A 143,098-nucleotide genomic window follows, 5' to 3' on the forward strand; every position below is an offset into this window, starting at 1 on the left:
AGGTGCTTAATCATAGCCTGATTATGTGAAGATGGATCTTCAGGGGAAGTTGTAAAAAACATAGCAAGATGATTTACTTTTGGTCTGCTTCTGCTGTCTGACATCATAAAGGATTGTTTGGTGGTCAGTTGAGATCTTCGAAGGCATAAGGTTAAATCTAAGATTGTTGTGGACGTCATGTCACAGCCACAACAATTCCAAACATTTACACCTTTTTATTTCGGTGGTTTTTATTTTTAGCTGTGTGAACAGGTGTTCAGCCTGAACTCCGAGCTGCACAGCTGAAACAGACAACGCTAGTTGTTCCCAAACCGACCTGATAAATCAACATGGATGGGCTGGTTGGGACAGGCTCCTGGCTCCTCGTGACCCTGTGTAGGATAAGTGGTACAGAAGACGGATGGATGGATGGATGGATGGATGGATGGATGGATGGATTATTACTGTGCATTGTGAACACATAAAAGTATCTAATTATATAAATCATTCTGTAATAAAAGATTAAGGAGAATGTATAATAATTGTGGAGTTGTATTTTCGGGGTTATGTTATAGATGTTATATAAATGTTATATGAATGTTATAGAGTTTGAGAAGGCGCAGCAGGACACCTCCCTCATCGCTCCTCCTCTGGTGTAAAACAATTGCACGTCTCCTGAAGCCCCTCAGTGTTAACTCGGAGCCGGTGCGCGCGGGGATCCGCGTCAGACCGAACGCACGCGCGCCCTTGTGTCGTCTCCTCACCGCGCGCGAGCCTCTCAGTTTACTTCATGCACCGGCAAAATCCGCGCAGCTCAAAGGAATATCTGGGATACGCGCGCGCAGGAAATCATTCATTTTATTAACCTGACCTCGGTCCTCTCTCTCTCTCTCTCTCTCTCTCTCGCGCGCGCGCGCGCGCTCTCTCTTTAGTTCTTTTTTTCTCACGGTGCAGTTATACACGCCGCTCTGACTCTGTGGTGAGCTTCATATTTATTATCATCTTATTATAAATGTCTGGTCCTGGACCGTGGAAATAAATAGAGAAGCTGCTGATTAGTAAATGAGGTGATGAAGAGGTGATGATTTAATTACTCCTGTGGACAGCAGAACTGACGCACTGCAGCCTCCTACAGGTAAACCACTGCCATTACATTCTAGCAAAATTACACATCTATCTATCTAATTGGTGCACTTATATAGCGCTTTTATCCAAAGCGCTTTACACTGTGTCTCATTCACCCACTCTCACACACCAGTGGTAGCAGAACTGAAATGCAAGGCAGCTTGCCATCGGGAGCAACTTGGGGTTCAGTGTCTTGCCCAAGGAAACTTCAGCATGTGGAGTCATGCAGGCCGGGAATCGAACCACCAACCCTACAATTAGTGTACAACCCGCACTACCACCTGATCCACAGTCTCTCTCTCAGTCTCTCTCTCTCTCTCTCTCTCTCTCTCTCTCTCTCTCTCTCTCTCTCTCTCTCTCTCTCTCTCTCTCTCTCTCTCTCTCTCTCTCTCTCTCTCTCTCTCTCTCTCTCTCTCTCTCTCTCTCTCTCTCTCTCTCTCTCTCTCTCTCTCTCTCTCTGTGCCTGCTTATCATTAATTCTGCTACTCTGAAGTTTTAAACCTTAAGCAGTCACAAGTTAATTAATTACAAATTTGTTCATTCATACAGTCTTTCTTTCTGCATCATGGTTGTAACAACAAACACAATCAGCTCCAGAAGTATTGAAACGGAATCCTGAGATTCACAAAGAGAACATGCTTTCCTTCACTGAGCGTCACAGCTGAAACTCAGATTGGATTCGTGTGATCGGACTCGTGTGACTGGACTTGTTTTGTACTTAGATATAACCAGAATCAGACTTCATGCCTTTTGACCTGTATCTGCATGACTTTATGCACTGTGCTGCTGCCACGTGATTGGCTGAATGTGCAGGTGTTCCTAATAAAGTGGACAGTGAGTGTATATTTACACGCACTCCTGAACATGTGTATGGAAGAATCCCTGCTCTCTCTCTCTCTCTCTGATATTTACCTGCTTCCTCCCACAGTGTTTGACATGAAGCCGTTGGAAAGAAGAAGCAGAAGAATGGGAGCCATGAGCCGATGTTCATTGGTGGTGTTGACGTTACTTGTCGTTTTTCCGGATGTTTCCGTGTCCTGCCCTCGTCCTTGCGCCTGTTACATCCCCTCTGAAGTGCACTGCACCTTTCGCTCCCTCACCCTCGTGCCCTCCAGAGTGCCTCGATCAGTTCGGCGCATGAATCTCGGGTAAGCTGCCTCTACTCTGTGAGGAATCCTTGCGAGAACTGTGATTTAATTGTGAGATTTTGGTAGGGAATAAGGAACGCCTTGGGGGTGTGCAGTTAGAGGAAAATAATCCATGATGAGGTGGTGTGATACGGAACGACATGACACGGAGTTACTCTTACTGCCTTGAAGATGATTATTTTCCTATAAAAGTACGTCTCGAAGAGTTTTATTCTTCTGATACGACAGCAATTTAACAACGATTACAATTTATTATTTAATAAAGGACGCCACGTCATACTTTTTTCCATTTATAGTTACATTTAATGTTGTGGCATGAGCACGAGACCTGTTCCTGCTTGCACTTACGTTACAGAAGCTATAAACAGCTACGTTGCTGAGAAAGCTAAATAAATCTGGAATGCTAGTGCCACCTTTGTGTCAAACAGCAAAATTGCAAATAATATACCTTGGATTAGTTTGCCACTTGTTGAGCGCCACCTATGGTACGATCACTGTAACTGCGCTTAAAGAATGTAGAGTGTTGGTGTTCTGGAGATACACTGATGTATCTGAGTAATGCAGGATAATGTGAACACGGTGTTGAATTTGTGTGTTTAAAAGGTTTAACAGCATTTCTCAACTTGACAAGGACTCCTTAGCTGAGCTGAGGAATCTGGAGCTTCTGATGATGCACGGAAACAACATCCATCAAATCCCCGATGGTGTTTTTCGAGATTTAATGTCCTTGCAGGTAAACTTTTTAAGAGACCTCTTCGAAAATGAAAACATTCTAAAAGATCAGTTCTTCTCTAGTTAAATATTACTAATTATTAAAGTGACCAATTATTTGCAATTATTTGATTATTTGAAAATACATAATGTATTTTCACATTATTAGTGTCTTTACACGTGATTTTTACACAATTCATATATTTTCATGTAATTTCGAATGATTCATTCATTTTTAATGTGATTTCATTCACATAATCACACACACACACACACATAAGAAAAACCTATGATTTTTCCGTAAAGGTACAGATGAATATGTTTTATTACATGCCTGACAGTTTTCATGTTCGGTTCAGTTTCATGAATGAAAGTTTGAAGGAGAAGAAAGGCATGGAAGGGAAAATGAAAAACTAACTATCATGAGAGAGCAAACGTTTTAAACCGCTGGAACATGGAAACAAATTGTCTCTGAATCTGAGAATATCTGATTGCTTGGATCCTTTTGACTTTTTATAATCGGCATCACTGTCCAAAAACTGGCATGTATATTTCTTCCAGGTCCTGAAAATAAGCTACAATAAAGTCAAACTGATCACAAGTCACAGTTTGTCTGGTCTCACGCGCCTTGTAAGGCTGCACCTGGACAACAACCACATCGAATTCATCCATCCGGATGCCTTTAGAGGGATGACATCACTTCGTCTGCTCCATCTCGACGGGAACTATCTGCAGAAGCTCCATCATTCCACCTTCAGCACCTTTTCCTTGTTAAATCACTTCCCGGTCTCCACAATCAAACATCTCTACCTAGCGGACAATTATCTGACGTCCCTGCCGAGAGAAATGCTGAGAAATATGCCGCGTCTAGAGAACCTTTTCCTGTACGGAAACCCCTGGACCTGCGACTGTAGGCTGGACTGGCTCCAAGATTGGATGGCACACCATTCAGGTAATGTGATAAAAGTACTTAGTACTGATTGAAAGCAGTAGTGATGATAACATATAACATATACAGACTAGCTGTGTCCGTGTCCGTTGTTAATTGTGTTAAAATGTGTGATGTCACTGTTTACATGTCATTTAACGTGCTTGTAAATTCAGAATTGGTGTTTCAGAGTTTTTTGAGGACTCATCCTGTACATCTTTTTATTCATTTCCAGGTGTGATGAAATGCAAGAAAGACAAAGCTCATGCCAAAGATAAGCTATGTCCAGTGTGTGCTTCACCACAGCATCTGAGCGGAAAACAAATCTCTGAACCCACGGATTTCCAATGCACAGGACCGGTCATTAGCAACTCTCCAGGGAAGGATGTTTCACATGAGGAACACCTCAGTGAGCTTCTTCCTCTGGAGGATTTCAAGCCACTTTTAGGAAACATCACACTGAACCTGACAGATGAACATGGAAACACGGTAGTCTTGACCTGCCAAGTCGTAAAGCCGAGGGAGTCTGCAAAAATCACATGGAACTACACTGAGTCTTTACAGATCAGTGCTAACATGACTCTCTCTTTGGACCTTGAATGCCTGATGGACAGGGAGAAGTATGCGAGCTTGTGGCGACTGCTTGTGTACTACAGCGAGGTTGCGCTGCACCTGCGCAGGGAGATTATGTTAAGTAAAGAGCCTGAACCGAGCTATAGATACAGACAGGACATTGAGAGAGGCACGTACTATTACACCGGAGTCCGAGCTAATATTCTGTCCCGTCCATCTTGGCTCATGCAATCGTACGTGAATATAAAGCTCAACAGGCCCTACTCCACGTCCAAGACTGTAAAGCTCATTTTTACTACTCAGATGTCTTCTACCACAGATAGTGAGCAGGCAAGATGGCAGAAGAGGTCCTGGGTTATGATCAAACACAACAATGCAACCCAGACGACGTTTAGTTCAGTCGTGGGCAGCATGATTGAGATGGATTGCAGTGTGATGAGTTCTGGAGGTCCAAGCATTCAGTGGATGTTACCTGATGGCTCTAAGGTTAGGTCAACTTTCAGTAGCCCAAACAACCGGCTATCAGTGTCTAGCACGGGTAAACTTCTTATCAAATCGGTGGATCACTCTGATTCTGGTGTATATTTCTGTATTGCTGAAGTACTGGGAGATGTAGACCTTCTTCCTTTTCGTTTATCAGTTGTCGAATCCTCCAGACCCCCCATAGGTGATGAGGTCAAGATTGCTTTCGATAAATTAGTAGGGGAATCTGTTTATCTGCCTTGCAATACCACTGCATCCCCAGATGCCGAAGTGAACTGGATCTTTCCAGACGGCAGTATGATGAACGCCAAAGCAAACTCATCTAGAGGTTTTGTCTTCTCCAACGGAACACTCTTCATACCTCGCTGCAGACCAGATGATAATGGGAATTACAAATGTGTGGCTCTGAATCAACATGGCGAGGACACTCTTTCTGTAAAGCTCACTGTTATGACACGGCAAGGAACACAGCCTTTCAAACGGCATTCCATGGGGCCCCTGTCTGCAGCAGGTATGTCTACAAAGGTCAGAGCAATTTTTGAGGGTACAGAGGAATCATCTGGTGATGATACAGGCCAGAAGACAATGCCATCAAATAGAGGTTTTATGAAACAAAGGAGGGGACCACAGTCAAGGTCACGAGCCTATCCAGTCAGGAATTTGCAGAGAAATTTTCCCGGCCAGAGGAAGCCAATTAGGAAAGGTTTGAACGTACAACAAAGAAAATATGCGCTTGGGAACAAGAGAAAAATAAGTAAATCCAATAACAAAATAGATCCTCAGAGATGGGCTGACCTTTTGGCCAAAATCCGTCAGAAAACAGTTCCAAATACCATAACACCTAGCTCTTACCCAAGCATTCCAGTAGAAAGGGTTCAGACTGTAGATTCAGAATCTCTCAATAACATAGAGGGATCTTCTCCAGATGATGCCAGCCCATTGAAGGAAGAGCCAAACGCCATTATCATGTCTCAAACTCATAATACACAACCAGTCACAGCTCCTCCACATACTGAGCACCAGGTGCACCAAATAACACCTCCTGAATCAAGCATTAAGTCAGATGAACTGACACTGAGACCTGCAGAAACCACAGCTGCACCTAATTATGTTACCACTGAGATAAATATCCTGGAGGGGAACCATGTAAACAGCTTAACTACCAGCACTTCACACAAAGAAGAAAGACAACGAAACCAATTGGAAAATAACCCAGCTGTTCCCAATTCAGAGTTAAAGAATGAGCTAGGCATCTCAGTGAAGTCTGCTGATGTTAACGAATCCTACACTAAGAGTGAAAAAGACAGTGCACAATGGATGATTAGCACTTCAACACAGACAACCAAATTCATTTCAGCTAATGTTGTAAAGCAAAGAGTTCTGTCCAGGACCCCTTGGAACTCCAGGAGGCGATTTGGAAACAGGGGACGAATAAACCGACCAAGACCAAGACCATCCTTGCCCCTAATCACTAACAGACCACAGTTATTTACAGTACCCAAGGCCACTATAACGCACAACCCATTAATCACTACAACCAGATCTGCCACACTAACAGCAGGCACATCAGCCTGTTCCATTGCTACACCTATTACCTCTTCCCAATATCCAAAATCCTTCACAGTCAATGATCGTAATGGTAAAGATGAAACGAATGTCTCGCTGTTAGCTGACAAAATCAATCCACTTGCCCACAAATTAGAGGCGAGTGAATTTTCCACAATCCAAATGACTAAACTAACTCCAAACATCCCACAATATAGTTTACGCCACGCAATACACATTACACCACCAGCAGTGACTGTGACCACATCTCAGAGGAGAGCAAATAAAGATACATCCGAAGAGAGTTGGCAAAACATACAGACATTCACTACAGAGATCAAGATGAATTACCACACTGCTTCTACGTCTCAGCCAGATGCAGATTATGAAACTCTCTTAACCACTCAAGGGGAGTTTACAACCAGACTTTCAGCACTAAAACCATCTCAGAAGTCTGTCACTGAGAATGACGCAACAGACACCAGCCCTCACATATCCGAATCACACCCAGAGCAAAGTCTCAGTAGCTTGCAAAGACTCAACTCTACACATAAATCTGTCAAAACTGTGACTGCTCCAGTCAAACCACTTCAAACCCCAGTTGTATTTCCATATGAAGACACAAAAGCAGAAGATTTACTAAAGACATCATTTTCTGATTCTTCAGTGAAACAAAGTCAAACTGGGTTTCTAACCACAATGCTTCACACTGTTCCGGATGAATACGGTTCTGTTTTTCCCATTACAACTCCAAGCCCAGAGGTGGGAGATGGAGAGTTGCAGTTGTCTAACATAAGCAAACCCCCTGGTATCACTTCAACAATGACATCTACAATGGCACCGGCAACCACGATTCAAATATCAACAAAACCTCTCACAACAACAACATCATCAACAACTATGACACCCTTAATAAAAACCACAGAGTCTGGTTTTAATGCTCCAGTTATAACCACTAATTTTGGAGAAACAATCTCTTTAAAACCCAGCGTTCTGACAGCAGATAACAGAATTCAATTTTACTCAAGAAAACCTCAAACTAACCACATTCCTGAACAGAATCATGGAAGAACCTTTAATTATAAGTACCCCAACCACAGACACCCATTCATCATCCGTCAAACATCATCAGATACCAATTCATCTGTGGATATCAGATCAGATTCAGTTGGTACAATCAGATCCAGCATGTCACCTAAATCGTTTACAACCACTACTCAGATGACAACTACAAGCCCAACACCAAGTGCAAAGCCTCTTAGCAGAATTAAGACAGGTGTAGTCTCTACAAACCAGCACCTTGGAAAGAATGTTCCTCTTCCTCAGCCACCAGATGTTCCTGTACCGAGAGCAAGGCCCAGAATCACCACTGCTAATCTTAGCACAGTCACTGTGAATGCTGAAACAGATGTGCAGTTTCCGTGCAATTCTGTGGGGGAACCTAAACCTTTGGTTACCTGGACCAAAATCTCTACAGGTACAAATAAACAGATAAATAAACATAATTTATTCATCTAAAACAATACATTTTAAACAAAGACATTGATTAATATTCAGATTACTGAGTTGGGTCTGTTTGTCTTCCAAATGTAAACCTAATCTTTTTAATAACAGTATTTTGCATGCTGAGCCCAAGCTGGACACAAGCCATGGAGAACTGCCACTGTGTAAAATACAGAAACCATCAATATTCTCTACTGGCCCATGACATGTCCAAAGAACATGTGTGCACCTTCTATTTCTTCATGGTGACACAGGGAGAATCCCAAAGATACTCGTTTAGGACGGTTATTTACTGTTACACACGCAGTGTTTTAAAGAACCTACGATTACTTCAACAGATTACTTCCATATTGATAGACGCAAATTTTTCGTTCTTTCTATTTCTGTTTTTCAGGGGCTATTATGTCAGCAAATACCAGAGTCCAGCGATTTGAGGTCCAGCCCAGCGGAACCTTGATAATCCACAACGTTCAGCTCCAGGATCGTGGCCAGTATGTCTGCACTGCTCGGACTCAACATGGTGTCGACAGGATGGTGGTTACCTTGATGGTTCTGGCACAAATTCCAAAAATCCTGCTTCCACAGCAGCATGACATAACCGTGTACTTGGGAGACCGCGTCAACCTTGAGTGTCAAGCACAAGGTCTTCCCCGTCCTCAGATAAGCTGGGTGCTTCCCAACCAGACTGTGGTGCAAGCAGTCAGCACTAGCGAGCAGAGGCTAATGCTTTTTAGCAATGGTACACTTCATATGAAGCAGACTAGCTATCCAGACAGTGGAATTTATAAGTGCATTGCCAATAATGTGGCAGGAGCTGCAACAATATCGATTCGGCTCCACGTTACTGCACTTCCACCCATGATCCTGCAACGGCGACAGGAAAACCACACCGTTTCTGAGGGTCAGACCATGTACATCCACTGCAGTGCTAAAGGAGCCCCATATCCAGTGATTCGGTGGATCACCTTCAGTGGCATGCAAATCCGCCCTTCCCAGTTCGTCAATGGAAATCTGTTCGTCTTTCCCAATGGGACGCTATACATTCGCAACCCAACAGAAAAAGACTCCGGTACCTACGAGTGTGTTGCTGTGAACATCGTGGGCGTAGCCAAGAGGATTGTGAGTGTGTTGGTGAAGAGGACTTCCTCTACAGCCAAAATTACCTTCACATCACCCCTAAGTACTGATGTCAGTTACGGTGGTTATCTAAGGTTAGACTGCAGTGCTTCAGGAAACCCTGAGCCGAAAATCATCTGGAGAACTCCGGCAAAAAAACTCATTGATGCACATTTCAGGTACGACGATATGACAAGTGATAAGCACGTAATCCTAAATTCACCTTAGCAAGTAACAAACTGACAGGGATTCATTCATTTTCTGTGTGTGTGCAACACAGAGCTGTATTTTCAGTGACAGCGCTCAGCGACGAAGCAACAGCATGACATATTCAATTCAATTCAATTCAATTTTATTTGTATAGCGCTTTTTACAATAGACATTTTCTCAAAGCAGCTTTACAGAAATATCAATATGACATATCAATTGAGACTTTGTCAAGTTCGTGCAAATAAGGTGTAATGCAATAAAGCGACAGGTTCGATTGGCTCGTACCGACCCTACGGCACATGTGGTCTGACGTTTCTTCAGTTCCCCACTCATACCTTTACTTCCCACCTGCAATTAATTCCCATTTAGTGTTTGATGCAAAAATGGAAGAAAACATTTTCAGTTTCGCATCAGAACTTATAATTTTGTAACATTTTGTTCTTTTCTTCTTTTGGACAGTTAATTAATAATTCGTTAATTAATTAATTAATTGGCATTGAAGTCTGTTGCTGCAGAAGAAAGTCTGCATTTTGTCGATCCTAAAAGTCATAAAATCAACATAGATTTTAATGAACTAACTATTATAATCAGCTTTGACCAAAACTAAAATACACAAGTGGAAGAGCTGCATTTTGTTTATTTCTAGTATACATTTCTAATGTACAGAGATTGTGGTTTAATATAGTGTCGGTACTTACCATAGATCAATGTAATGTCATCATTTACTACAGTCCAAAGTTTTAAGGAGGTACTTCTGGGACGAATATGAATGTGCACAGGAGTTATTGTAGTAGTAGTAGAAGAATTCGCTCACGGATTAAAAGGCCACCCTTACAACTTCCAGATGTGATGAGCAGATTTTGTACCTCAGTGCACCATCTGTTGCCGATTACAATGCAAACGCCTCCAACTTTGTTCTAGACAGCTGACTGAATAGTCTAGTCCAAGCTCATAATTCCTGGAGTTATGGGCAGATTTGGCCAGAGGGCATGAGTTCATCCAAGTTTCACTGATGCACACAGACCAAAGATTTAATGTGTATAATTGGACAAGGGAAATCCTCAACCTTGGTGTTTAAAAACTGTGCATATAAAAATTCTACCATTGTAATGACATCAGTTGTTTCCTTAGACAAAAACCTTACACATTTGTTACTTAGCTTCCGTTATGTTTCTCCGATCGTCCGATCACAGATAGAACGAGGTAAAGATAATGTCGCTCTTAGTCTGAAAGACGTATTACAAGCTACCCTCCCTTTTTTACTGCCCCTGCAACATGGTTGATATTCTTCAGGGTGACTTTCTCCAGACTTCTCTCCCATTTGTGTGCTGTCATGTTCAGAACATTATTTAGTGAGCTTGAGGTGACCGGTCTTAAAGATAAACTTGGGATTGATTTGTCTGTGGTAGAATATGGTTCTTCTTTGATTTCCAAATGGAAAATAGTACTTGAATACAAAGCAACATTAGTGCTGTGATGGCTGTTTTGGTTCTGTCAGCAGCTGAGCGTATCGTTCACATGTTTCAGATCAGCGAATAAAATCTTCCATGTGTCAGTTTGGCGGAAAAAGTGATTATCTGACAGTTTATTTATTTGACAATCATCCAATCCAAAGGCAGAGCTGTTGAAATAACCCAAACAAAAAGCTGTTAAACCGCAATCTAATTCAACCATGAATCTGTTAATGGAGCCAGCAGCCTCCAACAGACCAGACATGCTGCAGGGGTGGAAAAATTACAATTTAAAATACAGAGATTTCTTTATTAATTGACCGTTTATTCAATGTTTAGAATATAATTAGCCTTGCAAGTTAGCTAATGTTTAATAACCCTGTTGGAATGAATGCAAAGTTGGTGTTCACAACAAAACAAAACTAGCTAGCGAATTTACAAATTTGTTAATGCTTATTTCTCTTGTAAATGTACTTGAATAATAGTGCATTTATTCATTTTCAGTAATATTTGAATTCAAGTACAAATCTTGCAAAATGGTACTTAAGTACAGTAAGGAAGTACAATTACTCAAGCTACAATGCCATTATTCACTAATCATTGTTTAGCTGTAAATTAATCTGACGTTTCCTTCTTTCCTTCTTTCTAGCTTGGATCACAGAATGAAAGTCTTCAGCAATGGCACTCTGACCATTGAATCAGTAACAGACAAGGACCATGGAGACTATCTGTGTTTGGCCAGAAATAAAATCGGAAATGATTTTGTTCTCCTGAAAGTGACTGTCATGATGAAAGCAGCCAAAATAGAGCAGAAACATTTAAATACCCACAAGGTTCTTTATGGAGGAGATTTAAAGGTGGACTGTATTGCGTCGGGCCTCCCAAACCCTGAGATCAAGTGGAGTCTTCCAGATGGTACCATGATTAATAGCATCATGCAATCAGATGACTACAGAGTGCGCACAAGGAGGTATGTTGTATTTGATAATGGTACCCTGTATTTCAATGACGTGGGTATGAAGGAGGAGGGAGACTACACATGCTATGCTGAGAATCAGATTGGCAAAGATGAAATGAAAATATATATCAGAGTAGTGGCAGCTGCACCAAATATACACAACAACACTTTTGAGGTGATCAGATTGTCACATGGGGAAACAGCATCGCTTGCTTGCAGGGCAAAAGGACAGCCTTCACCAATAATAACATGGCTTTCCCCAAACAACCACATCATAACCCTGCCAGCATCAGATAAGTACCAGCTTACCACTGATGGGACTTTGCAAATCCATAAGGTACAACGGTTGGACAGTGGAAACTACACTTGCTTAGCCAAAAATACAGCAGGTACGGACAAGAAGGTGGTCAGTGTAGAAGTTGTGACTTCAGCGCCCATCATTAATGGAATAAAAAGTCCCGTAACCAGAGCAGAGGAGACCGCTGAGAAGGACCAACAGGTTCTCCTGCACTGCAAAGCTGAAGGAACACCACATCCCCAAGTTATGTGGATAATGCCAGAGAACGTTGTGCTTCCGACTCCTTACTACGGCAGCAGGATCATGGTCCATCGCAATGGTACGCTCGACATTCGCAACTTACGCAAGAGTGACTCTGTCGAGCTGCTCTGCATAGCTCGCAATGAGGCAGGCGAGGCCAGACTGCAGGTACAGCTTCATGTTACAGAGCATGTTGAGAAACCAAAGCTGAAAAGCTTGGCCACAGAGACTGTCCAAATCACCAGTGGAGTCTCTGTGATCCTTAACTGCTCCATGCAGGGAAACCCCCAACCTGAGATCACCTGGTTCCTTCCCAACGGAACAACCATAACGAGTGGAACTAGCATTTTCCGTTTCAACCATCTCCCTGATGGAGCTTTGATCATTAGAGAAGCTTCTGTTTCAGAGACAGGGATTTACCAATGCGTGGGGCGTAACAGTGCAGGTTCTGTGGAACGGACAGTGAGTCTAGAGTCCAGCCAGAAGCCTGTCATCACCAGCAAGTACAGCTCATTGGTAAGCATTATCAATGGTGAAAACCTTCAGTTGAACTGTCTGTCAAGTGGTAACCCAATACCCAAGCTTACCTGGACTCTACCAAGTGGAGAAATCCTCACTAGGCCGCTGAGAATGGGACGATACGTCATTTTTGACAATGGTACCTTAACAGTCGAACATGCCTCAGTCTACGATAGAGGAACTTACCTTTGTAATTCTGCCAATGAACACGGGTCCTCGTCCATGTCAGTTGCAGTGATTGTGATTGCTTATCCACCACGCATCACCACTGGACCCTCAGCGGTCACTTATGGGAGACCAGGACTTGCAATCAAGCTTGACTGCATGGCAATTGGTATCCCAAAGCCGGAGGTACTCTGGGAAATGCCTGATAAAATCCAGCTCAAATCAGGCCCTCATCCACGACTTTATGGCAATAGGTACATCCATCCACAAGGCTCTCTGGTCATCCAGAACCCGTCAAGCAGAGACAGTGGTTTCTATAAGTGCACTGCCAAAAATGTGGTTGGCAGTGATAGCAAAGCAACCTACGTATATGTATTCTGATACAAAATATTATATAAATACCTACACACCTTAAAGAACTGCAGTGCAGAGAATACTGATAATAACTAGTGAGTTATTTTGTAGATACAGGATATGCTGGTTTAATTTTTATTTCTGCTGGTAAATACTCTCTTGTAAATACAGCATTAAAGCTAATTAACTGAAATCAACATGATTGTCATCACAAACTAAATAATATGAGCAGATATGATGCAGAAACTGGTGAACTGCTTTAATAATAATAATAATAATAATAATAATAATAATTTTTTTTAAACCCTTTCTGGTTTCAATATATTATTGTACGAATTTAAATAATATGCCTAATTTTTTCTATTGTTTTTAAAATAAGTTTGTATCGGAGTCCATGGGTTTTTATTTACAGTAAAAAGTTTAACACCCCCCCCCCCCCCCCCCCCCCCCACACACACCTTTTTTATGATACAGACAAATGCTTTATTAGGGAGCTTACAAATATATTACCATCCCCCCATATCTGCAATATCTTTTATGCTAAAGGGCCAGGCTTTAAATTATATTTTTAATAAGTAATGTCTGTTATGTGGTGAATATTGTTTTATTTGTTTCCGTACACCATGTTTTATAACAAAATGTGTTCTGTTGAGTCTTATTTAATCACACAAGGGTGTATCTGTTTGCTAATCGAGTTTAAAATGGGGATTGCAAACCTTCTAGCTGTTTTTGTGAGAAGATATGCTTACTATATCTTTTTTATTTATTTGTCTTTTAAAGACTGATCAATTTCATTTAAAGCTATGGAATATATTTTTTGTGAGAAGCTCTTGGATGCACTTTACACCTACATTTTAAATAAACAATGCAAGTATTTTAATTAATTAATCAATTACCTGATAAATTACACTCTGGTTATTATCCATGTACAAAAATGGTTAGAAAAATTTTAAACCCCCTCCAAAAGTGAAAAGAGAAACAAAAGGCATTCAAAGTTCTAACCCTAACCCTAACCCGAGCCACATCTTCTTTGGGTGGCTGTGGATCAGCTGGTAGAGCGGGTTGTCCATGTAGGGTTTCCGGTTCGATTCCCGGCCCACATGACTCCAAATGCTGAAGTGTCCATGGGCAAGACACTGAACCCCAAGTTGCTCCCGATGGCAAGTTAGCGCCTTGCATGGCAGCTCTGCTACTGTGAGTGTGTGTGTGTGAATGGGTGAATGAGACACAGTATAAAGCGCTTTGGACAAAAGCGCTATGTAAATGCGCCATATCTTCTTTTCACCCCACAGATCTCTCTTCAAGCTAACACGGGGGAAGAAATAATCCCGAACTCATTCACTCCCTTCTGTTCTGTTGACCGAATTTCTTGTTATTAGGTAATTTAAACCATTTAAATCTTTGTGCCCTGTCGTCAGAATACAGAACGTGTAGGCGCTCTTCTCAGTTTTGATGATGATGTGATGGTGTAAGAGTCCGCAAATTCCTCTGGAAAATCAGCCTCATGACTTTGAAACACGTAAAGCCGCTAGCAAAACTCCAGACGTCTGGTTTTGACATGCTTACGTTTAGATTACTAACAGCACGTATGATATTAGCACATACAGAAGTCTTGCTAATGCTGTGTGTTTCGATGTAAATCATGTTAGCATTATTAGTGCATACTAATGTGCTAATCATGTGATAAGGTGTGAAAATCAAGAAGGGCACTGTTGTTAGCAGGGACATGGATTCCATTTAGGACAATGTTTAGTTTAATATGTATTTTTAGTGTTCTGCAGTCTGAAGTGAGAGTACATACATTAGTCAAGATTTTTAGGTAATGATATTGTATTCTGAATGCTAGCATATGTTATAAGATGTTAGCTTTGCCCAAGTTAACTGCTTGTAATGAATTTAGCTCTTTCAGTCAATCATAAAAACTTTACACGTGCTGACCGCATTATGGCTCAATCGTCCATTTTGACACCACGTGACTCCACTCCACATCTCTTCACATCACTTCATGGACGTGGGCGTGACAGAAGACCGCTCTGAATGTGTCTGCTTTTTCCTGGGAATCATGAATACTTCACCTTTGTCTTTAGGCTTCTGTTTTTAAAAACTCGTAATTTCAGATAATGTCTTTTTATAGTAACTCCTATCCTTAACAAATTCAAAACAAACAAAAACAAACATTGTCAAAATTCATATTTTCCTTATCGCTGTATTTCTGAGTTATGTGTGTGTCTCTGTCCTGTCATTGGTCTACTCGCCTGTTCTCTGTTTAGATCTTGATTAGTTCTTCATCTTCATCTTGTTGTGAGGTTTTCGTTATTGTGTGTTTTTGAGCCTTGTGTTCCTGTGTTCCTGTTTCTCAGTTCGTATTTTTATTCCGTGTTTGTTTACGATTAAGGATTATCGTGGGTTGATGTTCTCAGACTGTGTTTTGAACACCGTTACGGACTCTGACTATGATTATTTGCCCAAATAAACTACGTGTTGATTTTGCACGCTTGTGTCCCGCCTCTTCACGCAGGTTACACACGTGCAGTGGGAAAACAAACCTGCACAACTGATACCATTTCTGATCTCTTATTTTATATATCTGTCAAATTTTAATGCAAGCTATATGTATTTGAAGATATTACATTGAAATAATGAGATAATTACAAATAATGACATGCATGACATCTTAAAACAATAAGATGTAATAAAGAGGTACAATGGTGAAAGAAAGAGGTAATTATTTGAAATAAGGACATAATATCTTGAAATAATGAGATATTAAATAATAATAAAAAATGGTGAAATAATGAGATATTAACTTGAATTAACATATGAATCTTATGAAGTAATGAGTTTATGAGTTACATAACTAGGTAATAACTTGTTATTTCAAGTTAAAATAAGATAATATAATGAGTTATAAAGTTAAAATATTTAATATGATAAAATAATGAGATAATGACTCAAAATAATCGTAAGTCCAAATACCAAGATAACATGGTGAAATTACAAGATAATAACCAGTGACATCTTGAAATACTGAGTAATGTCAAAATAACTCAATCATATGTTGAAACAATGAGATAATAACTTTGTTATTATAAGATATTGTGAATATAACGAGATAATATCTTTAAATAATTAAATATATTAAATCTATAAGATAAGAACCCATTATTCAAGATATTAATATATCAAAATAATGAGATAGCTTGAAACAATGACAATAAAGTATCTTAACATGATGAATTATTAAGTCAGAATAACGACAATAATGACGACTTGTTTCAGTGTTAAGTTGATAGAACGAGGTATCCTGTAATAATGAGGTATTAAGTCGAAGTAATAAGGCAGTGTGACAGAATAATGAAATATCTGGCATAATATTTAAGAGTGATTGTGTAAAAGTAATGGGATAAAAACTCAGGGCACTAACTCAACATAACTACATAATATCTTGAAAAATGCTATTAGGTCAAAAATAATGACATTGCATTGTTTTTCTTCACAACTTGTGGTTCTTGGGCTTCCGTAACTCTCCTATTAAAGTGCTTAAAAGAACTTATAGTAGAAAACCTTTTTAAACACTAATATTTATTTCATATCCAGTTACTAGTAAATGTATAATTCCTACGCTTGAAAATGTTCCTGTCATTTTATTTGAATGTTCTTTAGGCACCATATGGATGGCGTTAGCTAGCACATGCTAGCGCTAATCAGTTGGAGTTTCCTGGTGTGCAGCTAAAACATCAAAGAGCCGTGTGGAAATGCTCTCCACACACTCTTTCAATCAAGTTTTTAAGGAAATATTGGCCGCTATTTGAGGTCACACTTCAGGCACAGATTTGCCGTGTCACGCTACATCAGAGCAGTTAACGAATTACCCCCAGATATGAAAGGGGATAATAATTTAACGAGCATCCTGACCTCGTGTCCAGATACAGTATACGTCCAAGCTCACAGTTTGCTCTGTGGTTTCCATGTTGTTCTGGGGTTCATGTTCTCGGTACACTCAAGAGTATAAACAGACCCGGATTAAGAATTCAGAGACCCCTGGCCACAATGGCGTGTAGACCCCCGACTGACCATCACTTTCCTGGACCAGCAGCAACAATATCAATACATTTCCCTGTGTAGTGTAACTCACACACACACACACACACACACACACACACAAACACACACACACACACACACACACCTGTTAATCTAAACAGCTTCAGTGATTGTCCACACAAAGCCGGGTCAGACACCTGGGGCGGCTGTGGCGTGGGTGGTAGAGCGGGTTGTCCACTAATCGTAGGGTTGGCAGTTCGATTCCCGGCACGCATGACTCCACATGTCGAAGTGTCGTTGGGCAAGACACTGAACCCCAAGTTGCTCCTGATGGCAAGTTAGTACCTTGCATGGCAGCTCTGCTACCACTGGTGCGTGAATGAGACACAGTGTAAAGCGCTTTGGATAAAGGCGCTATATAAGTGTGCCATTTACCATTTTTTACCATTTACCTGGTAAATCCAGTGTGCTGCTGCTGCTACAGCTATCCTCGGCTTCAGGTTGTACTGCGCTGCTAACACCTGCCACCTCCAGTCCCTGGTTAGCTTTCTCATCATCTTCCACAAATTCCTCACCCTGATTCTCCTCCTGGCTCCGTTTGAAGAACGTTTGGATAGATGACACATGTCTTAATAAAGACGCCTCCCTCTCCTCTTTTTCGTTTGTGTTTACTACAACCACTTCTCACACACATTCTGAACTACGAGGATTACTCCCACAGTCCGCTCAGTTCAGTGCTGGGTTATCTGAAGACAGCGCGACCTTTCCACACCTGCACCTGACCAATCATATCATTATGTTTAGATTTAAATTATGTCAGTGTGCTTTTTATTAGTTATACATGCTGATATTATCTGAAGGCAGCGGCTATTTACACTATATTAACACTATATTTACACTTTATTTACACTAAGTGAAAATAAGTAGCGATATATTATATGTACACTATATAAAAGTAGCAGTTCTTTGCAATAAGTGCAGTTAAGTAGAGATCCACTACGAGACGGTTAGTAACCCTGATGTACAGTAAAGCTGAATCCTGAATGAAACATGTTAATTAACTCTGATAAAAGACTTTACATCGACAAATACTGAACTCAAACGTAAGACCTGCATGTACGGGGCTGTCCTGAGTATCTTTGCCTAAAGTAAAGTTGTGTATTTAACGTTACATGCAGAGCGCCGAGACTTCTCAAGATTCAGCCTGTTGTACACGTGTGAAAACCTGGTTTCGCTCAGACATTAATCATTAAACCGTCAATCAAGGGTTTGAAAAACAGATTCTTCTCATTCGACACAGACATACACGCTGTATTTAATGGTTTCCACAGGTAGACCAGGCTGTTAAGGAAGAGAGGTCACTTTTTCTGGAGATGAAAAGCTTTTGCCCCTTTTTCCATTATTATCATAATGCTTTCCCCAATTAAAAACTGTGCAAGATAAAATGTCATATTTAGTAGCTATTTATCTATAAAGTGAATGTAGAAATACTGTAGGCTAGTATTATTAGCCTGCTAGCTAATCTGCTACGTAGTGTTTTGCTAATTAGTGCTTAAAGAAATATGATGCAGCTACCATAGTAACATTTATAATTAACATTATCACATGATTATAAGTTATAAACGTGCTCTCGCACTACTTTGCAGTAATTAAGGTGAGACGCTACTGTCACGATAGCGCCAGCAGAGAGCGCTGAGGCGACAACTTGCACGAGCGGCTTCAGGGCGCGCACGTGCACCTGCTTGAGATGCGCATGGACACTACCACTGTGTCTAGTGTTGCCTGCTGTCAGCAATTAAGAGAGTGATGACCAGTTATTCAAACCCCTCGTGTTGCTGCGCACGGAGCAAGGGGTGTTTATGACTTAGTTTAAGGAGGGTTCAGGCCTTAGTTCAATTAGTGTTTCTGTTCCATGTCCTCTGTTTAAGTATCAAATAAAGACTTCCCTCCTGCGCTACTTCCTGTCCAAGTCTCGTTCCGTAACAGCTACAGGTATGATGATTTTGAGAAACTGCATATACAACATGTCTTCTTCTAGAGTCTAATAAAAAATAATCTCTTTTCTCCACTCGTATCTGCCATATTCTCTTAAACTTCACAAGAACGCCTTAAGCTCTGCCCACTTCACAATTGTTTACAGGGTTTTACAGTAAGCACCTCAGGGGGAAAAAAGCTGTTCTGATCTAAACTTAAAGCAGCAGTTTTAAATGTCTTACTTTTTCTCTGAGTTCATTTACTTGTTATATAAACACTAAGAAATTACCCCCCAAAAAAATAATAATTACAAGGTCCAACTACAGAGCAGTTAAGATCTGACATTGTGTCTGATTACACAGGGAGGCTGGTATTGGTGGCCTGGGCATCATGGTCCAGGGCCTGTCAGAGTCCAAGATATCCTGCATAGACAACAAGGATGGTAGCTGCGATGTGGAGTACACTCCTTACGCTCTTGGACCTTATGATGTGAACATGACATATGGAGGACAGCACATTCCAGGTATATATGGACAAGTGTTTTGTCAGGTTCAGTACAAACAGAACGAAGAAGCACACACACACCCCTTTAACTAAAACACTTTAACTTAACTTTATCATATATTCCACCCGAAGCAAAAGTATGTATTTTTCCAACTGCTAAATAGTAATTAAACATTATTTCATTTCTCATTTTATTTATATTTTATGAATGTATTGTAATATCTATTTTTATATTCAATTATTTATTTATAACTAAGCACATTTTCTGCCTTTACTTTCTATTAGTTTTCTGTTTGTTTGTTTATCAGTTGTTAATTTTAGATGGGGTCCCCAGTACAGTGTTGCCATGTCTGCTGATAATATTGTGCTTTGGAGGCTGTTAAATCAAACATGGAAACTGGGTGATGCCATTTCTAGTGATATCTGGCAACCTTACGTTTAAATGAAGTGAATACGCTACGTATTTGAGGTACTGAAGAGAGTGAGATCAGCAGCACACTTCTGCTGAAGAGTTCCTACAATTGATTTGATAATGCATGGTGAGGATTTATTCATTTATTTATTTATTATTTATTTATTTATTTAATTATTTTATGATTTAAACACTTTAACTTAACTTTATCATATATTCCACCCGAAGCAAAAGTATGTATTTTTCTAACTGCTCTGGTCTAATTATAGTCACATTGTAGGCATTATCTGGCTCTGTAAACAGTGTATATGTGAAAGTTTTCATGCCTTGCCTAGTATTTGCCAGCCTGGTTGTGGCATTATTGTTCAGAATCCCTGCTCATGTACTTTACCCAGGCACCAAATCCAAGTTCACCATCAACACCAGCAAAGCAAGACCATGCCGCCTTTTAGTGAAGGTCAGAGGACCTTCGAAAGTGAAGCTCAAGCTCCAGAAGTGTCCCAAGAGGTATAGAGTGCACTACACACCAAAGGCTCCTGGAAATGACCTGATCAGCATCAAATACAGCCGCCCTAATCACATCACAGGAAGTCCTTTCAAGGCCAAAGTCACTGGTATGGACACATCAGTACCTCCAATTTCATTATTTAATGAACAAATGATATTTCATTGGCTAGTGAGATTTGGATCGACAGCTCCCTGACCAGGAAGTAGTCCTCAGTGGCAAGAATCTTGGAGAGCGTTCTGGATGCGGTTCTCTGTATAGTTGTTGTTTGTGCTTTGTAGTGGAAATGACTTGCTTAGTATATTACTTTGTTTACTTGGTACTTAAATTACTTGGTATATTAATTTGTAATTAATATTATGAGCTCTCAAGAGCAGCACAGTGCACCGTCGTTGTCATCCTACTCGGTGAATTAGTGTTTTCTGACTAACAGGATTGGTTCTGAGTTCAGTTTTCACACACTCGGGGCCATACTTTACTGCTCACTGGGTTTGTTAAACCTTGACAAAGTCGCTAAGGATTTGAGGACGTACAAAGTGGATTTCTCTGGATTAGAGTTTTGTGAGCCCAGTTATATGCAGGCCACTTTTGTCTGCTTCTACACTGAGTTATATGACCACCAGACTGAGTAGTATTTCCCTAGCCCTTGCCCAAATTCATAAGAATTAATCCCCAATTAATCCTCTCAAAGAACTTGAGAACCCTTTTACAAAAGTTGAAAATGATGCACACCAAGATGAGGCATAGAGAAGAGGCAGTCAAAGAGACATTAAAACCCCGGTCAAGATAGGAATTTACAAACCAGTGAAGGAGGAGGAGGAGGATGGCGAGGGCAGTGGCGAGGCCAAGCCCTAGCTTTCTCTGCTCCAGGGATGCTGTTTTATGGCTCACACCAGCTCTGACCCCAGCTTCCTAACAAGCTGGGATATGCGAAGGAAAGAATTTCACTGTGTTGTGATGTATCTGTGACAAAATAAAGACTGCTTCTTCTTCTGCTCCCCAATTTGTTTATTTACTTGAGTATTTCCGCTCCTGTATCCACCATCATTGCTACAGTCTATAAACCACCTAAGACTAAGACGCATGCAGCTTTTATGTCTGAGTTTGCGGACTTCCTGTCGATGTTGAGTATGAAGTTTGACAGAATTCTAATTGTGGGAGATTTTAAGATTCATGTGACTCTGTGGTGGCTAAGGAATTTCTGTCGCTAATTGATTGTTTTAACTTCACACAGTTTGAACTGACCCGACTCATAACAAGGGCCATACGCTGGATCTTGTGATGGCGAATGGCTCATTTGTATCGCAGTTTTCATCTGTTGACATTGGACTGTCTGATCATTCAGCTGTATTTTTTAACCTCGAACTGTATCATTCAAGTGAGCCTACCATCCGAACAGTAACCTTCCGGAAGTGGAAGTTTATCGATCACACAGCTTTCTCCAATTCTGGTTTCCATCCTAAGCGATCTTCATCCCTCATCACTGGAGGAGAAAGTTCTGCAGCTACAGTTCCACTCTTGCTGCTAATCTTGACACTTTTGCACCTCTAAGGTCACGTAAGGTCACATTCACCCGCTCTGCTCGATGGTATAATGACGATCTGCGCTCTAGAACGGCTGTATGTCGGAAAATGGAGCGAAAACGGTGCCTTACTGGACTGAATGTCTACTATCAAGCGTGGAAGGATCTTCTGGGGGATTATCGTGCACTACTGGAGACTGAAAGATCCTCTTACTTCTCTCAGGCTATTGTAAATAATCTAAATAATCCCAGACACTTGTTCCAAACCATAAACAGATTGCTAAAAGTTAATGCTGTTACCACTTTGTCTGTTTCTCAGCAGCTCTGTGATTCTTTTCTTCAGTCTTTTAATTCTAAGAGTGATAATGTTCGTAAAGAAATTTCTGTTAACCCTGACTGTGCCACTTCACTCCTTCATAAATCTGGGTTCACTGGTGCTTCTTTCACTCATTTCTCACTGCTTAATTCTGAGGCTCACACAAGGGAGGAATCCAGCATGAAATATACCACTTGCTTGCTGGGTTCAGTTCCTACGAATTTATTCAAATCGTGCTTCGCTGTGTGGTGCCCTGCTATCCTCAGCATTATAAATGAATCACTGGAGACTGGGGTCGTTCCAGCAGTACTAAAGACTGCTGCTGTTACACCTGTACCAAAGAAAGAAAATGTTTCTGTGGATAATTTTAACAATTTTCGTCCCATCTCAAATCTTCCGTTTTTGGCAAAAATACTTGAGCGTGTTGTTGCCTCTCAACTCTGTACTCATCTTACAACCAATAAGCTCTTTGCACCCCTTCAGTCAGGTTTTCGTAAATTTCACTGCACTGAAAGGGCGTTGGTCAAAGTCACCAATGACTTGTTGATGGCCTCTGATTCTGGAGCTACCTCACTTATTCTTCTTGACCTTAGAGCCGCCTTCGATACTGTGGATCATGGGCTTTTACTTACCCGCCTTAAAAGTGTTTATGGTATGGTCCAGTGTTTAGGGAAGCCCAGACTTTTGGCATTTTTAAAGCTCTTCTCAAGACACACTTTTTTAAACTTGCATTCGACTGCTGATGTCTTTACAGATTGTTTTATAATAATTTTTATTATTAATTTTGTTTTTGTTCTTATTAACTTTTATTTGTTTTATTTTTCTGTGGACTGTGATTTTATCTACACCGCTTTGAGAAACTGCTTTAAAGGCACTTTATAAAATAAAGTTGTTTATTATTATTATTATTATTATTAAGCTCCGCCCACTTCACAATTATTTACAGGGTTTTACAGTAAGCACCTCAGGGGAAAAAGCTGTTCTAGGGGGAAAAAAGATGTTCATGAACATAAAACATTCTCCATTTATGTTGAAGGACAGCGAGGGTGTATCTTCTACGTGGGAAAATCAAGACGAGACGAGAACACGGGCTATAACACTACTGAAATGAGATGGATGAAGTAGGCGGGGCTTCTAGAGAGATCAAAACACCTACACAACTGTTAATCATACCAGATTCATAAGTCGAGTTGAGACAATCGACGTGTATTAAGCAACGTTAGTTTTATTTTTTGGACCAAAATTGCCAAAAATAAAAGATTTTCAAACGTTGGTTATCGACATTCAAACAAGTATAACAGAAAAGATCAATGATTTTGAGAAAAACGTCACAAAAACTTCACATCCTCTGTACTTTGGGTGTTCTATGCTTGGTGTATAATAGGATTAAAACATTGTGGTCGTTATGATGTCCAGAGTAGGGTCACTGGCTCCATTCAGCTACGCAAATTCTCATTCAATTTAAAGAAAAACAGCTGGGGTGTGTCTTGCTAATCAGAGCTAACATTAGCCATGATGAACCTGTCATCTCTTTGCACTGAGCGCCTCTACATATATATCCCAGGCAGTCACAAATCATTTTTTGCAGACTTCTATAAATAGTTTAAATAGTTCCTCAAACTTACATCAAAGCTAATGGTGGCTAGCAAAGCTAACAAGTAACAGTCCTGCTATTATTGAATTTTTTTCTTTTAGCAGTTCTCAAAGTTTATCTGACACACGTTTCCTCTTTTCCCAATTGTAGTTGCGCTGGAACTACAGGAACTCAGCTATCAAGTAATACAAGCTTGTAGTGATCTGATTAGCGTTACGCTACACACATGCTAAAAGCATCACATACTTGCATCAAAGCGTATGCATCAAAGCGTAACTTTTGAGCCTTTGATTAGTTTCAGGCAAATATGTGATGATTTCAGTTAGCATGATTCTGATTAGCTGTAGTAAACGTCCATTACTTGTTAGCGAGGTTAGCCTCGCAAAATATGGAATCGCGGCTTATGGAAACACTTAGTTTAATCCACCTCTCGTGTTTCTGCCGTCAGTGAGACGGGGTAAGAGACGAGAGACGACGTTATGAGATTAGTGCGCTTATTTTATTCTTTTTTTTGTGTGTGAAAATGAACCAGTAAAACCAGACTGAAAACTAAAACTTAGCTGTATTTAAAATGAAATGAAAATATTTTCATAACCTTGATAGACTATTGAAATTGAAATACGGGGTTGACCACCCCGGTTGAGAAACACTGGTTCATGCTAATGTTAGCTAGCTCGTAACTAACGTAATGTTTAAGTTAGCTTAGCTCCATCGAAACAAAATGTAAAAAGGGAATCTAATGAAGTGGAAAAGACACAATGTACAGTCACAATGGGTTTTCTTTTGTAGTCTTTATCTCTTATTCCTGTGTGTGTGTGTGTGTGTGTGTGTGTGTGTGTGTGTGTGTGTGTGTGTGTCTGTGTGTGTGTTTTCAGCACCTGTAACTCTGGACCCCAACACTGCTCATCCTGACCTCATTGTATCTGATGATCTGACCAGTGTGAGACGCAGTGGTGAGAAACAGAAGCTTCCTGATAATCCAGAGAGATTTGATGATGGTTGCTGTATCCTGGGCTCTGAGGTCTTTAACTCAGGGACACACTGCTGGGACGTTGAAGTAGGAGACTGTGCAGTGTGGTCTGTGGGTGTGATGACAGAATCTGCTCAGAGGAAGGGAAATATATTCTCCAGAAGTGGAATCTGGTGTGTGTGGTATTTTGATGGTAAATATAGAACATGGTCTACACCACAGTCACACACTCTCCTCTCAGTAACACAGAAGCTCCAGAGGATCAGAGTGGATCACACACGGCAGTTTTACGCTTTACGGCGAACAAGAGCGTTCGGCTGCGTCCCAAACTGCATACTTGCCTACTATAGGCCTGTAGTGGGGAAAGATGGATTTGTATTTTATTTACAAAATTCAAAAACATTGAATGGCAGGAGGAGACTCATTAATATTCATGGGCGTATCTACTGTAGCTACGGAGCTCGTTCCACCATTAACTGGTGTGATAATTGAGAGAAACTGGGTGATGCGGAGAAGAGATACTGGAGCATCTTGATGTTTAGTTGAAACAGCTAAGCGTGAGAGTTAAACGCAAGTGAGAATTATTGTTATAGTCTGACTGTGTATTAGATATTTTTATATTTTGGCTAATTGTAGAGGTTTATTTTTTTTTCTCGTTTTTAAACAACATTCACTAAGATTGTGTGTTAAATCTGACTATTATCCCCACTGTTATATCTCTCAGTAGCCCCATTATGTATAACAGGACTAGTCACATTGGGAGAATAATAAATGACTTAACATGGGGGGAAAGCCCACACATTTTTGCAGGATAATCCACTGGAGAGATTTTTATCATCAATGTATTGTTATTTCATGTGCAGTGTGAATGACTTTATAAAGTGCTATCAAGTGATAAAGTGCTTGGTAAGTGAATAGTGATATCTGCCATTTGGCTCGGTGTTGAGGTTTCCATCGTAGATATAAATACAGGCAAGGCAATCCACCTACTGGCATGTTTTTGGGAGGTGGGGGGTTTATTTGACTATATACACACTGTAATTGTACACTTATTTTGATGTTAATTTAGTGTAATTATTCCAGCAGTTATGTTATATTACTTCAATGTTACAGTAATCCAATGTTATTTTACTGTGATGAGACTGTGATTTGCAGTATTAAAATATATTTTCCGCTGTAAAATTACTGTTTAAGTGCAGTAAATATTTTACAAAATAGTTCTGTATATTTACAATACTTTACTGTAACTTACTCTAACTTACTGTACATTTTACAGTACATGGCTATAATGTAAACTCGCAGCGATCTCCTGTGTTAATAAATAAATAAAATCTCATGATTCTCCATTCTAGAAAAGAGGGAGAGGGGTGATATTTGGGACACAACTCAGGAAATGAAGTCGCTGCAAATCACACACGCTTTCAACGTACACTTACTCACAAGGACCTGTTTATTAGAGAAACTGGACTGAGCACATTAAACAATTTGCGTTTATTAAAAGGTTAAATGGGTCATGTTAGGCTCCAACAGACCTAAGAAAGTTTCCTCCGTCCAAAACTGCGCCTGCGATCACGAAGTCTCTGAGCAGGAGCAGAAGGGGAAAATGCCGCAGCATGGCTGTAACCATGGTTTCCACAGCACGTTCGGCCACGACAGCTGGTTCTCAGGGAGCGTCAGTGTCCGCTGGTGTTCCTGCACGGCATCTCGAACCCGCTGCAGCACCTCGCCGTGACGTGCCTCTGTCTCCACCGTCAAGGGCACTGCCTCCGAGGGGTCAGAGGTCACATCGAAGACAAGTGGCGGGTCGTGGTGTGTGAGGATGTCACCGTGGCACAAGCACATTTGTGTGCTGTTGCAATTCACAGTGAAGAAGTGCACTTTGAAAACTGAGTCGCCTAAAGAAATTACAAAAAAAACCCTCAAAAACATTAAACCCTTAATGTATGTATGTATGTGTGTATGTGTGCATGAGTGTGTGTACTCACTGCCAGGAGGATGCCAGCGGACCGCGTTCAAATGAACACCACAGTAGTGGAACATGAACTCGTGTTGCGAACGCTTTGTTTTTCCCTCCAACAGCGGCAGCAGGTCATGACCATCCAGAATCCTTAAAAGCACACACACACACACACACACACAAACAGTAATTATTTGCAATTCCTTCATTTCTCACTAAAAGACAGAAGAGTCACAATTACGTACTGTTGATTACAACATGGATTCTCGAACTTTTCCAGGGCGAGGCCCCCAAATGGCATTAACATTTGACCGAGGCCCCCCTTTTGCAAGATGTCTTTAAAACGCATTAAAAATACAGACTTCTGAATATATCCCCTTTTTTATTAATAATTACATCTTACATCTTTACATTACATTAGGAAATGACTGTGTGTGTGTGTGTGTGTGTGTGTGTGTGTGGTTGTCTGAGAGTGAGAAAGAGAAAACATACTAGTGGGAGGGATGGGCACACCAAATTGTTGAGGCCCCCGGGCGCCCCGGCCCCCACTTTGAAAACCACTGGATTACAAGACTATATCTAGGAGCTACATATCTTATCAGTGGAAGGAAATATATGAAGTAAATAGTGTGAACAGAACATTCAGACCGATGGTTGTGTTAATGAGTAACGAGTACTAGCCTGTCATTAGGTAGCTGTCCTCCTGCGAGGTTCACTACGGTAGGAAAAATGTCCATTAAACTGGTTGGCTCATTAACGATTTTTCCAGCTGGAAGACGATTTGTCCAGCGGAATATTCCAGGAACACGAATGCCACCTTCCCAGCCAGCCATGTTTTTACCACCTGCACAAAACATTAAAAACGCAGCGTAAGTGGGATGGTGATATCAGGCCTTTCAGCCATGACACCCAGAGCACCAGTTAAAGCCGAAAAACTGGTAGGTTGCATTTTACTGTACTTATTTATGCACAGTGCATTCCTTAAAGTGCTGATATCTTGTTCTATATACAATGATGAAACCTCAGTGATGATATGGTGGTGATGAGCTGAGTCTGGTCCGATGGACAATGGTCATGGAGGACTCATCAGTAATATCGACAACAGGTGGAACTTTTGTCTGTTCGGACAAAAAGGGGTCATCATCGGTCAGCTATTTGTCAGTCGTGTGTGAACGCATCCTGACACAGAGCCTCGATCTCTGTCCTGTCTGTGCACCATATTGGACAGATCGACTTCTGCTTTGCTATAAATGTTTTGAAATAGCTGAAACATCCATCCATCCATCCATCTTCTATACCGCTTTATCCTTTTCAGGGTCACAGGGAACCTGGAGCCAGACAATCGGTAATCAGTTTTCTAACTGCAACAGTCCAGTATGTAGGCAGATACACAAGGCAAAAGGTGTACATCTGCCCAGTTCCAGATCTCAACATTGTTTGTGATACTGTTCTCCCTGGGTGGTTGATGTAAAACACCGCTGTACTCTTGTCAGTTGCAGTTTTAGTGCATAAGGATTCCTGGAAATGTTGCATCAGTAACCAAAACAGCCGAACGTGGGCCGAGCACCGAATGCACAGAGCTGAAGGACGTTTTTTTTCGCAAACACACCCACCAGGTAGCCCATTTAGCCCAGAGTCACCCCCCAGGAAATCTAGGAGAAATGACTAATCGTAAAAGAAAAGAAGAAGAATCCTAAAACAGCAGAGTTTTGTTCTGGAGAATGGTCTTTACCTCGATAAATTCCATTCCAGCCTCCTTTATGACCCTCCGAGTCAGATATCCAGATGTCTCCTCCGTGATCAGACGTGAAGTACATCAGAGTCCTTTCAGAAAGATTCAGCTTCTCGACAATCTTCACCATTCTGCCTGCAAGAGGAAAATTGAGAAAGGTGGTTCAACGTAGAAGCCTGACGTCACGTCGTCCTGTTCTCACACTATTAGCTTTTTCTTTGCAATTTAATGTTAGGTCTTATATGACTTTACTGTGCGGCTTGATCAGTGCAGGACAAGTCCAAGGATGCAGGAAGCTCAACAACATAATCTGTAACATTTTATAACAAAAAAATCATAGGAAAATAATAAACCACAAATTTAAAGTAAACCAGCTCCAGATTTCTCTCACCAACCATCCAGTCCACTTCCTCCACGATGTCTCCGTAAAGGCCATGTTTGCTTTTTCCTGCAAACTGTTTGGAGATGAGAAGTGGCGTGTGGACGTGAGGCAGAGACAGAAACAGCAAAAAGGGTCTGTTCTGGTTCCTGCAGGCGTTTTCTATTGGTTAGAACTTTCTCTAACAGCAGTTCTTACAGTAGTGCAGCCGCAAATCACAGGTTTATATTAATGTGCTCGTGTGGACTATTAGCAAAAACAAACTCTTTTTTTTTTTAAACACTATTTGGTAAGAATCTTGCAAGCAAATAAAACTAGAAAAAAAATTTACAAACATTTACCTCACCTCTCAACAAACCGCTCCGCCTCGTTCATTAGCTTTTCGGATAGCGTGTCCAGATTCAATGGTTGTTCCACTACATCCTGATTCCTCATGATGATGCAATTCCAGGTCCGTAAGAACGCAAATGGAATGTACCAAGTCAAAAAGCCAAGAACACAAACAACGACAATGAACATGAGCATCCTGGAGCCGATTTCCAGAAGTCCAGAGATTTTAGCCATGATTAGCGTCAACACTGCCAGCGCTAATAGCATGAAAATGTGCCCCAGCAGCTCCTGAAGGTCGCCGAGCACATCACTGCCGTTTCCAGGTTTGCAGTCATTAAACAGAGTGAAAGGAAGACCATAAAAGTAGTCGAAACCGTGGCTGTTGGGATGGTGGCAGTGATCGTTCCTGCTCTTACAGCTCACTCCCAAGTGCCACTTTCCTGGTCAGAATGAAAAAGTAATCATTAATCCCTAAGCAAAAAGAAAAACAAAACGTTAGCACTGACCTTTTACACACCAACCACACCAGAAAGATTGTCTTACCCACAATTCCTGTGGTGTAACCCTGCTTTTGTAGGACTCTGGCAAACGTGGTTTCATTGGGAGGAAGTCCTCCTGAAGCACCGAGGAATAGGATCACCTGCACTCTTCCAGTACTTCCGAGACCTTAGATGGAAATATTATCGAGAAAGTGGTACGGACTTCATCCAGGCATTTACGTCCATGAAAATGATCATGTTTATATTTCATATACATTTTGGATTAAAACTTGATATAGAAGTGAACATTGTAGTTTGGCTGGATTATGGTAATGATGATGAAGAGAAAGTGTGCATAGTGTTTCATTCTTTTCATTTTATGCTGTGCTGAGGAAGAAGCTCCAGATAAGAAGAACCAGATGTTCATTACACTGATACAAAGAAAACTATTTTGAATAACACCCTTGTTCCTGAGGCTCAGAGATTCTCCTCCCCCAAATAAATCAAATAGTTCTTTGTCCAGTGTGTCTGAGAAAGATATTATGAATATTCATAGATAGTCACAAAGTGACTATAAGAGAAGACTGCTGGAGGATGAGACTGTTTGAGCTCGTGCGTGCTCAAAGAGACTCTGCTTTTTGTTATATTTTCAGTAATGTTCAACGACACCCTTCATCTAGCAAATAGCTTGAAACCTGGAAGAACATCAGATCTCTCTGAAAGAGGGTGCACCTCTTGGGTATTTACTTGGTGTCTGGATTGGACATGCTCGGTCATGAGATGTAGCCCCATTGTCTTAGTGCCCAAGTTTCTTTTTGACTCTCTCATGGTTGGCCCGTCTTCAGTGCTATGGGCTGATGTGTTATTGGAGTTGTTGGACCTGTGATAGGGGAACTGGAACTGGAACAGGTCTCCTTGGGCCCTAGGTTGTATTAGCTCACAGCCTTTAGGACACCCTTTGGTGATACTTTTTGGATTGCAAGGACCACCAGTGACCTTCTAGAGGCTCATGAACAGGTTTCTGCTGGTTGATAGAGCACCTCAGACAGGTCAATCACGGAAGCTGGTCAACCTCAAGACGTGTATAGTGGCAAAAGACCAAGAACAGCTACTTTGGTTTTAATACTTGTGCTGGAGTGATTCAGCTGCAGGTGGAAAAGTACTGGGGATGGTGTGATGGTATAGAAGGTTCATTCCCAGATTCTCCTCCTCACAGATCTCAGAAATAGCTTCAGCATCCATCTGCAAAGAGCAGTGCCTGGCAGATTCCCAGCATCTCGAGTAAGAGGAAATTGTGCAGGGAGGCAGATCTGGTGAATCCAGACTTCAAGCAACCTTTGTGCTGGAGAACCAGTGCTTCAGGTGTGAGCCTGGAAGCTGTGCTGCTGCAGGAAGTGAATGAAGAAAGACTCCTGAGCTGCAAGGTGTTGTGGAAAGAGGATTTATGTTGAAGAGTGACATCTTAGTATTAAGGTGACAGGATGAAGGACACCAGTGCAAAGATCGCTATCTGGTACCTCATTTCATCTGTTCTTTCATAGAAGAGCATCAGAATTTCTGCAGTTGACTGTATACAAGCAAACCAAGACAAATATCACCATAAATATTGTCAATTAAGTACATGAGTAAAGTGAAGTGAGAACTCGCTAATAGATACAGACCTGAACGCAAAGCGTGACGTCCCGTCATGAACGCAGCTCTGCTCGGTGTACAGAGAGGAGCAGCAGCAACGTGCTGAGTCAGTTTCACTCCTTCCTTCGCTAACCTGTCGATGTTCGGGGTTCTGACCACAAATCAGACGTCAGACTTCAAGCTTGTCTGAAAATTAAAGTCGACAACATCAACGACAAAACGTGCGTGGGTTATTCACCTGATCGTATCGTTACCATAGCAACCAACGTCCCCGATCCCCAGATCATCAACCATCATGAGTATGAAGTTGGGTTTGGTGGCATCTTCAGCGTTTGTAACACACCGACTTACACCGACGGTTAGGATAAGCAATCCGAGCAAATGCCTGAAATGGTGGAAACATTAGAGTACAAAATATTGCTTTAAAATATCATCTTTGCTCCTACATTTTTTACTTATTTGATTAACAATAATATTTGTGAACACAAACACTGAACACCAGATGATGTTTATACTTAGTTAGCTAAGGTACAAGCAGTATACACAACTTGCTAGCTAGATAGCTAGCTAGCTCTGGATATTACCTCATACATTTAGGAGGGAAAACCTTTCTAATTAAATATTAGAGCAATTTTCCTACATAAAAAAATACTGCAGTAATTTATGACTTCAAGTTTTTAATAGTATTATGATACAGTAGATATAACAGATTTTCAGCACATGCCTAATCTCACCAAAACTACAAAATAACACACAAAAATAACCCCATTTCATACCTCAGTCTTATGTGAGCCATCAGAGGTTCTCCTAAAAGAGACGTGTTCAAAATAAGTCATGAAAATCAGAGTCCAGTTCTGGGATTTACTAGGAATTACAGTAGACTAGAATGAGTAAACTGTCTTTAAAGGATAAAGTCCTGTACGGTTCTTCTAAGGACACTGAGGTAACATATTACCCAGTATGCACCACTGAAAGGGAAAGACATGTGCAATTAAGTTTGCCAATGATGACATGTTTATTATTACAGACAGATCAAAGAACAGAGGTCAGTGATCCTTGACAGAGCAGCTGGGTTACATAACACAGAAATATGGCATATGTCTTCATATTAAAATGCACACTATACGGCTAAAAGTATGTGCACCCCTGACCATCACACCCATTTGTGGTTCTTCTCTAATCGGTCTGAAGCACACAATTGTATAGAATTTTCTCTGTGAGCTCTAGAGTTACAATTTCCCTTCACTGGAACTAAGAGGCCCAAATAAACCTGTTCCAATTGTTGTACAAAACAAGTCCATGAAGACATGGTGTGTGTGAAGATTGGAAGAAGGTAGAAGAACTCGAGTGTCCTGCACAGATCCCTGACCTCATCTCCACTGAACACCTTTGGGATGAATTGGAACCGGAGTCTCCTCACCCAACATCAGCACCTGACCTCGACCTCACTAATGCTCTTGTAGCTGAATGAACACAAACCCCCACAGCCACGCCCCAAAATCTAGTGGAAAGCCTTCCCAGAAGAGAGAGTGGAGCGCATTATAATGGGATTGGAATGGGATGTTCAACAAGCACATATGGGTGTGATGGTCAGGGGGTGCACATACATTTGACTTTCTGGTGAGTTGAATTGAACTGTCAGTGCTTACTGAAGATCAATGAATGAATGAATGAATGAATTAATTAATTAATTAATTAATGAATTTAAAATGAATGCAGATGTGTGGGTAATATTTCTCAATACTGTATATTCAACAGTGTTTAAATGTCAATATTACGCTTTTAACATTCAAATCTTTGTCTGTTTTCTGCTTCAGTGAGGTTTGGAGGTATAAAACAAAATTCATGATACTTTTGCAAAAATAATTCACAATCATATAGTTCTAACAGTATATAAATTGCATCATGAAGGCTGGATTCTCAGACAAACTGAACTTTGGACTAAATTTTATACTGTGAATAAATCACCCTTTCTTACCCCTTTTGCTCCGCGGTGCTGTTTCAGAGAACCAAACAGGAACCTGTCAAATAGTTCAGGATCAGAATTCCGTTCACTTGCGCGTTTCCGAACTCTCTCGGGTTGAATCCCAAACGGCTTCATGTTGTCTCTGGAGTGCACTACACGGAGCGGTGAACGCAGTACTTTCATCCACTATGTAGTGCACTTATCTAGGGCTCAGGTTGTCATTTAGGACATTTGTACTAAGATAAATAGTAGTTCTTTACTACGCTCTAAACCCGCGTGTCTCTAATACACGTCGCGGCGGAAGTCTTTATATTTCGCTTAATAAAAACAAAAGTAGCCTTTGTTTTGGCCGCTTGTTTTTAGTATTGTTATTCTAACGTACGAATGCTAACTTCCGCTAGCTCGAATATGAGATTAGCAGTGTAATTTTAGCGCCAAGCTTTATGTTTACCTTCCTCCAAATATGCAAATACTCATTTAATATGGTCTTTACGGTACAAGGCGTTTCTTCAGGAATAGTGAATTTATTGTACAAAAGTTCAACAAATGTTGCATACAGGTTGGTTTAGTTTTGGCACATCTTACACAAAGTTTGCATATTTTGTCTAACTGTTTGTACTTGTCAGAGCAAGTACACCTTTCACACACACCTTTCAACACACACATTCACACACAAGCTCTAAGTCCAACCTAATTTATATATATATATATATATATATATATATATATATATATATATATATATATATATATATATATATATATATATATATATGTGTGTGTGTGTAGTGATTAAATATTTGCAGGGGATGTGCAATTCATAAGGTTTGAAGTTGTGTTAGGTCTGAACTCAAACCACTAGAACAGCTAACTTAAATAAAATGAGATGGTGTAAAAGGGTTGGGGGGTTGATTCCCGCCATTGTCCTATGTGTGGGGCATTCGCATGTTCTCCCCGTGCTGCGGGGGTTTCCTCCGGGTGCTCAGGTTTCCTCCCCCAGTCCAAACACATGCATGGTAGGCTGATTGGCGTGTCCAAAGTGTCCGTAGTGTATGAATGTGTGTGTGAGTGTGTATGTGATTGTGCCCTGCGATGGACTGGCACCCTGTCCAGGGTGTACCCCGCCTCGTACCCCATGCTCCCTGGGATAGACTCCAAGTTCCCCGTGATCCTGAAGGATAAGCGGTTTAGAAGATGGATGAATGGGTGGCTGGAGATGGTGTAAAACTCTGCCTGAGCACCAGGAGGTGGCAGTACTGCACTGTGGAATAAAACAGATCTTGTGTAAGAAAGGCCAATGCTGAATAAAAAGTGTTGATGAATCAAAAGTCTTGCTGAATAAAAAGCCCCCCCCCCCCCCCCCAAATCAATAAATATAAATAAATATAGATTGTTATATTGATATATTTATCTAAACTATATATATATATATATATATATATATATATATATATATATATATATATATATATATATATATAATAAAGTAGATTGTCTCTTTGCACGAAATGACATCGTTTATTAACAGTTGGAAAGGTTCCATTAGCATTAAGTGCCCTACCATAGACATTTACAAATCATATTCTGGTAAAGATCTAGTAAGATCTGGTAAGATGATGAGCTACATTTTGTTTACAAATATTTTGCCTCTAAATCCAAAACACTGCATACTATTTACAATTATAGGTGTAGGTAAGTCAGGAAGTGGAATGAGCTGGAGGGACTTGTAGTCACCACTATGATGGCAGATCTGTCAAAAAGTTCACGGTGATATGGGCCCATGGTCATTTTGGGACTCAGCAGGAGCCTCGCCCTAGACACTTAAATAATCTCTTATATGTCTGGTAGAATGGTTTCCCACCAATATTTTATGGTGAGAGGTTAATGGGTGAGCAGTGAGAATGACAGTATGAGCCCAGGCTGTTTGACCATTAATAAGATTGGAAGGGACATAACTCTTGTTTCCAGGGTCTGGGTGACTTCAGGATCCCAGCTTGTAGTTGCAATGAAGATAGTGTTGGTGTTGGTAGGATTTGGGTCTGCTGGAACAATATGAGAAGAGGGCCCGTTGGTCCTGTCTCGGGGTGAGTTACTCTAGATATTGAAGGTTCTTGTGGTCAGTTGAACTACACAAGGTTGTTCAGCTCCCTGTTGTCGACATCAGAAAACAGAAAATCTTCCGGGGGGTGGGGGGTGAGGGAGTATAGGGATAGCTGGTGTGTCACAGTGTGTGTGTGTGTGTGTGTGTGTGTGTGTGTGTGTGTGTGTGTGAACAACATACACTGAGTACAGTTGCATCGAGGACAGTCTCTTTTTGTGTGTAGTGTGTGAGATCCGGAGGAGATCAGTGCTCCCTCTCACTCTCGCCTTCCATCCTCCTCTCATCCTCATCCATGCTGCCACTTGTTTCTTCTCTCTTCTGTCATGCAGTCTCTCATCCCACCGCTGTACAAGGCCATCTTAATTGGACTGTTCATCTTCGTCATCCTCCTCATCCTCTATGTCATCCTGTGGTACATCTGCAGGGACATCGACTGCGATCACGGCATCTGAGCAGGTAACAAAGGATACTAAATGTATGGTATTATGCGCAGGTAAAGAAAATCTCTGAAGCAAAGAGGCTTTCAAAATAATTTATTAATAATTGAAAAAGTTTTTCTATGTATGAAATAAATGACTATAAATAGCAGAAAACAGCAAAAAAATAATTACTTTCTAGTTGCTTATATATAAATGCAGCGACTTCCTGAGAAACAAATCATTTTCACAAAAAAGTCCTTCAACAGCTCTGCAAGCAAAGAGCTTTTTTCTAATCTAATGACAAAAATACTGTAATCTTGAATATTGCACTAATAACATTTTAAATGACAATAAAATAGTTTCACAGAAACAATTTACGACAAATATTTCCTAACAGAGCAAGAAACAGCTCAAATGATCTCACAGTTTAAAACTGTGGAAATAAATTTAGTCGAGGTTTCTCAATTGTCTAAACAAAACTAAGGCTTATCTTAAAGTTGCTTTGACATAGAAAAAGAATAATGATTAATCGTGTTAAACTAGAGAAAAAAACACCAAAACATGCACAGATGATGCTAACAACGTGATACGAGTAGTTTAGAAAAGCTAGACGCTTAAATTAGCGAAGAAGTATTATGTATCAGAAAATAACTGTTTGTCTATACCATTATTATATAATGTTGAAAGTATACCAATTTAAATAATCCTGGATCAATAATACTTTTATTTCTATATTATTATATGTCCAGGTGTCACATGTTAAAGGTAGAAATATTTCAGATTTCACAGAATATTACCATACTGCTCAAACTCAATCCGGGAATAGAGATGGAGGGACTGGGACCACTATCAGTACCTTTTTGGTTTTGATTTACAAAGAGCAATTGGTAATTAAGAATCATCTTGGTAATATCTGTATGATTTTGAAACTTTATTTGTATTATTTCCATGGTTGTTAGAGAAACGGAGTTGGGGAAAGTGGGCCAGGAGGAATCCTTTGTGGAGGAATCACTCATTGGAAAGACACACGTTCACCTGTCAGATCGATTCGTTTCCACTCCAGATGCAGCGTGCTGGGAAAAATATGATAAATTCGGGTAGGCAGTCGCCTGAAGCAGAGCAAGATAAACACACACACACACACACACACACACACACACACACACACACACAACGCTGTGGAGGATGGAGAGTGCCATGGTGATTGCAGAAATCAAATCAAACTTCCTGCTGCTATGACTTAAAGCATCAAGCAGCTTATCTAAAGCAGGTATAGCGAGCGAAAATGAGAAATGCTAACGATATCTAGGTCATGGGCTAAATTAATTACAGTTGTTATATTAATGAGCCAATGCAGTAATGTTAATACAGTTAAAAATAGGCTGCTGTGACACGCCGTCCTGCGGTAAACGCTTCTAAAAGATTGCAATTTGAATGTATTAAAGAACGACGTGTAGTACTTTTTATCCATTTAAAGTTACATTTAATCCTGTGGATCATCCGTAAAACAAGTTAGTTCTTGTTTTCACTTATGTTATAGCCGCTATAAACGGTTCCATCACCAGCCTCACTTTTTTTTTTCCTCTCCAGAAGTTAATAAGATTTTTATTTTAAACCCTGCAGCTGATCATGTTACCGATAACCGCAAAGCGTAAACTCCTTCCCTTAGTTACAGCTTGATTGTTACAAAGCGCTGACACTGGAGACTCCTTCCATAAATGTTAAATAAAAATCTTACAGAAAATTTCCCATCGATGACTATAGAGGTTTAAAAACAAAAACAAAACAAAACTGTTTATTAGCATTATATAATGTAGAGCGTCAGCTGTACGAGTCCCTGTCAATGAGCTGTTACTATAGAAACGATAACATATTAGAACAAGCGCATTAATATAAACCTGTGATTTGCAGCTGGAATAGGGGATCTTGTGGGGTAAGGGGATCTTTTGGAGTCAGGGGATCTTACTGGTTAGAAGATCTTATAGAGTTAGGGGATCTTACGGGTGAAAGGATCTTACTGGTTAGAGGATCTTATGCTGTTAGGGAACCTTTGGGGGGGGGGTTTGGTGGGCATTGGTTTTTGTTTTGATATTATATGCTATATTTAAATGCTTTGAATTGTTCAGTTGTTTCTTACGGATCAAAATTCTCAGATTAAGGTAGTCTCCGATTGCACAAAATAAAACACTTTTTATAATATTTTGAATAGGTTTTTCCACGCAGAAGAAATCTTAGCCGTATGCACTGCTATTTACGGTATTTCCAATAAACACGTGAACATCACCGAGTCGATTAACTTGGACCGCATTCTGATTGGTCGAGCTTGTCAGGCGGCTCTAATTCTGATTGGTCCGTGGTTGCTATGCGCGCGTTACTCTCAGCGCTTTCGATTCTGATTGGTCACGCACTGCACGCTCTGGTTGCAATTGCCCATTGAACACAATGGACCCACCCAAACATGGCACGCTCTGATTCTGATTGGTCAGCGGTCCCTGTAGTCACGTTGTACACAGCGAGGTCTGATTCTGATTGGTCACCAGTTCCGGGTGTAGCGGTAGAAGTTGAGTGTGTAGCAGCTGAATCATGGCGATTTTATCACGAATAATCTCGGCCTTGAAGCTCTACCTGGTCGGCGTGAAGCTTCTGCTTTATCAGCTCATTCACAGGCCTTTTATTTCTCCAGGTTAGCGTTTAGATCTCCGTTCATTTGATAATGAAGTAATCTAGCAAGTTTACACAAGGACATCGGGCTGTGTCCCAAACGCCTCTTACTGAATATATAGTGCACGAGATGATTTGTTGTGTAATCCTCACCAAGCTCCCTGAAACTCATCTAGTGCACTAGACAGAGTGGAGAAGTGTTTCATTTCACTTGCGTTTACAGTCAGTAGGAAGATAAATCCAAAAGAACACTAGATAGTCTGTAGAAACCTATTTGTTCCTCTCATATTGCCCATGTAGTGTACTATGTAGGATGAAGACGATTGTACCCGTTGTAGTGCATTTTAAAGGGGCATAAGGAGCAGAGAATCACTAAATGGCTCCGTACTGACCATACAGTATATGATCATCATCTTCTTCCTCTTATTATTATTATTATTATTATTATTATTATTATTATTATTATTATTATTATTGTTATTATGATTGTTGTTGTTGTTTCAGTTTTGCCAGAGCAGCATGGAAAGGTTGCCATAGTTACAGGAGGAACACGTGGCATCGGATACGAAATAGTGAAACGACTCCTTAATCTGGGAATGCAGGTTATTATAGGTAACACACACACACTAAAACACAACTCTGATGACTGTACCATGATCCAAGATTTAAGAGTTAGTGAACTAATATTGGGTTAAACTCTGTAGATAATCATGAATAAAAAACAAAACAAAATGAATCAATATTGGATTCCTGACCGTATGCAATGCTGTGTTTTTCAAAACCAGTTCCGTATATCTGAAGAGTTCATTTAGCTAGTGATTAGATAGCCAGTTGCTGGCTGATGATTGGTCAGCTGATTCGGTTACGTCGCAGATACTGTCGTAAATATAACCTGCGGCATTTCCTCCGTTATCTCCAAAAGGTTTCGGCCACTGAAGACTTACGGGCTCGCTGTATGTACCTGGACGTACCGCCGTCAGATGTCTCCATAATCACAATCTTTGGGAAACGGCGGTCCTTACTTTCTTTATCTCATGGAAAATATTTCGATTTGTCTTTATAAATTGTCAAAAGTCTCTCTTTTTCCTTCAGCTTTTACCATCACGGTTGTCGGACATGTGGAACGCTCTCTCTCTCTCTCTCTCTCTCTCTCTCTCTCTCTCTCTCTCTCTCTCTCTCTCTCTCTCTCTGCCCTCCACCTCGTTGTCTAATAACAGGAGGATAACTAATGGGACTCGTTAATTAGGCCGTGCATTTAATTCCCAGAAGCCAAAAATATTACGAGACAGCCTTCGGTGCCGTCGTCCACTGCTCCGGTTAGGACACTAAAAATAGGAAGAGCGTTCATGCCTGCTTCGTTTTCTTACCAAGTCTTAAAATGTCAGCCATTTTAAAGTTCTGTCCTGATCCTGAATGTATAGAACCCTGTCTAACAAGACTTCTTGATAGGTATTTAATGTGTTTTATTTGTGTTACCCACAATGCTTTGTGAGCACAACTGATTCGTAAGTCCAGTTAATTACCGTGTGGCATTTTGACTCCTATAAGAAGAATTGTTTTCCTTGTGCACTAATTAGTGGTTAGCATGTTTGCCTCGCACCTCCGGGGTCGAGGGTTTGAATCCTGCCTTGGCATGTTCTCCCCAGGGGGGTTTCCTCTGGGTACTCTGGTTTCCTCCCCCAGGCCAAAAGACATGCATTGTAGGCTGACTTACATCTCTAAATTGTCCGTTGTGTGTGTGTGTGTGTGTGTGTGTGTGTGTGTGTGTGTGTGTGTGATTGTGCCATAAGATGTGTTGGCACCCCATCCAGGGTGTCCCCCGCCTTGTACCCCGAGTTCCCAGGGATAGGCTCCAGGCTCCCTGCGACCCTGTGTAGGATACGGAAAATGGATGGAATGGATTCTTCCACATTTTTGACCTTAATGTGTAACCTTGAAGTGTTTTTGTTGAGTAAATAAACATGAATTAACTTGACATTTAGAATTTCTTGATTTTTTTTTGGTCTCCAGCCTCTCGTGATCAACAACAAGGCCTCGTTGCAGTGGAAAGGCTTCGTAAAGAGAGTAGTGAAGCTCAAGGTGGGTGTTTATAGAGTTTTTCTCTGGACGCAGTACTCGGTAATTGGTATTGTATCGTACATATGCAGATATTTTTATTTGTTTAAAGTTAAATCTAATGTTATGAGACATGAAGTTTTCACTGTCTGTGAAGTCAGTCCCAGAAAGACATCCAGCTCACCCTGAGGATTGTAAATAGCATGGAGTTGATGGTTTAACTCTTCTTGATCTTCTTGCAATTTTTTTGTTCAAGTCCTTGTTCTTTCTCTTCCTGTCTAAATTTGCTTCGCAACACTTCTCGAAAGTCTGCAACTTCCCATAAAGGTTAAACGAAACTGGGAAGCCAGCCATCGGTGGTGTTTGTGTAGACTGTAATGTCGTTGCTGTGAATAAATTTTTTACAATGATTTTTTCTGCCGTAGCGTAAAGCCTGAGCTAACTTCGCACGATGTTCATGCTTAATGACGCCGCTCCGTTATGTCACCGTTCTGCTCATTGTGGCTTTTTGTGTTTTATTTCAGTGGACTTTGAGCTTCTGGATCTGGCCTCCCAGAGCTCCGTGCGAGAGTTCGTGCGACGGTTTAAAGAACGAAAACTGCCCTTACACGTACTCATCAACAACGGTGAGGTTAACTGCCCCTCATTCCATCTTTCATTAGCAGCAACAAAATGAAAAGTGGTGTTTGTTAATAACGTGTATCGAGATATGGTGAGCTTAATGCTCTCCTGCTTGGTGATCAGAGGGTGATCTTAAAGACCACCATGAAAAGATTAACTGCCCAGATTACAGGTACACATTCCCTACCCTGGAGCCAGGCTTGGAGGTGGTCTCTGCAGGTGAGTGCCTGGGCCCCGGGACACCCACGTTACCGGAAATGGCGGTGCGAAGCTGCAAGATGAAGGAAGGGCAGCAGGTGTGTGATGGACAGATGGGTCCAGATGTCATTAGCAGGGAATGGAGTGGGGTGTCAGGAATTTCGCGCCCCTGCCGTGCTAACACTGGGGCGTTTCTCCTGCAGCGGCTGTAATGCTAGTTCCCGAGGAGAAAACAGACGACGGTTTCGAGCTTCACTTCTCCGTTAACTACCTAGGTCACTTTCTCTTGACTCGGCTCCTTCTGGACACGCTGGCACGTTCTGGGACGGAGGAATGTTCTAGAGTAATTAGCATTTGCTCTTCGGCGCACTACGTGTCCGATAGAAACCTGCGGGACTTTCGCAGCTTGTAAGTACCGCATTTGTGTGTAGCGTTAATGCGTGACTGTTACATTAATGTAGTAATGTTAATGTTGTATGTAAGTGATCTGTGTCTCTCCGCTCCATTTCAAAGGCAGGATTACAGTTCCCATGCCTCGTACACCCGAAGTAAACTGGCGCAGCTCCTGTTCACCTATCACCTCCATCAGGAGCTCCAGACCGCCGGGTACGCCGTGACGGTGAATGCTGTAGACCCAGGCATGGTGGACACCGAGCTGTACCGCCACATGAGCTTTCCAGTAAAACTGGCACAAAAACTTATCGCCTGTCTGTTGTTCAGGGTACGAGAACATGACGATTTGTTTGACTGAGCATGGCTGAGATGTGTGTTTGAAAAAATAAACAGTATGATAATGAGTACTTTGGGAACTGTTGGTGATCTGAGAGACAGAATTCCTGTCATTAACGTGGTAAAATCATTTAGTGTTCCGGGATGTAGTTTGAGAAACGACGTTCATGATCCATTAATGTCTGGTCTCTCTGCAGACTCCGGCGCAGGCGGCAGAAACAGCCGTGTACACAGCGGCATCTCAGGACTTTGAAGGCGTCAGCGGCTGCTACGTACACGAAGGAAGACCCGTGAAATCATCTCCGGCTTCTTACGATGCCAAGCTCCAGGCTGAACTGTGGGAAAACACCTGCAGGCTGTTACGACTCCCAGTTAAAGACGTCAGAGAATTATGAGGGAAACGAGTCGGGTTTTTAATCAAAGCAGGAAATGTTTTTACTTTGTGTCTTTGTTTTTATGTGTTCGGTGTGAACGAGGTATAAAATGTAGAGAGTATAATATCAGCATAAAAATGTCGTATGTGTTTCACAGTGCACAAAAAGAAGCCGTAGACTCGGCATATGAAACACGTCCTGACTGACGTGGAGTAAAGACGGATTTGTTTCTGTGCATTCCATTTTTCTTTCCGTCTTGATAACGTGATTAGTCCACTTTTTTGCACTGAAAGACTGTGAGAATGTACAGTACAGAACTATTGTGTTTTCATATAAAAATATATAACGTTGTGGTTTGTTATTTATAATAAAAACGTGTTTTCATTTATATTTTGAAATCATTTTATTTATAGAAACGCATCTTATTTGTTTGCTTTATACACCCCTGGGAGTGAACTTGGATATAAAACTTGTGAAATAGTCACGTGTTTTTTTACTGTCTAGCGGTGGGTGAGATATGAAGCTTGTGTGACAAAGGCCATGTTCGTTAAACGTTGGAGCACACTGGACATGGTGACATGGTGGGCTGGAAGTACAGAGGTGGCTAGCGACGTTACCTCACAGCTCCATGGTTTACAGTTCCATCTTGAGTTCTGGTTAATGTTTTTGCAGTTTTACAAGTTCTCTTAATGTCCATGTGGGTTTCCTCTATGTTCTCTAGTTTCCTCTCACTTCCAAAAAACATGGCAGTATGTGGATTGTCTAAGATAGGTGTGAACGTGTGTGCATGGTGCCCAGTGATAGACTGGCTGTACTCCCACCTCAAACCCAGTATTCCAGAAATATGCTCTGGATCCAGCAGAACCCCGACCAGGATAAAGTGCTTACTCACAATGAATGAATAATGAACTTTATCCGGGTTAAAGGTCGAGCATCAGCAGTGCTGATGATGGTGACGGAGGTCATCACCAGGAGACATCTGACATATATGAGTGGTGAATTAAATGATATTACTGACTCATTGATTGGCAAGATCTGTAACGGTGAATAATAAACGTGAAGTAAATGTGCACACAGCCAACACAGCAGAGAACCATCCATCGTACCACTTATCCCACACAGGGTCTCGGGGAGCTTGGAGCCTATCCCACGGCACAAGGCGAGGGAAACCCTGGACAGGGTGCCAATCCATTGCAGGGCACAATCTCACACAATCAGCCTACAATGCATGTCTTTAGACTGGAGGAAGAAACCGGAGTACCTGAAGGAAACCTCCAAAGCATGTAAGAACATGCAAACTCCATGCACAGAGAGTGGGGACGGGATCCAAACCCCCAACCTCAGAGATGCAGGGCAAACTACTAAAAACTAGACACTGAGACACTTAGTTAAAAACTTTTTCTTTTCGCGTCGCCTCTTCCAGCTCTCGTTGGATCCTCTCCTCGACTGCTAACGAGAGGAACATCTTCACCTCGCTTATTGACCATGGCGTGGTTTTAGACGCAGCCATTTCTTTTTACAAATCCAAGGTTGTGTGAACAAATGATTCTATTATCGCTGTTTCTAACTAACTTTAAAACTAGCGGGTTTGATGGCCCCAGTGACGCTGATAGTGATGATTCTCTCTGACCAATCAGTGATTTGCAGGGTTTTGATGTAAATTTTTGGTATCAGGGCCACTCGACCAAGGTAGTGCTAAAAAAATACCAGGTACCAGGTACTATCCACAGTGGAAAGACACCAAAAAGTGAGCAGAGCTGAGTTGAGCCATACCGTGCAGGGGGAAAGCGCCACAAGCCACCGTGCCAACCAAAGAACCATGTTTACTGCAAATGAGCTGCTAGGATAGAGTAAGACACGCCCCTGGGGGCGAGGCATATACATTCTAGAGAGCACTTAATTGGACGAACACAAGATATGAGTTGTGAAAACGTTTTTTAACCGTTTTCCTGGACATGAACAACTATAAAAATTTAAATCTCAAAAACTCTTCTTTTTTGTTTGTTTTTTTGTATTTTATTTCTAGATGTATTGATATTCATAGCACTAATGGTCGAAAAAGCAGGTACAAAAAGCTCTGAAACACCGAATTTTGAGTTTTAAAATTTATATAAATTTATATTTATATGAAACTATATTTGGGAATATTTGATATTGTTCAGACTTCAGAATCTTTTTAAAATATTAAAGCTTTATGTGAGGCGCTGCTCTGCTTCAGTCCAGTAGGTGGCAGTAAAGCACCATAACTGAGTCGCACGTAGAAGAAGATAAAAAATGATGGTGTTTAATGCATATAAGTCTCACCAGTCTTAAAAAACAAAACAACAACAACAACAAAAATATATAATAAAAAAGGGCTAATAAAAAAAAAAGTTCAACTTTATTTTATCTGTATGCGAGATATCTCAAATCATCTCTGCTTTAGAGTCTGAGGTAAGTTAATGTCGCTCTCTGAATCCCACATGATTTTTCTAATTTAATTACAGGAGCACTACACAGGGAGCTTCACCACAATAACGCGGATATTACTGTATATTTATTTGATTTTATTTAGCTCGTGAATGTATGTATAATTTTTAGATTTAGTATTTCATTGTGTTTTAGTCTTCACTGCTGGTTCAATCTAATTAAATCCATAGTTTAATCGTTTTCCAAATATAACGATGTAAACGCGTCCTCACATGGGTTCAGGTTAGAAAGCCTGAATTGTTGATGTTTTTATCAGAAATACAGCGCGTCTGGCTACATTACTGATGGGAAATCTGTCTCCTTTCAGTGAGTCGGATCATTTGATTCGGCTCACCAGTGAGAGTCGACACTTTCAGCCCCTAAACAGCTCACTGCCGTTACTTTTCTAAACCAAAGACAAGGTTTTGCAGTGTTTAGACCTGTCATTCTTGTTCACATGACTACAAACCTTTCCCGAAATCTTACCTTACTCTTTTAATAAACAGAATTATGTGTGTGATTGTGTGTGTGTGTGTGTCTATCTATCTATCTATATATATATATATATATATATATATATATATATATATATATATAAATACATGCACACACACACACACACACACACACACACACACACACACAGTCTTGCTGATTCAAACACACAGCTACACACGTCTTACTTTCCATTCACACAAACAACCAAGTCAGATGTTGGATTTGAGGTTTCTGAGGATGAATTTGGATTAAATTATGCTGTAAGTGTGACAGAGTTGCGTTAAGAAAGAAAGAAGAGAAAGAAAGAAATGTCTCTTGGATGCGAGTCTTGAAAGTCTTAAAGTTTACCTCAGGAGACACGGCTAATCAACAGAACTTTGCTCTCATCAATTTCTAGGCTCTATACAGTTTGCGTCAACGTTTTACTCGGTATAAACCTCATTATTCCTGTAATATCTTGTCATGTGTTGTCTGATTTTGTTTGTTGTGTCCATGCCAGTAGGAGTAAAGGTGAACTTCTCATCAGTGAAGTGAGAACACGCTTCAGAAGCGTTAGGAGAAACCGACAAGGCCGAATGACTTCACATTCCTTAACGAAATCCTAAATAAGAAACACAAAATTGGTCGTCATGTGTATCGACTCAAACAACTGATAATGACCACGATTATATCTAACGAAAGCCCAGTGTATTTTGGTGTTATCGTGATGTTAATGCTGTAGAACTTGGAGAAAGTGCATTGGAGAAAGAAAAGCTACGAGAGAATAAAGGTGTCCATAAAGGTGCTGTTGAATATATATTCTTTACGTTTGGTTTGGTTTCTCCTCCAGAAATGAAAGGTGCTCTGTTTTGAGTGCTCTCCTGCTCCTCATGGAGACATTCCTACATAAGACGATGCTCTGTTTGAGGAAAACGCTGAACTATGACGCCCATAGCAATCGCTTGTAGTCAGCAAATTTCTTTCCATCTCAATCCTTCTCGTGTACAAATGCAGGAAGATATTAAGTGTGAGGCAGGTTTTACTCCAGACAGTACGCACCAGAGCCTCCAAAGCATCCACACGAGAGAGAAGCCGTATCACTGCTCGCAATGTGGCAAGAGTTTTAATCGACAGGGCCACCTCCTGACACACCAGCGTGTTCACACGGGAGAGCGGCCGTACCAGTGCTCGCAGTGCGGGAAGAGCTTCACTCAGCTGAGCAATCTCCACTTACACCAGCGCATCCACACAGGAGAGAAGCCGTACCACTGCTCCGAGTGTGGGAAGGGTTTTACTCTGCGTGGTCATCTTCGAACGCACCGCGTCGTGCACACGCGAGAGAGGCCGTATCAGTGCTCGCAGTGCGGCAGCCGTTTCAGTCAGCCCAGTCACCTTCGACTGCACCAGCGCATCCACACCGGAGAGAAGCCGTACCTGTGCTCGGAGTGCGGGAAGACTTTCAGTCAGCAGAGTCATCTCCGAATACACCAGCGCATCCACACGGGGGAGAGACCGTATCGGTGTTCACATTGTGGGAGGAGTTTCACTCACCAGAGTCATCTGCAGCGACACCAGCTCATTCACAGCGGCGTGAAGCCGTATCACTGCCTGCACTGCGGGAAGAGTTTTACACACGGGAGCACGTTTCAAGCACATCAGCGCATCCACACCGGAGAGAAGCCGTATTACTGCTCAGCATGTGGACGCAACTTCACTTATTTAAGTAACTTACAGAGGCACAAGTGCAAGAGTCAGTTAATGTGATTCAGCGTGTACACGTCGTAGTTTGCGTTTATGATATAATATAACTTTTAGCCTTGATGTCCTGTTGAAGGAAAAACTGAATATGTTCGATTGTATTCATTTTTATCTTAAAGCTTGTGTTGTACAGGAATAGTTTCTGTGTAAACTGAATAAATTATATCCATCATGAGTATGCAATAGTCTTGGCATTAATTTATTAGTTATATAGACAAGCTGCCAGTTGTCGTCCTGTTCGACCGGATTTTTGATGAGGCCCCTGAGCAGTGTGGGGCTTGTGTACCAACTTATCCACAGACGGTTCGTATCCACTGCCCAACATCTTGTCATCTACAAGAACCACGACCCAGTCATAGCTCAGCACCTTGTCCTGCTCTGTATGTCACTTTCTTTAAAAAAATATAAAAGTCCCATGTGAATGTGCATTTGGAACCTGCATGAACAAAACCCAATTTATTTTGGTTTGTTCTTCATATATCTATGTCTTGAGCCCAGTCTTTGCTTTTAGTGCCACTATTCTTTCATCAGCTGATACGTTTTGGAAGGAATGGAAAGAGCCCCTCTTCCAGGGGTTCGGCAAACTGTACAGCTTGTACTCCTCCAGTAGTCTGTCTGGTTATGAGTGATTTCAGGAAATCCATGTAGGTGTAATTCTATTTGTTGTTCCTTGTGGACTTTGGCACCACATACAGTACATATTCTACACCAGTGGTCACCAACCCTCTTCCTTGAGAGCTACCTTTCTGCAGGTTTCATTTCAAGTTAAAATCTAACACACCTGTTTTAGTTGATCAAGAACTTCCTTAAGACAATGTTTAGATGGTCAGGTGAGCACCATTATGGTTGAAGTCTTCAGGAAGGTAGATCTCCAGGAACAGGGTTGGTGACCATTGATCTAGCATGTAAGATTTATGGAACACTGTGAGGGAAAAAAATGGATGATACGACTGTTGAGACTTTTGGTAGAATCTCAGGGTTCAGTCACAAGGTCACAGAGCAATGAAGATCTCTCACTCTTTTTGCTGAAGTGATCAGTCTTCAAAGAGATGTGAATCAAAGCGATTCAGATTTCAGTTCTGCCTTGTACATGGGCCCTTAAGGGGGACATTTTAAAGGACTCCGATACTAGCGCACCCACTGAGACACCATGATGCTGTGATGTACAGCATTACCCAACTTTATGCTGTCTGGCAGTCCTAGCAGGAAGGCTTGTAGATTAGGATTCACATGATTGAGTAGACACCATTTGTGGAAAAGTTTCCACCTGAGAGCTTACAAGACCTATGTGTTATGGGCTCTAACAAACTATAAGTGAGGTAATCTCCTGAACATGGAACTGCATCATTTGACCTACAGAACGAGGTGATGTGCTGTCAGAAATCATATGATAGTACCAAGTAACATCTGTAAAATCTTTATTTACCCAGTGGTGTTAAAGTGCACAGTAGAAACACTCACTTATTCACATGATCACTGTAATGAAAATGCGGAACTGTGGGGTTTTTAAAATGAGGTTTTCTGTGACCAGATGTTGCTCTTTTTCTGACCCTGTGACCTAGAAGAGTGGGATTGCATTTAGAATTTTAGGCATTAGAGGGCGCTGTTGGCCAAACTTTCTCAAATCCTCTCGCCGTGCGGAAATTGACTGCAATCCAGCTCCTCGTTTTTAAACAAACAAGATTTCCAATTTTCTGCAAAAGTGAATCTAATCCTTTAAAATATTTGTTGGGACAGTTTAAATGTTAACAGATCCAGGACATTTGCAAGCTTTGCCATGTGCCATTGTTTGTTAAACTCTCGAAAGCTATTGATGAGATTAAATTTACTTCAGTTGTACAGATTTGACTCCTACATTAACCTGTTTTTATGCTGTATGTCTATAAAAGGAGAGGAAGGAAAGCTCACACTACGAGTTCTTTCAAGTTCTCCCCCTGTCTGACCACATCCTGTTCTTTACTGCAGTGTGTTCAGCATGTTCCTGTCTAGCCACGGCTGCGGCCTAAATCACTCACTAACACACTTTTTTAACACCCAATTTTTTTTTATGAAAATCTACTGCCATCATGTGCTATATCATCCCACAGTGGCCAGTTGTCATGGTAACCGGGGACGTCTCGTTGTCCGTGGCTGTCAGTGCTAGCTAACCACGAATTTGCTTACAAACATGTGTGACCATGTTTTGTCATGCTATATAGTTTAGTATAACCCAAGTGTGACATGGCAGTATAGTTGTTTGCGATGTGACCCCAGTAAGGCACGGTGGTATACAGTTGATCCAAAGTGCTGTACAAAACATTAAAGTACATTACATTAGATAAGATTATAACACAGAGAATAAAAAGCTTTAAGAGAAGATTTTAAAATATCTAAAGACGGAGCAGACCTCACGTGAAAAGGGAAACTGTTCCAAAGTTTGGGACCAAACACGGAAAAGACTCGTCTTTGTCTAAGTACAACAACGGGGGACAGATAAAGAAGCTGATTACATGATCTCAGTGCTCTAGTGTTAGAGTAAAGTTGAAGCAGATCAATGATGTTCTTGGAGCAGAACCAGAAAGAGCTTTGTATACATGAATTACAATTTTAAAATCAATTCTAAACTTGACAGGAAGCCAGTGAAGAGATGCCAGAACAGGGGAAATATCATCCCTCTTTTTGGTCCCTGTTAAAAATCTGCATTTTGCACAAGCTGCAGATGAGATAAGGCGGATTGATGTAACACGAGCATGAATCACGGTTTCTAGGTCTTTTCTAGAGAAAAACTGTTTTAACTATGCCATAGATCTTAAAAGAGAGAAGCTTCTCCTAATAGCACTGATTTGTTTATCAAAGTGTGAGTCAAAAATAACTAAATAAATAAGATTTTTGACATTTTTGTTAACACACACAGAAACAGACACAGAGAGAGAGAGAGAGAGAGAGAGAGAGAGAGAGAGAGAGAGGACCTAACTGGGCCTCAAGAGCAGAGGAGACAGTAGGGGAGCCCAAAATAATGACTTCAGTTTTGCTTTTATTTAACTTTTTTTTTTTAACAATTTTGCTTTTAATTTAGAATCCGTTTGTAATCCTTTTATATATGTGCATTATTATTAGCATGATATCCAGCTGTATCTACTAAACATGTGGAAGTTCCTGTGTGTGTGTGTGTGTGTGTGTGTGTGTGTGTGTGTGTGTGTGTGTGTGTTATTTGTGATTAAGGTTCTTTTGCTGAGTAACTTCCTCTTTCCTTTGTTTGTGTTCTCTGTTCTTATTTCAGGAGCAGAGTTCACACTCAATGTGTGTGTGTGTGTGTGTGTGTGTGTGTGTGTGTTCCTCTAACAGACACATGTAACACTAATAGCAATGCTAATGCTAACACTGAGAGGCAGAAAACATCCGCACAGGAAGCAAGAGGCCAGGACGTGGTGAACTCTGTGCTCCTGAAATGTGCTTCTGTGGTCATTAGTGAAATAATTCCCTAAACACACACAGAGGAAATCATCTCACAGATCATTATTTTTTGCCAACATGTGATCAACTAGCATTTCTCACCAATGCTAATGCTAACACTCAGAAAAGTAGCTCAAATAGAAATTGGCGTTTAAGTTGCGTGTACGTCACTTTTAAGCTAATTTCTTTCCCCACACCTTTTCCTCAGTAAGCTAATGTGGAAAAGAGCAGGGATGAGACATCGGTGAGTTAGCGAAACATTACCTACAGCGCACAGTTTGTAAGCTAATCACGTTATTGTCAGTGGCTAGCATGCTAATCTAACCACGTTGTTGACATGTAGATAAATACTCAGACTTTGACAGGAATTTATTAACCACACAGATGTTCAGCCTTTTTGTGAGCTGGTTAGCGTTAGCTCGTGTAACTTACAGGATGGAATGTATCAATGGTATGAGGTTATATCTACATTATTTTCATGGTTCTCTGAGAGAACTTACAGAACAGTTTGCGTTCGCTAACACTGGAAAGAGGACGCTGACTGGGCATGAGATCTGACTTCATCGAAAAACATCCACGACCATGTTGTTTAAGCGCAACACAATCATGCTAATCATGCTAACCTGACTCTTGAACAGAAAAAGAAATAGTCTGTAGAGATGATCCGTCTATCCTTTAGCCTTTCTGATTTTTTTTTAAACGTTAGACATTACTGATGCAGCATTTGTTAGGTCTGTAGATTAAAGATTTCTCTCATGCTCATTTTGAAAAAACTAAAATGAATCTATTTTTAGCTTCACACATTTAGTTTTTTTACACAGATGACATTCGTTCCAGTGAGACAGTGATGTCATCCACACGTCCCGTCTCAAAGATGAGATATTTCACACGTTAAATACAGCGTTTAACAAACGCGTTAAAACCGTACCCTGTACAGAAAACAGCTACTTCCTGGTTTAAAAACAAACAGGAAAAATAAGCATTTCCTGTGGGGGTTTGTTTTTTCTGCCAGTTTGATTAGCTGTCACGCTAATACATTATTCTAGCATTTGTTTTAGTTCGGATTTATTTGTGTGTTATTGATCATGAATCCTGAAGAAATAAAAAAAATAATAATTTTTTAAAATGTGGTTTTCGCAGTTTGTGCACTTTGTGATTTTTTTCTCCTTGTTTCTCCAAACTAATTTTTTTTTTTTTTACACTTCCTGTTCATCTCCATTTGTTTTGGTTTTTTATGTCCCAGAGTGTGTGTGTGTGTGTTTATTTTTTTAATGCTGGTTGTGTGTATCAGTGTAACACACACTTCCTGTGTGATCACTCCACAATATTCTAGCTCAGTGTATTTATAACCGCTGTGGGCTTTGAGAGATAAACATGAACATGGCTATCACTTTTCCACTTCTGGAATGATGAGAGTCTTTATTGTTTATTTGCTGTGTTTCTGACTGAGTGCTAACATCCCATAATACATCTGGAGCTGGTAACCCATGGTAACTGGGCCAGTGGCAATAAAAAAAAAAAAGTGATCAGGGTGTTCTGGGGGAGTGAGATCACAACTGAGTCATGATGAAGTGTGTGTGTGTGTGTGTGTGTGTGTGTGTGTGTGTGTGTGTGTGTGTGAAATGAACAGAGCACAATGAACAATGAACCACACACTGAGAAGAAAGACACATTGTGTGTGTGTGTGTGTGTGTGTGTGTGTGTGTGTGTGTGTGTGTGTGTGTGTGTGTGTGTGTGTGTGAGAGAGAGAGAGAGACAGTTCAGTGAATAAAGACCCCCCCTCCACCCCCACTGCAAATGAATAGACACTTTACTGATGAGAGAACTGAGAGGTCTGGAGGCGAGACAGCAAACCGAGACAATTTATAGAACGTTTGCACGTACGGAATAAACGGCGCACGACAGGGCGGCGTGAGGCGGAGTCACTGTTAACACTTAACACCTTGAAGTTGATTATTTTACTATAACAACACGAGCCGAAGAGATTTATTCCTCTTACACTTTTGTATTTATTAATGTTCAGCTCTGTTACCATTTATAGCTACAGTTAACATTCTACAAAACACGTTTCACTCACGCTATAAACACTCGCTCCTTCACCAGCCTCTGGTAACATTTAACAAAAACACAGCTTGTCATGTTACCGAGAAACCTTAATAATAATAATAATAATAATAATAATAATAATAAGCGTAAACTCGTCTGTCCTGAAGATGTCGGAAAGCTTCAAGTTATAGCTTCACCTCTGACACCGGAAAGTCCTTCCATAAATGTAACATAGTGTAAACATGTCCTTACAGAAACACATGATTACACATGTTGTTAAGTCCCTGTGAACGAACGGTTACTATAGAAACCATAAGGTGTTAGAACGAGGACGTTAATATAATCCTGTGCTACTGTCCGAGCTGCTGTTCGTGGCGTTTTTTTTGTTGTTGTTGTTGTTGATGATGTTGTTGTTTTTTGTGATTGTTGCGGCCAAAATGCTTGATTTTGCTGCTGCATGTTTTGGGTAAAAAATGTCCTTAAAATAAGACCTTTTGGCTGTACTCATGTCTGAGAGGCTGAATGTGCGTAGCGATGACGTCACCTGACACGTCTCACCCCAAATCTGCAATCGTTTTGAAAAATCACTCAGAATATTTTGCGTTTTAATGTCTGTGATGGTGAAATCCTGGAGGGACTGAATAATCTACAGCTTCTGATTTGGAGCACGCCGTGGTATACGAGGTATTTAATCACGATGTGTGATGATGTAGTAACGGTCGTCATGGCATTCGTTTCATAGTGTTCCAGGGTTCGGAGACTGTAGATGTGTAAGCTCCTTTTCCTCAAGTCTCCTCACTTCACTGTTCCCATAACAACAACTAACCACGCCCACACACACGGACATGCCCTCAGTGTTACAGCTACTTACCTGAATGTAAACACCGAGCATTTTACACAAAAAGAAAAAGATTTATACTAACAAATGTTGTGGAAATGAAACACGATCACTGGATCAACATTCGGTCCTCACAAAAAGGTTAAACACACACAGACACACACACACACACACACACACACACACACACACACACACACACACTTGAGACAAAAGAGCTTTGTGTATAAACTTACGGGGAAGTGAATTCCAAAAAGGAGGATACTACTTTTTTCACATTTCACTACCTAATATGGCCTCTCTCTCTTTCTCTCTCTCTCCCTCTCTCACTTGCTCTCTTTCCCTCTCTCTCTTTCTTCCTCTCTTTCTCTCTCTCTCTCTCCCTCTCTCCCTCTCTCTCTCTCTTTCTTGCTCTTTCGCCCTCTCTCTCTTGCTGTCTTTCTCTCTCTCTCCATCTCTCTCTCTCCCTCTCTTCCTCTCTCTCTCTCTCTTTCTCAACCTCTCTCTCTCCCTCTCTCTCTCTTGCTCTCTTTCTCTCTCTTTCTCTCGCTCTCTCGTCTACGTCTCACCAAAGGAATTTAGGGAAGATGTTTTGGGTTTTCCCCCCTTCAGCCAAATACTTTGCAGGAGTAAAAGTTGAACTTCACACCCTGACTCAGCATCTTCACACCGTGCGAGTGTGAGTACCGAGTGCAGTCATCGTGTCAGCGTTAGCTACGTGCTAGCTTGATAAGACATGCTGACGGATTACATTCAGGAGATTGAGTGTGAAATTGTTTATATAAGAGCACCGTCACTGTAGTGCTAAGTTCGTCATACAGGACTCACTGATAGTGCTCGGTGTGTGTTTATAAAGTTTCTCCATTGCTTCGGTCTTCTCTTAAACAAACACTTGTGCTGAGAATTGTCTCGGGTCACTCGGCTCCCTGACTGACTGATTTATTTATTTTGATCCCACAGGTTTTCTTGTCTACATCAACATCACCTCATGCAGTCGGCAAAAGTCAGTTAAATCTGTTTCCTCGTTTTTAATCTAATTGTGCTTTTTGGCAACCTGATCCACCATTTTGAAAAGGAAAGTGTTTTAAGGTTGCGGCAATGCTTTCCAGGTACGTTCCCTCACCTCACTAACATCACCCGAGCCGACGAACGGAGCGGCCCGAATAAATGGCCAAGCTCTGAACAACAACAAAATATCTCCTTTAGTTCATCAGTCACACGTTCAGAGTGTCACTGTTATTATTCATCTGTTATAATTAATCTGTTATTATTAATACGTTATTATTCATCTCTGTGTGCTGCTAGATTCTTAATGACTTTCACTGAGGTGAGAAAATCCGATTCTGCTCCCATAGGCCTCCCATGAGAGGTCACACACACACACACACACACACGCACACACACGCACACACATGCACACACACAGAGCATCGCAGGAAAACCCCAGAGAGGACACTTGTTTACGCTTGCATTGACATTTCACATCATGGGAAAAAGAAACCAAGCATAATGAAGACATTTGGGGAAAGGGATGTGAACACACAGTATGGCTAAATATATCCAAACACTTTATTATCCAGTGTGTGTTCCATGTTTCAGCCGAGTCCATCATCGCGCCCCGCCCCCGTCCCCGAACCTTCCCACATGGAGGAGGAACTGCTGACATGGGGTTAATTGGGATTATGTGCGTCATAAATGAAACTACGTTTGGAGGAAATGCCGTGCTGCTCATCATCGTGTGTGTGAACCACCACAAACTGTGAGAAGCATGGTGGAGGCAGGATCATGTTCAGAGAACATCCATGTGAAACTCCACGGACTGTATCAGGAGCTGCACTGTTCTATATGCACTGAATATTCAGAACAGGATCATGAGTGGGATATGTTTTGTGCAGCTTTTAAACAAACTGGATGTGTGATGCTTCACAGCGATTGTCTGCTGCCATGGAAACAGGGAGTCTTGGTAGTGTGTGTGTGTGTGTGTGTGTGTGCGTGTGCGTGTGTGTGTGTGTGTGTGTGACAAAATCCTGAGGACTAACAAAATGACACCAGTTGTGATCTGTAGCTATTGCTATCAGAACCGAATATGAAGTGCTGAAAACTTACGCTGGAATGAGATTCATTTCTGTATCATAAAGACTGTGTGCAAACTTTCAGTAATAAATAAGCAAAGTCTTTTCTCCCTAGACTGGCAGAGTCATGTGAAGGTCTGGAAAAGCAACCAGACTGAGTCCAGATGTCCTGACATTTTCCTTTAGAATTCGCTGGTATAATTCAAAAGTGACGAGTCGTCCTGGTCCAGGTGCAGAAAAACAGGTCCAAACCATGATACAACCACCACCATGTTTCACAGATGTTATAAGGTTCTTATGCTGGAATGCAGTGTTTTCATTTCTCCAAACATAATGCTTCTCATTTAAACCAAAAAATTCTATTTTGGTCTCACTCATTCAAAAACATATTTCCAATAGCCTTCCAGCTCGTCCTTCAGCGAACTACAGAAGGGCAGTAATGTTCTTTTTGGAGAGCAGTGACTTTCTCCTTGCAGCCCCGCCATGTACACCGTTGTTCAGTGTTCTCCTGATGGTGGACTCATGAACATTAACATTAGACAATGTGAGAGAGGACTTTAGTTGCTTAGAAGTTACCCTGGGTTCTTTTGTGACCTCGTGGACTATTACACGTCTTGCTCTTGGAGTGATCGTTGTTGGTCTCCGCTCCTGGGGAGGGGAACGATGGTGTTAAATTTCCTCCATTTGTACACAATCTGTCTGACTGTGGGTGGGTGGAGTCCAAACTCTTTAGAGATGGTTTTGTGAACTTTTCCAGCCTGATGAGCTTCAACAACTCTTCTTCTGAGGTCTTCAGAAATCTCCTTTGTTCGTGCCATGATACACTTCCACAGACATGTGTTGTGAAGATCAGACTCTGATAGATCCCTGTTCTTTAAATAAAACAGGACGTCACTCACTCACACCTGATCATCATCCCACTGACTGAAAAAACACCTGACTCTAATCTCACCTTCAGATTAACTGATAATCCTAGAGGTGCACATACTTTTACCCCTCACAGATCTGTAATACTGGATCATTTTCCTCAATAAATAAGTGACCGAGTATAATATTTCTCTCTCATTTGTTTAATTGTGATCTCTTTATCTACTTTTAGGACTTGTGTGAAAATCTGATGACATTTAGGTCGTATTTATGCAGAATTATAGAAAATGCTAAAAACTTTCAAGCAGCACTGTGTATATATATATATAATATATAAACACAAAAAATTATATGTAATACGTAGGTTGATCTCACTTCTTAGCACTACAGTGATTATGTTCTCACTTACCATTAATCTATTTCAGGAATGTGCGTGACATTTTCGGTAAATGGGTTCGCATTTTTAAACAGAACTCACAGCATGAACGCATTCAGGTTGAAGAAACACCACCTCCACTTTTTCAGCACCACTACGGACAATACAGACCACTGATACACACCTTTTAAAATATATGGAATTTATAGGAATATATGATTTAATTAAATTAATGCCAAATCATAATGTTCTAAATTTAGATAATAGAATAATCTATATTTCAGGTACACCATGCAGCCAAAAGCATGTGCACCCCCTGACCATCACACCCATACAGTATGTATTTGTTGAACTCATTCCAGATGTATTCCCTCTTTGCTGTTATAATGCGCTCCAGTCTTCTGGGAAGGCTTTCCACTAGATTTTGGGGCGTGGCTGTGGGCATTTGTGTTCATTCAGCTACAAGAGCGTTACTGAGGTCGAGGTCAGGCGTCATGTGTTCCAATTCTTCCCAAAGGTGTTCAGTGGGGTTGAGGTCAGGTTTCTATGCAGCACAGTCGAGTTCTTCCACCTTCTTCCAACCTTCACACACCACGTCTTCATGGAGCTCGCTTTGTGCACAACTTGTTCCTAATGGTGTTGGAGTGGTTTATTATTTTGGAAATTGATTACAAAAATACAGTAAGGTCATGATGCAAATCTGTGAAAGCTGAAGTACAATGGCTGCTAATGATATTGCTGGATTATGCTAATGCTAAAGCTAAGTGAAGGAAAGGTGCAGAAGGTACGGAAGTAACACTTCCGCTCACTTCAGTTATTCTGGTCGACTGTGACTTCCTCTCCTCTTACTCTCTGTATGTGTGTGTGTGTGTGTGTGTGTGTGTGTGTGTGTGTGTGTGTGTGTGTGTGTGAGAGAGAGGGAGAGAGAGAGAGAGAGAGAGAGAGAGAGAGAGAGAGAGAAAGTGTGAGAGAGATGTGCCTTTCAGATTTTGTCTGTTTTGCTACATCTAAATGCTAACTTCCTCTTTCTGCACAAGAGGAAATATGCGAGGTGTTTGTCTAACACATTGAGTTCTTTATTGCTGTTTTTTTTCAGGACTATGTAGTGAAGGTTACCGTCGCATTCAAAATTATTCACCCCCCATTTCAGATCAGGTTTACTGTCAGAATGTTCAGACTTTCAGCTGTAACAATGAACAAATCAAACAAAAGCAGTTGAAATAGTTTGATACAACGAATGCTTCAAGCGGTTTCCCCAAATTCAACTGAAAATGCAACTTATAATGACTTCTCCAGTCTCAAAATTATTCAACCCCTCATGACGAGCATCTTTAGTACTTAGGAGAGAACCTTTTGCTGTTATGACCTGCTGTAAACGAGGTGCAGAGCTTCTGCAGTGTTCCTGAGGAATCTTCTCCCGTTCCTCATGAGCACTGGCCTCCAGTTCAGGAATATTCTTGGGTTTGCGTGCTGCAACTGCCTTCTTCACATCCCACCAGAGATTCCCTATGGGGTTCAAGTCAGGTGACTGTGATGGCCCTGTAGAATCTTCCAGAACTTCTTCTGTAACCAAACCTTGGTGGAATTTGAGGTACGCTTGGGATCGTTGTCCTGTTGGAAGGTCCGATGACACCCAAGCTTCAGCTTCCTCACAGACAGCATGATGTTTTCTCCTGGGATTTCCTGATACTTCAGTGAATCCATCTCGCCTTCCACACGCTGCAGGTCTCCAGTGCCAGAGGATGTAAAGCAGCCCCGGAGCATCACCGAGCCCCCACCATGCTCGACTGTGGACAGAGTGTTCTTTCTTCATTCCTCCTCCAGACGTACCGCTGATCCATCGTGCTGAAAAGTTTAGTTTCATCGCTCCACAGAACAGAATCCCAAAACTTCTGTGGATTATTTATATGATTTTGAGCGACATTTCTTGTGCTTTTGGCTCAGTAGTGGTGAACGTCTTGGAGCTCTGGCATGGAAATCTTCTGAGTTTAGTACACACCTTACTGTGCTCACTGAAACCTCAGTGTCTGTTACACCGAGTCTCGCTGCAGGTCTTTTACAGTCTCGAGAGTTTCTCACAACCTGCCTTCTCAGACATCTGCTTGCAGCCATTGATGGTTTCCTTTTTCTGCCCCATCCAGGTATTTCATACATTTTTCCCCTAGCCAGTTCAGGTATTTCATGTGTTCCAGCTCAAGCACCTGATGCAACTAAAGAAGCCCTTAATTTATTGCATCAGGTGTGCTTGAGACAACATCTGTTTTGCATATTTGTGATGTTGTGAGGGATTCTATTCAGGGGATGAATAATTTTGACTGCAACTGTAAATATTACTGTGTGTGTGTGTGTGTGTGTGTGTGTGTGTGTGTGTGTGTGTGTGTGTGTGTGTGTGTGAAGATCATAATGAAAGTAGCAAATTACTGCAGCAAACAGGAAGTTACAGAAAGAACTGCTGCATGAGTTATAAATGTGAACATGAGCATGTTGTGTATATACAGAGGTCAATTCTCATCTATTTAGGATAAACCCGTTTCAGCGAATGTGCTGATGACCAATGTGGTCTTGGCCCTGTGTGTGTGTGTGTGTGTGTGTGTGTGTGTGTGTGTGTGTGTGTGTGTGTGTGTGTGTGTGTGTCTCTCTCTCTCTCTTTAACATCACACTACCTGCAAACGTAGTAGGAGTTTATTAAGTGGTGAACTAATGATCTCCCGTTTAACGTTAATATTTATGTCAGGGAGTTCGCTTAAATGGCCGTCTGTGATCCTAACATGGCAGAAGGTGCCAATACTTTCATCTCTAGAGGAAAATACAGAGAAGGACACATGAGCATGCCACGTGTAAGCCAAGCACAGCCGAGGGTGCTAATAGAAATGCTAATCTTTATAAGTCCTCATTCACAGCTCTGTATGTTTGAAATTCGGTTTAAATAATAATTCCTTCTTTTGAGTCAATGATTTACAAATGTTGCTATTTAACCGATAGGAGCAGATTTGCACATGTTTCTAGATGTTGCGTAATCATAGTGTATTTATCTACATCAAGTTATTACTGCAACAAGCGCTAATGAATGGAGGCCGATTGGGGCAGGAATCAAGCCGGGGCAGGAATCACGCTGCCCCATGTTCATGCTGTGATCATTTTGATTGGAGGAGGAGCACCAGACTGGACGGATAATGACGGGGTTGACAACGATCTTGTTTTATAGCAAATAATCTGAAATAAATAAGACACATTTCCAGAAACAAAGGCGAAGTGTAAGTGCAGAACGAGTGTCTAGGATGTACAGAACCATTTCTACTGTCAGGTACAGTGTAAAGACTGAAACGGAGAGTAATGGAGTGGATGGTGTCTGTGCATCAGAAAAGTGCGCGCACCACAGTTTGCTTATATAAAGGATGAGAACTCCAATGCAATGCAAATCAACATTTTACAAAGTCTCGTCGTCTACTTTTAGGACGCTTTTGGGTCCTATTCACGCAGAAATCTAAAAAATACAAAGGGTTTACAAACTTTCTAGCACCGCTGTAGCTGTGAATGACCTCAGTGCTTTTAGTGCTGGCAGTACAACACATTTTCTTAGCATTGATGAGATTTCACTCCACACCACAACACCTTCACCACAGTGTAACTGCTACATTACACTGAATTATGGAGTGTCGTTCAAAATGGCCGCTTCACTGGAGACCATCGCATGACCATCTTCAGAGATCATTTCTTATTGCACAAAATTGCGTCATGAGTCATGTAGAGAAGGATCATTCACTAAAATAATGACATTTTCACTTATTTAATTCGATTATTACATTTATTAAGCTCCGGAAAGCCGGATCCTGTTCCAGCACGTATTAATCACTCAGCGTAGCCGTGCGAGCTCGTATTTATAGCAGCCTCACAGCGTCCGACACCACAGAGGAACGTCCCTGAAGAGCTCAATGTGGTGTGAGGCAGAGTAAAGAATTAAGAAAAATAAGTATTATTATTATTATTATTCAAAGCAGGTTTTTTTTACTTTGCACTTCCTGTGCATTTTTCCACCAAGAAAATGAAAACACAACCTTCACTAGAAGATTAACAGCTTTTCTCTTCTTTTTTATTTGCATAAACAAAATATTGTGCATTCCAAGGTTTGAACTTTCGATTACAAAATTAAAAAAAAACATTAAAAAAAAAAAAAGAAACAAAACACTGCATGAGTTTCAACATCTGACAGCAACAGCGAGCAATCAGCTCGGGTCTGGATAGTGATAGTGAGGTCCCAGGAAGCTGTCAATCAAACTCTCAGCCCCGCCCTGAGGCTGAAGCTCCGCCTCCTCCATCCTCTTTAAGAACTCCCACGTACATCATTCTTCACAGTGGTACGTTCTTTCTTTTTTAATTTTTAATAAAAAAGAACATTTTTAAAAAAGGAGGAGGAGGTACGGGCCACAAGATGGTGGTTTTGTTTCGTCCAATCAGAACTCATCTTAGGTTTTTATTTTTTCCGTTTTGTCTTACGAAATTAAACACATTTTTAGAAAAAGAAAGGGTGAAAAGATGAAGGCAGTGCAGTGCATAGTGGAGTCTTGATCAGAAGTTTCATGACGTGCTTGCCTTCTTTTCCTCTTCGATAGCTGGGGAAATAAAAATACAAATTTTTTATGTCAGTATATTAATATAAACATAATGTTTTGCTTGTTCTGAAATTATCTTACACTCCAGATTTATTATATCCTCTGCAGTACAGATTATATATCCTGTAGTAAACAATGTTTAATGATATACGTTTTTTAAACGCAAATCTTACTCTCTTTTGACGGCAGAGGATTTTTCTCCTGCGTCTCCGTCTTCTTCAGCTTGCTCTTGTCAAAGCTGGTCACTTCCTCCAGGTTGGGTTTGTCTGACATGCTTGCGGCTGATTTCTAAAGAACGAGAACGAGAACGTTCATGGCGTGTTGTTCAGCGTCAGTGTGTAGAGCTGCTAAAATAGACTTGAATAACAATTTTTGTATTTTTAAAAATTATTTATTATTATTTTTATTCATTATTATTTTTTACAATTTCCTGCTGCTGAGTGAAATCCGGAAATGGACAAAAAAAAAAAAAATCCATAACCAGACGTCTTGTAAGGCACGAAAGGGGAGATTGTGATATTCTTATTAAATAAAATGCATTCTTATTTTATTTTTACATTTAAGACGACTGCATTGTGACCCCCTCTTGCAACTGGCACCGCCCTACGAGCACCGTCTACACTTTTATATTGTGAATTATTATTATTATTATTATTATTATTACTACTACTACTACTACTACTATCATTATTATCATTAATATCCATATTTTATTGTGGATTGTAAAATCCCATAACCTGCAACACATCACACTGCATTACACTGAGAGAGAGAGAGAGAGAGAGAGAGAGAGAGAGAGAGAGAGAGAGAGGTTTGAACAAAGAGAACGCCACTTCTGCTGCTGATATTCACCCTTTGAAAAAGTGACATCATTAATTATAGTTATAACACTCCTATAACCTGCTATAATCAATAACAATCCAGCAATGCCATTAAAAATACAACAATGCCTTAATTTACAAGATCATGCATAATAAAGGCGTGCTGTCTAAAAAAAAAAACAACAACAATATTTTCGGAGTCATTCTGAGATGTTAGATAATACCAGTCACTGCTTCAAATAATGTCTTGTAAAGTATTAAAAACAGAATAAAAATCTATGAAATGTACTCACCGTAGTTGAGAGCAGAGGAAACAGATGTGAGTGGGAAGCAAGGCGCTGTAAAGGCAAAAGCGCAGCCTTAGCCTTTTATACTCCTTATGCAAATGAAGCTGTTACGTCACGACGCTGATTATTCTATTCATTAGCATACAGCCAATGAGAGCATAGCAAGCCAACGCCCCTGAGAACTGATAAAGCGCGCAAGGGAGACATCTAGTGGCCATTCTGTTAATAATAATAATAATAATAATAATAATAATAATAATAATAATAATAATAATAATAATCCATCTTCTACTGCTTACTCCTTTTCAGGGTCACGGGGAACCTGGAGTCTATCCCAGGGAGCATCGGGCACAAGGCGGGGTACACCCTGGACAGGGTGCCAATCCATCGCAGGGCACACAATCACATACACACTCACACACCCATTCATACATAATAATAATAATAATAATAATAATAATAATAATAATACGTTTAAGCATGTGTGCTATTTGTGTGTATTTATTTAATAATTAAAAAATAAATTCAAACAAACAAGGTGTAATGTAAATGAATTTTGAAGTTTTATTAAGTACAAAAGCAACAAAGGAACAATTTCCTTTTTTTCATTAAAAAACAAAACACACCATCTACAATATTTCTCACAGCGAAACAGGAAGCACTGGGCCATCACTTCTTTCTTTTCAGAATTTCTTTCTAAAACACCTTTTCATGAATCTTATTCTCTGTGTTAACGTGTGTAATATCTGTGTTAAAGTTGTGTCATGTATCAGTATCATTCATTGCACATCTGTAAAAAAATTTCTCTCACACCCTTTAGCAGAACCCAGACCATGTAAGGCATCTTTACACCTCAATCAGTTCAACAGCACAACCACTGTTTACCTTCAATACTGCATTTACACCTTTTGTTCAAAACTGAAAACAAAATTCTACTGTACCTGGACTTTTGACAGTGTAGCGTAGATAAATAAGATGCTACTGAGAGAGAAGGCTTTTAATACAGCAGTTCAGACAAAACTAAAATATAAACAGTGCTCTCCTAATCTCACGTGTAGTCTGTGTAGCCAAGACGTGTTTCTTCAACCACCTGGAGTATCATGGGAGCCTCCTAGCAACAATCTATTGACCACTTAGGACAGCATAGCAACCACCCAGCAACACCATAGCAACCAGCTGGGATAGCATAGCAACCATCTAAAAACACCATAGCAACCAGCTGAGATAGCATAGCAACCCCCTTTAATATCATACGGTAGCAACCGACTAGAAACAGTGTAGGAACCACAAAGCAATAACCTAGCTACCACCTGGCAACACCCTAGCAACCAACTTGCTATAAAACTAATAGAAATAAATGAGAGCTATGTAACTACAGAAATTAGTTCTGATATCTGTGACTTAATTAAAAAAGAAATAGAAATGTTGCCCATGAGTCGTTCGCACTGCAGTATTTTCACACGTGAATGTTCACCCTTATGCAGTCGTCAGAATCATGCTAATGATGATATGAATATGATGTTTGTTGAAATATATTTTATAATATGAAATATTTATAATATGAAATATATATATATATATATATATATATATATATATATATATATATATATATATATATATATATATATATATATATATATCGTGCAGTTCAGTCTCTCTCTCTGGGTCTGTTTTTGATAGTGAAGTATCTGGAGTAGATGTTGCTGTACATGACATTGTTCTCAAGCCGAATTACATTTCTCAGACATTGCCAGAACCAGGGTTCTGCGGCGGGCGTCCGGGGCCACTCGAGCACGCTGTGGCTGCAGAGTCGCCTCCGCAGGCGCAGGAAATGCGAGTTCTGCAGCACAGGATCAAGTAGCAGCAGCACGATCACGTCCTCGCTTTCATCCAGCAGACGCTGGTGTGCCAGGTACATGGCCATCTTGAATGAGCCGCTCTTCACGTAGGAATGAGTGAGGACGAAGACTGTCTTGCGACTCTGCCGAATGCTGTTGGTCAGGCTGTCTAGGATGGGGCAGCCGGGCAGCCAGTCACGTTCTTCCAAACAGACCGGAAGGAAGTGATCACCTTGTTCCTCCAGCTGAACCCGGAGATGGTTCAGGACCCACTCGGAAACCTGCGGGTCTTTGGTGTCGTAAGTAACAAAGGCATCGTAGGCATTAATTCCAGAGCTCAAGTGCTGGTACCCTTTGAATTTGGCTTTCATGTAGTAGAACACGTATGAAAAGTCCCAGTAGAACATGTGCATCAAGGTTGCCACAAAGGTGACCACAACAATGAGCGTCGTGAAGAATAAGTAGAGCGCGAAGGCGACGTCTTCATCATCGCATTGACTGATTTCAAAGGACATCAGCCTGTTGCCCTTGGTTGCTTCAGGCATGCTGCATTGCAGAGAAGTGTACAGTTTGGGGATTTTCGGCAAGTTGCTTCTCAAAATCCAATTGATAAATGGTCTTATGTCGCACGTGCAACGATACGGGTTCTTATGGAGCCACAAAGTGTTCAAGTGATTTTCTTCCTTGTTTGGGAAGGTGGTGCCATTAATGATGCTTAATTTATTATAACTCAGATCCAGCATTTTAAGGTTGACCGCGCCTTCGAGAAAGCTGCTCTCCAGACGAGAGATTCTGTTATGGCTCAGGTCGAGGTAACGCAAGGACGGGATATTCTGGGTTATGTTTGCAGAGACATACGTCAGGTGGTTGTAGCCAAGAATGAGCTCCTTAAGCTGTGTAAAGGTCTTCATCAAAGTCCAGTCGAGACTCGTCAGGGCATTGCTGTTCAGTCTGAATCTTTTTAGTGTGACAGGCAGGTATTTATAAACATCTGTAGGTAACTTCACGATGTTATTGCGTGATATATCGAGATTGGTCAGATTTGTCAAGTTCCAAAAAAGTTGCGTGTAACTATTGTATGTACCTTTCTTACTTTTCCAAAGCTTCCCCAGTTGATTATCCTTGAACTGAAGCTCGACCAGCGAGTCGCTGCACATGTGCTTCGTCGTTAGTGTAAAAATGCTGTTGGAACTCATGTTTAATACTCTCAGCTTAGGCAAATTTTTTAGGAAGTTCAAATTATGGGTCACCCCGGGCACAATGAAATAATGTTCGTTAAAGCTGAGGTCAAGCACCTCCAACTCCTTTAATTCTTCAAAAGCGTAATCGTACGCCAAATCGATCTTGTTATAAGACAAATCTAAATATTTTAGGTTAGGAAGTGTTGTGAATTCTGTTCCATTTAACGCCGATGCAAAGCCATTTCTGGACAGGTTGAGGCAGGAAATGTTTATATATCCCTCAAATTCCCTCGGGGAAATAAAAAAAAGATTATTTCTGCTCAGATCCAGCACACGACCAGCAGCGAAGCACTCAGGTTTGATCAGCCCTTTAATAGGCTGATAAGGTTCTATATTCCTTTGAAAAAGAGAATCTGTCAGCCCAGGTAGGTTGAAGCGTGGAGGCTTTATGTTATTATCTGGCTCACTAACCTCAGAGTTAGTGATAGGATAGAGACGGTTTTCTGACAGATACAGCAGTTTTAAATGATTAAATTTGTTAAATATGTCTGGATCCACGTTCACGATGAAATTGATTCCTATATCTAACGTGGACAGATTTTGCAAACCATAAAGAGATTCCAATGAGTGGTTTTGGATCTTTCTGAAAACCAAACCTTGGATATGCAGCGTGTGAAGACTGACCAAGTTGGCAAAGGCTGGTGCTAGATGCACAGTTTCTGGATAAGCTTGTAATCCATAATTAAATGATAGATCAAGTTTTTCCAGGTGCCTTAAGTTACTCAAGAATACTCCATCCTGGATCTGTTCTGTCAGAAAATTGTAGGAAAGGTAGAGTTCCTGGAGCTTCAGTATGTTCCTGAACCAAGCTTTCTTGATGATAGAAATCGAATTCCCAGCAAGATGCAGCAATTTAAGAGTTTGAAGGTTGTCGAAAGCTCGTTCATGAATATCGATAGAACCATTGGCACACGGTGTGCATGGATACGGCGCGTTGTAACAGCGTGGACAGTTTCCCTGAATTTTAAGGGTTTCGAGATTTGGGAGCTCTTTGAAATCATCTTCTCCGATGAACGATATATTGTTGGAAGCGAGTTCAAGTGTTACTAAGGAGACAGGCAAATATCTGGGAACGTGGGTGAGATTATTAAATGACAAACTCAGATGTAGTAACTTGTCCAAACTTGAAAAAGTTCCGTTATCAATTTCGAAACTCTTCAAACAGGGATTCCCGTAAAAGCAATTTTTGGATAGATAAAGATGGGTCAGGTTTTTTAGTTGTAAAAAGTTTCCGGGACTTAGTGAGAAAATGTTGTTCATGTCCAATCTCAGTTCTTTCAGGGAGTTCGGAAGCTGTGCAGGTACCGCTGGCAGACGCACTCCGATAAGCCGCAATTTTTCCAGGTTTATTAAGTTTGCAAAAGCCCCCTCGGTGATGTTCACCTTAAATTTGTGGTTCATCCAGTCTAGATTTAGATCGATCAGTTTCTGCAGGTCTTTCAGTGCATTTGCTGATAGGTTCTTGATTCCATTGTCAGATAAATCAAGGCTGGTGGTGGTCTTAAAAATAACGGGCAGGTCTCGTAATTTCTGTCCATGGCAGTCAAACTCAACAGTCTCTGTAGTTTCATTCATGTGGATGTTGCATGGATGTCTCCTCGGAAATTCTGTATCCTGAACAAACACTGCCAATCCGATCAGAAACCCGATTATCACCAAGCATACTAGCATTAGCCTGTGTGTGCTAGCCTCCTGTAAAATAAAAACGAGCTGTATTTGTATGCGTATATATATATATATATATATATATATATATATATATATATATATATATATATATATATATATATATATATATATATATATATAGGACAAAACGAGCATTTAGTGTCTAAAATGTAATTGATGATGTTAGATAAAGAAAACAAGTGAACATTTATAGTTTATTAAAATGGCAAAGAACAATTGTGAAAATCTCGCTTTCTCACCATGTTAGCGATAATCCATATATAGTTCCTTTAAGCGTTGACACACAAAGAAGTGATGTTGAGTGATTCACGTAGAGTTGCCTCTGTGGGAAAAAAGGAAGTTTTGCTCTAATAACCAACCAGCAGTCTTTCTCCAGTAGTGTGTGGTATAATAGCTGCTGAGGTTTTGTCACATGGCAATCAGTAAACTTATATTAAGATCTTCGGTTTTCCCCATAACTGTACACCATTTAGCAAACGTTCCATTCAAATCTGTTGTCTGGAGAAATCGGTGCATGTATTTTACCAGTTCCTGAGTTATATCTCAGTCATTACCGTTTTATTTTTACACCTCCGAGTCCACAGAGGAAGTGCCGAAGAGCCATTTCCCTTTTCTCCAAGTTATACTGTTAGTCAATTGTAAGTCAGCGTACATCTAAACGGACATAGTCATAACACCCTTTACAATGTAAACTGTTTTACATTTGAAAATAAAAATGAAATAATACAGGAGACTGGAACATGACTGACGACACACAATACTTGCTCAGGGTCGCGATGGTTTGAATGATATTAGTTTGTTTATATTTTTGAGACATGGAACATGACTAAAATCATTCAAACAGATGGTGGGCAGGTAGAACGCCACGAACGGATTAAAGAAAACATGCGGCATGATGTAGCTGAGGTTGAGGAACTGTCAGAATTCATGCATCATGCTGACACTGCTGACATTTCTACACCTGCTTTCAGTGTTTTCCCGGGGGTGCAGTGACATCTTTAAAAAAGAAAGAAAGAAAGAAAGAACAGGTTTAGGCCACGCCCACTTCAGGTTTAAATCTGAGTACAGATACGTGTATTCGAGCAACTAAACAGATACAGATAACGTCAGTACACCCCAATAACACACTAATGTGCACGCTGCTGTTGATCTTAGTGTATAATCTGCGCTGTCTGTATTGAAGCATTTTACAGTTATTTAACTTGACTGGAAACAAGTTTAAAATAGCAGATTTTATTTTTCAGACCAGACACACGCTGAAGCACAAGACAAAACAATCCCTACAGTGTAATTTGGACCAGAGCACTACTGAATTCTGGATTGTGATTGGTCAGAAGGCGTTCAGTAGCGCAGCTGCAAATCACAGATGGATATTAATGTGCTTGTTATCGTTTGTATAATAACAGCTCGACATAAAGAGATTTAAAAAAAAAAACTGCGACATTGTTTATATTTAACATTTATGGAAGGAGTCGCCAGTGTGAGTACTAGTAAGAGTCAGAGGTCCAGTAAAGCTGTAAGTTCAAGAGAGCGGGAAAATAAAAGAGCTGAGGAAACGAGAGTTTGTATCTGCTGTGTCATAAGTGAAAGCAGGAACTACTTTCATAACATTAAAAGTAACTATGACTGAGTAAAGAAACAAAGCATGATATGTTAATATCACCACTTTAATATATATTTATATATATGGTATAAGAAGAGTAAAACACTTCAGGACATGTTGGTATAGGAAAATGATCAACTTCAGGGTGGGAACAGCAATTGAAAAACATTTGGAGACCATTAAAAAAAAAACATGACACCCTGCATACATGTAAAAAATTACATCATGAATATTACAAGGTTTCCTGGAAGAGCTTGTTGTAGTGCTTCTGGCTTTCAGTGGCCATGACGCTCCTGAGACAAAACCAGAAATACTGCTGTGCTTGAGGATTCCTTGGCCATTCCAGCACGGATCTTTTGTACAGCCTCTTCCTGAGTCTCAGGTACTTGGAGTGACTGGACGAAAATCTCTCGAGGAAAATCAAGATGATGACGTCGTCCTTCTCGTCCATGAGCCGCTGGTGAGCCAGGTAGAACGCGGTCTTGAAGTGGCCGCTCCGTATAAAGCGAGTGGTCAGAATGAATACGGTACGCTTGCTAAGCTGAATGCTTTGAGAAAGGTTCTCAATGAGGGGACAACCTGGAACCCAGTCACGATCTTCCAAGCAAAGATGGAGCCTTGATTCGCCACGGTCTTCCAGTTGAACTCGGAGCTCCTTCAACACCCATTCGCTCACTGCCGTGTCAGTTCTATCGTAGACTACAAAGGCGTCGTAGGGCGTGCTTTCCGAGAGAAGGCGGCGGTAGCCCTTGATTTTGGCAAGGCAGAAGTGGTAGATGTACCACACATCCCAGAGAAAGAGATGGCTTGAGATGGACAGGGTGAGGACACTCAGGATGACAGAAGTGGTCAGGATGCTGAGAATAATGGACAGAGAGTTATGCAGGCAGGCTTGAAGGTTGAGAGAAATCACACTCTGGCCTCGCTGAGTGCCAGGGGACGCACAGGTGACATCAGTGGCTAGTCGGGGAATGTACACAGACGTGCGATTGATCCACCGGACGAACCATGTCGCATTGCACGAGCACACAAACCGGTTGTTGTTCAAGAACAGGACCTCCAGCTTGTCTATGACGTCTTCGGGGAAGCTTGACTCTTCAATGTACTTGATTTGATTATAACTCAGATCTAGTTTTTTCAGGCTAAATGCATCTTGGAGGAACTCTGGGCTCAGCCTCGAGATTTGATTCTTGCGCAAAACCAGTGTCACAATAGATTTCGAACAGTTGGAAAGCTTTGGAGGCACGCTTGTTAACAGGTTACCACTAAGGTCTAAGACCTCCAGGTTTGGAAGAAACCTAAGACCGTCCCAGTAGAACGATTTCAACTTGTTGTTTGTAATGTTGAGTTCTGTGAGCGTTTCTGGAAGGCTTTGAAAAACCTGCTTGGGAATGAAGTTAAGGTTGTTGTGAGAGATGTCAAGGGATTTCAAGACCATTAGTTTTCTAAAATAGTTGTGATATCTGTTATCACCATCTCTCCATAACATATCAAGGCGATTGCCTTTAAATTCCAAATGCTCCAGAGATAAACTCTGTATCTCCGTGTTGGTGGATGTAGATATTTGATTGTGGTTCATTATTAACTTGGTCAGTTTGTTGAGATTGTTGGTAAAATTTAGCATGTGAGTCAAGCCCTCTGCTTCAAAGTAGTAATTGTTGTGACTGATGTCCAGCACAACTAAATTGCTCAGTTCCTTGAACGCTGAGGAGAACATCAAATCAAGGCGATTGTGGGAGAAGTCGAGGTATTTCAGATTTTTAAGACAAACAAATTCAGAACCATTTAAAGCTTGGCTCATGGCATTTCCTGATAGATTGAGACACCGGAGCTCACTCAGATTCAAGAATCTCGAGTGTAAAAAAAAAATGTTGTTTCTGCTGAGATCCAGAGTTTTCCCAAAGGAGCTACACTGTGTGTTGAAAGGACTCAAAGTCCCAAGTTCTTTATCTTTACTTTTGCAGCTTCGGGCATATTCATCGTATCTGAAATAGTGAATCTCTCTCACTTCTCCACTTTGGTACTGAGTGCCTCGTGACATTGGGGAAGTGCCGTCCTGCTTGAGAACACCACGTGCCGTTGCCATCGCAGCTGCGTACTCAGCTTCTGAAGGCGATGAGATTTTGTTGTCCGATAAATTGATGATGCGGAAACTTTTTAGCCCTGTGAGGATGCTTAGATTAGTTAACTTGATGAAGTTTGTCCCGAGGTCAATCATTTCCAGATTCTCCAAACAAGTTAGAGGCTGAATATCTTGTTGTTTGAGTTCTTGGAACACAAAGCCTCTGATTCTCAGGATCCTGAGAGACTTCAGTGAGGAGAAAGACGGAGACAGGTTTAGTGATGAAGGATACCTCTGGAGCTCATAATTAAAAGAGAGATCTAGTTCTTCTAGTAAAGGCAGTGAATGAGGAAAGGAGGTGTGTGTGATGTCATTCGCTAAAAAGTTGCTCGAGAGGTCTAACACTTGAAGTTCTCTGCAGCCCTGAAACCACTGCGGCTGCACGGTAGTGAGAGAGTTGCTGTGAAGCCGGAGAATTTTAAGTTTGGTCAAATTGAGGAAAGAGTTTTCGTGAATCTGAAGAGGAGCGCCGTCAGCACATGGAACGCACGGAAAGGGCGCATTATAACAGCGGGGACAGTTTCCGCTCAAATCCAAGATCTCTAACTTGGTCAAGTTGTGAAAATCCTCCGGTGCTACCTTCTGTATGTTATTGTTGTATAAGTAGAGCTCCTTGAGACTCGACGGTAGTTTGTGAGGGACATAAGACAAATTGTTTGACTTGAGCGACAGCAGAGTCAATTTGCCAAACTGCAAAAAAGCGTCCTCCTCAACATGATAGGATCTATTGCATGGGTTTCGGAAGTAACAGTTCTGGCCAAGGTACAGAATCTCGATGTTGGTAAGCTCCGTGAGATTTTCCTTCAGAATTGAAGAAATGCTGTTGACCTCAAGGCTGAGGAGCACGATGTTCGGAGGAAGTCCTTTAGGGATGCTGGAGAGCTGATTTCCATCCAGGTAAAGCGATTTGAGAGTCTTAAGTTGCCAGAAGCTTCCATTATCGATCTGCACACTTTTCGCGCACACATGGTCTTTCGGGCCGATCTTGATGGGCACGCAGTTGCAGCGCATGTCGATCTCGGTGATGTTGTTCAGGCCGAGGAAAGAGGTCTCGTTGATGTGAGGAATGTGGTTGATGGTAAGCGTCAGGTTGGTGGTGTTGGATGGAATTCCTGGAGGAATTGATGTTAATCCTCTGCTGGTGCAGTCCACTTTCACTTCTGTGTCATTGCTAATCCTGGACACGTCACATTGCAGACTTTTGGGATACCATTCAGTTTCCGAGCACACAGATGGACAGAAAAGGAGAAGGAAGGCTATTTTAAGGATGATGATCCTTCCTGCCATCTAAGAGGAACAAGGCGTGTATTATTGATCGTGTATTAACAAGCTATGGAAACTGAACCATCATTCTGGACAGAAATTTGTACGACTGGAGCAAATCAGCAAACTTTAAATGTACTAACATTTGAAATTTAAACTTTCTGACAGATTTGAAAGTATACATGAGTATAACTATAAGTATAAATATAGGTATTGGCAGGATAAGGATAATAAGAATGAAGAACTCACCGTTTTATTGGGCTCTGGCCTCACAGCCTGCCAATTCCTCTGCGTTTCTCAGACTGTGCTGCGAGACTCTGGAGACGAATCTCTGAGCAAATCGTACGCATTCGTTTTTTTTTCTTTGACCATAAAAATACAAAACCATAAAGACAAGTGAGAGCGGTTATATTTAACTCTGTTAACTTCCTCATTGTTGAATTACCTACATGCAGGTTCAACCCTGATGCAAAAAAAAGAGAAGAAAACCCCACAAACTGTCTGGTATGAAAAACAAGACTGATATGAAAAAGAAATCATGTCGCAAATAATAACAGTTTATTAATTATTCTTAGTTTGTATATAAAATCTTCAATCAGTTCTACATTTCACAGACACTTTCATTTAATCGAAATGCTTTCCATTTTAAGAATGAATTCTGACAAATTTAAAAAAGAGTAGTCATTTGCACGATTTCCGTATAAACGAAAGCAAAACCACACAAGGGGGGAAATTCTTCTTCAACATTTCCCTAGAGTCACTGGGGAGTAGGGACTCTCTTCTTTAGACGCTTCACGCACCCCTTTTAGTGCCAAGCACACGCTGATAGTTGACCGCATTCACTAAAAAATGCCTCAATAAGAAAACAAAAACTTGTCGAGTGCAACCTGAAATAACGACACCAGATCATAATAACTGGAAATATTTAATACGCTTGATAATGCAAATAAACCACATCTGACTTATGTAAGGTAGTCATAAATATGCAAAAGTTGTTTTGTTTTTCATTCTATGACTGAAGCATTTGTACATAAATAACCAGGCAAATAAGCTGCAAGTGTGCTGTGTCTGCACATTCGGAACACGTCATATTTTTAATATCATCACTGGAACATAGGCATAACCCAAGGTTTAAGAAGTACAGATTTCCTGTTTTAAAAATCCTATGTATTATATAATTTATTTTCTTTACAGATTACATAAAATATACACAAGGCATGGATTTGTCAAAGCACACTGGCCAAATTAAATGGATTTCTCCGCCCACCACATGATGATGTCAGTGATGATCACGGGTCAAATTATGGCTTTGAAGGAGCTGAAAATCAGCTGCATCCTTTTCCTCCAGGGATGAGATAAAAATGGCCGCTAATGTGTGGAAAAACGAGCTGCTTTGGTCGTCAGTCTGAGATGTTACAGCGAGTGAGAGGGTCGTCATTTTCACGTTTCTTGGGTTATATTCTTGTGCTGAAAGTTTTCTTTCCTGACTGAACGGCGCAGTAATAACTTTTCAGTCAAGTGCTAATTAGTATCAGATGCTGGAAATCACACAGAAGCCCTCTTTTTCTGTGAGTTGGAGAGATTATTTCCTTTTCTGAATAACAGCTTTTTTTAAAGGATTCTTTGGTCGTGAGTTGAGATTGGCGGTCTTAGAATGTGATGTGTTCACTGTGACAGTCACTGTGACCAATGACAGCCGAGGACAAGGTTCTGGCAAGTCCACCTGCCAATTTACGCCCACCAGCCAGCTCTCCTCTATCATCCAGAGAGAGCGAAGACATACACGTGCTTCCTCCGAGACACGTGAAGCCACCCAGCAGCATCTTTTCAAACTGCTGCTCAGGGCAGCGCAAGACACTTGGAGTAAAGTGCTATCTACCTTCTTCTACATACATGAACTCGTAGATGCCCATGATTATCAGCTATCTCTGTGGAGAGAGGAGAGGAGAGGGAGTCGTAGCAGCACTCGCACTCTGAGATTTTTATAAAGACTTTCTCACAACGACACAACTTTGTCATCGGCTGTCATCTTTGGTCGCACTGAACGGCACTAAAGTGGCTGTTGGTGAGCTTACATGCGCTAACTCACAACCAAAGAACTCTTTTAGATTGTTGTGGGCTGAAAATCGTACAGCGTAAAGCCAGACAGCAAGTTGACCTGTTGGCCATGACCTGATCATCTCTATTTTTTTTTACTACAAAACGCAAAAGACCAGTACAGCGTTCAGAAAGGGGTGGGCAGGTTCGTGATCATTGTCAATGGGTACGTTGTGTGAGCTGGATAGACTTTCTAAATCCTGTCTGATTATTCAACACGTTTCTACCCAGTCACTCGTGGCATGTCTTGGCCTGACTGATTTCATCTTCCATCGCAAAAAATGCAAAAGTGCCAGCCGGGGTTTTCTTAAACGAGAGCTGTCTGGAATTGCACACACTTTTGGTTCTTTTAAAGATCCAACAAAGCTCCCTGAGCCAAAATAGTTTCCATGAAAAACATTTTTTTTTGCCACTGCTAAACATGGAAGTTGAAGGGAAATTCCATCTCTGCCTTCCTGAGGCAACCAGAGAGTCAGTCGAAGAAGGGGAAGACCTCCACAGACCTCTGGTTTTGGCACGTGAGAATCTGTGCCGTGCATGAATGGTCAGGATTGGTGTAGATGTGGTGCGTGTAAATGGCAAGCCTTCTGTTTCAGCACCATCGTCAGCACACTACACTGTGGTAGGAGGGGAATAAAAGACAGAGAAAACGTGTTACAAAGAAATGACGTCTAGTTCCATTTTATTCTTTAAACAGAGAGAAGACGAGAAACAGAGACGGATGTCATCTAGAATTAAATGCGATTAAAAGAACTTTATCATTAAAAATGTATACAACAGTATGAGCACAATTTGAATATGAACAATATCACACGTTTTCATTATTGACAGCATCTGATTCTTTTGTTTTTTACACCAAAGGCATTTGGGTTTGAGACCGAAAGATGAATACGATACGACAGATCAGAATTTCAGCTTTCATTTCCTCATATTTACATCTAGATGTGTTCAACAATACATTCTGATCTATCGTCTCATATTCATCCTTTCATCTCAAACCCAAATGTCTTCAATGTAAAGCAAAAACAATAGAATTGGCCTTTCTGTTCCAATACTTTTAGAGAGATGACTGTAGATATCGACATCATAGTAGCACTCTATAAATACTGGATAATTATGCCCTTTATAATTGCCTGGACACGGTAGGGGCGCCATTTCTTTTTTGGAATCGTGCCTTTTTCTACCGTTTTTGATTTAGCTGGGGAGAAAGGGAAGATGTTGTAGCTTTCGTTTGTTTTTATTTGGAATAGGGAAGACACTTTTAAAAATCACAGTTAGCTATCTTTTGTTTATTATTTTGCAGATACTTGCTCCGAAGTTAATTCTCCAACAGCTTTTGTAGATTTTTCAATACATTTTCCATCAAAATGACAAACTCTGCTGTCTGGTCTCTCTAAGTATTATTATTCCTCTCTTCCAAGCGCTTGTTTAGAGATGAACAAAAAGGGTTGTAATAGTTATTGGGATGAAATACACTTGGGCTGCGATCACTGCACTTGGACGTGTGATCTACAGGGTGTCCCAAAAGTCTCCATACATAGGGGAAATTAATACATCAAAGAAGAACGTATAGAAATCATTCTCATGGCTGGATCGGGAAGCTCTCGCGAGGTTGCGATGGACTTTAAAAGGAAACATAACAAACAAGCACATCACACTTATTGTCAAAAGTACTGACAAATTCAAAAGACTGGTAGTGTTGCGGACCAACCGAACAGCGGACGTCCACGAACGCACAACCAACATGGTGCTGGCAAACACAGTCCCTGACGTATGGAGACATTTGGGACACCCTGTATATATTATAAACAGTCCAAAATACATATGCCATATACAGTATAGAAACTTACGAAGCAATACAGGAATACAATTTAGTTTTAAGAAATGGAGCCAAGATTCTGGAGTAAATACCTGTAGTTTCTCTAATCTTGGCCATCCTTTGGCATCCTTCGCGTCCCATGCTGGACTCTGTACCAGGCGTTGCATGGTGCTTTCGTAAAAATGCAGGATCTAAAGTCTGATGGGCGAGTTTGCGATGCGGACTTTGACTGTAGTTTTTTTCTTCTGCGTTAGGGTATCCGAGGCCTTTCAGAGAAGATTCAGTGATCAGGTGGATGTTCTCGGCAGTGCAGAGTGGTGAATCCATGGGCGTCACGCAGCTGCTGCTTCCTGTACTGCACCCCGCATCGATGGAGGAGCACTGCGAGCTCTGCAGGGAATGAATTCCTTCGCTCTGGAGTGAGGACATCCTCTTCGGCAAGTGGTACTCGTACAACCGCGTCACCTCCTTCTCAGATGCCGGTACCTTACTTTGCTGTTCTTGTGTGGCTTGTTCAATTAAGAAAGCTTCTTCTGCAGCTGAGCGAGTGTTCAGGTCCATCAGAGATCCTCTGAGATTACTTTGAGCTATGGTATTAGAGCTGCCACACTTTAGTGTCTTAGAGTAAACGTGCTCCTCTGCTTTACAGTTCAGGATCTGATCTGATCGTGCGTTCTGAAACGGAAAAGGTGTCCTTTGAAGGTCAAACCCTGTGTGAAGAGGTTCTCTTGAATTAACATTGTTGTATCTCCCAACAACGTCCTCTACGTTAGAGCCAATGGCCTTTATTTGCGTCGATTCGTTTTTGCTAGCAATTCCCAATCTGGAGTCTCCCTGGTCGACTTTTCCTTGTCTCTTGCCCATCATGGCGTCCATGTGCATTTTGTTGAAGTAATCAGACAGCGATTTGGTCTCCATTGTTTCAGGCTCCATCTCAAAGTGGTCTGAATGGAGGGCCTGACATGAAGCTACAGCTGTGGACTTCAGTTCTTCGTCCTGGTTTCTAGACGTGGCCCTCAAACGGAACTCTGTTTTCTCTGCGTCCAGCGTCTGATATCCTTCAGCGGTGGCCACAAACATTTTCAGTGGATTGTCTGAGAGTTTCTGAGCTGCTGTTAGCTCTGAGCTCTCTGTCATTTCGGAGGAATTAGTCTCGTTTCCAGAATCTGAAGCAGACTCTGGACTATAGGTTCGAGATATTTCTACACCTGTGTGTCACAGAAAGATAAACGTTTTAGCCAACATTTCACAGTTTTTTAAAAATGGTATGATCATCTAAAATCGTCACGGTTTCACGGCCATTTAAAAATACACAAGCACGTGGAAAAACATGCATTTACAACATCCCTCCATCCATCCAGCTTCCATACCGCTTATCCTACACAGGGTCATGGGGAGCCTGGAGCCGATCCCAGCGGACTTGGGGCACAAGGCGGGGGACACCCTGAATGGGGTGCAAGCCCATGGCAGGGCACAATCGCACACATTCACACACTATGGACAATTTGGACACGCCAATCAGCCTACAACACGTCTTTGGACTGGGGGAGGAAACCGGAGTACCCGGAGGAAACCCCAGAGTGCAGGGAGAACCCCTTTTAACCTCCAACCATGGAGATGCAAGGCAAACCACTAATCCACCGTGCCCCCTGCATTTACAATATAACACTGGTGTTGTCTTTAAAATGGTCATTTTCTACATTTTGTTCCTTTTTTTGTGGGTGGAGTATCTCAAGGCCAAATTTCTAATCTTGTTTCACATCCCAGTCTGTGACATAAACAGAAAGAGCTCATCCTTTACCAAGCTTAAATTGTTGGTGTAGACACTCACCACTTTTCTAGTAATATATAAAGCTGAACATATTACCATGGGAGTGCCATGCTTTTAATTATTGCTCTTCACTTTGCCGTTTTATTTACACCATGGTGTGACCAGGACTAGACTATACACACCAAATATGGATGTAGTATGACATGTTCTAGCAGTGTAACATAAAACATTTGCTTTGTTTGAGAAAAAACAGAACCCAGCTTCATGTGTATCTAAGACTCACATACTTTTAGTAAAACACTGAATAAAGATATTTAAACAAAGTGGAAGGATTATCGTTAGATTCAACACCTGTGCCGAACCGTGAAACCGTGACATCATAACAAGCCTTCACACCATATGAGTCATTTCGGACATATTTTAAATCTTTTATTTGTACAAAAAACAAATGACAAAGACAACGAAACCAACGAATGTGTTTACAACATAAACAATGGAACAAAATAAACAAATGATTCAGCAAAAAAAAGCAACATCTCAAAACTAAACAATGAGTTCTCTTACATGTTTAATGAAAATAAATATATGAAACAATATGGAAATCTAGGTGAGGGGATGAAGCGTACATTTAAAAAATGAACAAAAATCAATGGCTGGAAGACTTCATCAATGGATGAATGTTACAATGGAGTAAGAACCTGAATTATTGTCAGATTGTGGGTGGGACTGATCTTCAGAGGCTGCCAAAGCTTCTAGCGCTTGCAAAGTGGAAACGACAGCATCATCCAACACTTCCTGTGTTCCTCTGTCCGCGTTCATCGGCACAGAGTCGATTAGTGACACCGGGATGTCCAAGTTTCTTTTCTCCCTCATTTGTTCTCCTTGGTGCTCGTCTTCATCTGAGCTGTCCCTGAATCCTGGTGGTGGAGCAGCTATGGCCAGGTTTAGCGACTGCAAAAGCACGTCGTTGTCTTCGACATCGTTTCCCTCTGGTGGCGGTGGAAGAGATGTCAGGTCGATGATATCGTCGCTTGATTCCGACAGGGAAAGCAGTGACAGAGCTCTTTCTCGAGAATCCGCCATCGCCATCACTGACATGTCATCCTCACAACTGATGTCGTCTTCGTCCTCGGCATCATCAGTGGTTTCAGCGTAGCAGATGTCATGCAGGAGCGGCTCCTCGATTCCTTCAGTGGTACCAAAGATTTTACCATCGCCGTAGACCATGTGATTCCCATACTGGAATCCATCCATATCCAAACAAGAATCCAAGGGTTTATAATCATCCTGATGCAAATAAAGTGGCCGTTGGTCGTCCAAAGCCTCCGGAATGTCCTCCCTCAACCTTTGGTACCCCAAATGCTGAGGATTCACGCCATCCAATGGAGCGTCTCCAAATATAAAAGACACCTTGGCGCTCTTGGGTGAATCGTCAGACTTGCCCCTGAAAAAGGGCTGCGTGTGGGCATGGGTTTGCATACAGGTGCCCCTGCTCGCCCGATGCGCTTGGTGGAGCTCAGTAATATACATTGGGGTAGAGTCTGGATCTGACAGCCTGCCACTATAGTCCTCGCACCCAGTATAGGAACCGTAGTTCCACTCAATCGCTTGAAAGTTGTGCTTTTCCCGGGAATCATGGCCTAAAAAGAGAGGTGGCACAGCAGTCAATGCCAGAAAAGATATGGACAAATATTAAAGAATGTTTTCAGTTTTTAAACACCTTCATGAAAACATGCATCCATATCTATCCACCCTTACCAGATGTGCTGTTGGCCATGTTAAAGATGGAGCGCCGTGAATCCACCAGCAGTCTGTAGTAACCCGCAGTAAGACATGCCAGATTCATTGCATCACTGGACTCCATTATTAGTGTGATGGGCTGAGAAAACAACAACATCTAAATGTAGTTTGAAAGCAGAATAAATTACCAATACCAGTAGAAATATTTGACAAAAAAAAAAAACCAGCAGCACATGCAGCGCCACATTGATATTCATCTTCTATACGTCTATTTCTAACATGTCAGTGCACCAAAGAACTGCACCAATCTCCCCTTTCTAACACAAATAAAACCCTCATATATTCATGCAACTCCAGTCCAGCACAGTGTGGAAAAGCATGAAACCATCGAAATTCAAAAGATATTTAGAGACAGAACACTCAAGCCATAAAGGCAAGCCTGTCAAAAGAAAGCTGGACACGTCTCAAAAAAATGATCAAACACGTGTGCACGGTTCACTAGCAAACACTTTTACATCGTATAAAATCGCTCATCCCAAAGCAAAATGTAAAGAGACCCACACAGTTCCAGAGGATCTTGTTTAATCTGCTGCAGTCCACATGACCAGAGAGTTCCTCTGCGAATCTGACACAAATCCCGAGTTTTAAAGAATGAAATTCAGATTCTCAGAGGAACCCAGATCTCCGGTAACACTGTACGGTGGAGAATACGGGATAAGTTTGAGGACATAAAGCAGCAGACTGTAATACGCATTAAACCACTTCATCCATTCAACCACCTAACCAAACACCTCCTAATCCATCAATCCATCCATCTAAAGAAACACCTCCTTATCCATCAATCCATCCATCTAACCAAACACCTCCTTATCCATCAATCCATCCATCTAACCAAATACCTCCTTATCCATCAATCCATCCATCTAACCAAACACCTCCTTATCCATCAATCCAGCCATCCATCTATCTAAACACCTCCCCATCCATTCATTCGTCCATCCATCTAACCAAATACCTCCCCACCCATCTAACCAAACACCTCCCCATCCATCTACCTATCCAAACACCTCCCCATCCATCCATCTATCCAAACATCTCCCCATCCATCCATTCATCCATCCAAACACATTCCCATCATCAAGCCATCCATCTACCTATCCAAACACCTCTCCATCCATCCATCTATCATCACAACTTCACACCCATTACATGACCCTCATGACCTTATCAAAACATCCCAATCCATCCATTCATCCTTCCTACTGTATTAATCATCCATCCCTCCATCAATTCATCCAACCAAACACCATCCTATCCATTCATCCAGCCTTCCATCCATCCCTCCACCCATCTATCTATGCAAACACCTTCCCATCCATGCATTCATCCATCCATCCATCCATCCATCCATTTTACCTTCACATCGAGCACGTGGAGCTCTACTCTGACGTTCCTCTCATCCTCTGTGTACATCTCGATGCGGTTAACGTGGCTGAAGTCAGCCAGCAGGGCCACCATGTTGGTTTTGGTGTTGATGACGTGGCTAATTCCATGTCGTGGCCCAACCAGAAGTGTCACCTCTGTGTGTTTCTCTGCTTGCTAATGGCATGTCATAAACACACACACACACACACACACACACACAGTCTATAGTTGTACTTCTATTTAAATAAGATTTCAATATTCCGGCATGCTAAACAACAGATGTTTCAATTCTAAGTATAATACTATTAAATAAGAAATGCTGAAATGAGTTTAAAACAGTTCTTTACATTTGAACCTGAGAAAGTTCTGTTTGCAGCGAAGAAATTTTTTTGTATTTTTATCTTTTATGCACACACTCACAAGCAGTGTGGACTTAAACACTCTTCCTCCATACAGTCTCAGGTCACTGAGATACTTCAGGTAGTGGACTTTGGCCTGCAGCGCCGTCAACTGCAATCAATCAATTCAATTCAATCAGTCAATCAGTCAATTCAATCTAAACATATACATACAATAAAACGAGTCCACTACTCAAAATGTATTGCCTAATTTAGGGTTTGTTAAGCACCTTAAATGACATTTTTGTACAAAATTGCCCTGCTTTAAGGAAAATTGTGTTAAACGTGCACAATATAATATAAAATATAATATAAAAACATTTAAACTGAAATTTGCAATTGGAAATAAACCATTTACATTAGGTCAACAAATGTTTACATACGATAGAAATATTATTATTATTATTACTTACCTACTCTGATCTATCACTAGGGGTCAGTATACAGCATATTTAAAGATTTGCGGATCCCACTGTACAGGGCAAGTGTGCATGCTTACCTTTTTTCCAGGAGGCACCAGGTTCTGATTCGTTTTCAGAATGTGTGCTATGGCCTTCTTGATGTTTTTCTCTTTCATGCTGGACAGAACCGCTGGAGGAAGAAACAGAGCCAACCCCCACTCTTTCCTGCAGACAACGAGAGAAATGTGTTTCTGTCGGTGTTCTGTAGACAACTATGTGCGGGGATACATTTAATTAGTCCTATGACCAATGTGCTAAGTCCTTTTCACTGACTCTTTAAAAAAATTATTTCTTTATCATTAATAAAAACATTAATACTGAGTAAGGCGAGTCAGAAATTGGTGTTGGAAAGCCTTGGAAAGACTTTGACCAGCTGCCAGCTAGCTACAGTATAGATATATACTGTGTGTATATGTGTATATATAGTTATATATAACCAGAGCTTGTGTTTTAGCTCGCTAAGTAACATTAGCTAACTATACTGAGCTCTGTTCGACATTGATTGCACATAGGAGGTTCTTATAATGCTTTTGAAACACTGAGCACAAAACAAGATCAGCAACAGATAATTATATCTCTGAAGCAGTTAATATTTTGGCCACACCCCTAAACAGAATACTAACAGACTACATCGCATAGTAGTACACTAGTGGTGTCACCACTATTTAGGCATACTGGGCCATGTTTAGAATTAACAAAAGTTCAATATGTATGTTACTCGTATGCAGAGGCAGGTTATGGAGCTGCTTAAGTTAATTTTCTTATAAATCTCCACAGAATTTTGCAATACCTAGATGCCATTCAAGAGTACTGGCAGGAAGAGTCTTCACACAATTAAATGAAATTCAATGAATAACGGACCTGCAACACTCCATATATTAGTTCCATCAATGTGGTAGAACTGGTACGAGACCCAGGAACGTCGGTGTACAACAGGGGCAATCAGCTGCAAGGGTTTACACCAGGAGATGAAGTACTAGTTTACTAAATTATTCACATGGCAAGTGGCAAATGTCAAAGGTCTTGGGAGGTGAGGAGGAGTCCCACAGTGACTGGATCAGTCCCCTGATACTTGTCCCCAAGAAAGACGGGGTGGTCCAGTTCTGTGTGGACTAAAGAAAACGTCAATGCTATGTCTAAATTTGCAAAATGTCCAATGCCAAACCGTCCAAGCGACTGGGCGAACACTGGAGTTGACTAAGGGCTTACTGGCAGATTCCCCTGACTGCTGTGACCGTTGGATTTGTTCAGGGCTTCTGCCATGTTTCATTTACAAACCGTCATGGTGCATACACCACTGCCTGTCTCACCAGATGCAAAACCGGAGAGCTGTCTCGGAGCTGGGCAGAGCTAACATCAAACCCTAGAAGTGTGCAATTGCAACGGTAAAGTACACTATCTTGGCTTTTTCATGGTTCAAGGGCAAGTGCAACCCCAAATTGACTTCAACTTATGGATGGATGGACAGATTGACAATGGATATTGCAGAAAGGGACAGATAGATACCCAAACAAGTAAGTTTAGAACCACTTACTCAATGTATTTGAGGGAGACTTTCTGAGTTTGTTTGGTGCTGATTGTGAGAATGTACATCTGAAGAGCAGCAAGACGAAGAGCTGTGTCATATTTCAGCTCTGAACCGAAACGCTCCTGAACAACATCCTTACAGCTCTGAAAAAGAGAGAGAGTGAGAGAGAATAACAAAGACAAAAGATTATTTTAATTTAACAACCTCTTAGACCCTTGTACCAACCTACCAGACCCCTGCTCCACCTCCAACCTCTTAGACCCTTGTACCAACTTCCCAGATCCATGCTCCACCTCCAACCACCCAGACCTCTGCTCCACCTCCAACCTCTTAGACCCTTGTACCAACCCCCAGACCCCTGCTCCACCTACAAAGTCCCAGATCCCTGTAACAACTTCCCAGAACCCTGCTCCACTTCCAACTTCCCACAACCCTGCTCCACCTCCAATCTCCCAGACCACTGATCTACCACCCAACCTCTTAGACCCTTCTACCAATTTTCTCAGATCTCTGCTTGGCCTCCAACCGCCTCCACATCCCGGACCATCCAGGCCCCTGATCCATGAGCAACCTAACCGACCTCTGCTCCACCTCCACCCTCCTCCCAAACTCCTGTACCAACCTTTCAGACCCCTACACAAACCTCCGAATCCCCTGCCCCACCTCTGATCCCCCAGAGCCTTACACTTCATCTGACCTCCTTATTTATTCTGTGTTTGTAGCTCTTCAATCCAAGTTTATTTTTTGATTGCAATATTTAATTTTTAAAAAACTTGCACCTTGTAAGCCAGGTTAGTCTCTTAGTTAAAATAATCTTATTATCATGGCTCACATTCGTTGCAGTTACCTGCACATAGAGATACTCAAAGGTCACAGGGTCATGACGGAGAAGATCCACTGGATCCCTTGGTACAAAAGCAATGCGAAATAAACACCTCATCTTGTGCGAGCCAGGTTGTTGAGTCACCTGGAACAAAATTATTATATACACACAAATTATTTTCTTTCCAAACTGTTATAACAACATATATATCATCTGAATCTTAACACAGTAATAATTGTTGAATAACAGCTGATACTGACTTTGTGTTATGCAGTCAATAACCATAATGTTTTTGCAGTCAATAAACATATTATTTGGGGGGGACAATCATTTTAAAACCATAAAACAATGATATAGCACTGTAAAACTTTTTTTTAATTAGACAATGCTCAAATTTTAGAGATTTTGTGAAATGTTATTAGCTTCCTCGCCAGGTGTTTAGTATTCAAAATAAAAAAAAAAAAATCTGTGGTTACGTCCTGAACAACTTCTTATAAATCTAAAGAAAATAGAATACTATTATAGCTAGGAGGGATATATGGTGTGTGGTTTGGGATGCAGCGATGAAGAAACTGAAACACACTTTCCATGTCTTAATCATCTTTTATAACACATTTGGATTATTTTAAACTTTCTAGTTATTCCATCTAAATTATTTACTAGTTCAAATTTAACATTCGAGGCATACCCGACTTAGCATGTCTTGCTCGTGCAGGAGAACCAACTTTGTGTTGGAATTTTCCATCTTCTGCTCCAACATCAGAGAAAAATGTTCAATGCTTTTAATAGACAGCTTCTCTTGCAGCGTCTGTAGGACGTCCTACCAAAATGCAAAAAAGATGAATATAACAACGTTAATTAGCTGATGCGTTTTAATCAACTTGAGGTAAATCCATTGTTTATTTCTGAGAGAAATCATTGTATGGAACTAAACCCTCTGAATACACTGTTTTCTTCAGGGTTTTATCCAATCATGTATTAAATTCAGAAGATAATACATCACAACCCTCACAGTGTTAACTGTCGCTCTCTGTTAGCCTTCTGAACATGCACAATGAACCAGTTCTCAATAGTAGATTTACATTTTTGCAATCATTACAGCACCGTTCCCATGATACAAGCTGCTTAGCCTAATTGGTATTTTCATCGTTAATGGAGATTTTAATGAACAAGATTTAAATACCTTAATTGAGGTGTTGCTGTCAAACTTGAATGATTTCGTCTGGCCATTTTCAAGGTAGACTTTCAGAACATTTGGCATGAAGAGAAGCGAATTATCCTTCACCGTTTCCTGAAATCAGAGTTAGCAAAATCTACCCTTTAATATCATCATACGTGTATAATGCAATTTTAAAAAGAATCAGATCCGCAATTACAGTTATGACAGTATATCAGTAGGGCTGTGTGAGTGTTGTGTAACAGTAAATAGAAATGGGAAGCTTAGTTGAAACAGTGTGTTTGTTTGTTTTTTACTTACAGGAATTTGACCGTTAACGATGACCTCTTCGGCAAATCTAACTTTTACCGGGTTTGATTTCAGCTTTGCCTTTTTGGCGGCACTCATGAAGGCAGATTTGGGCGACTGGAGAAAACAGAATTAAAATTAAAACATTTAAATATATATACGGTATCTCACAAAAGTGAGTACACCCCTCACATTTGTGTAAATATTTGATGATATCTTTTCTTCTGACAACACTGAAGAAATGACACTGTGCTACAGTGTAAAGTAGTGAGTGTACAGCTTGTGTAACAGTGTAAATTTGCCGTCCCCTCAAAATAACTCAACACACAGACATTAATGTCTAAACCGCTGGCAACAAAAGTGAGTACACCCCTAAGTGAAAATGTACAAATTGGGCCCAAAGTGTCAATATTTTGTGTGTCCACCATTATTTTCCAGCACTGCCTTAACCCTCTTGGGCATGGAGTCCACCAGAGCTTCACAGGTTCCACTGGAGTCCTCTTCCACTCCTACATGACGACATCACGGAGCTGGTGGATGTTAGAGACCTTGTGCTCCTCCACCTTCCGTTTGAGGATGCCCCACAGATGCTCAATAGGGTTTAGGTCTGGAGACATGCTTGGCCAGTCCATCACCTTCACCCTCAGCTTCTTTAGCAAGGCAGTGGCCGTCTTGGAGGTGTATTTGGGGTCGTTATCATGCTGGAATACTGCGTACTGATCATGCTCATCAGTATGCCACACATGCTTGACACCATCTGAACCAAATAAGTTTATCTTGGTCTCATCAGACCACAGGACATGGTTCCAGTAATCCATGTCCTTAGTCTGCTTGTCTTCAGCAAACTGTTTGCGGGATTTCTTGTGCATCATGTTTAGAAGAGGCTTCCTTCTGGGACGACAGCCATGCAGACCAGTTTGATGCAGTGTGCGGCGTATGGTCTGAGCACTGACAGGCTGACCCCCCACCCCTTCAACCTCTGCAGCAATGCTGGCAGCACTCATACGTCTATTTCCCAAACACAACCTCTGGATATGACGCTGAGCACGTGCACTCAACTTCTTTGGTCGACCATGGCAAGGTCTGTTCTGAGTGTAACCTGTCCTGTTAAACCGCTGTATGGTCTTGGCCATCGTGCTGCAGCTCAGTGTCAGGGTCTTGGCAATCTTCTTATAGCCTAGGCCATCTTTATGTAGAGCAACAATTCTTTTTTCAGATCCTCAGAGAGTTCTTTGCCATGAGGTGCCATGTTGAACTTCCAGTGACCAGTATGAGGGAGTGTGAGAGCGATGACACCAAATTTAACACACCTGCTCCCCATTCACAGCTGAGACGTTGTAACACTAACAAGTCACATGACAGCGGGGAGGGAACATGGCTAATTGGGCCAAATTTGGACATTTTCACTTAGGGGTGTACTCACTTTTGTTGCCAGCGGTTTAGACATTAATGTCTGTGTGTTGAGTTATTTTGAGGGGACAGCAAATTTACACTGTTACACAAGTTGTACACTCACTACTTTACACTGTAGCACAGTGTCATTTCTTCAGTGTTGTCACATGAAAAGATATCATCAAATATTTACAATAATGTGAGGGGTGTACTCACTTTTGTTAGATACTGTATATATACTGTATATACTGAAGAACATAATTAGGAAATTTGGAAAGGCGCATGTCTGGGATCTTTATTCTAGAAAATGAAACGCACTTACAGGGTACGGCTGGATGACCGTCAATACGATGGCCTCCTTACAACTCCTAAAGCAGAGAAGAAAATAAATGGTGAAAATGTTCAGACGTGTGTACAGCGGAACTGTGCGAATGTCTGAATGAACTGTCTCTCACTAGGAAGAACTAAATGGACAGTTTGTAATGTTTCAAAACAGCTGTAATAATCCTTTTAGTCTTTTTGAAATATTAATTAAAAAAAAGAAAGATTTGCAATACTATCATGCAATCCAGATTTCTTCAAAAAATTCGATATGATTTCACTGTTCTGTAGCATTTTTAAGGTTAAGGTACTGGGGTGTTACTGCATAAAAACATCTCCGGATACACCGCCCATAAAACATCACAGGCACGATGGTGGTGTGTTTCTGAAACAATTCTGTGACCTATTTATTGTGCTAGATCAGAAAATATCTCAAATCAGATCTGAGAGGAACAGCGCTAGTACAGATACTCTGTGTGTCTACACACGAGCAAGATGCATTTTGTAAGAAGTTGTATTTGTGTATTTCACGCTGTGTTACAGTACCTGACCAGGTCAATCACTCGCTCTCTAGGAGCACCGCTGACTGGTTCATCGTTAATCATAATGATTTCATCTCCAGGAAACAGTTTCCCCTCTGATGGACCTCCTGTGGTTGACATGAAACCTTTGACAGTCTGTTCCATACATATGAAGAAACTTTTTCGTGTTCGGCTCGGTCTCTCTAATGTGCATGAGGAAACGGTGACTATTACCTGGAGTGACAGAACGGACTACAACAGGTTTTTCACTTCCTGCCACGAAGCCGAAGCCTAAAACTGGGTCTCGTCTCATTTCAACTTTCCGAGGCGCTAACTTGTCGCCCTCCAGCCCAAGACGCACTTCCTCCAGAGAACTCGGCTGGGAGATGTGACTGAGAGAGAGAGCGAGGGATAGACAGAGAGAGACAGAGAGACAGACAGACAGGTCTCTCAGACACTGCTTTATTGAACTTTTCATCCATTTACACTCGTTTGTCCTATTAAATAATTGTAAATTAATAAAAGTTTAAAAAAGGATGCTAATGCATGCCTTCAATGTTTTAGATAAACAAATCACAAAGAAGCACAAGTAAAAAGGAACTGGACTCATAGACTGCCCAGGTTCTCTAACATCACATAGATCTGCTTCCACAAAGACTAGAACCCTGTATTGTAACTCCACACGGCTGCTGTGAGCACTGACAGAACCGACACCTTGTCTGTTTTCCACGAAGCCAATATACTGACATGTCTGTCACAGCATGAGAACATTATCAACCGCTCGCTGTACTTTCAACACTTTTTTTTCAAATCAGACACCCAGATATATTTCCGTGTGTCCGGTGCCCCAGTGGTCTGAAACGCTGTGAAAGCTTCTAAACTGCAGTTCAATCTCTGGCTTGTTCAATTCTGACCTTTTAAAAATAAATAAATAAATAAATAACAGGCCAATATTGGGATCATCTCATTTGGGGATTGATTCATTCTAGAATCATCTCATTTTAGGTTTGAGTTGCTTTTGGATTAACTCTTTTTTTGGGATCATCACATTTTGGGGTTGGCTCTTTTTATTATCGACAATTTTTGGAATCATTTTGGGATTGTCTAATTTCAGGACTGACTCCGGGATCATCAGTTTTTGGGATTGTCTCATTTTGGGCTCGACTCTTTTTCGTTTTGACTCGTTTTGGGTTTGACTCTTTGGGATCGACTCTTTTTGAGGTTGACTCTTTGGGATTGACTCGTTTTGGGATTGACTCTTTGGGATTGACTTTGGGTTCGACTCTTTTTCATGTTGACTCATTCTGGGGTTGACTCTTTGGGATTGACTCTTTTTGGGATGACCATTTTTGTTTTGACTGTTTTTAGGAGCAACCATTTTTAGAATTGTCTCATTTTGGGATCATCTAATTTTTTGATTAAAAATCAAATCATCTCATTTTGGGTTTGATTTTTTGGGGGAGATTATCTCATTTTGAGAGTTGTCTTATTTCGGAATCAACTCCATTTGGTATTGTCCAATTTTGGGATTGACTCTTTCTGGGGTCAACAGTTTTTGGGATTGTCTCATTTTGGGATCATCTCTTTTTGGTGTTGACTCTTTTGGGGGTTGACTTTTTGGGATCAACTAATTCGTTGGGGTTGACTTTTTTTGGTGTTGACTCTTTTGGGATAATCTCTTTTTAGAATTGACTCTTTCTAGGTTCAACAATTTTTGGGATATAATCATTTTGGGATGGCCTCTTTCTTGGGATCGTCTCTGTGTTTTTTCCCATCATACACCATAGCAATTTGGCAACATTATTTTTTTTTTAAATAATGTTTTTTAATCCATTTTTATTCTCACTTAATGTTGTGGAACAAGTTAGTTCCTGTTCTCACTTATGTTGTAGCAGCTATAAACATTCGTAGCTTCACCATCCTCTCTTTTTTGTTTTGAAATAAGACAAATTAGTAAACACACTCCGGCCAATCATCATCAGGACTTTAACAGCGCTGTGGTATAATGTATAGTACTGTTTAGAATTGGTATAAAATGGGCGTTTATGGTCATTTACTCTCAGTGAAAGCAAAAACATTCAACAGCCCCAAGATTCTGTGATTTCATAGACACAAACACAATGTAAGCTATGCCTTTTAATTTTTTCCAAATGTTTTAATCAATACAAAACCCATACAAAACTAAACGTCTGCATTATGGACGTGTCGATACAAAATGTCTCTTGGTATTAAAACTCGTCCCTGTTTTGTTGCTCTGCTCTTTCTTCCTTCTCTCCATATTGTTCACTAATTAGAGCAGTAGCTGTGTTCAAATCACCGCCGGCTCCTGACACATGCGGCACCCCACGCCGAAGGCCTACAATTATTCTATCACATGAGGGAGCGAGGACTGAGCTAGTCCTCAAATCACCACAGCTCAACATACACACGATTACAGAAGCAAAAACCCACAGACGTCTTCCTCAGGTCCGTTACACCATCATCTAACAGCACATAACATCACACAGGGAATACAGTAAAGATACAAATCAGTCATATACCGCAGGAAGTGTTTCTGAACCTCAACATCACCTACTGTTTCCATGGAGTGTCACCACAGACAGACAGGCAGACAGGCAGACAGACAGACAGAGACAAAAACAGAGAGACAGACACAGAAAAAAACAGAATGACACACACTGGAGACAGGATACAACTGTCTATATGTTGGTGTGCATTGGCATGGCCACCTGCTAAACAGGCCACGCCCACCTTCACATATGTTCACTGAAATGGCTGTCATTAGAGTCATCAGGACTACAAAGCCACACAGCGTAGCATTCGGTAACAGCTTAATCAGATACATTAGCATTGTTGTACCGCGAGTCCACTGCCTCACTGCTCGTCTTTTGATGACTGATGAAGTAAAAACAGTTCTTGGTAGCCACTCGGCACTGCGTTACGTGACACGAAACGGAGCTGAAACGACGGAAGGCCTTGTTTTAAAGACTGTAATTTCAGATCAGCCCTCGCCCACACGCTGTCTTTCACGCCAAACGCAGATTACGGGTCTCTTCAGGCTTCCTACAAGCAAAGCAGTCGGAGCAGCGCTCAGCGTGAACAATACACCCGACTAGCACCGTTTAACACAAAGCAGGTTTCACACTGGGAGAGTTTTATGATTATTACTCGTCACGCCGTACCAGATCCCAGTGAAATCACGGCCGAAGTCTAGAACAGACAAAAAAACCTTGAGCTTGTGGTTTTGTTTAAGTTTCACCATCCCCGCTATTGTATTTGTAGCTGGGTTGTGAGCTTGCTGTGCTCCTATTGGTGGATTTTAGATGAGCATCGTAGCAGCGGCGCTCACACTCATGACCAAAGGATTCTTTTACGACATGCAAAACCAGGAATAAAAATAAAACAGATAAAAACTCAAAAGATGAGCAATGATATGAGATCATCGAAAAAAGTGGCAACCAATCACACAGCTGTAGAGAGAGTGAGAGAGAGTGAGACACCAGATCACGTCATTGTCGTGTAAACATGTCATTTCCATCCGACTCACTCGATGAAGCAGTCACGCTCGTCTCTACTGGACACCGTGTCCCATCCGTCTACAGGCCCGTGAGACGAAGACGTCCATCCGCCCGAGGCTTTGGTCCTGTGGCTGAAAAGAGTAAACATAAGGGGAAGGGTGTGAGGTGCGAGTTCTGATCCCAGGACCACCAGAGATCTGACGCGAGTGTGTGTTTAGTAGTTACCATGATGCTAAGAAGTGGTTAAATGTTTTTGTTTGTTAAGTGTTGCTCGAGTGGAGCATCGACGAAACTGTAAAGTGAAGCAGCGGCCATTTTGAACTACTTTACTCATATAATTAAACATTTAAATACGGATTTATTTATACACAGTGTCACCTTACACACTGCACCCTCGTTCCACACACACACACACACACACACACACACACACACACACACACACTTAGACATGTGTGTGTATAGAGGTAAATATTTACCAGAATGAAAAACGTCATTTCTATTCTTTTTTTTTTTTTGAACAGAGAAGAGTAAATAAAAAATGAATTCTCCTGTATACCAAAACTCAGCAATGCACCTTCATACTTTTACTTTTAATAGACGGATATTTTTATTTCATTTTATTTTAATTCCTTACTTTTATTTTACATAGTAACAGCTTACATTAATAGATCGCATAATATTACATAGAGTAATGCGTATATAAGAACAGATTTATGATAAATATATAGACATAGCTGAGACAATGGCTTTATATATAAATATTAAAAAGCGTTATTTAGATTATAAACAGAATAATTCCTAGAATAAAGAAAGCAATATATAGATGTAATACTGGACAGTTAGTATGTGTTTAATGCCAGTAATTAGCACAGTTGGTTAACATATTCTCTGTAGGATAAGCTAAGTTCCAGATGACGTGACTCACCGTTTGAAATGACGCATTGTTCGGACAGCACGCGGGTTGCGCTGAGTTCATTTTCCTCTACAGATGTTTGTGTATTGTATTTTAATCCTCGGAGTGGGCGCATCAGTGCTGTAACGCCGTGTCTGTGGCGCACAGTGAAACTGAACACGCTCCACAGTCATTAATAAATGACGTAGCGTGTGGAGGAATGTGCGCTGAACAATTAATGACCAGCGTAACCCTTCCCTTTCAACTGTTAGTCTGGCTACAGGCCACTCCTACAAACCCACAGTCGTCTGGGTACGACATGTCAATGGCTTTATTCTGACTGAAACAGTGTAGTTATGCCTCTGTTGGCCCCACCCACTAGTTTAATCTCACACTCTGATTGGCTGATGTTCATCCCTGTTCTCTTTACTCATCCTCCATCTGATCATGCGACACAATTTAGTGGCAATGTTCTGCTCTATGCTCTAATTGGATTCTATGTTAAAAGCACTATGCCCAGATTGGATTCTGTTTTGACAGCTCTGTGCTCTGATTGGATTCAATGTGAACAGCTCTATGATCAGATTGGATTCTATGTGAACAGCTCTATGCTCTAATCGAATTCTATGTTAACAGCTCTATGCCCAGAGTGGATTCTCTATTAACAGCTCCTTGTTCAGATGGGATTCTATGTTAGCAGCTCTATACCTGGATTGGATTATGCTTTGACAGATCTATGCTCTTATTGGATTCTATGTTAACAGATCTATGCTCAGATTAGATTCTATGTTAATAGCTCTATGCTTGGATTGGATTCTAGGGTAACAGCTCTATACTTGGATTGAATTCCTATCTTAACAGTTCTATGCTCAGATTGGATCCTATGTTAACAGCTCTATGCCCAGATTGGATTCTATGTTAACAGCTCTATACTTGGATTGGATTATGCTTTGACAGATCTATGCTCTGATTGGATTCTATGTTAACAGTTCCAGGCTCAGATTGGATTCTGCTTTAACTTCCCTATATTTTTTCTTTCTGTTGTTTTTCTGATTCTATGTTAACAGATATATGCTCTGATTGGATTTTATATTAACAGCTCTATACTTGGATTGGATTATGCTTTGACAGATCTATGCGCTTATTGAATTCTATGTTAACAGCTCTATGCCCAGATTAGATTCTATGTTAACAGCTCTATGCTCAGATTGGATACTATATTAACAGCTCTATGCCCAGATTGGATTCAATGTTAACAGCTCTATGCCCAGATTAGATTCTATGTTAACAGCTCTATACTTGGATTGGATTATGTTTGACAGATCTATGCTCAGATTGGATTCTATGTTAACAGCTCATGGCTATGTTAAATTGCACTATGTGCACTCTGTTCAGCTGTTACTGACCTCGACTTTCCATTTTTACAGCATACCTTTTTTTTGCACTATTCCTGAAATGGAAACATTTGCATAGCACTATAGCTGTGTGCTAGTCTCATGCTTGCCTTACTGTCACATTTATTTACAGCACATTGGGAGAAACAGAGCAGTGTGCACACGAAGTAACGTCCACCCCAAATAGCTAAAATAGTTGAATGTATCCTTCGCAGAGAGGAAGAAATAAACCTATATGGTGTCATATATCGAAGATCAACTGAATATAATGCTCTATTTGTTTGTAGTGAACGCAAACTTTTGGACTATTATTGCATTTTCTCCGATCGGATGTTTTTGAAGCAAAAGGGCCTCAATAAAAGCCTTATTGATCACTAAAGGTGACCTGGCTGGTGATTGGTGTCAGTGAACAGGATTAATTTCCCCTCCACTCTTGGGCACTGCTGTGTTAAATTATTAAAAAGCGCAAAGTGATACACGCTCTCCAGTGGAAGTGTCGGTACACTAAGGCTGAGTTCTGTGTGCTTTGTATAGGCAAAGTAATTACATAGAATGCATTGTATCAGAAATTAAAAATTAAACAAGGCCACATACAGCCAGTCCAAAAAAAATCTGAATATAACACCAAAAATTACTGCAAGAAATTAGAAGGCTAAGGACTGATATTGTAAGTTATATTAAGTTATGTAGTTATTAATCTCAACACGTGTTTACGTAGCAATCCAGGAATCATACAAAACAGGTGAACACAATGTGATAACAAGCCAATGACAGGACAGCCGTGCTTCACATGCAACAAGCGTGGGACCTAAAATCAAGAAGCTATTCTACACATTTATGGTTAGTTTCTTACTTTCTTGGAAAATCTCTCAGTTATTGTAAATGCTAAACAACAACAACAACAACAACAACAACAATACAAACCCTGTGATTTCCTTTCAGAATAAAATAGGATCGTCAAATCAAATGAAAGTGTTTTTAGATTAACATGGCTCTCGTGTGAGTGAAATGTTGTCCAGAAGCGGTGTTGTACACGTCTGTATGATTTACATATTACATATGAACAATTTAAATATTAATCTTTATGATTAACACATAATCATCAATGGCATCCAAGATTTATTTTGTCATGAAAGTAAATGTAAACGTCTTTTTGGTCGTTTTCCTATTTTACCCACAATGCCGTTCAACTACATGCTGCTAGTGGTGTAGTGGGAATTATACTGCAATAGATTGTACTCGGAACTTCACCTCGGAATTCCAAGTCGGGAAAAGTTTAGTGTAATGTAATTCTGCTGTTTTCAGTCCAAATTTATAACGCGGTAGTACCACTGTAACAGGATTTTTATGAGTAAAGCTGAACAACACAGTTGACCTGCATTATCATTTCTCCTCAGAAATTTTGCATGGAAATAATTCAGAGACTAGGCATACAAAGATGATTTTGCTCTGTGCAGCCATGTTTTATTTTTCTGAGCCAAAGCACTGGAATGCTTTTTGAAAGGAATTCTGGAAAATCGACTTCCGAGTACAATGGATTGCAGCATTCGCCCTCGCTTCATCTCTACATTCACCCTCGCTTCGTCTCTACATTCACCCTCGCTTCGTCTCTACACTCGCCCTCGCTACATCTCTACACTCGCCCTCGCTTCGTCTCTACACCCACCCTCGCTACGTCTCTACACTCGCCCTCGCTTCGTCTCTACATTCACCCTCGCTTCATCTCTACCTAAAGAGATCGACACAGCGGCGCTTTAGTCCTTTAGTCCATCCAGCTCTTTCACCTCAAACAGATCAGCTGTTAAACCTTCAACTTCCATGCTAAGACTGCCGCCATCACACTCATCGTCTCGTAGATCGCTGACTAGCCAAGCCGAGTCTCTGCGCCGTGGACTTTCAGTCTAGCGTTTACATCAACATCTCCACTACTTCTCATTGACATGATTAAATGATAAATTGATAAACTGTTAACTTGTTTAAGATTTTTGTTTTTATGATGCTGTCGAAGGTCACATGACAATGCTAACATGGCGGATGTAGTATGTCGGGGATTCTACTCATAATACAAACTGATACTGATTAGTACGTACTGATTCAACGGCAATGCAGTACGTCCCGTCACAGTACGCGATTTCGTACGCGATTTCGTATGTCTCCTGTCACGGCGGACAACTGCTAACTTCTCACGGAAAATATAGCACCTGCGAACAAACTAGCACGAGACGCGCTAAGCACATATTTTCACAGATATTTCAGATTGCACACATTTAATGTGTTTAAAGCTGGAATTTCAATGTAAATGTTTCCCAAAGGCCTGTGTGGTTGTTGTTTTTGTGAATGTTTGGTCGAGTTCATCCTGTATGTCCGTTATTTCCGTGAAGTGATATTTGTAAATGCAGCTGTTCTGTAATCTCTGGAGCGGCGCGTGCGGTGAAAATAAATAAATAAATAAATAAATAAATAAATAAATAGGGGTAAAAAGGCGGGAAGGGTGAGGTGACGTACCCGAGCTGCACGCGCACTGAGGTGAGGTGAGGTGAGTCACTGTATATGTGGAGACTCCTCTCTTCTCTTCTCTTGTTTTCTCTTCCAACGTTTCCGTTTGAAATTCCTGTCAGATTGCTAACAGGTCGGTATTCACAAACACCTCACCGTCCTGTGACAGTCTAACAACAGCCAGGTGTACCGCAGGTACGCGCTGATTAAACACGGGCCTGTTTTTACACCGAGTGAGGAGGAAATTAAACGCGTCGAGTTTTTTGTTTTGTTTTTTTTTGAAGACGCACTGAAAGAAAAAAAACCCAACGAATTTAAGACCACCACTACACACAACGAATATATGTTTTTCTTCATCTCTCTCTCTCTATCTCTCCATCTGCCTCGCTATATCGCCGGAAAATGGCGGACTCACCCTGACAGTTTGGGCATCCTGACGAAGCTGAACACGTCCATCAGGTCCGCCGTTCACTCAGCTCCCACAGTCACGCGCGGATAACCGAGGAGTAACGGACGCGCTGACGGGGGAAACTGACTGAGAGTGCGCGAGGACCGCGGTGGTCTAAAAATCTGCCCCGGCGCGGTGTTATTACCCCCAGACGACATTTTCTCACGGCTTTTACTGCCGCTAAACTGCCAACATGTCAGCATCGGTGCCATCACGGCGCCCGGGCATGATGCAGGGGGAGGATGGAGAGAGAGAGAGAGGGAGAGAGAGAGAGGGATGGGGGATGGAGAAAGAGAGAGAGGGGGATGGGGGATGGAGAAAGAGAGAGAGGGATGGAGAGAGAGAGAGAGAGAGTGATGGGATGGAGAAAGAGAGGGATGGAGAGATAGTGATGGGGGATGGAGAAAGAGAGAGGGATGGGGATTGAGAGAGAAAGAGAGAGTGATGGGATGGAGAAAGAGAGAGAGGGATGGGTGATGGAGAGAGTGAGAAAGAGAGAGAGAGAGGGATATGGTGAGAGGGATGGGTGATAGAGAGAGAGTGAGAAAGAGAGAGAGGGATATGGTGAGTGAGGGATGGGGGATTCAGATAGAGAGAGAGAGATGGAGAGGTGCTCGAGCTCTTCATGTGAGAGGGGGATGAGAGAAGAAGAAGGGATGCAGAACAGAAGGCAGCGTGGGAGGACAGAGAGAGAAGGAGGAGTGATGGAGAGACAGCATGTCCGTAATGAATCACTTCAATGATTCGATTCTCTAGAATAACTCCTTGGGGTTCGTTTGATTCGAACTATGTTTGATTCATTTGAATCGAATCATGGATGATTTAATTCGCTTCTGACTCATTTATTTTGTTAATCTCACAAATCATGAAATGTGTTATTCGTTTATCTGGATCTGTACACGTTCTGATTGATGATTTGTCCTAAAAATATCAAAGTGCCATATCATTTATTTGATTCATGCTGAAATTCCTATAGTAACTAGATATAAGGTGTCTTTGATTCTTTCACATTATGCTTTAGACACTTGATTCCTTTGTTTGAATTGTTTACCTCTCAGACTGATTCACTGTAAACGATTCATTTCGAATCTAAGAAATGAATTGTTCGTGAGTCATTCGTAACGAACAGATGCAGAGATGCAGAGAGAAACAGATGAATGTGGGAGTGATGAAATCTAAATCGAATCTATCTATCTATGTATTTATCTATCTATGTATCTATCTATCTATCTATCTATCTATCTATGTGATTGAGGGTTTTTTTCAGTGCACAGTTTTACAGTGAAACTCTAAGAGGTCCAGACTCCTTCAGCTTTAAATCTTCAAGACCAGATAAAAACAGAGCTGTACTGAGACAAAGGCGACACAGGAGAGAAAAGCAGCAGATGGAGGAAGTGGATGAAAGTAACCTTTCAATAAATCCGTCAGATCGATTCGGCCTCACTGCTCCAGACTAAACTGATTCAGCTCTGCTAAACACACATTAAACCTCCAATTTGAACAAAAATACAGACTTCATCAAGCCCCTGCCTGAAATGTTCTCAGTGAAGGGACGTGGGGTGAAAGAGAGCAAAGGAGGTTCAAGTAGAAGAAAATTCCAGCAAATTTATTGTGAAATGTGTGTTTCATATGAAGATATGGCGCAAAATAACCCCTCGTAGAACATGGAAAAGCTCATGGAAAACAGCTGTGCTCTCGATTTATGGTTAAAAAACCCAACACAACTCACAAAATCCCACTATATTTATTTACTACATTTTGCTGTATTTTATTCATTTGATTCCTTTTGATTTATTAGACTTGGTCAACACAAGTTTGTGCAATAGTTAATTATGTTCATTTCTTACTTTTACAAACATCCTGGAGAAATATGTAGAAAATGATAAGAATTAATAGTTTATGCCGTGGCCTCAGGACACATGTATTACATGGCTGAGAATACAGACGTATAGAAAACTGCTTTATGGTCCAGAATGCTTGTGTGTGTTTACACGGGAATCTTGTCAGTCATTTTATAGAAACACCCCCAACACCACTTCACTCCACCCCCATCTCAGGCTGTTCAGAAAGGAAAACGTCAGGGATCAGTCAAGGTACTCAATGGTTTTATTAACTGTGGCAAAACAGAACAAAGACGTAATCCAAAAGCGTGGCAGAAAACAGGCAAGGGTCAGGCACAAACAACATAACCTAGGGCCAGCAAGATGAAAAACATGACTAGCAGAATGAGATGAAAACCAGAGAAACAACCAGTGACTCAAACGGCTTGGTAACGACCGGCACAAAGATACACAGCGCGTATACTCCATCATGAATAAGGAAACATGAGGGCTAATAAATACACAAACTAAACACAGAAGAGGGGAGAGTAAAGATGACACACTAGTGAGACACACAATGGCATGACAGGGGAGGAGACAGGAACCAAAACAAACACTTGGCAATGTAAACAAAAGCATAATGCGGAAGTGTGTGCCGTAGTGTAGTGAGCTGCTATTTGCACAGAGAGGCGTGAAGGGGAAATATGTGGCAGAAAAACATTTGGCTAAAATTGGCACAATGAATTAAGTAGATATGGTTTATTTAATTACAGAGAATAAAAGGACAGCAAAGTCACTTGTGTTGATATTGTAATAATGTGGTTTTCAAGCAGCTGAATTGCCTGTTGTGTAGCGTGAAATGCTAACGATGCTAGATCTCGTTACAAAATAAAGCAGGCCAGCGGAGGCACTCAACCGTTCTCGTAAAACAGTATGAGCTGAAATGTTTGCAGTGTCATGACAGTCCTCAGCATGCTAACACTGGGCACAAGATTGGAGAATTCACCCCACACTCATTCACACCTGGGGTGCTTTAGCATAGCCAGTTTAGCATAGCCATACCTGCATATTTTTGGACAGTGGGAGCAAGTAGCTTCCCAACTGTTACAGCATATCTTACGATAGAAACGATTCTGTACGTCATAGACATGCTGTCTGCACTTACACTTTACCTCTGTTTGTGTAAATGTGACTATTATAATTCCAATTATCTACTGTAAAATAACATAGTCCAATCTGAAGAAAAAAAGTGCAACACTGTCATTAAACATCCTGTCCGTTGCTCGTCCTCTAGTGAAAATGTGGACAGAGTGAGAATGGGGCAGTGTGATTCCTGTCCCAATGGGCTTAGATTCATTAGCGCTTGTTGCAGTTCCCATGTTTGACCACTAGGTGCAATAATGACTCTATGGAGATAATGAGAGATGGAGAGCACGCTACATCATGATTATCCAACATCCAGAAAGGCGAGCGACTCAACAAATCAGCTTAAATCTGTCAAATAGCAACACATTTACCTTACCCAAGGCAACTGTGATGGTCTGTGACTTTTAAAAGTCATCCACATGACTATTAATTGCAGTCCTGCTGATCTTTACTAAAGTAACGCTAGTCAGAAAATATCACTGGTTTGGTAAGGTGTGAGTGGCTCATCCCTAGGAATAAAACACATTGTGCTGCACTGTTATAGAAAAATAATTAACACCAGGGCGGTGTGATGAAGCGGAGTCACTGTTTCCTAAAGTGTTTTGTTCCTCTTTGACTCTTACGAAAGCAGTCGCATTGATGACAGACTACTAGACCTACTTCTTAATTACAGCAAAGCAGTAAATCATATTAGGTATATGATTCCTGAGGAATAAAAATATCAATTATTTAATGTGGAAGCATAAGAAATCCATACTTACTGTATGACCGTGAAGATGCCGAGTTCGTCATGAGTTTCCATTGCTGTGTGTGTGTGTGTGTGTGTGTGTGTGTGTGTGTGTGTGTGTCCTCAGCTCTGTCCTTTAGATCCTGTGTTGGGTTTCATTGCTTTTTCGTTCTCATATTTTTGGCACCTTTTAGCTTCATTTTTGTTTTTTGGTTTGGTGATGATCTGGAGTCCAAGCTTGCTCGAAAAAACACTAATACGCAGTGTGCTCTACTTCACCCTAAGGCAGAGAGAGAGAGAGAGAGAGAGAGCTTCTGCCTCAATAATGAAATAACGTTACGGTCCAGTGCCTGATGAATCAATTCTCTGATTTGTGGGAAACGAGAACAAGAGAGACAGAGATGGAGACGGAAAGAAAAAACCCCTCTCGGGTCAGTTTGTGTCTGTCGTCCTGTTCTGGAAAGTTAAGAAAGTGTTGGAGAACAAAGCAGGATGAAAGTGCGAGTGCTCAAATCATTGTAAACTGCACAGGTCGAAGTAAAGAGGCAGGAGTGGGAACCAGGACCATTCATCGGTTAGCTAGTTGTATTTAAGCGTATTGTATTTGATCTTATCTTGGATTTAAACAATGTATTCATCTGTGTGGATTTGAATGGCATAAAAATTTCACAGTGGTCTGATATCACAAAGCTAAACTAAGCTGAACTAACATATCTGTGCCATGCTGTTGCAGGAAAATAATCAATGATGTGCTGGTGTGAGGAAGCGGAAAAACGACACGTCACACCTTCTATCCTTTTATAGTCACATTTAATGCTGTGGAACGTCAGCGAAACAAGTTAGTTCCCGTTCTCACTCTTTCCTTCACCAGCCTCGCTTTTTTTTTGTCACAAAGTCTCCTCATGAACTACTGAATGTGAATGCTCCTAGATGTGAAAGCATTTCTGTAAGTCGTTCAGGAAAACTGACGTCTGCGAAAGGCTGTAGATGTAAATGCAGTTTTGTAGATCGACCACAAGAAGGAGACATTACAAAACTTTTCATCACCATCTACCAAACTGTACGTTCACTTAAATGTGCATTTGGTAAGCCGTGTCCCGGTTGGGTCTCTAAGGCCGCAATTACACTACGTGGTTCAAGTGACCCAATTCCGATTTTTTTCCTCCCGTGTGGCACGGATCGGATATGACCCATGAACGTGTAAGCAGGAAAAAAGCACATGGATTCCGATATTCTCAGATCCGTTTCTGGCCTCATTCAAATGTGGAATTAAATCTGATGTGAATCGGATACGTGCATTTACGTCTGCCATGTTAGCGGACAGATCGGATATTCCCCTGTCAATGTGAGTCGTACGTCATTAAAAAAGCGACGGTGACCAATGACTTCAATGAAAAAAAACACAACTCTCAACAAGGGCTCTCTTCTTTTTTTGTCCACCTTAAGAGGCCGGTGTTTTGCTCACCTTTAAATATGGTGGGGAAAGCAAAAGCTTGTATTATATTTTCATCTGCATCTGTTGTTTCACGAAGTGTGTAGTGTAAATGCAGTTATCGGATATGGGTCACATTTAAAAGAAGATGTAAGCAGGTCGTCAAAAAACCGGATCTAGTCAACAAATTGGTATTGGGCATCAAGACCTGCAGTGTAAATGCAGCTTAATGGTATAGAAGGCGGAGCTGAATAAGTCTGGAATGTTTTTTTTGTTACTCAATGAGCCCACCCCCCTTTCCCCTTTCCCCACCCGTGAGCACAAAGCAACTAGAGTTAGCATTAGCAAGGCCCGACATGATATCACCTTCAAGTTCACTATATAACACTATAAAGCCGCAAATAATGATTTATGAGAATGGTCATGAATGCGGTCCTTTTTTACTTCATAATAAACTTTTATGAGCGCTAAGCTGAGGTATTAGCATGTTAGCAGGGGGCGGAGTGAAGGGGTGTGAGGGAGTGTCTATAAAATGACTGACAGGAGGGCATATGTAAACACATACATGCATTCAGGACCATAACGCAGTTTTCCAAACTGGTCTACTCGGCCACGTAATACTTTTATCCTGATGTCACGACTTAAACACTCGTTTTTAATCACGGTCTACATATTTTTTCCAGCTTATCCGTATTATTAGTAAGACTAAAAAAACAGTTACTGCACCTTTAATTTCATCTCATTCAAATCTTTTATGTAGTCTTATTAGTAACATTAATTAATACAGTTTAGCTCTTTTTAATAATGTTTTATTATATATATTATTAACTTCCAAAATAATTGTACATAAAATTAGCAGAATAAAAGTATAAAAGTACAAAATAATTAGCAAAAAATACGACATATATGTAAAAACAATAACCGAAGGAGCGCTCTGACCAATCACGGGCTGCTGAGCGTTTGTGACGTGGCGTGTATCCCAGCCCCCAAACCCGGAAGCGGAGCTTTTATGATGACGTTGAGTGTTGATGTAGGCGGCAAGATGGCGTCCACGGAGCAGTGTCTCCCGGAACTTGCGGATAAAGAGACGCGGGAGAAGCTCGCTCTCTGGGATTGGAGCTCTGAGCCCATGGCGCCGCTCACGGACAAACAGACGGACTCGGTCCTGGAGATCCGCTCCGCCGCCGAGACTCTCCCCCTTCCCGCAGAGGTGAGCGTCAGTTAGCCGTGGACAGGTTGCGTCCCAAACCGCGCACTACCGCACTTCATAGTGTACGAGAACTACGCAGTGTTTAAAAGTATGTAGTGTGTTTCCTTAGAGTAAAAAAAAACAGTCAGTGTACACCGTAAAACATGCACTTTACGTTTACTCTACTCTCTACTCTACGTTGTTACTACATATATAAAGTAACGTTATATGTTAAGTCATGGTAGCGTATTATATAGATATACTACATATTAGAGCAGTGTGTGATTTGGGACGTAACCGAAGTGCTGTACATGTTAGCTAGCAACCTAGCACTTAATCTAAATTCATTTAAAACGCCGGCATTTTGAGTTACACGGTCAGTGAATTGTAATGTTTACTTTAGACGTATTTATAATAAGCACAATAATCATGTGCAGTCCTGTTATATATCCGGGAGAATTTCGGTGACAAGCTGCACTGAGTAAAAAAATCAGCTGGTGCTCTGAAATACCATTTAAACAATATAATACTGATGATGCTTCTGTAACGCTAGTTTACGCCCTGCCTCTTTACTCATACTGTTTATGATCTGTAACGCCCCGCCTCCTTACATACACTGTTTATGATCTGTAACGCCCCGCCTCCTTACATACACTGTTTATGATCTGTAACGCCCCGCCTCCTTACATACACTGTTTATGATCTGTAACGCCCCGCCTCCTTACATACACTGTTTATGATCTGTAACGCCCCGCCTCCTTACATACACTGTTTATGATCTGTAACGCCCCGCCTCCTTACATACACTGTTTATAATCTGTAACGTCCGCCTCCTTACTCATAATGTTTATGATCTGTAACGCCCCGCCTCCTTACTCATACTGTTTATAATCTGCAACGCCCCGCCTCCTTACTCATACTGTTTATAATCTGCAACGCCCCGCCTCCTTACTCATACTGTTTATAATCTGTAACGCCCCGCCTCCTTACTCATACTGTTTATAATCTGTAATGCCCCGCCTCTTTACTCATACTGTTTATAATCTGTAACGCCCCGTCTCTTTACTCATACTGTTTATAATCTGTAACGCCCCGCTTCCTTACTCATAATGTTTATAATCTGTAACGCCCCGCCTCCTTACTCATACTGTTTAGAATCTGTAATGCCCCGCCTCCTTACGTTTTTTTCTTCTTCCAGCTGCCGATCGAGGATCTGTGCGTCCTATCTTCTCGCTCTCTGCTCTCTCCGTTCATGGCTGCCGTTCCCGCCTCCACAGAGGACGTGTTAACGAAGGGATTCCAGACGCTGCAGCTGGAGAACGACCGGATAGAGACGGCTCAGCAGGTAGGAGCGTTTCGAACGGCATTGTGGGAAGTTTTTCGGTTCTCGTACCCTAATCCATGCATTATGCTAATAAAGGTCTGAACGTTTAACTTCCTGATTCTTTTATTTCCTGCAGTTCTTCTCCTGGTTCTCCAAACTGCAGACTCACATGGACCAGGAAGAAGGCGCTAAATACCGGTGTGTATTGTGTAGTTCTAAACATCCGCCATCACACGTTACCCCATTTTACACCGTAGCCACAGCAAACACTCGTATCTGATTGGCTGGCAGGTGATCACTCCTACCGTAACCATAACAACAATTTAGGCCATTAAGTGTTAAAAACCTGAACCTGGGTGTTTTTGTTTGTTTGGAGAGATCGATTCGATCCTTTCTTTCTTTTGTTCTTTCTCTCTTTCCCTTTTCCCTCCCACACGTCATTTCTCTCAGTCTCATTTATTCTCTTTCTCCAGGAGAATGATGCTATTTTGAAAAACAGGATAAAAACAAGTGTGTATTGATTTTAAACTATAAGATGATGAAAGACTTAATGTTGTTTTCAGATCAGTCGTGTTATAATGATGCAGTCAGTTGTAGAGGAAACTTTTTTTTGTGTGCTTCAATTATTATCAATAATGTTAATTTGTATTATTTCTCTCTCTCCCTCTCTCTCTGCAGGACAACGCGGGAGTGTTTGAGCGGTTATCAGGAGCAGTGTGACGCCATTTTAACAGACGTTAATGAGGCTCTTAATCATTTGGATTCTCTGCAAAAACAATATTTATTTGTTTCCACAAAGACAGGAACGCTTCACGAGGCCTGTGAACAGTTACTGAAGGAGCAGGTGTGTGCGTGCGTGCGTGCGTGTGTGTGCGTGCGTGTGTGTGTGTGTGTGTGTGCGTGCATCACTGTCCATTTTATTAGGAACCCCTGTATTGTTTTTGTGATTTTGTTTTTATTTCTGTGAACAGTCATTAACATTGACTAGTTTTATTGTTTCTCTCTCACATGGCTGTTGAAGATTTAACGTCATCTTTATCTTATTTCTCTCCTCTTCTAGTCAGAACTAGTGGACCTGGCCGAAAGCATCCAGCAGAAACTGTCATACTTTAATGAACTGGAGAACATAAACACGGTAATGTACGACTCATTTCCTCTCCCTCTCTCTCTCTCTTTCCCTCTGTCTCTCTCTCTCTCTGTCTTGCTCTCTCACGCTCTTTCTCTCTCTCTCTGTCTCCCTCTCTCTCTCTCCCTCTCTCTCTCTCTGTCTCCCTCTCTCTCTCTCCCTCTCTTTCTCTCTGTCTCTCTCTCTCCCTCTCTCTCTGTGTGAGTGTCAAGCCACGCTATCCCACAGTGCTGGATGCTGATTGGTCATAGGTGTTGATTCATTGTCTGTGACAGCGGCTCTGACCGGATGCAGACGTTTCTTTATACGTTATCGTTTCTATGGTAACAAGTCATTCACAGGGACGTTCCGCATAAACAGGTTTTTTTTAATCATTGCTGGAGTAAGCTTTCACCTGTAAATGTAAATGATGGCGGTGGATGATGTGATCTGTGCAGAAGCTGAACTCGCCCACGTTGTCGGTGAACAGCGAGGGCTTTATACCGCTGCTCTCCAAACTAGACGACTGCATCGAGTACGTTTCATCGCATGTAAGTTGGAAAAGTCATCCGTTTAGATTTATTTCTTTTTATTTTCACATATTTGGCTACTTTCTGCCTGTTTATAAAACTCTGTGTTTTAAAGTAAGTTTTTTATGTTTGTCCTAGCAATTTATAATAATAATAATAATAATAATAGTAATAATGACTGACTGATCTATTTTATAAAATTGGATATAAAACAGGATAGTGTTTTATTTCATTTAATTACCGCTTATACATTTCTATGTATATTTAAGCTTCTATCAAATTAAGAGTTTATTGTATTTTATTTATTAATATAAAATCCACCTTTTCGCTCTTTCCCACAGCCGAACTTTAAGGATTATCCGGTTTACCTCGCCAAATTCAGGCAGTGTTTGTCTAAAGCTTTGCATCTCCTGAAGACTCACATCATCAACACGTTACAGAACCTCACAAATCAGCTCACAAAGCGGGTGCGCGAATTATAAGACTTTATTATTATTATTATTATTATTATTATTATTATTATTATTAATCAGTTTTGTAGCTGCTGTTCCGAAGCTGTCCCGGTGGTAATATAACCAGAGTGATGTTTTACACGATTTATCATTTTTTTGTTATAACTTGCAAGTATAAACATTACATTTTCTGTAATTCTTGATTGTATGTTGGATCAGGACCCTGTGGCCGCGGCGAACGCAGACAACGCCTTCACGCTGTACTATGTGAAATTCCGAGCGGCAGCACCGAAGCTCAGAGTAACACACTCACACACACATACACCACACACTCACACCACACACACTTATACACACTTTGTTTACATACTCGCATAAATCAGAAGTCAGAATATATCATTTTTTAGGCACAATATTAGCAAAAATACAAAAGATAAATGTAAACAACTCTTATTAAGTCATTACTGTAATTAAGCTGACGTTAGTGTAAGGTTGAATGTTTAATGTTAAACTGTTAAAAACTGTTGAATCACTTTAAATTAAATAAATATCTAGCATTAAAACATCTAACTAAGCATTATTAGCACATTTATAATGATTTATGAATCCAGGCTTCATAGAAACGATGTTCCTGTTCCTCGTTATTGATGATAATCCTAACTGATCTGTCTCTGGTTTCAGACGCTAATCGAGCAGGTGGAACAGCGCTCAGAGAAGATCACAGAGTAAGTGTGTGTTTATCTTCAGTATCACAGTATAACTGTCTGAGTTTATATGATCACTAGAGCCTGCGGTTCGAGTAAATAACTGAACGTGAATAGCGATCTAATTAATAATGAAATGTAGCGTTAAACAGGAGGATTGCTGTTGGAGTAGCCGACCGTACGTAGCTGCTAGTCTGTCAAATAAAATATTAAATAAACGGATGATCTCCCTCGCTATGAGGATCTCCCTCGCTACAAAGAACAGCTAACAACCCTGTTAAGAGGATCATCCTCTCTACATGAAACAACCTCCTGACCTTGCTGTGAGGAAAAAGCTGATTGTGAGGAACGTCCTCACTTCGGGGAACAGCCTCTCTATCCCACTGATTAGTTAGCTAGCAGTTTCTTTACACAAAGGTCTTTAAATGTGATTAATGGATGACTTTGCATGTGTTCATGCTAGTTCTTGCTTCATTCTTGCGTGCGTGCGTGCGTGCATGTGTGTGGGTGCATGTGTGTGTGTGTGTGTGTGTGTGTGTGTGTGTGTGTGATCAGGTATCAGCAGCTACTGGATGATGTCCATCAGTGTTATCTGGATCAGAGAGAAGTTCTGCTCGCTCCCTGCATTAAGTCCACCATCACTGAGCTGACAGGACAGAACAACAAGGACCACTGTGCTCTAGTACACACACACACACACACACACACACACACACACACACACACACACACACACACACACAGAGAGAGTAAAGATAACTTTTTCTTAAATGTTTTCTTTATTTCTGCTAATACATTGTTCATGTTAATGCTAATTCATATTTCATGCTAATTCTTCATGGTAGCACTTGCTTCATGCTAATTTTTTATTCATACTGATTCCTTATGCACGCTAATACTTATTTTACGCTAACTCTCGGTCCATGCTCATTTTTCATTTATGCTAACCGAATGCTAGATGCTGAATAATTGTACATATGACTGGTTTAATCATTAACACTTAGGATAATTAGTACTGACTGGTGTGTGTGTGTGTGTGTGTGTGTGTGTGTGTGTGTGTGTGTGTGTTGTTCAGGTGCGCAGCGGCTGTGCTTTCATGGTGCACGTGTGTCAAGACGAACATCAGCTTTATAACGAATTCTTCTCCAAGCCGACAGTGAAGCTGGAGTGAGTGCTGCAGTGATGATTCTCTGAATGTGTTGAAGTGAAGGAACTGAAACCGAGGATGGGATTGGGATTGGGATTATACTGTCTGTCATGAATATACACAAAATAGCACAAAATATTGCAGTGTGTGTTTTAGAAAAGGCACCGTATGTAGCTACAGGGAGTGGGCAGTTGTCATGGTACCCAGAAAGATTTGCTAATTAGCATGAAGTGCACTGTTTGGTAGAGATGGAATGGTGATTTGGGACGTAGCCCAGCTGCTTTGAAGGAGCCGTTCCGATGATGTCATCACATTTAGTTTGATGAACGTGTGTTTCCCCTTCAGCGAGCTGCTAGAGAAACTGTGTGTGTCTCTGTATGACTTTCTGCGGCCGTTCATCATCCACGTGGTCCACCTGGAGACGCTGTCGGAACTCTGCAGCATTTTAAAGAACGAGATGCTGGAGGACCACGTGCACAACAACGGTAAAGATTTTACTGAGCTTGAACTGGGGAAGACTGAGATACGTGGCTCAGAGGTGACTTTCGTGTGTGTGTGTGTGTGTGTGTGTGTGTGTGTGTGTGTGTGTGTGTAGCGGTGCAGTTGTATGCTTTTGGTGCCGTGGTGAAACAGATGCTGGAGGATGTTCAGGAACGACTGGTCTACAGAACACACATCTACATCCAGACGGACATCAGCGGATACAACCCGGCCCCGGGGGACCTCGCTTACCCCGACAAACTGCAGATGATGGAGGTCTCACACACACACACACAATCTCACACTCTCACACACTCTCTCACACACTCTCTCTCACACACACACACACACTCACACACACATACAAACTCTCACACACACACACACACACACACACACACACACACACACACCCTCACTTACACTCTCACACACTCTCTCACACACTCACACACACTCACACATTCACACACACACTCACGCTCACACTCACACACACACACTCACGCTCACAGTGTGCAGTAATTACTTTGGTCTAGACCAGTACTTTCCACACCACTGTGTAGGTGGTTTTGAGGAATAAAATACCCAGAGTAAGGGCTTTTCCTCATTAAGAGCTAGTTTACACAGGGTCTGGGGTTTTATGTTTAAATGTGAACACAAACATGGTTTTATGTTTCAGAAAATTGCTCAGTCTCTGAAAGAGGAGCAGCTGAAACTCGACAGCTCCTTCAGCGATGTCCAGCTGGAGGAATCCGACTCCAGGAAGATCGGAAATACTGGTGTGTGTGTGTGTGTGTGTGTGTGTGTGTGTGTGTGTGTGTGTGTGTGTGTGTGTGTGTGTGTTTTATTTAACGAACAATTATAAATAAAATGTGCATTTTTTTGTATTAATTATTATTATTTAGCTTCAGTTAGTTTCAGAGACTCTCATAAGAACTTGTTGTTGGGGGAGTGGCCTAAAAGTTCTTGTCATTAGGCCAAAAGGTGTTGTGGGGGAAGATGACTAGATTTTGTTATGATGTAAATTGTATTGCTAAGGGGTGTTAGTCCAAATACTGGTGTCTGGGACATGGTCAAGAGGTGTGACCCAAAAGTTTTTGAGGAGATGCTAGACCACCTGGGACATGGGTTTGTCTGGGATTTGGCCCAAATGGTGTTGTTGGCACTCCAGTCTCCAGTGTTGGTGTTTTCAGCGATGTCGCCTAAATGGTGGTGTCAACAATCTGCTGTATGTGGCCCAAATGATGACGATAGCAGGGATGTGCCCAAATGGTCTCTTAGACGTGACCCGAGTAGCGCTGGTTAGGGTGTGGCCTGAGTGATTGTGTTTGGGCCGTGGCTGGAATGGTGGTGTTGTCTAGGAAGTGCCCAAATGGTCACGTGGACATGGTGGTGTCTGAGCTGTGGCCTAAATGGTATTGTTTGGGACATGGCCCATGTGATGGTATTGTCAGTGACGTAGCCCAAAATGTTACAGGTCTATACTCCGTGTTTGTGGAGCTACTTCTTATGAACTGTTTATGTGCTGTTTAAATTATGTTTCATTTGTCCACTAGGAGGCGTTTCTCCTGCTGATCTACACGGGATGTGGTATCCGACAGTCAGACGCACATTACTGTGTTTATCTAAACTCTACCGCTGCATTGACGTGAGTCCACACAAACAAAGAAAACACACACACCTCAGTATCAGATGATCTATACAGATATAATGTGTGTATGTGCAGGTTGATGGATGTTCCCGTGGTGCTTATAAAGTTCTTATAAAGTGTTCTTGGTCTTTAAACTGGGTTTGTTCTCGTCTGTTCACTCTTCTTTCACAGAGGGCCGTTTTTCAGGGTTTGTCTCAGGAGGCGCTGTCAGCTTGTATCCTGTCTCTGCTTAAAGCTTCTGAATTCATCCTGAAGAACAAGGTGAGGAGAAGGAGTAGCTGGAATGGACAGATGATGATTGCTCATTTCTAGGAAGGGAAGCACACACACAAAAACAACGGGTATAAATTTAAACGGAGAGAAAAGATCAATTCGGAGCTTTAAAACTGAATTTCAGATTTATTAAACGTGTTAAATATGAAAGCAGGTGAAAGAACTTAATACATGTAGGAGGTGATGTCCGTGTTTGAGTATTAGCCTTCTGTAAATGGCGTTTAGTGTTTAAAAGATTTAAAATATTTATAGTAAAATTGTCTTTTTTTTTTTTTTTTTTTTTTTTTTTAATTAAATTTTATTTATTTATTTTTTAAAAATGTTTACAGAGTCAAATCGACGGGCAGCTCTTCCTCATCAAGCACCTCCTCATTATGAGAGAGCAGATCGCACCTTTCCACACCGATTTCGCCATTAAAGAAATCTCGCTGGACCTGAAGAAAACCAGAGGTGGGTCTTGTTACCCAAACAAACAAACAAACAAACAAACAAACAAACAAACAAAAGCAGAGTGAGTGTACCTGTGGGGAAAACTGCAGTTTAAAAGAATTACACATGATCATCAGCTTCTTTTCCATATAGATTACAGTAAGGCATTCTTACGGCAGCCATATTGGCTGGTTGCCTGGCAACAACATTCTCTTCACTTTGCTAGTGACATCATATCTGAATTAAAGCACGTTTATTAGCTTTGGTGAAGCTGGTCTTTGTAGTGCTTTGAGTTCCTCCAGGTGCATTTAGGAGCTCAGCAGAACCACGCGGCGGTACAATATTATCTAACGTGATCCACTTTCCTGCTCAGACGCTGCTTTTAAGTTCCTGAACCCCAAAGGCATGCCCAAATTCTTCCGTCTGAACAGCCACAACGCCATCCTGGAGTTCCTGCTCGAGGTATCTGCTGCAGGCGCTCATGCTCTTCTTGTGTTTATTTATATCAGTTTATGTGGTGGGTTCTGAGTGAGGGTTTTTGTGTGTCACACACACACACGCGCTCATTAGGGAACTCCAGAGATCAAGGAGCACTACATTGACTCGAAGAAGGACGTGGACCGGCACCTGAAGTCCTGCTGTGAGCAGTTTATTCAGCAGCAGACCCACACGTTCGTGGGAAACTTGGAGGAGTTTCTCACTAAGGTTGGTTTGGAAGGCGTGTCACACACACACCACACACACACACACACGCACAAGAATTCATAAGGAAGATGAGGTATGGGTGTGATGGTCGTATGTATCACTGGTGTACATCTCTGTGCATGTTCAGGTGTCTGCGTTGAAGGCGATGGTGGTCGGAGGAGGGCCGAATTACCAGCTCTCCCAGCAGCCCTGGGCTCAGCCTGGTGAGTTTCGGTTTATTTGTCTGTCCGAGTGAGCTGTGGATCTCTCGTTTGTCTGTGGTAATCTATTCTGTGTGTGTGGGACTGTGTAGCAAAGATCAACGACCTGGTGATGTCCACGTATCGGGTGATGAAGACCAAACTTCCGCTGACGTTACAGAGCTTGACGTTGTACCTGGCGAACAAAGACACGGAGTTCATCCTGTTCAAACCCGTCAGAGTGAGTCGCACGTGTTCACTTCATGTCCTCAAACACCACTACGCACGTGCATTTGGCATCAATACGCCTCTTTCTAGATCATGTACCTGAGTGTATGGTATGTATGAGACACATAATGGGCACAGGACATACTCGTTTCTGATTGGCTGGGAGATCCAAGTTATTTATGCGAATCGCTGCTCCTCGGACTGTAAACATGTCCGAGTGTGAATCAGTGTTTCACCTGTTTTCACCTTACACCGCCGCGCTGCTGACCCGTGATCCTGTCTGCTGCAGAATAACATCCAGCAGATGTTCATGAAGCTCCACACACTGCTGCAGGAGGAGTACAGCGGAGAGGACCTGCAGATCATCGCCTGTCCCTCCTTGGAACAGGTGTGTGTGTGTGTATGTGTGTGTGTATGTGTGTGTGTATGTATGTGTGTATGTATGTGTGTATGTATGTGTGTGTGTATGTGTGTGTGTATGTATGTGTGTATGTGTATGTGTGTGTATGTGTATGTGTGTGTATGTGTGTGTGTGTGTGTGTGTGTGTGTGTGTGTGTGTGTGTGTGTGTGTGCGCGTGTGATTAAGTCTCTCCAGTCACACAGAACAACTTCTCCTGCCTGCGCTACTCTATATAATATACATCTGTACAGACTGATCCTGGATCAGCCTTCATCAAACCCCTGCGAAGGAAAACACCATATGACTACTGATGATGTCAGACAGATGGAGAGACAGACACAGATAGAGAGTCAGTTGGAGAGACAAACAAAAAGAGACACAGATAGATGGGGAGAGAGAGACAGATGGACAAAGACACAGTCTCAACAGATAGAGAGATACAGACACGTATAGAGAGAAAGAAACAGTCAGATGGAGATACAAATGTGGATAGACAGATGGAGAGAGAGACAGGTGGAGAGTGAGACAGACAGACAGACATAGAGAGAGAGAGAGACAGATGGGAGACAGATGGCGAGAGGGACAGATGGGGGGAGAGAGTCAGACAGATGGGGGAGACAGACGGAGAGAGAGAGACAGGGAGATGGGGAGAGAGAGAGACAGATGGAGACAGAAAGATGGGGGAGACACAGACATGGAGAGAGAGACAGACAGACAGATGCAGAGAGAGACAGACAGATGACACTGACAGATGGGGAGAGAGGGAGAGGCGGATGGTGACAGACAGATGGAGAGACGCAGACATGGAGAGCGAGAGATGGAAACCGAGAGAGAGAGAGAGACGGACAGATGGAGAGACATGGAGACAGACAGATGGAGAGAGACAGACAGATGGAGAGAGATGGAGACAGACAGATGGAGAGAGACAGACAGATGGAGAGAGATGGAGACAGACAGATGGAGAGAGAGAGACAGACAGACAGACAGATGAGGAGAGACAGACAGATGGACAGACAGACAGACCGAGAGAGAGACGGATGTTTATGAATAACAGCTGTATAAAGTGTATAAAGTGTTTTGTATTTTCTGCTTGATTGCAGGTCAATCTGTTGCTGTCGGTGAGTAAATAGACGCGAAGCTCGATGGACATGATGATGAAGATGAAATCGAGTTCTTCACCCAACACAAGATAAACGTGGGAAGATAAACGTGTTACACGCAATGTTTCTTATTTTTACACCAAAACATTTCTATATAAAGACGAGTCCAGGGCAGCGAGCGTCTGTAACGCACTGCCAGCAGAAACGGCTGCAGGGTTACACAAAGTTTCCTAAGCAACCGGACGTTACCGACACAAGTCCTTCCTGAGCGCCACCTCCTCCTGTTTCCATGGAAACGGTGTGTGACCGTGCTGTCGTTTTTCCTCGGCGTTTCTAAACGTGTTCCGTGAGGAACGCAGCTGCAGAATGCATTTTGGGAGGTCAGTTTTTTTATTAGTGTGTTATAGTTTTTATAATATATTCTGACGAATGTAAATGTACAGATAAAATCTCACACTGTTCTGATGTTCAGATGATTTTTGTTCTCCACACGACGTCCTGTCTGAGGAGCGAAACTGAATAAAAATGGAGAAGGTGATGAACGTCTTTCTCGATTAAAGACTCATGATCCTGTGTTTGTGTTGTGAGGTGTTGTGTTCATCGGGCTCCGTCTGCTTTTACAACACTTTAATCCCATTCACATTTAAATCACTGTCTGTTTCTCTGTCTGTCTCACTGTCTGTCTCTCTCTCTTTCTCTCTCTCACTGTCTGTCTTTCTCACCGTCTGTCTCTCTCAAATTGTCTCACTGTCTTTCTCTCTCTCTCGGTCTCGCTCTCTGTCTTTCTCTCGGTCTCACTGTCTGTCTGTCTCTCTCCCTCTCTGCCTCTCTCTCTCTCTCTGTCTCACTGTCTGTCCATCACAGTGATGTATCACTGGTGACCTCATTGTTTATTTAACTGTGGAGGTTTTCTAACATTACTCTTGCTAGCTAGAATACTGCTAACTTTTAGCTCAGTGAAAACATGGCTAGTGTTACCCTGTGTAGCTCTGTAGCATTGCATTTGATAACTAGCTAGTGTTAGCTAAACAAAAACATCACTGGTGTCATCCTTGTTTATCTAAATGGAAAGACAGCTAGCCTTACTCTTGCAAGCAGAAATACTGTTAACTAAATAGAAATACTAGTTTTACCTCAGGGAAAACAGGGCTAGTTTTACCCTATCTAGCTAGCTAATATTACCTATACAGCCGGGTTAGTGCTACCTTTGATAACTAGCAAATGTTAGCTCAATGAAAATCATTGATGTTAAGTATGAATTTCTAAATAAAGACATGGATAGCGTTACTCTTGCTGCCTAAATTATTGCCAACTAAATGGAAATACTGCTGGTGTTTCCTCTGCTAGCTAGTTTTACTCATAGAAAACATGGCTAGTGTTACCCCGTGTAGCTGGCTAATGTTACCTAAATGACAACATTAGCATTAGCATTGAAACAAAAACATTGCCCGTGTCAGAAATGGCAGAAGCAAGCGGAAATACTGCTAACTGAATAGAAATACTAGTTTTACCTCAGGGAAAACATGGCTAGTGTTACCCTATCTAGCTAGCTAGTCTTACTTTTCATAACCAATGTTAGCTAAATTTACAATATCCCTGGTGTTGCCCATGTGTATCTAAATGGAAAGATGGCTAATATTACTTTTGCTGTCTAATAAGAAATATTCTGGTGTTTACTCTTCTCATTTCTTTTACTTCAGTGAAAACATGACCATATGTAGCTAGCATTACCTTTGATAACTAGTGAATGTTAGCTGAATGGAAATATCATTGATGTTACCTAAGCATATCTAAATAAAGACATGGCTAGCATTACTCTTGCTGGCTAAATTATTGCTAACTAAATGGAGATACTGCGGGTGTTTCTTCTGCTAGTTAGATTTACCTCAGTGAAAACATGGCTAGTGTTACCATATAGGCTACAGCTAGCTAACGCTACCTAAATGACAGCATAGGCAATGTTACCTTTGATAACTAGATAATATTAGCTCAATGCAACCCTGGCTAGATAGTATTATCTAAACGGCAGCATGGTTAGCATTTATTTTGCTTCTAATATACAGTTATTCATGTATGATTGATTTTTGCACATAGTTTAGTGAATTGTATCATTTTATTCACCCTGAAACCCATTAAAATGATAATGATTTATCCTGATTTATGTAATTATTAGTTAATATTTGTGTATACATATATCACCTTCCGTCTCCCTGGAGGAAATTCTCAGAAGGTAGATAACATTAAATGATAATAACCGAGTGCTGTCGTGTGAATTATACACATGTTTTAATTACAGTGTGTGATACAGTACATGATTTTCCTCTTAGCTCTTGTTGTACATGTATAAAACATGATGCATGCACGCTTCTGCACTGTTCTTTCCCCTCACCGCGGTCTGGTTCTGCTCGTTCTAATCGGAAGAAATTTGGATTAGAGCAGCAAGCTGGCGGTCATGTGTGAGTCATCATCACTTTATATAACACTGATCTGCTCTCATACTCTTCCTGTCTTTCCGTCTTTAGCTAGTTCTCTCAATCTGTCAAGGATTTGAGTCCAGAAATGCGAAACCTAGTGAAGGGAAAACAGAGAAATAGCGAGAGGGTGACTGTAAATGAGGACAACATGAACCAATCAGCAGGATTGTCCCCGTGCTGCACTTGAAGCACATTTTCATCACCAAATATGGATGAATGAGCGTTGGATTTGTAGACTTTGTGTGAAGCAGAGACGAGTCAGTATTGTATTATTGTAATGGAAAAGCGTTTTTGTCAGGGCGCTGTGCTTAAATTATAATTTAAAAGGTTGTTATAGGTCTTCCTTGGCTTTAGTCATTCCCTCGGATGAGCAGCTCACACTGGCATACGGAGAAGAGGCGGCTGTCGTGTGGAGGAATGTGTATGACGTGATTAGCCGCTGGCGTACACCAGGCAGCTGTCCCCTCTGGTTTGGAGGAGGATGAAGCCCAACAGTACATACGGTTAATTATGCTCTTCCTCCAACGGAGACAGCTTTAAGGGCTTTGCTTTTGCCACCAATACAAAATCCAAGAGAGAGAAGATCTGCACAGAATCCTATAACCATCGTCATAACTGGATCTTCTTTACACCGTTTTACACTGCCGTGATATCCAGTGACGTTTACTCCGGTTATATTATAGGACATTACCAGACCTGCCAATCATTGCGCGTTTTACATAGACACTCCACAGTTTAACATCAGAGTACGTTAGTATGAGTGATCGTTCAAAAAAGCTACTAAAAGAACAGTCTTTTCCTCTACAATAAAACGAGATAAATCAATCCACATATTAATCTGTAGGGCCAGGGTCATCAAATGGAGATCTGGATTTGGACCATGCTAAATATTTCAGACCCTGTCCAGGGTGTACCCCGCCTTGTGCCCGAGGCTCCCTGGGATAGGCTCCAGGTTCCCCGTGACCCTGAAAAGGATAAGCGGTATAGAAGATGGATGGATAAATATTTCAGTGGACCAAACCAAGCAGAGCCGATAAACTGATACACACTATTTATGTATTTTTTCTCGCTTTGTCTTTTTTCTCTTTCCTTTCTTCATTTAATCCCTCCTTCACTGTCATGTCTGTAGTTTCCATCAAGAAATGCACCTTTTCATGAACTCCTCTTCTCGTGCTGGTTTGATTTGTCTACGCTGCCATGTGCTTCTGTTTCTGTTCTAGTCCGTCTCCACCCCGTGATCCTGTGATCGAATGATTAGCCTGATGTGTTCACCTGTTCCATGTCTTTTCCCAGACCATGATTAGTTTAGTTATTTCTGCTCTGTTGTTTCGGTTCCTCCTCTCGAAGTCTTGTCACGCATTTGTTACTGTAAGACCTGGACTTGTTGTCAAGGCCTAGATTCTCATGATGTTGACAGTTCTGGATGTGCGTATGGTTACCTTGCCCACCTGTGTTTGGCTATGATTTTTGGATTTCGAACAGCATGTTACACAGAGATGTACTATAGCTGCAAAACATTTCATTGATTTCGGAGATGAGGATTAATGCCACATATCCTATATCCTAGCAGTATTTAATATAATAACCTTTCTAGCAATGCTATTAGGTTATAGCAATGCAGAATTTTGTTGATTTTGAGAGGTCACTGTGTAGCTCCTGTACTTGGCAAAACTCTTAAGCATCTCAGAAAAGTGTAAAATTATTCCATTAAAGATGTTTAAATGATTGTATATCTCTACCATAAACCACGCGCAGTCCACTGTATGACATCTTACTGTTCAGAGCTCTGTGTTTAACCACCATGCTGACTGTGACCTATTTCTTACCTGACGGTGTCAGATCTCATATCTCCAGCCAGCGCCACTTGACTCACAACGATGGTCTTCAAGAAGAGCAGTCGACTCGGGCGTAGTGGCTTGTTCCAGAGATTACCCTTTAAGCTGAAAGCCTTCATGAACTATTAAGAAAAAGACGGCTCCAGTGTGATGCCGTAGTCCTTGGCTCTCAGGTTGAGCAGTTGCAAACCTGTTACTCATCTTTACCAGCTCCAGAGTTTACCAGCGTGGATTACCTGAAAACTCCAACACCATCATGTATACTTGAGTTCACAGCCCCAAAAAATCATTATGGATTCATTTACATTTTAAATCGATATTAAAACCTAAATAAATAAACCTAATGCTAGTCTTACCACAACAGCTGTTTTAAGGATTTATTCTGATAATCATTGGGATATTGCGTCTCTTCCCACACCCAATAGAGCTAAACTGATAGAAACCAACACAAACCTGTTCAGAGTATGCTACAGTATACTCAAAAAAGAGTTCAGTCACTACATAATGCATAATGCCAGTATTAAATACATTTCAGATTCACAAATCAGCAAAAATTGTGTAGGTCTATTGAATAAAGAAGGATTTTTTTCTTTTTAGTCATCTCTGACTAGATCCAAGGGAGTCAAATTGGCTGTGCCCTCTGGGAGGGTCTCCCTCTCCCCTCACCCTCTCTCTCTCCCTCGCTCGCTCTCTCTCTCTCTCTCTCTCTCTCTCTCTCTCTCTCTCTCCCCTCGCTCTCTCTCTCTCCTCTTGCTCTCTCTCTCCTCTCTCTCTCTCTCCCCTCTCTCTTTCTCCCCTCTCTCCTCTCTCTCTCTCCCCTCTCTCCTCTCTCTCTCTCCCCTCTCTCCCCAGTCTCTCTCTCTCTCTCTGTCCTCGCTCTCTCTCTCCTCTCTCCTCTCTCTCTCTCTCTCTCCCCTCGCTCTCTCTCCCCTCTCTCTTCCTCTCCCCTCTATCGCTCTCTCTCTTTCTCTCCCCTCACGCCCTCTCTCTCGCTCTCTCCCTCTCTCTCTCTTTCCCCTCGCTCGCTCTCTCTCTCTCTCTCTCTCTCTCTCTCTCTCTCTCCCTCATGTCCAGGAATGACCGCTGCACATCTACCTCACATAAACCCTTCTAAGAATCATAAAATTCTGCTTAAATATGCAAGAATAAGACTGATACGCGAACCCTTCTCGTTATAAACTGACCCTAAAGGTGGAACTGTGAGTAATCTTGAGCATTACATTTGGTCTTAAGTTCTAAGGAACATGAATGTGCAAAATGTTTATATACAGTATGTACATGTAATGTGCTCTAGAGATCAGTTTGTATAACCAAAATTTGTTGTGAGCTATGACACAAAGATGGCCGTCATGGTTAAACCAATTTAAAAAACAGCTGATGGTTTAGCAATGCCAAGACAGAGGTAATCGCTCAAAACGTGAAAATTTTAAAATGGTCAAGCAAGCAACTTTATAGTTGGCTGACCCTTCCCTGACGGCCTCGTTCAGCAGGATAACGCTCCCTGCCACGCTGCAGAAACGGTTCAGGAACAGTTTGAGGAACATGGCAATAAGTTTGAGGTGTTGACTCGGCCTCCAAATTCCCCACATCTCAATCTGATCGGGTGTCGGTGGGATGTTCTGGACAAACAAGTCCGATCCATGGAGGCCAGATACTACTGCACACCTTCAGAGGTCTTGTGGAGTCCATGCCTCAATGGATCAGGCGGGTGGTTTTAATGTTATGGCTGATCAGTGTGAATGTATATATCTTCCAGAGCTCAGCACTGCCATTTAAAATCTCACTGATGTGTGTGTGTGTGTGTGTGTGTGTGTGTGTGTGTGTGTGTCTGTAAGGATTGAAATGCGGTGTCCTACATACACCAGGGTGTCATGAATTAAAGATTACATTCAGGATAAATAGGGTGTGTGTATGTGTGTGTGTGTGCGCACGTTTGCAAAAAAAAAATACACCTACAAGAAACAAGGAACAGTGCACCTCCTATTTGTATCTGTATCTGTTCCTGAAGACATTTAGGAGGCGTGGCCTCTGTATCTGCTAGTCTCAATAAAGGAGGCATGGCCTCTACATCTGCCAATCTCAGTGAGGGAGGCGTGGCTTCTGTATCTGCCAGTCTCAGTGAAGGAGGCGTGACCTCTGTATCTGTCAGTCTCAGTGAAGGAGGTGTGGCCTCTGTATCTGTCAGTCTCAGTGAAGGAGGCGTGGCCTCTGTATCTGTCAGTCTCAGTGAAGGAGGCGTGGCCTCTACATCTGCCAGTCTCAGTGAAGGAGGTGTGACCTCTGTATCTGTCAGTCTCAGTGAAGGAGGCGTGGCCTCTGTATCTGTCAATCTCAGTGAAGGAGGTGTGACCTCTGTATCTGTCAGTCTCAGTGAAGGAGGCGTGGCCTCTGTATCTGTCAGTCTCAGTGAAGGAGTGCTTCACCACCATGAAGCATGAAGCACAAATTATTTTAGTTATAAAATAAAATGTATTATACTCTTATTAGTTTATTTTACAGCACAACTATTATTCATCTTATACATAACAGTTAACATCATAAGTGCATTTTTATATTATTAAGAGGTGAAGATTCCTTCTCACTCGTCCTTGTTGCTTTGGTTTTGTCCTTATTTACCGGAAGGAGTTTTACCCACGCTGAAATGTAACACATGCAACTGTGTGATGTAAATGAAGACTATTGTTTTTTTCTCAGTGAAAGGATTTAGCTGCCAATCAGGATAAGAGAAGGGGTGATAAAAGAGAGGAGAGCCAATCAGAGACAGGCTAAACTGGCAAAGAGAAAGAAGGAGAGAAAGAGAGAGAGAGAGTGTGAAGAGGGGAGGTAGAGGGAAGACGGAGAGAGAGAGAGACACTGCAGCTCATGTCCTCTCCTCTTGTAAATCAGCCTTGTTACATAAACATACATCACTGAGAAATATTTAGACTGGTTAACTAGGGGAGGAGAAAAGGAACGAGAGAAGTGGGAGGATTAAGAGAGAAAAGCGAGAGAGAGAGAAAGGGAGGAAAGAGAGGCGAGAGAAGAAGGAGACAGACGAAGGATGGAGATGTTGCTGAATTCGTCATCTTCAAAATAATGAATCAACAGTTATGAATTATTAACAAATGGTTTTGTGGATCTTTACATCAACGGTAAGTCGGTCCTTGTGTCATACGCGGAGAAAAAAAAAGAAAAATTTAAAATTAAAAAAAGGAAGATTTGCATGTAGAAAATATTGCTCATACGCTTTAGGCTTGCAGTGATATTTACACGCGTGTCAGCACCAATATTTCTCATTTTCCCCATTTTATTTATTTATTTATTTTAACGCTATGATTCAGCGAGCAGCATTTCGCAGGAGCTAGGCATCAAATGCATCTTAAATTGGGAATTTTCCGTTCAGAGCGGGTTATAATGTTCGGTAATAGTTGAAAATAATGATGTACTGAATATATATCGAATGTCCTTGTAGATGTGTATCGAAACTTTACATTTGTAAAGTCAGTGCAAATGCTAAAAATGGAAAACTGAACACTGCAACTGGAAAAACGCAGCAAAAAAAAATGAAGCACTACTTGATCTGGTTTGCGGTTTGTAGTAGTAAATGGTTGTGTGTATGCACAGGCTCTCTGAAATGTTCAAATTTATACCACAGTGCTGTTTAATGCTTGAACCTGATTGGTCAGAAGGTGTCAGCTTTAAGTCATATCTAATATGTTAACATTTCTGTAGTAACAGTTTTCTGTAAAGAGATGTTTGTTTAACATTTATGGAAGGAGTCTCCAGTGTCAGAGGTAGCGCTGTAATGTATATATTCCTTACATAATCAGAATATCAATATGCAATGGTAGCATATTCAAAACATAAATATGGAATAGTTCAGCTATCATAAATGTATTACTTTCTTCTCTCTCTCTGTCTCTCTCTTTCTTATCTTCTAGGTCATACGATACTGAAGTGATTGGCGTCATCCATGTTGATAAACATGAAAGTCTGCGTAACAGCGATATCATTTATCACCATCTCTATCTGTTTTACCGAGACGTTCGATATTTATGAGGAAGTTTGCGAAAGGTTGTGTGTTTGCGAAGAAAAAGATGGAGTTTCGACAACCAGCTGTGAAAGACGAGGAATTGTAAGTCTCTCTGAAGTCGGATTTCTGCGTTTCAACACACACCATCTGTTTCTCTCAGGAAATCTGCTGAAAAAACTTTCCTTTGATGATTTTTCACGTTATGAGGGACTCCGAATTTTGCACCTGGGTAGTAATGACATAGCCGAAATTGAGGCCGGGGCTTTTAACGGACTTAATGGACTAAAGCGCTTGCACTTAAACAACAACAAAATTGAGGTGCTCAGGGACGATACTTTTATCGGCCTGGAACGACTGGAGTACCTCCAAGTCGACTATAATTACATCAGCCGCATTGAGCCGAACACACTCGGTGGGTTACATTGTTTAGATGTGCTGATTTTGAATGACAACTTGCTGTATTCCTTGCCCAAAAATGTTTTTCAGTCTGTTTCTTTGACCCACCTTGATCTTAGAGGGAACCAGCTTAAGGTTCTCCCTTATAATGGACTTCTTGAACATTTATCCAAAATTGTAGAAATACAACTTGAAGAGAATCCTTGGAACTGTACTTGCGAGCTTATTGGCCTCAAAGACTGGCTAGAAAGCATATCGTACAAGGCGTTAGCAGGAGACATAGTGTGTGAAACGCCATTCCGGCTTCATGGAAGGGACCTTGACGTCATCTCCAAGCAGGAACTCTGCCCAAGAAGAGCCGTAGCTGAATACGAAATGGGTGCTGAAGCATTTCACAAACCTGAGGCAATCGCATCCTCAAATATAGTACGCTCTACACAACCCACAAAGAGCAGCCATCAATCAGGGAAGCTACGTACCAAACCAACAGCGAGGGCTTCGTCCAGCAAACCGCAAAATTATGGCCCAGTGGTGGCGTACCAAACCAAATCCCCAGTCTCTCTTGAGTGTCCGACCGCATGCACCTGCAACCTCCAGATTTCAGACCTCGGCTTGAACGTGAACTGCCAAGAGAGGAAAATTGAGCGCATCTCGGATCTGAATCCCAAACCATATAATCCCAAAAAGATGTACCTCACAGGAAACTATATCACCTCGTTGCAAAGTTCAGACTTTCTGGACACTACCGGATTGGATCTGATCCACTTGGGCAATAATCGGATATCCATCATTCATAGCAAAGCATTTGCGGAGTTACAAAATTTACGAAGACTGTATTTGAATGGAAACTTAATTGAGCGTCTCACTAATTACATGTTCTCAGGCTTAGAAAACCTCCAGTTTCTCTACTTAGAATACAACGTGATCAGAGAAATAGAAACTGGTACCTTTGAGAACGTACCCAATCTTCAACTGCTATTCCTCAACAATAACCTTCTGAAAACATTGCCAACGGGAGTTTTCAGAGGTTCAAACCTGGCACGGTTGAATTTACGCAACAATCACCTACGAAACATGCCGGTCGATGGAGTTTTGGAAGATTTGACATCATTGGTGCAGATTGATCTGTTTGAGAACCCCTGGGACTGCTCTTGCTCAATTGTGGAAATGAAAAAATGGCTGGAAGAGCTCAGTTCTGGAACCGTGGTGAACGATGTGATTTGTGAATCTCCACCAAAATTCTCTGGAGAGGATTTACACCGTGTTCATTCATCTGATCTTTGTCCAGTTGATTTAAATGTTCAAACTTCTCTGCTTCCGCCATCAGAAGAATCCTTCCCAGGCAGTACTGTCACTTTAGAGACAACACTGGATTATAATTCGCTAGATCCCATGATGCCTCTCTCCGTGCTCATTCTCACGGTGCTCCTTATTTTCATTGTGACTGTATTCATTACCGCTGGCCTGTGCACGATGTTCAAGATAAAACGGCAGAAAAAGCACAAGAGCAGAAATACAGACACCCGTTCCTTTGATATTATTTACGTTGACAGACCAGGAGCGAAGGTCAGGACTTCAGCAGGTCACGTTTATGAATACGTCCCTCCTCTTCCGGCATCTAAGTGCACCGTGGATGGTGTTCTGGAAGAAAGGTACACTGATTTTGAAGAACAAAATGCTTTGTCATATACCTCGGATGAGGAATTGAGAAGCATCGTAAATGGTTCGGAGTTTAGTGCAAGCAACAGACCTTCTCCTTTACAAGAAGATAATCTTTTTTATCGAGACATCCTGGCAAGAAGCCACCAAGGCTCCTGTAGATCCAGTTTACTGTGCAAACACAGTACGGCACAGTTTTCACCTGATTACAACGTCCCACAGCAGTATTTGCATCCAGATAGAATACAGCAGACGATGATGTACGTAAAGCCCAACAGGGGTGAATATTGGGAGTTAAATGCACAGCTTAATTTTGAGCCGGACTATCTGGAAGTTCACGAGAAAAGGACAACATTCACTCAGTTTTGAGTTGATACAACTGTTCTTTGTCTTGGATTTTGGAAATGTCTAATTAATAGCAGGGCTGATATTGATAAAGCTTCTGAGAATAACTCCTAGAAGTCTATTTAAGACCAAACATGTTAGTTAAAAGCTGGGAACATTTTTATGAACATTTTCAGAGCAAATGTTGGCAAGGAGTTAATCTTAAGAGTAAATCTTCATCATGAAGTATGACATTTGCACCACTGTAAATCTATCAACCAACACCACATTAACATAATACGAACCAATGGATGTGCACCAACCAGATGTATATGAAAATCACAATTACATCAGTTCTGAGTTCTATCTTATGTTTATTAAATAATAATAATAATAATAATAATAATAATAATAATAATAATAATAATAATTAGAAGAAGAAGAGGAAGAAGAATATCCACAAATGGCGATCTGAGGGGCCCAAGCACTCTGTTTTTTGTTTTTGTTTTTAAATAACACCCCCAGTGGCCAGTTCTTTCCAAGTTACACAGAATAATAAAGAGCCTGTAGATGAACAAATTGTTTAAGATTCATGACAGTAGCTCAATGCTTATCTTGTGAATTATCTTCTGAAAACTGATTGGCTGGTGGTGGCTATTATTTTTTAAATAATCCAGTCATCATCATAAAACCATGTACAGATTGGCACAAAGATGCAGTACAGAAAAATCTTACCTCAATCTGATATACTCTTCCTGAGAAACAGTTATCTCCACTTCACTCCGTCCCCCAGCGTTGACCATACCTCAAACCTTACACACGTCCTCGGAATCTTATCCTGAAGATGCATTTCAACTTCTGTGCAAATACATGCAACCAGATTGAGTAAAATTAAGTAAATATAAGAAGATTCTTTCGATCATAATGCAGTTCACTAGATATTGGATAAAAAATAAAACACTTTGCAATAGTGCTACCACTGGGCTGGTTGGGCTCATCTCCACGGCTCATCTCCACGGCTCTTCTCCACGGCTCTTCTCCACGGCTCTTCTCCACGGCTCTTCTCCACGGCTCTTCTCCACGGCTCATCTCCACGGCTCTTCTCCACTGCCTAGCAAGAGGGAGTACTATCTACTGACCAACTTTCATGTCTGTACCACCAGCAGTTTGGTCTGCAGGATTTGTTTTAACAGAAGAAGAAGAAGAAGAAGAAGAAGAAGAAGTGCTTGGACCCCTAATAACCTGCACTGACGTCTTACAGCTGCTCTATATTTACTGAAAAGTCTAATCAGGATAAGAAAAGATGCTTTTTGTCCAGAAGCCATACAATATATTGCACTGTTTTACTCTCGAGATCAAACGAACAGAGCAGCCGTAACAGTTCCTCGATCAGCCATTAATGCGTTGTTTCTTATATTTTAAGATAATTGATTACTAATCGAATCTGTGATTTTAAAAATCTCCATGACGACCAGGAAGGTCTGTAAGCTCTACTGTATTAACAGTTTGAGACGCTGCTCTTGAAGCACTCCTAAATTCTCGCCCATTAAAGATAGTTTTTCACATTGCTCCCATTCTTGGGCATAAGTTCTTATGTAGTGCACATTTTTCTGCAAACCGTTTATATCAGGAACTTGGTCATCTCTTGTATGCAGCCATAACCTCCTTGTAGTGGCTGGAATATCCTGAGTTTTGCAATTCAGGATCCCCAAAATGTCGGTGATCCACCTGTATATTTTACAGCAAAGTATCGGGTGATTTTCCTTTGACTACAGATTCATTTTCAACATGCTGATGGGGTTTCTGAAGTTTTATTTGAGGTCCCCCTGACCACACATGTCCAGTTGTATGTGCACTAAACTTGGTGAGGTTCAGGAGCTGCAGTTTGTATGTTTCGCTCAGGAAGGGCTTCTTTTGTGCCATACAGCCTGTTGAGTCCGCTTGTCCCCTAAGAGGGAAGGGTTACTGCAAATCCATTTAAAGTGTGCTGATAATTTGGGTCATTTTAATTTGATGCTTTTGAAGGCTTCCTGTCACAAAGCTTTGGGTGAAATGCTGTGGCCAGTGGAGTTTATACAGGGTTTAAGAGGAAATGTTGCATTTCCTTTCCCTTTCTGCTCTTTTAATAAAGGAAATAGCAATAAATTTACATTTTATTTATAAGTGTTTCTACCAGCCAGTGTGGGGCTATTTTATACATTTTACCTTTTGCTTATGAAAACACAAAAACAGCTGTGTGGGTTAAAAAGCCAGTTTATTATGTAAACAACAAAAGACGATATATTAAGAATATATATTTAAGAGATATTTATTTTACTATTCAGCACGAGCTGTACATTCAAACTTTTTTATAATTAAAATATTTTTTTTGTACAATTGCAGCTTACATTTCCTGAATATATTATTTAATGTGTTGAATTTTCATTTATTTATATTTATTTTCTACGTATTGTTTCATTGGTTTGATTAAATTTCTCTTGTAAAACAATAACTTTTTATTTATTTATTTATTTATTTATTTAAAGTAATAACGTTTTAGCATATTTAAATCTTTAAAATGTCTACGGGTCCTTAAAATCACATAATGTACATAAAGTAATGTAATGTAATGTACATATAACAGCAATGATGTTTTCATCTTTGTGCGTGGTTGTATAATTAGCCCTGACATTGCACTAAGTTTATTAATATATATCACAGTTTTAATATTGACATCTCAGATTGATATGAAAGTCGTGGTTGTCCTTATTTGGTCCTTAAAAAGAAGTGTGACAGTGCTGTGTTTATTTCATATTGAAAAATAATTGAATAGAATTAAAAACTTTACAGTCATTGAATTTGTCAGCGTGACTGTGAACTTAATTTGTCTTGAAATGGAAAATAAAGTTTTCTCTCATCATTGCATTACAAACAGTTATTTCTCACTCGTAGGAACAATCTGCACACGTGTTTGAGTGAGCAAACTGATGACCAAGAGCCTACAACCAAGGGAAAGAAAGCTGTACTGAAATCTAGCCACAGGCTCGAATCCTTGGCAGATGAAGAATGCTGGTAAAATAAAGTTTAACGTGGGTTAATGTACCAAAACAACGACCAGGAAAAACAATTTATCTCTCACATTGCTCTTGTCATAAGCACTATCTACTGCAGAGACTACCGCACTGTAATCCATGTGGAAAGACAATATTTTTACGTTAAATGTTCTCCATAGAAACCCAGTATAAAGAAAATGCTTAACGTGTCTTAATGTATAAAGACAGTGATATTAAAAGACTAAATTCAGTGTACGCCTTATTGATGATGCATTCTACGTACAGGCAAGCAGACGAACCCAGAATATGAACACAACTCGCAAAGTTTCACGTTAAGCCTTTCCCCCATACGAAACTGTTCATAAAAAAAAAAAACAATTAACATGGCTTAATGGACTGAGACAGTGCTATTGGAGGACCAAATCTAGTACACACACATAGTATGCTTTATTAATCAGGCGTACACTAAATTTGTTCTTTTAATATCACCGTCTTTATACATTAAGCCACGGTAAGCGTTTTATTTATACTGGGTTTCTATGGGGGAGAACATTTAAGGTAAAAATGATTGTCTTTCCACTTGGATTACGGTGCTGTAGTCTTTACAGTAGATAGTGCTCATGACAAGAGCGATGTGAGAGAAAAATGTTTTTTCTCTGGTGCATGCTGGACTTCATAATCAGGTACAGTAGGTCTGCTGTTCAAAGGATTTTCAAAAACAACAACAGCGGAATAACACAGTAACACATAAAGCTAGTATTAAATACGTGGTTGTCTAACAATCAAATCAAATGTAAACACCTGAAATAGTTACTACTGGTACTGGAAAATGGAGCCTTGGAGCCGTTGAAAATAATAGACCTTAACGTTCAAAATCAGGGTGGAACATGTAAACTTCTCTGCTGTGTGCACTTCTGAATGGGTACAAAAGACAAATAAATAAGTGAATGCATCGTTTAATGATGCATTAAAGTCAGTTCATTCATTCATTCCTCTTTAGTAGCCGCTTGATGGGACGCAGACTTGTAGCAAAGCTGATATTCTATCAGGAAGAAAATGCTCATTTCATTATTTCTAAATTCTGATCAAATGTGCAGCATGTCATATGCTTTCTCTCACCCCTTCACTGCAAAAACCTTCGAGTTTAGAAGAAACCTCATTGTTTTCATCATTTTTACTGACAGCAAAACACCAGACATCCAGATACACACAAACATGTTATTATATAGTGGCAGCTTGTTCAGCTCGCCTCACCATGTACATCAACTGTTCACCAAATGATCATCTTCATCAAGTCCTCATTCACAGCTCCGTACGAGTGTCTGTACACCAGAGCACCGACCGCAGGGTGGAGTGAGTTAGGCACGTTTCAGTGATGGAGCCTCATGTACAGTGGTCATGAGACTGACAGGTTTTACAGCGAGGTTTCCGGACACCGTTTTTAAAGCATTACTGATATGACACGGCAAAATAAACACTCTGAATGACTCACTCAGCTCAGGTTTCCTCTGCCTTCTGTGTTTTCACTAGAACTGCATTTCTTGGGTTTCCCCAAATACAGAAGAATGAAAGAAGGAGAAATTATTTTTAATTAGTTCAAAACTGTAACTGTTGGAAAATCCCTGTGGTTATTAGAGGAATAAAACCCCTCAGGACATGCTGTTATAGGAAAACAATTAACGTCTGGGTGGTAACAGTAACTCCACAGCATGGGGACACCCTGCAACTGATTATTTTCCTATAACCGTATAACACCTACTGATTTATTCCATATATATCGTGAACTGAATAATTTACAGATTCAATTAAAAATTGTGTGAAAAAATAAAAAGAAACTTTATACCAGGTCCATATTTGTGCTCTATTTGAGAAACATCATCATGTTAATACCATGTTAAAGTATATAATCTGTGTATGAAAACTATCTCGGGATAAAAAGTCAGCAATCGCGGAAGTTGAAGATTAAATTTAGGTGAAGACCAAAAGTTAGGATTTTACAGCTGAACACAGGGAAATTATTTATGAATGAAATTAGAAACAAATTTGTTTAAATGAGTAAATACAAACAAACAAACAACAGATAAACAAATACATTCTAAATTGTAAATTTTGTGAATTTATACTAAAACAAAAAAAATCATATATGCTGTTAATACTTTAAATATTTTTTATTAACTGAAGGTTTAGTTGTCATTTCATTCTTCCTCTTCTTCTTCTTCTTATTATTATTAATAATAATATTAATAAATGTAATTCATAGTTTAATACGGCATTGTGTTTGCATATTATTTGCTTTTTTGAGTCTGATTACTAATATTGTTTTTTTTAATTTAATCGCATATGAAAAACTGTGCACAAAGTTGTCCAAGACTACACAATATCAGAAACAAATGAAATCATTTATATGTGAAATAAGAAACAAAACCTGTTTAATAAATAAATAAAAAAATAAATGCAATTACAAATACTTTTGCAAATACTGAAACAAAAGGAATAATATATGATATTAATCGTTTTAAAATGTTAGTTATATAATTGTTTATCATTATACAGTTGGTGTATGTTTAACCCTAATTTTATTATTATTATTATTATTATTATTATTATTATTATTATTATTATTATTATTATTATTATTTCTTTATCAAATTAAAAATACTGTAAAGACTGCAGAATTGCTGGATCTAGTTATTTATGAATTAAATAAGAAACAAAATATGTTTTAACAAACAAACAAATTCCAAATACTAAAACGTTGCAAAGTAATATTGAAACAAAAACAATAATATATCCTATTAATATTTTTCATATTTTATTTAGTAATTTTAGATCATTATATACTTTGTGTATGCTTAACATAACTATTATTATGATTATTACGATTATTATGATTATTATTATTATTATGTCAGTCGCGGATGTTTTGCACTTGTGGCTATTTTGCATTGTAGTAAAGCGGCGCGCTCTGATTGGCGCAGGCGCTGATTTATGCTAATGAGGTAGTTGGAGTTCTTTAGGGCGCGCGGGCGCCGCCCTTCATTCAAGCACGCGGTGCGGGAGAGACGCAGCTCTTCGCGCGCTTCTGTCTTTCTCTCGTTCTGTCACACACGCGCAAATACTCTGTGTCTGGCTTTCACGCGCTCTTTCTTTCCTCTTGGCTGCATCGTTTCTGCGCCTTTATTTCATTTCTCCTTCAGATCAACGCTCGCGGATGGTAAGTGCGTGTGTGTCTGCGCGCGCGTGCGCACGTGTGTGTGTGTAAGATGGTGGATGTTCAGCAGGCAGGCGCAGGCAGGCGCGTGCTGGCTCGCTGCGCGCACGCTGTTGACGTGAAACCTGTTGTAAGCGAGGCTTTCTCTGTGCTGACTTTAGTTCACCGCTCGCGCGCGTGTTTGTGTGCATGTGTGCGCACGCGAAACGGTGTGAGCTGGTGCTCGTGCGCGCTTTAATTTCATAAACACGGCGCCGCGTGGGGAGAAACTGAGCCCAGTGGCTCGGTGCATGGAGAGTAGTAGTAGTAATAATAATAATAATAATAATAATAATAATAATAATAATAATAATAGAGTTGCTTTATTTCAGCTGCAGTGTTTTCGCCCAGAACTCATGCACGCGCTGAGTAACTTTAGTCTAGAAAACACTGCGTGCAGCTTTATTATTATTTCTTAAGTCTTGTTTACAATAAACTGTAGTAAAGTTTGTACTCGATAGTTACTAAGTTGTTCTGCCGTGTGTGTGTGAGTGAGAAAGAGAGAGTGTGTGTTGAGTTTTCCAAGTGCCTGCAGAACAAAGCATTGAAAGCACATGGGGGATGCAGGCCGCACGAGACCTGTTAGCACTCTGGCTAATGCTAAGCCCACACACACAGGAGTTCTTTTAAAAGAAAAGCCCCAGGTGTGAAAGCTCTGCGCCGGGATTCACGCACAGATTGGAGTTTTGTTTGTTTAGTTTTAAAAACAGTTTGTAAGTGTTTACGATGCGCGTGGTGTGTGCGCGCGCAGGCCGGGTAGCGTTGTGTGTGTGTAACTTGCGCTCACTTTCTCACAAGCGAGTTTAATTCACTTTGATATTGAGCTCTGTTGTTTTTAAGACGCAAACTGAAGCCAGACTTCCTGCGTGCAGTGTTAATAAATGGTGGAAAGAAAAAGGCGAGTAAGATGGACGTTAGCATGGCTAGCTTGTTTGGGTTATATTACGCGGTTTTGTATTTTTGTTCGACGTTTTGAGCAGTTTATATGTTGCGTTTTTACCCACTGAAACAGGAGGTTAGCGTCTCATTTTGTCCACCACCCTCTCAGTGTTTGTCTTTTTGTGTTTTCGGTTTAGTTTTTGAGTCCAAACACACTGCGGAGGCGCCATGTTGGTGTGAATCTCTGTGGGGGGAGGGGGTGCGGATGGAGGAGGAACCGCGCATGCGCCGTTTTTGTAGTATTCACTGACCGTGCGCGCTACCTGTGGGATTAACTGCGCATGCGCGACTCTCAAAGGCGGGCCACACAAGCTGCTGGTAAACAAATCAAGTCACAATTCTCAGTGATTTCTTCACACACACTTCCACCGCTTATTATACTCCTTATGTCTAATGAGTGTTTGAAGAACTTGCACCATGGGCTGTGGCTCTGTTTCAAAGGCTATCCCTTTCTCTTAAACTCTCCCTGAAATTAAAACGGTGTGCTTCAGTAGCTTTTGTATACTGTCCCTAAGTGTTATGGACTATAGTATTTCTTTAAAATAAAAAGTTTAACAGTAATATACCGTTTTATGGAAATGTGTATGAAAGTAGTCGTCCCCCCCCCCCCCCCCCCCCCCCCCCCGTGTGTAAATCAGGCACTTCCATGCACAGTCACTCTGACTTCCTGTTTCAAAAGGAAGTATCTCAGCACACAATGAACTCTAACATTTCCATTATTTATGTTTGTGTTTTTTGGTGTATAATGGTGATGGGATATCGCGATCAAATCTGAATATAGGACATGGGGCAATCACTGATTCTGATTGGTCAGAAGGTGTAGATTAATTTTAAACAATTAACAGCAGCTCTGTCAGTAATATTATGTTGTCGTGTAATATAATGTTATCGTTTCTATAGTTACAGCTTGTTCACAGGGTATGGTGGACGTGTCGCGTGATTGTGTGGTGGATTTCTCAGTAAGGAGGTGTTTATGTAACATTTATCTAAGGAGTCTCCAGTGTCGGTGCTTTGTAACGGTCAGCGGTAAAGCTGTAACATTTTTTATTTTTTTGTTTTTCGGCATCTTTAGGACACTTTTTTTTTTTTTTTTTTTTTTTTTTTTTTTTTTTTTGCTTTCTTTATAACATGAAGCCTTTTTTTCTTTTCCCTTAGTATGTTGTAAGGGAGAACAGAAACTACCTTGTTTCAGGAATGTTCCACAGTGTTAAATACAGCTACACATGGATAAAATATGATTCATCTTTAATAATTGTCTTATCACTGGGGTACAACAGGAATGTAATGTTACAGTGCAAGCTTTCTAGGGGAAAAACATCAACTTGTGGGTTGTAACAGTAAATCGCAATCAGAGTTGATTATTGTAGAAGATCAGCACGTCATGGAGGGTTTTTTATTCCTTATGTAGCAGTTGGACCTCAAGCATATTCATCTCTAACCTGGTTTCTCTCTCTCTCTCTTTTTCTCCCCTCCTCAGGTTTTTGGTTTGGCGTTGCAGGACTCCAGCGTGTTGTGGAATGAAGTGTTGATGCTGTTTCCAGGGTTGAGTGTCTCTGTAGAGTCAAAGTGCTTACAGTGCAGGTAGTTCAGTACGGTGTCTACTGCAGTGGAGGCACTTCAAGCTCTACACACTCGGTGCTCCTCTGGTTTAACTGGAATCTTCACCCATGATGCCTGTTATGGTGAGTTGGCACAAAATCTCTCTGAAATATTAGTGTAATATGTTCTGACAGTTTAACACAAAAATGTTAGAGTAAGGCTAATTAGCTGAACTAACTGAAAACAACAAAGTGGAAATAACACCAACAGACCTAAAAAAAAAAAAAAAAAAAAAAAAAAAAAAAAAAAAAAAATCGATGTGCGTGCATCTTTTTTTTTTTTTTTTTTAATAGTTTAAGGTTAGCGCAAAATGTCAGCAACACAAGCTGCTTCCTGTCAGTTTGTAGTTTTTTTTTTTAAATAAATAAAGTATTACAAAATTTAAGCAATGCGTATTGCAACACTCACAATGTTGCATAATTTATGATGTCAATAAATCATCCTTATTAATCAGCCCTAATTATCTTTTTTTCAGGAGGTTAAGGCCATTTGATTATTTCTAAATGTTGAGTAATGTGTAAGAATAATGCTTTGGTGTAAAATGTATACAATCATGTTTTTTTTTTAAAACTTTTTATACATTTTACTTTTAGAACCATTCAATTGTATTTAGAGTAAATAAATAAAACGTTTATTCAGCTAGCACGTTCAGGATAATCTCCCATCACGCTGCTTTACCACACATGAGAACCATCGGCTTGTTTAGTGTTTTAAAGTTTCAGAAAATGAATCCTGGTTAAATAGCAAATATTTTTCAAGGATAATTTGAGTTAAATGCCATGGTGTCGATGTTTTTGCAAGTAGCCGCTTGATATTTCAACTCTATTTACAGCACTTCTGTTAAGATTCTTGAAAAACTGCTTAATTTCATTAACTGCTTCTTTTGCTAAGGTGCATCTAGTGCAGATAGTGAATTGGAACAGCACCTACTGCCCTAAGTGCTCCTTCTGGCATGAGACAGCCGGAATATTCTTCCGTCTCGGTGCTGAACCCCGTCCTGATGTGTTTTTGATATTCTAGCGCGGCCCTCTGTCAGTTTTGCATCGTTGCACCACAAGAAAAACAGAGTTGTGCAAATCTATGCAAAACTGACAGCGGCCTTGCAGACTGCCGTCACTTCCAGTGTACGTCCCCCGTGGTGTTCGCGGCAGTATTAAAGTGCTTATAGTGCAGGTAGTCTGGTCTTTAACGCTTCTACTGCATTGTGAGCACTTGAAGTACTTCCAGGCGGAAAAGGCGACGCGTTGCAGAGGTTCCCTTCATGCTGCACGGCTCTGGTTAGTTTTGCTGGTTTGCATTCAGCGTTCGTTCAGAATTCGGCTGTGCAAATCCATGCAAAACTGACTGTAGCTGTGAATAAAAGTGACGGACTTGGGTGTTTTCCCGGTTTCCCTTGTCTTTTGTATTTTCCTAAATTCTCTTTAAAGCATGAGTTTCCTTTCTCTCGATTCTTTATTTCCCTATTTTATAGATATAGATAGATATAGATATATAGATTGCACGAGAGCTTGAACAAAATTGTATCTTACTATATACTTGAATGTAAATTTGGAGATTTCTGTTTAAGGGTTTTGTATAAAATTCCCCCTGATTTTTCTTCAGAATTTTCTCTAAATCTCCTCTCCCGTTTCTCGGCCGGTCGGGATCAGCCGCAATGTTTTATTTGAATGAGATATTGCACTTGTCCCGGCCTGTCGAGAGTGCTGGGTTGGTCACCGCGTGCACTTCGCACTCCTGATGCAGGCGTTATTTACACAGATGGAAGGGAAAGTGTTTTTCTATTGTTGGTGTCACTGCTACAATTGTGTCACTGAGATCTCAAACTCTGGGCTGAATTCTGTAACAGTATGATAACGTGTTCTCCGCGTGTGGTCGTATGATGATTAGCTAACAATAGACGTGTGATTTAGGTAAATTCCTGCGGGCTCCCATAACCAGGAACATTTCTAAAAGTGAGTATAGCGTGTTTTGTTTGCATTTCACTACTGTCTTAAGATTAATCCCTTTGCTAGCTACATTGGGAGACTGTATTAGGCCAATCACAGGCATTGTGTAAATATGAATGTAAATGGCCAGACTTGGTGTTATGTACTGTTTCAGGTTTGTGTGATTTTTCCAGTGAAATACACAATGTTGAGAGAATTTGTTGAATTGACTGTTTGCTAATAAAATTCTTGCACTTGAATCCATGTCTCTGCATTTCTGTCTTCTGATCAAAGTTCTGTGTTTTAAACTTTTTTTGTTGTTTTCATCTTTCTCTGAATTTACTATGAGAATATTTTAAGTTTGTTGGGCAGAAGTAATGGAATCATTGTTTTCTTAAGGTAACTAAAACATTGTAAATTCTTTGGGGGGGTGTTAATCTACTAATTTATTTTTTTTTAAATCCGGGTTCTGATTGGTCAGAAGTTGCAATTCTGAATGTTCTCCATGAAAGATGGTACAAAATTCTCTACAAATCCCTCTTATGGGAAGAGACTCTGAGGATTCATCACAATACTAATAATAATAAAATGGTGTTAAAGGAAATCTGTATAATTTATGTTTAAGCCCTATATGCAAATTTCCCAGATTGTACCTTATTCATTACAAATATTTATTTTTGCATTTACAGTTTGGTGTTTGTACCACTAGATGGTGATGTAGAATAAAAATAAAAAGCTATTATGGAAGTCCTGCTCATGCACACCAAAGCATTGTAGGATAATGAAGCTGGGACAGATGTGATGGATTAGTATTTAACAGTGTGCACCTGATGTCAAAGTGAGTGATTTTATCTCAAATAAAATCCAGCTGTTCCTATAGGATTTCCCTGAAATCTTGGTAACGTCCAACTAGAAAAGCCATGGGCCCCAAAGATTTTACAAAGCAGGTACTGGATCTCCTTGTTCAAAAATATCAACCAGGAGTTACAAAAAAGTTCCAAGGCATTGGACAGGACAGGGGTGTCCAAACTTATCTGAAATGGCTGGTATGGGTGCAGAATTGCTTTCTAAAGAAGCAGAAAGCACAGCCGAGTCTATTGAAAGCCAAGTTCAGCGGTTAGAATCAGGTGTGGCTCCTGCTTGATGATAAACCTGAACCTATATTGGCCTTTTGCGGATAGATTGGACACCTCTGGGATAGACCGTGGAACACTGGCAAGACAATAATCAACAAATGGAGAAAATATGGCACACCAGTGACCGTACTAAGAATAGGATGTTCCTCTAAACTTGAGACGATCAGGAGAAGACTGGTCAGGGAGGCTGCGGAGTCCTACAGCAAGTGAACCCCAAGTTGCTCCTGATGGCAAGCTAGCACCTTGCATAGCAGCTCTGCTACCATTGGTGTGTGAATAGGTGAATGAGAAATAGTGTAAAGCGCTTTGTAGAACCGCTAAGGTTAAAAAGAAAAGTGCTATATAAGTGCAGTACAGACTCATCCAATCTCCCAAATCCATGTGTTATGGTCTGAGACAAAAGTTGAACTTTTTGGCCATGATGCCAAAAGATGTGTGTGGTGCAAAAAAACAAAACGGCACGTCACCAAAAGAACACCATCCTCATGGTGAAGCATGGTGACGGTAGCATTATACTTTGGGTCTGTTTCTCTTTAGCTTGAACTAGGGCTTTAATCAAGGCTGGAAGGAATAATGCATAACGTTACCAGAGTATGCAAAACCTTAAGACTTTTGTTAAACATTTAAGATGAAGAGGAATTTCACCTTTCAGCATGACAACGACCCGAAGCAAACCTCCAGATCAACAAAGGAACGGCTTCAAAACACGTTAAAGTTTTTGGAATGGCCGAGCCAAAGTCCAGACCTAAATCCAATCAAACATCTGTGTGGTGACCTGAAGAGGGCTGTGTACAGGAGACGCCCAGGCAATCTGACGGCGTTAGAATGCTTTTGCAAAGAACACTAAAGATATAACTAAGTTTAGGTGTGCCAAACTGATTGACCATTAGTTAAAAATATAAAATCTAAAGGTGTTTTTGCTAAGTATTAGTTCAGGGGTGTGTGTACTTGTGCAACCTGGTTATTGTACATTTTTTTTATTTTTCATTTTCCCCCTAAAATCAGTCTTATTGTATCTTGGCTTCATTTATTTACAGCACAGAAACCTGCCATTTTAACAGGCACGTGTAGACTTTATATCCACTGTATTCGGGTGTTTCAGTGATCGCTTCGCTTCCTCACTCACTTGGTCAGTATTTATTTTATAGACAGTTCTATAGTGAGCACTATAGAGGGGGCAGCAGTGAGGGACTGAATTTGGACAACACCAAAACACAGCATAACATAAACAATCCAAATATTATAAATGATCTCCCAATCTGAAACCACAAAAATACCAAGATATTAAACAATGTGATATGAATAGTGTTATGCTGTTAATTTAAATATTGCTCAAATAATTTACGAAAATGTCGTTCAATAACTTACAGAAAATTACATATCGCATGGTGATTTGCATAAGGTACATATTGCTCTGAAATTTACAACAAACTTTGTTTCTATATAATACTTATATAATATTGCTAGGCACTAAACAAATAAAAGTATTTTCAATCTTCTGTCTATTTAACTTCAGTGATTATAGACCTTGTTTATTTATGTACAGTCCCTTGTTTCTGCTTATTTCTCCTCATCTTTACACCAAAATAGTAAATTTTAAAGAAAATTTAAAGCTTCAGTTAACTAATTAATAATTACTTTATCCATTATAATGACATTCTTACGGAATTATTGCAATTGTTATAGGCCTATACAGTGAACAGTAAAAATGTTATCCAAGTCAAACACATTAATACTAAAATATATTTATTTAATATTGTAGATTACTTTAAAACTTTTCCCGTCTGTTCTTGTCTGTGGTTGTATTGTTATATCTTGTCTGTGTTATATTTGCCCGATTGCTAGAACATTCTGAGTGTCTGCTTTAAAGTGATGAAGGCCAACTCATTTGTCACAGAACAATCGTCAGAGCAGTGAGACAAATAGGCCTGTCTCACTCTCTCCCTGTCTCACTGACGTGTCTACGCCCTCACACGGAGCTGCTGCTGCTGCTGCTTCTGTTCCTCAGACTTGCGCGCGCGAAAAAGCGCACACACAGCTCGAGAGCCGTCGCGCGCGTCTATGATTATGATGATGCTTCTGATGATGGTGGTGGTCGCTCAACCCGGAAGTGGAGCTGGATGATATTTATTCCTTTTTCCTCGTTATTATAATTATTATTATAATAGTTTTCTTCATTTCTTTCATCATTGTTGTTGCTATTATTAATAACCCGAATGTGCGATGGTGCTCGCGCGCGCCGCCGCTGCTGCTCTCTTTCTGTGCGCGCTCTGTGCGCTGGCGTGCGCCGAAATCCGCGCGAGCGCCGTCTGTAGCGCGGTGAGTCAGGCGTACAGAGAGATGGGCTTCAGCTCCTGGACCGGCCCCGAGAATGAAACGGCAGGTAAGAAACACACGCACGCACGCGCGCGCATCCGACCACACTTAAAGAAATAACCGAGTGCACGTGGCACCAACACCGTTCCGTTTAAACAGCTTTCCCATCAGACATCATAATCAGTATCTGCTCTTGTTCAATTAGTCATCAGGATATTTTGTAATTCTGAACGAAAAAAAATTAGTCCACTGCACTTTTACTGCATAATGAGGTATTAGTTTGGGGGGGGGTAAATTAAATAAATAGAAAATGGTTTGCATCATTTGCTTCTTCAGCCCTGTTGAAAAAAAAACCATTAGAAACCATCACAGAATCCCCCCCCCCCCCCCCCCACACACACACACACACATTTTAGAACAATAACAGTCATCAAAACTCCGGAGTAACACAAGACGAACTATGGGAATTATGTAGTGATCAAAAATCCAAAATAAATGAAAATAATTTAATATTTTATCATCTTCAAAGTAGACACGCTTTTTGACGAGAATTTCCAGAAATGTGTTCTTGGCGTTTTTTCACCCGATTTCTTGAGGAATTTCCCTGAGATGCTTTTTAAACAGTATTAAAGGAGTTCACACCTACGCTGCACACTTACCTCCTGCTTTTCAGAATATTTCTCTCCGAGTCGTCCGTTTAAAAAAAAAAGTGTTTTGGTAAATAAAATATTAGTTTTCTAATGAAAGAAAAGAATACAAGATCATACACCTTCAGATCAAAATGTTTTTAACATCATGAGAAACATTTCAGAGGAGTGTCCACAAACTTTTGACTGGAAGTGTACACCATTACAAACCATCAGCTGTTAACCATTAAAACCATTACCATTATTGCTCCTTAATGGTATACACTAGACATAACATGCCATCAATCGAAGGCAACAAATTCCCAGTCGAAGTCCACAGGAACCATTACAGTTTCCATTAAAACAGATACAATTCCTATTATAACCATTAAAACCATTACATATTCTATGAGGGTTTCTATTGTTGGTGTTTTTTCAGCAGGGATGTAAGTGCTTTGTGTTTTGGTGGCACGGTGAGGTGAGGCGGCTCGTCTCTTAGGGAAAGTGTGGTCCAGTCCCATCATGTACAAATATCAGATCTTAAACTAGTCTTCATAAAGTCCTCATTCACAACTCCATGCATTTTAAATTCTGTTGAAATGATAATGACTTCTATTAAGTGACCAGCGATTTAAAAAATGTTGCTATTTTTCAGATATAATTGATGATTTGCTCACTGCCCGATTTAGCTCCATAGAGTTATTGCACCATTATTGTTCAAAAATTTCAACAAGTGCTAATAGAGGCCGATTGGGGCAGGATTCACGCTGCCCCACGCTCGGTCTATGCACCTTTTCTGTGACTCCATTCCAGATTGGACTAGTTTACAAACACGGCGCAGTCGCTAATATCTTGTTCATTAAATAATCTGAATTAACAGTAAAGTGTAAAAACAGACGGTGTGTTTATGATACACAGAACCATTTGTAAAGACTAGGAGAGGGAAAGGGACACAGGGTGGATAATATTCGTACATCAGAAATGCATGCACACCACAGTGACCTTGTTTCACACACAAAGGCTGAGGAAAAAGAAAAAAAAAAACATGGCTCCCTTTTCCAATGGCTGACATTTTAAGGCTAGTTTTTGTCTTTTGTGTGGTTTTTGAGATGTAGTTGGGCTGGAAATTATTACGTTGTTTAAAGTTGTTGCTGCACTGAAATACATTAAGCTGTTCCAAGATAATGGAAGAAATTAAAAATAGGACCGTGGTTAAATGTTAATTTTACAGTAAAGTTAATGATGCTGTGTGTATTAATGCAGTCACAGGAGTTGTTACTGTAGTTATACAATAAGGTCTTTGGTCAAAGTATAATCTGTGTGTACTATAAATACTTCTGTACTGAACCATAAAACATTTAAAATATCATACTGGTTTGAACACAACATTTTACTGTAAAAACGATATAAATTAAGTAAACGACACACATTTCAAACCGTTTGTCCAGTTACTATATAGTACATGTGGAATAGAACAAAAGTTCTGGAACCAAGATGAACCTCTACCAAAGTGATGGAAAGTGTGGAGAAAGAAAGGATCTGCTCATGATCCAACACATACGAGCTGATCTGTGGAACATGGTGGAGGTAGCGTCATGGCTCGGGCTTGCATGGCTGCTTCTGGAACATTCTCACTGATCTTTACTGATGATGGAACTCATGATGGAGCAGCAGAATGAATTTAAAGGAACATTTCTCTTACATAGAAATGCATCCAAATGAATCAGGAGGAACTTCATCTTGCCGCAAGATAATGACTCAAAACACATTTCTAACTCAACAAAGGACTTCATCGGGGGGGGGAAAGTGGAAGGTTTTAGACTTTTTAGATAAACAACAACTGAAAGAGGCTGCAGTAAAGGCCTGGAAAAGCAACACAAAAGAAGAAATCAACAGTTTGGTTTCAGTGAGTCGCAGGATTGATGCAGTTACTGCACACAAGGGAAATACAACCAAATATTAAGTGTTCTTTACGTTAATTTACGTCAAGACTTATCTGTTCCTATACTTTTGCTCGCCTAATAATTCTGTGGTCTGATACAAAAGTTTTTGTGTTGTTTAACATGTCCAGATGTAAATACCAAGAAATAAAAGCTGAAATCCTAAACCATCATCTCATCTCCATCTTCAGATCTCAAACACAAATGTCTTTGGTGAACAGCACAAACAAATGAATTGACCTTGCCGTTCCGATCGTTTCAGAGGGGACTGTACACACAATTCTGTTGCAAAAAGCTTGTTTTTAATCTATTTATTATTCAGCTTAGGTTTTGTAGAGCATCCACCATACAAGTACAGACTGTAGAAAAGTTGTTCAGACGTACAGAAACGTCTCTGTCATGTTGTTTTGATCACCAGCCATATCTGCGTTCCCACGTAACATGACCTGAACTACAAGTTCTTGCTGATAACAGATATTTGAAACTTCCTGATCTAATTCCATCAGATACTGGAATTACTACATTTATACAGTGATATAAATAAATTTCAAATGTTCTCTGTAAAATGTTTGTGTAGTATTCCAGTGCATTATTCGAGAACTGTCATCAACCGTAAGGCAAGCCAGATTTTTCTGCCACATTTCCTCGGATAAATAGCATCTGCAACATGTCTTCTTATACAAAATTTTCTCCACAAGAAACGTAACCTTTAAGAAGACTTTAAGCTTTGCTGTCTTTAAAATCATGGCATTCTGTATATCCCTGACTAGTGCCAGCTGCATCAGGGCAACGTCAGGGCAAAGCGTAAAGTCTTCTTAAAGGTTAAGAGAAAAGATATGACCTTCATGATTTGTAATGAATACAATTTGGGACCATTCGGAAACTTCAGACTGCACATCCGAAAAGCTTCTTATTATTTTGACAGAGTATTATAGCCACGCAAATTACAATTCAGTTCACGATGAGTTTGAAATACATGTGGTAAACATGGTGAGCCTTGTGTACGCCAACATCAACAGAGTGTACGAATCTCCCACATGTTTGTGTGATTAGAGCTTTGCTAAGCTAATTCCAGTATCCAGCATACCGCTGCATGAATTGCCAAACCGGTTCTGCAACAGATGAGAACCGTGCCTGAAGGGGCCTTCTCAGCACTTGAGGATTGCTTTATCACTGGAATATATTTAGGGAGGCTGTTACCTGCCATGACTCCATTAACTTCACTGTATCTCATCTATATCAGTATTAGATGATCTTACTGACTCTAAGGCCCTCAACTCATGTACAAATAATAAATTTGGTTGATAGCCGAAGGATGTGTGCTGCTGGAATCCTGTGACACTGCAGACAGATCAGGTGACATGGGAGTTCTCAGGACAGCAGAGCCAACTAGCATCATGACCTAGACTCAGAGATACACAACTACATGGCATGGCATTCAGGTCATAACTCTACCTGTCTGTGGTGATGATGATGATGCCACCCTGCCAGACCTGCAGCATGAGGGTCATATCATCATATCACTGA

General features: G+C 40.9%; 11 protein-coding genes and 1 long non-coding RNA gene across 14 annotated transcripts in view; 7 read left to right on the plus strand and 5 right to left on the minus strand.

The window, feature by feature from the left end:
* Positions 1–690: 690 nt before the first annotated feature.
* LOC108266865 (matrix-remodeling-associated protein 5) lies at positions 691–13,730 on the plus strand. Its single transcript, XM_017470673.3, has 7 exons — positions 691–1,114; positions 2,033–2,252; positions 2,856–2,985; positions 3,525–3,915; positions 4,127–7,969; positions 8,390–9,290; positions 11,422–13,730. Exons 2-7 carry the CDS (start codon positions 2,041–2,043, stop codon positions 13,331–13,333), a joined length of 7,389 nt encoding a protein of 2,462 aa, XP_017326162.1. The 5' UTR covers positions 691–1,114; positions 2,033–2,040; the 3' UTR covers positions 13,334–13,730.
* A 12,849-nt stretch (positions 13,731–26,579) lies between these two features.
* Positions 26,580–34,066, minus strand: arsh (arylsulfatase H). The gene is made up of 11 exons (XM_017470704.3): positions 33,635–34,066; positions 32,433–32,463; positions 31,895–32,041; positions 31,686–31,807; positions 30,089–30,211; positions 29,562–29,985; positions 29,228–29,364; positions 28,837–28,971; positions 27,786–27,948; positions 27,133–27,254; positions 26,580–27,042 (listed from the first exon to the last, which is right to left on the minus strand). The coding sequence occupies exons 2-11, from the start codon at positions 32,450–32,452 to the stop codon at positions 26,717–26,719; spliced, it is 1,719 nt and encodes a 572-aa protein (XP_017326193.1). The 5' UTR covers positions 32,453–32,463; positions 33,635–34,066; the 3' UTR covers positions 26,580–26,716.
* A 4,597-nt stretch (positions 34,067–38,663) lies between these two features.
* LOC108266909 (dehydrogenase/reductase SDR family member on chromosome X) lies at positions 38,664–43,168 on the plus strand. The gene is made up of 7 exons (XM_017470738.3): positions 38,664–38,825; positions 39,308–39,415; positions 40,814–40,882; positions 41,383–41,484; positions 41,881–42,085; positions 42,191–42,398; positions 42,604–43,168. Exons 1-7 carry the CDS (start codon positions 38,726–38,728, stop codon positions 42,799–42,801), a joined length of 990 nt encoding a protein of 329 aa, XP_017326227.1. The 5' UTR covers positions 38,664–38,725; the 3' UTR covers positions 42,802–43,168.
* A 1,878-nt stretch (positions 43,169–45,046) lies between these two features.
* Positions 45,047–47,641, plus strand: LOC108266910 (zinc finger protein 239). Of its 2 annotated transcripts, none has more exons than XM_053680667.1 (2): positions 45,047–45,213; positions 46,226–47,641. In XM_053680667.1, the coding sequence occupies exon 2, from the start codon at positions 46,648–46,650 to the stop codon at positions 47,467–47,469; it is 822 nt and encodes a 273-aa protein (XP_053536642.1). In that variant the 5' UTR covers positions 45,047–45,213; positions 46,226–46,647; the 3' UTR covers positions 47,470–47,641. The 2 variants fall into 2 exon arrangements, with proteins under 2 accessions (XP_053536642.1, XP_053536643.1); XM_053680668.1 differs by having other exon boundaries at positions 46,556–47,641.
* Positions 47,642–61,512: 13,871 nt separating this feature from the next.
* On the minus strand, positions 61,513–62,848 carry tmsb4x (thymosin beta 4 X-linked). Its single transcript, NM_001245941.1, is given in 3 exon segments — positions 61,513–61,704; positions 61,878–61,992; positions 62,819–62,848. Coding segments are annotated over 2 exon segments (135 nt in total). The 5' UTR covers positions 61,978–61,992; positions 62,819–62,848; the 3' UTR covers positions 61,513–61,669.
* Positions 62,849–63,353: 505 nt separating this feature from the next.
* Positions 63,354–68,233, minus strand: LOC128632889 (toll-like receptor 8). The gene is made up of 2 exons (XM_053680629.1): positions 67,823–68,233; positions 63,354–67,586 (listed from the first exon to the last, which is right to left on the minus strand). Exons 1-2 carry the CDS (start codon positions 67,823–67,825, stop codon positions 64,464–64,466), a joined length of 3,126 nt encoding a protein of 1,041 aa, XP_053536604.1. The 5' UTR covers positions 67,826–68,233; the 3' UTR covers positions 63,354–64,463.
* A 497-nt stretch (positions 68,234–68,730) lies between these two features.
* On the minus strand, positions 68,731–72,917 carry tlr7 (toll-like receptor 7). The gene is made up of 2 exons (XM_017469254.3): positions 72,821–72,917; positions 68,731–72,595 (listed from the first exon to the last, which is right to left on the minus strand). Exon 2 carries the CDS (start codon positions 72,593–72,595, stop codon positions 69,419–69,421), a length of 3,177 nt encoding a protein of 1,058 aa, XP_017324743.2. The 5' UTR covers positions 72,821–72,917; the 3' UTR covers positions 68,731–69,418.
* A 190-nt stretch (positions 72,918–73,107) lies between these two features.
* On the minus strand, positions 73,108–98,123 carry frmpd4 (FERM and PDZ domain containing 4). Of its 2 annotated transcripts, none has more exons than XM_017470675.3 (17): positions 97,051–98,123; positions 91,880–91,981; positions 88,567–88,724; positions 88,358–88,460; positions 87,813–87,858; positions 86,111–86,215; positions 85,817–85,924; positions 85,322–85,453; positions 84,658–84,777; positions 83,817–83,953; positions 82,321–82,447; positions 81,844–81,933; positions 81,415–81,597; positions 80,017–80,137; positions 78,957–79,898; positions 76,580–77,695; positions 73,108–75,285 (listed from the first exon to the last, which is right to left on the minus strand). In XM_017470675.3, the coding sequence occupies exons 1-17, from the start codon at positions 97,089–97,091 to the stop codon at positions 75,281–75,283; spliced, it is 3,636 nt and encodes a 1,211-aa protein (XP_017326164.2). In that variant the 5' UTR covers positions 97,092–98,123; the 3' UTR covers positions 73,108–75,280. The 2 variants fall into 2 exon arrangements, with proteins under 2 accessions (XP_017326164.2, XP_053536601.1); XM_053680626.1 differs by lacking the exon at positions 97,051–98,123 and adding an exon at positions 92,779–92,911.
* A 5,086-nt stretch (positions 98,124–103,209) lies between these two features.
* On the plus strand, positions 103,210–114,681 carry cog3 (component of oligomeric golgi complex 3). The gene is made up of 23 exons (XM_017470682.3): positions 103,210–103,418; positions 104,596–104,742; positions 104,858–104,919; positions 105,400–105,565; positions 105,782–105,856; positions 106,285–106,377; positions 106,698–106,823; positions 107,028–107,108; positions 107,490–107,533; positions 108,068–108,194; positions 108,588–108,679; positions 109,005–109,144; positions 109,255–109,415; positions 109,822–109,921; positions 110,699–110,790; positions 110,965–111,054; positions 111,396–111,516; positions 111,869–111,957; positions 112,066–112,200; positions 112,328–112,403; positions 112,493–112,620; positions 112,897–112,995; positions 114,109–114,681. The coding sequence occupies exons 1-23, from the start codon at positions 103,218–103,220 to the stop codon at positions 114,136–114,138; spliced, it is 2,475 nt and encodes an 824-aa protein (XP_017326171.1). The 5' UTR covers positions 103,210–103,217; the 3' UTR covers positions 114,139–114,681.
* Positions 114,682–122,014: 7,333 nt separating this feature from the next.
* Positions 122,015–127,788, plus strand: slitrk5b (SLIT and NTRK-like family, member 5b). Its single transcript, XM_017470681.3, has one exon. It carries the CDS (start codon positions 122,370–122,372, stop codon positions 124,851–124,853), a length of 2,484 nt encoding a protein of 827 aa, XP_017326170.1. The 5' UTR covers positions 122,015–122,369; the 3' UTR covers positions 124,854–127,788.
* Positions 127,789–130,516: 2,728 nt separating this feature from the next.
* LOC124628230 (uncharacterized) lies at positions 130,517–135,813 on the plus strand. The gene is made up of 2 exons (XR_006982609.2): positions 130,517–131,054; positions 133,507–135,813. It is a non-coding gene; the product is annotated as an uncharacterized LOC124628230 (long non-coding RNA).
* Positions 135,814–138,491: 2,678 nt separating this feature from the next.
* gpc6b (glypican 6b) overlaps positions 138,492–143,098 on the plus strand; it is a 25,047-nt gene continuing 20,440 nt past the window's right edge. Inside the window, exon 1 of the mRNA XM_017470711.3 lies at positions 138,492–139,072. Within this exon, the coding sequence (XP_017326200.1) occupies positions 138,913–139,072 (160 nt within the window). The 5' untranslated portion in view covers positions 138,492–138,912. The remainder of the gene's footprint in view (positions 139,073–143,098) is intronic.

The sequence above is a fragment of the Ictalurus punctatus genome, chromosome 6 (genome assembly GCF_001660625.3).
Source record: "Ictalurus punctatus breed USDA103 chromosome 6, Coco_2.0, whole genome shotgun sequence".
NCBI classification, from domain to species: Eukaryota; Metazoa; Chordata; class Actinopteri; order Siluriformes; family Ictaluridae; genus Ictalurus; species Ictalurus punctatus.

What these genes read in the sequence shown, in the direction of transcription:
- tlr7 (XM_017469254.3), bottom strand. Translation starts at nt 72,595, where the DNA reads ATGGCAGGAAGGATCATCATCCTTAAAATAGCCTTCCTTCTCCTTTTC.
- arsh (XM_017470704.3), bottom strand. Translation starts at nt 32,452, where the DNA reads ATGGCTCACATAAGACTGAG. An exon ending in ATGGCTCACATAAGACTGAG is followed by an intron (nt 32,042 to 32,432) that starts GTATGAAATGGG and finishes CCACCATTTCAG; the next exon opens with GCATTTGCTCGGATTGCTTA. An exon ending in ACGTCACGCTTTGCGTTCAG is followed by an intron (nt 30,212 to 31,685) that starts GTCTGTATCTAT and finishes TTTCCATCTAAG; the next exon opens with GTCTCGGAAGTACTGGAAGA.
- frmpd4 (XM_017470675.3), bottom strand. Translation starts at nt 97,091, where the DNA reads ATGGACGTGTTCAGCTTCGTCAGGATGCCCAAACTGTCAGG. An exon ending in TCGTTAACGGTCAAATTCCT is followed by an intron (nt 85,925 to 86,110) that starts GTAAGTAAAAAA and finishes CTCTGATTTCAG; the next exon opens with GAAACGGTGAAGGATAATTC. An exon ending in TCCACGTGCTCGATGTGAAG is followed by an intron (nt 80,138 to 81,414) that starts GTAAAATGGATG and finishes TTGTTTTCTCAG; the next exon opens with CCCATCACACTAATAATGGA.
- LOC108266910 (XM_053680667.1), top strand. Translation starts at nt 46,648, where the DNA reads ATGACGCCCATAGCAATCGCTTGTAGTCAGCAAATTTCTTTCCATCTC.
- LOC108266909 (XM_017470738.3), top strand. Translation starts at nt 38,726, where the DNA reads ATGGCGATTTTATCACGAATAATCTCGGCCTTGAAGCTCTACCTGGTC. An exon ending in AGAGAGTAGTGAAGCTCAAG is followed by an intron (nt 40,883 to 41,382) that starts GTGGGTGTTTAT and finishes GTTTTATTTCAG; the next exon opens with TGGACTTTGAGCTTCTGGAT. An exon ending in CTGCGGGACTTTCGCAGCTT is followed by an intron (nt 42,086 to 42,190) that starts GTAAGTACCGCA and finishes TCCATTTCAAAG; the next exon opens with GCAGGATTACAGTTCCCATG.
- LOC108266865 (XM_017470673.3), top strand. Translation starts at nt 2,041, where the DNA reads ATGAAGCCGTTGGAAAGAAGAAGCAGAAGAATGGGAGCCATGAGCCGA. An exon ending in CTGGACCAAAATCTCTACAG is followed by an intron (nt 7,970 to 8,389) that starts GTACAAATAAAC and finishes TCTGTTTTTCAG; the next exon opens with GGGCTATTATGTCAGCAAAT. An exon ending in CTCATTGATGCACATTTCAG is followed by an intron (nt 9,291 to 11,421) that starts GTACGACGATAT and finishes CCTTCTTTCTAG; the next exon opens with CTTGGATCACAGAATGAAAG.
- cog3 (XM_017470682.3), top strand. Translation starts at nt 103,218, where the DNA reads ATGATGACGTTGAGTGTTGATGTAGGCGGCAAGATGGCGTCCACGGAG. An exon ending in ACAAGGACCACTGTGCTCTA is followed by an intron (nt 108,195 to 108,587) that starts GTACACACACAC and finishes TGTGTTGTTCAG; the next exon opens with GTGCGCAGCGGCTGTGCTTT. An exon ending in ACAAACTGCAGATGATGGAG is followed by an intron (nt 109,416 to 109,821) that starts GTCTCACACACA and finishes TTTATGTTTCAG; the next exon opens with AAAATTGCTCAGTCTCTGAA.
- slitrk5b (XM_017470681.3), top strand. Translation starts at nt 122,370, where the DNA reads ATGTTGATAAACATGAAAGTCTGCGTAACAGCGATATCATTTATCACC.